This window comes from Phallusia mammillata, chromosome 4, assembly GCF_965637545.1.
Source record: "Phallusia mammillata chromosome 4, kaPhaMamm4.hap1.1, whole genome shotgun sequence".
NCBI classification, from domain to species: Eukaryota; Metazoa; Chordata; class Ascidiacea; order Phlebobranchia; family Ascidiidae; genus Phallusia; species Phallusia mammillata.
In genome coordinates this window covers 17,187,769-17,307,593 of record NC_137255.1, presented here as the reverse complement: position 1 = coordinate 17,307,593, position 119,825 = coordinate 17,187,769, and the positions used below count along the sequence as shown (strand labels likewise).

General features: G+C 39.4%; 13 protein-coding genes and 3 long non-coding RNA genes across 18 annotated transcripts; 5 read left to right on the top strand and 11 right to left on the bottom strand.

Annotated features, from left to right (window-relative positions):
- The first annotated feature begins 1,318 nt into the window (after positions 1-1,318).
- On the top strand, positions 1,319-4,673 carry LOC145223553 (meprin A subunit alpha-like). The gene is made up of 12 exons (XM_080089960.1): positions 1,319-1,384; positions 1,454-1,496; positions 1,743-1,814; positions 2,517-2,635; positions 2,698-2,807; positions 3,010-3,185; positions 3,244-3,346; positions 3,428-3,543; positions 3,610-3,765; positions 3,921-4,065; positions 4,137-4,276; positions 4,480-4,673. The coding sequence occupies exons 1-12, from the start codon at positions 1,319-1,321 to the stop codon at positions 4,671-4,673; spliced, it is 1,440 nt and encodes a 479-aa protein (XP_079946086.1).
- A 172-nt stretch (positions 4,674-4,845) lies between these two features.
- LOC145225347 (meprin A subunit beta-like) lies at positions 4,846-5,676 on the top strand. The gene is made up of 3 exons (XM_080092033.1): positions 4,846-5,061; positions 5,152-5,260; positions 5,373-5,676. The coding sequence occupies exons 1-3, from the start codon at positions 4,882-4,884 to the stop codon at positions 5,570-5,572; spliced, it is 489 nt and encodes a 162-aa protein (XP_079948159.1). The 5' UTR covers positions 4,846-4,881; the 3' UTR covers positions 5,573-5,676.
- Positions 5,677-8,119: 2,443 nt separating this feature from the next.
- LOC145224028 (transmembrane protein 168-like) lies at positions 8,120-13,827 on the bottom strand. 2 transcript variants are annotated; one of them, XM_080090444.1, is made up of 14 exons: positions 13,722-13,827; positions 13,092-13,226; positions 12,736-12,883; positions 12,310-12,476; positions 11,978-12,167; positions 11,617-11,807; positions 11,308-11,458; positions 10,797-10,866; positions 10,633-10,737; positions 10,414-10,513; positions 10,123-10,351; positions 9,925-10,011; positions 9,642-9,835; positions 8,120-9,571 (listed from the first exon to the last, which is right to left on the bottom strand). In XM_080090444.1, the coding sequence occupies exons 3-14, from the start codon at positions 12,765-12,767 to the stop codon at positions 8,955-8,957; spliced, it is 2,133 nt and encodes a 710-aa protein (XP_079946570.1). In that variant the 5' UTR covers positions 12,768-12,883; positions 13,092-13,226; positions 13,722-13,827; the 3' UTR covers positions 8,120-8,954. The 2 variants fall into 2 exon arrangements, with proteins under 2 accessions (XP_079946570.1, XP_079946572.1); XM_080090446.1 differs by having other exon boundaries at positions 8,120-9,562.
- Positions 13,828-14,296: 469 nt separating this feature from the next.
- On the bottom strand, positions 14,297-19,554 carry LOC145223552 (protein unc-93 homolog B1-like). The gene is made up of 15 exons (XM_080089959.1): positions 19,488-19,554; positions 19,248-19,419; positions 18,723-18,902; positions 18,465-18,604; positions 18,137-18,247; positions 17,923-18,051; positions 17,526-17,649; positions 17,156-17,378; positions 16,794-16,935; positions 16,516-16,686; positions 16,317-16,441; positions 16,152-16,247; positions 15,490-15,624; positions 15,178-15,342; positions 14,297-15,035 (listed from the first exon to the last, which is right to left on the bottom strand). Exons 1-15 carry the CDS (start codon positions 19,552-19,554, stop codon positions 14,655-14,657), a joined length of 2,361 nt encoding a protein of 786 aa, XP_079946085.1. The 3' UTR covers positions 14,297-14,654.
- A 710-nt stretch (positions 19,555-20,264) lies between these two features.
- LOC145223828 (uncharacterized) lies at positions 20,265-30,864 on the bottom strand. Its single transcript, XM_080090222.1, has 10 exons — positions 30,498-30,864; positions 29,891-30,324; positions 29,309-29,481; positions 28,866-29,003; positions 28,392-28,522; positions 28,131-28,256; positions 26,685-26,870; positions 23,129-23,260; positions 22,502-22,625; positions 20,265-22,144 (listed from the first exon to the last, which is right to left on the bottom strand). Exons 1-10 carry the CDS (start codon positions 30,516-30,518, stop codon positions 21,939-21,941), a joined length of 1,671 nt encoding a protein of 556 aa, XP_079946348.1. The 5' UTR covers positions 30,519-30,864; the 3' UTR covers positions 20,265-21,938.
- Positions 30,865-34,590: 3,726 nt separating this feature from the next.
- LOC145222255 (uncharacterized) lies at positions 34,591-43,893 on the bottom strand. Of its 2 annotated transcripts, none has more exons than XM_080088335.1 (11): positions 43,510-43,893; positions 43,249-43,374; positions 42,935-43,083; positions 38,140-38,282; positions 37,388-38,071; positions 37,022-37,282; positions 36,705-36,934; positions 36,475-36,622; positions 36,262-36,392; positions 35,884-36,109; positions 34,591-35,775 (listed from the first exon to the last, which is right to left on the bottom strand). In XM_080088335.1, the coding sequence occupies exons 1-11, from the start codon at positions 43,719-43,721 to the stop codon at positions 35,635-35,637; spliced, it is 2,451 nt and encodes an 816-aa protein (XP_079944461.1). In that variant the 5' UTR covers positions 43,722-43,893; the 3' UTR covers positions 34,591-35,634. The 2 variants fall into 2 exon arrangements, with proteins under 2 accessions (XP_079944461.1, XP_079944462.1); XM_080088336.1 differs by having other exon boundaries at positions 43,267-43,374.
- Positions 43,894-45,823: 1,930 nt separating this feature from the next.
- Positions 45,824-49,990, top strand: LOC145222256 (uncharacterized). The gene is made up of 2 exons (XR_013859307.1): positions 45,824-48,130; positions 48,522-49,990. It is a non-coding gene; the product is annotated as an uncharacterized LOC145222256 (long non-coding RNA).
- Positions 49,991-50,650: 660 nt separating this feature from the next.
- On the bottom strand, positions 50,651-56,915 carry LOC145222254 (nucleolar protein 14-like). Its single transcript, XM_080088334.1, has 17 exons — positions 56,608-56,915; positions 56,346-56,509; positions 56,180-56,289; positions 55,680-55,819; positions 55,496-55,604; positions 55,300-55,393; positions 54,836-54,979; positions 54,594-54,681; positions 53,931-54,186; positions 53,400-53,625; positions 52,754-52,883; positions 52,510-52,631; positions 52,170-52,309; positions 51,839-51,992; positions 51,480-51,755; positions 51,136-51,297; positions 50,651-50,776 (listed from the first exon to the last, which is right to left on the bottom strand). Exons 1-17 carry the CDS (start codon positions 56,803-56,805, stop codon positions 50,671-50,673), a joined length of 2,619 nt encoding a protein of 872 aa, XP_079944460.1. The 5' UTR covers positions 56,806-56,915; the 3' UTR covers positions 50,651-50,670.
- Positions 56,916-57,536: 621 nt separating this feature from the next.
- Positions 57,537-61,222, bottom strand: LOC145222844 (solute carrier family 68 member 1-like). Its single transcript, XM_080089064.1, has 9 exons — positions 60,981-61,222; positions 60,401-60,699; positions 60,173-60,275; positions 59,973-60,105; positions 59,800-59,903; positions 59,644-59,740; positions 59,415-59,586; positions 59,149-59,342; positions 57,537-58,830 (listed from the first exon to the last, which is right to left on the bottom strand). The coding sequence occupies exons 1-9, from the start codon at positions 61,119-61,121 to the stop codon at positions 58,613-58,615; spliced, it is 1,461 nt and encodes a 486-aa protein (XP_079945190.1). The 5' UTR covers positions 61,122-61,222; the 3' UTR covers positions 57,537-58,612.
- Positions 61,222-63,213, bottom strand: LOC145222846 (autophagy-related protein 101-like). Its single transcript, XM_080089067.1, has 2 exons — positions 63,152-63,213; positions 61,222-62,480 (listed from the first exon to the last, which is right to left on the bottom strand). Exon 2 carries the CDS (start codon positions 62,431-62,433, stop codon positions 61,747-61,749), a length of 687 nt encoding a protein of 228 aa, XP_079945193.1. The 5' UTR covers positions 62,434-62,480; positions 63,152-63,213; the 3' UTR covers positions 61,222-61,746.
- A 599-nt stretch (positions 63,214-63,812) lies between these two features.
- LOC145222847 (uncharacterized) lies at positions 63,813-65,452 on the top strand. Its single transcript, XR_013859388.1, has 2 exons — positions 63,813-64,404; positions 64,628-65,452. It is a non-coding gene; the product is annotated as an uncharacterized LOC145222847 (long non-coding RNA).
- LOC145222848 (uncharacterized) lies at positions 65,312-67,470 on the bottom strand. The gene is made up of 2 exons (XR_013859389.1): positions 66,810-67,470; positions 65,312-66,586 (listed from the first exon to the last, which is right to left on the bottom strand). It is a non-coding gene; the product is annotated as an uncharacterized LOC145222848 (long non-coding RNA).
- A 375-nt stretch (positions 67,471-67,845) lies between these two features.
- LOC145222843 (NHL repeat-containing protein 2-like) lies at positions 67,846-72,969 on the bottom strand. The gene is made up of 12 exons (XM_080089063.1): positions 72,819-72,969; positions 72,546-72,745; positions 72,289-72,426; positions 71,861-72,053; positions 71,360-71,568; positions 71,090-71,206; positions 70,896-71,004; positions 70,647-70,729; positions 70,345-70,491; positions 69,823-69,945; positions 68,649-68,870; positions 67,846-68,440 (listed from the first exon to the last, which is right to left on the bottom strand). The coding sequence occupies exons 1-12, from the start codon at positions 72,952-72,954 to the stop codon at positions 67,913-67,915; spliced, it is 2,205 nt and encodes a 734-aa protein (XP_079945189.1). The 5' UTR covers positions 72,955-72,969; the 3' UTR covers positions 67,846-67,912.
- Positions 72,970-73,020: 51 nt separating this feature from the next.
- LOC145222845 (glyceraldehyde-3-phosphate dehydrogenase-like) lies at positions 73,021-74,330 on the bottom strand. Its single transcript, XM_080089066.1, has one exon. It carries the CDS (start codon positions 74,231-74,233, stop codon positions 73,226-73,228), a length of 1,008 nt encoding a protein of 335 aa, XP_079945192.1. The 5' UTR covers positions 74,234-74,330; the 3' UTR covers positions 73,021-73,225.
- Positions 74,331-95,313: 20,983 nt separating this feature from the next.
- On the top strand, positions 95,314-109,729 carry LOC145222069 (uncharacterized). Its single transcript, XM_080088078.1, has 8 exons — positions 95,314-97,592; positions 101,161-101,256; positions 103,890-104,156; positions 104,840-105,013; positions 105,435-105,695; positions 107,104-107,274; positions 107,450-107,630; positions 107,830-109,729. The coding sequence occupies exons 1-8, from the start codon at positions 95,451-95,453 to the stop codon at positions 109,119-109,121; spliced, it is 4,584 nt and encodes a 1,527-aa protein (XP_079944204.1). The 5' UTR covers positions 95,314-95,450; the 3' UTR covers positions 109,122-109,729.
- Positions 109,730-110,693: 964 nt separating this feature from the next.
- LOC145223834 (uncharacterized) lies at positions 110,694-116,302 on the bottom strand. The gene is made up of 12 exons (XM_080090229.1): positions 116,201-116,302; positions 115,691-115,751; positions 115,026-115,159; positions 114,341-114,542; positions 114,167-114,204; positions 114,010-114,091; positions 113,801-113,922; positions 113,397-113,528; positions 112,807-113,114; positions 111,944-112,225; positions 111,603-111,762; positions 110,694-111,204 (listed from the first exon to the last, which is right to left on the bottom strand). Exons 1-12 carry the CDS (start codon positions 116,252-116,254, stop codon positions 111,049-111,051), a joined length of 1,731 nt encoding a protein of 576 aa, XP_079946355.1. The 5' UTR covers positions 116,255-116,302; the 3' UTR covers positions 110,694-111,048.
- Positions 116,303-119,825: the final 3,523 nt, after the last annotated feature.

Genomic DNA, 119,825 nt, shown 5'->3' with positions numbered 1-119,825 from the left:
GTATGAATAGTAATAGAGTGTAATAATGATGCACAATCAGTTGAAACCAAGACAAAGTCACAGTGGCAAGCTAGCTGAGCCGTGTGATACTATATTTTGAAGTTAACAAAAAAACAGCAAGTGCTTTATCTTGCTCACAGTATTTCTATCTCAGCCAAAAAGCTTACGCTGACAAACTCAGACAAGGGCGACAAACAGTAGGATAGTGAGATCCCCAGTGTTTAGCCAACGAGTTTCTTTCGTCGTTTAAAGAAATTTTTAGCATCCATCGCCGTGACGTCATATAGATTGGTCGTATCACGTGATTCGTGTCGTCGGATGTTTGCCATGCGCTCAAACCCTCCGATAACCCGTTTGTGACATCACAATTCCATTGCATCCACTCCCATGTAAAGACCCCCAGCTCTGGAGGAAGGTCACCGACCATAGACTAATAATGGTGCGAAACTACATTTCATCATTCTAAAATGCTGTTTAAATAGCAATGTTTCTACTCCGTTTATACAAAGTTTTGTTTGCATTTAATTTCTTAACATGAAATTGTATGTCAGATTTTGACCCGTGTTATGAAACTGTTGGTTTCACGCCCAGATACGTAAGTGTACTTAAAGATTAGTTAAATGCCTAAAAATGTTTTATCAGACATTTAATCTGAAGAACCGTTCACGGACATTTTTTATTGATTCAATAATTTCCATATTCGATACTCTTTGCATACTTTGTGCTATAATCGGCCGTTCAAGTCTGGTGTCTTTGGCAATAAACGATGGTGCGTTAACCTATTAATTGCACAAACTAGTTTGTTTTTTTGTAGGACGCGTGAACAACGTTACCATGAAATTATATACTTTTCCCGGGGCACAGGTTAAAGTTATTCTGAGATATGTTAAACCAGGATATTAGCTGATACATATACACCACTGTGTCATATGTCTTCCAAGACACATATCGATCCACAAATACCTGTCATATACAAACATGATTCTCCTTTTTGTGTTTTCAAGAAAAACAAAAAGAGGCACAAGAGACGAGTCCTTCAGTGCACGTCGCCGGAACCGGTCCAAACGGGTTTAATTGTTCATACAATTCTGATGGGACACCCACGTTTCAAACGTTGTTTAATAAAGGAAAGTTTGGTTAGAACCTGTAACGCAAAACGATACGCAAACAATGCATAAAAAGAGGCGTGATGAATCATATTGGTATTATAGATTACACTTACACAGCACTTCCTTTAGATGTTGTTAGCATTGTTAAAGACATATGGTTTACGATTATTAAAGAGGTCATTTGATATATTTAGCAGTCGCAAATCGAAATGAAGAAGTATCTGTATGGCAGACTTCTTATTTTTGTTCTAATTTATCAACTGCCTCAGTTTCAAGTATGTACTTACTTTTAATTTTACTCGTTTGGGAAATAGATTTGTATTGAATTTATTTTTTTCTTGCAGACAAGTTTTATACCGAAAAGACTTGGAGGAATGGACTTGGATGGTGATATTAAAGTTTATTCCTTGAAAACAGATTCCTACGACATAGTTTTTTGACTTAGACATAAAACTACAACTGAGCTGATTAAAACCTCCCGTTCGAAAAACCTTGTAGCCTACCAATAAATCAATTAAAAATGTTGTGAATGCTCATATGTTATACCACGCTACAACGTGGCATGCCACAATAATCACAAAAGTTGAATATTTTGTGCAAAAAAATTGTGTTAATACTTAAGTTGTGGTGTAGGAAACAACCCGAAATCCAACAACATTGATGTCGACGCTGGTAACAAAAGACGAATTACAGAAATTAACAAAGGTACGGAACTGCCATTCAGAGGCTTGCAAAACTAAGTATAATCATTGCGCAATGACGTCTTGTAAAACTTGCTCTGCTTTAATTCGGCCTATTGATAAACTGATATACAACAGGCATTTGTAAAATAACTGGGCTTGACAAAAGCTTTTCGTGTTAAACTGCTGAGTAAATTGGCCTAATATTAACTGTCATTAAGATCAGTGCTCTTCAACCGGTGTGCACGGCACCAACGAAAAGGTATACAAGGGTGCACTACAAACTTTTAATGAGCCATTAATATTTGACTTTCAGGATATTATGAATAAGATGTAGGTTTAAAATGATGTATAACCCAGGTAAACTTTTTTAATGTTTTATCCCCGTGTATAGTTTGATAGTGTCTGTGTTGCATTCGGGTGATGTTACGATATCGAGTGTTGGCTTTTTCGCCGATGTTTCATGGAAAATTCGCCAACATATGCTTGGAGTTAATTGACAAGATGATATGCATAACGATTTTTCATTTCGCTTTTTACCTGTTTACCTTTTCAGTAAACAGGGTGCATGAGTTCGTCACAACAACTTTAAGGGTTCACCAAACCAAAAAAGGTTGAAGAGCACTGATTGAGATCACCAAATCAAGAGATGCTTACATCCATTTTGAACTGTTCGCTTCACATGGTCATTAATTTAGATTTTAAAGAACGTGGAACATGTTTTTAGATAATTTTCTTCATGGCAATGATATTCTGAAGGAAACTGCAAGAAACGGTCTTATTGACGAGAACACTAGATGGAGCAAAAATATTCCGGTCCACTTCTCTGATCAGCTTTCGCTTCTGGTAACTGAATAAAACATATCAAGTACTAGCTTAAATCAAAACATTTTGTGGTGATTTCACAGGCCATTGCGACCATTTTGGATTCGATCGAAGATCTTGAGCTTAAAACAGGTTTCAATTTTGTCAACCAGTCCGTTGAAACCGACTACATCAGCATAGCGCCACTTAAAGGGTAAGTGGCTAGGTGCTCCTTTTAAGGAACATGGTAATAATATTTGTGAATAGTTAAGGTAGGGGCCCTGAGTGCTTATAACATAATATGAGGCAAAAAATGAAACTGTTGGAATTTCACATAAGTATTTCCGAAACGTTCGTGTATAGACTGTGAAAATACCACTAAACCAATATGTTGAAAACAAACCTATCAATTTCAGGTGTTTTTCCCGTGTTGGACGCCAAGGTGGTGCTCAATCTCTTTCAATCGGAGCCGGTTGTGAATTGATAGACACTGTACAACATGAAATTTTGCACGCTCTCGGTCTCTTCCACGAACAATCGAGACCCGACCGCGACGATTACGTCATAGTGCAGTTGGAAAATGTTGAAGAAGGTAAATCGTAAAAAAGCAACAGAAGAAATCTAAAGTGAACACACATTTTTTACATTAGACAAACGCCATAACTTCGATAGAGAAGAAGTTAGCCTGGTTGATCATCAGCGGGTTCCATATGATTACAACTCAATCATGCACTACACTCAAAACGAGTTCTCGTGGGTTGCTGCTAGACACTGTATCGTATTACTACTGTATTAATACTAACATACATTTATGGTGAACATGTTATGTTTTAGAATTAATGGATCCATATCGATAGTGACACTTAACCCCGCGTTTCAAAATGTCATCGGGACAGGACAAGCTATGAGTTCTGGGGATCTGACAAAAATTCGCCGGATGTACGACTTTGGTGGGGGTGGACTGTACAGCATATTGATTTTAAATCTAATGTACTGTAAACATTTGTATGGCGTAGGCGATACACAGCGGTATTCGTACTTTTGCAATTTTGAAGACAATTCGATATGTGGGTATGTAGCGGAAAACAGCACAGGTTGGATACGTCACTCAGTCTCCACAACTTCACCCACTCTTCCGCAAAATGATGCAACGTTTGGTCGGGCTGATACCGGTAAACACAATTGAGAGTCATCAGAAAATATTGTTTTGCGTGGTTTAGGAATATATTGTTTTAATGTTACACCAAAGAGTCGCCAGTGACGCCCAACACCGTTGTTTTTATGCGTTGTAGGAGTTGTAATTGCCGCTATCTATTTCTGTTAATAGGAAGCATCCTGGTTGCTGCAAGGTCGTCAAGTGCTTCTATCACTTTGGTGAATGTTCGTACCCCTTTGCTGAAATCCACTGTCAGCAAACAATGTCTTGATTTTTCATACTACATGCACTCGACAAGCACAGCAATAACTTTAAAGTGTGGATGCTTTTGATGTGAAAGTTTTGGCAAAAAAGTTTAGGTTGATACAATAATTTATATTGTTTCAGTGTAACACTGGAGTCAACTACTTCAAGCAATCTTGGTCAAATATTTACATTAAATGGAGACCAAGGACAAATGTGGAGGAAAGCTCGAGTGACGATGTCAGCTCCTTCCGAGTTTAAACTCCTCTTTACAGCTACAGCAGGTTTGTTAGTTTACAGAAAAAGGAGATTTCTTCCTGTGAGTTTAACCCAAACACCAAAATACCTATGTTTATCTTTAAAGTTAAAAAAGTCAATAATATTCAACCAAGTCACTTCTGCGTACAGTAAATTGTTTTTTGATATAAAAACTTTTTAGTTCTTTCGAAAACACAACGATTAGAGTTTTGCAAATACAACCTTTTAGGTTCAGCTGATGTTGTTGCGATTGATGACGTCAACGTGATTGACAGATCGTGTGAAACTGGTTTCTTCACCCTTGAAGGTTTTTCTGAGAAGCTAAATACATCCAGTAAAGGAGACGGTTTTAGAAGTCCTTTGATGTATACAGACGACGGATATGCTTTTGTTCTCACGGTAATACGATGTTTTTATCTTTGACAAGGGTTTGGTACTAGAGATAAAACTACAGTTTTACAGTAGCATGGCGAATTTTTGTGATCTGTATCTGTATGTACACATAAGTCCTACCAAAAGAGTGTTTAAAAAACATCGCTAAGAACGAAAAAAAATGTCGACAAAAACACCATGAGGTCTTTATCCTTAGATTTACCCGTTAGGAGACAGCAGGTCATCTGACTCAACTTATATGTCCGTGTACTTTCACATCGCTCAAGGAGTAAATGATGATCAGCTTGATTGGCCGTTTCAAAATAGATACATCAAACTTTCTCTCGTTGATCAAACTGCCGACGTTCTTCAGCAAAGTAACGTTGTTTCAAACTTTCTCACAGACACCAACTCGAAACCTTGGGGACAACCAACCACGGTAATATGTAAACATATTAACATGTTTTGTCGAAATTTGTTGCTATTTTTTAAGTAGAACTAACCTGTTTTCCCAATGATATCTTTGCAGGAATTTAATAGTGGATGGGGCTATAGGGCTTTTGAGGCGGTGGACAACGTGCGTACTATGAAGTCGTATATCAAACACGATTCCATTATTGTATCTGTTCAAGTTACCGGTAGGCGAAATTTCAATTTACACACGATTGTCTACAAAACTATACCTGCTTATATGATTAAATTACACTTGTACCCTTTCACTTATGAAGTGACATATGTTTTTTTATACAGACATGACAAACTGGACGTATTTGCAAGCAGCCCAAACCACGACGCCGAGAGCAATGACCACGACCACGACTACGACAACAACAACAACAACTGTTTCCATGACTATGTCAGGTGCAACAACCTTGGATACGACACGCTTAAGATTTTGGAAATGTTGGTGGCAAGTTGTGTTGCTTTCCTCGTTCTATTTTTTAGATTGATTTGATAATGACTTTTGTATTTAACTTATAATATATCCGAAAAAACTGTATCTGATAAAAAAGCATGATGACTTAATTGTAAATAGCAAATAAACTATGCTGCATTAGTACATCAGTGTGTCAATTTAATAGCCAATCGCCTCGTGCACGTAAGGTTGGGTTATTAGTTCTAAATCTGTATCGACCACTGGTGTTTCGGAAGGCAAGAAACTTGAGCGAAATCCCAGAGAAAAATGTTGGTAGAAGTCACTCAAAGCCGCTAAAATCGAATAAAAATGGTCTGACGGCTAAAATGAACTAGATAGAATCGACGACGACCAGCATAAGCAGGCCAGGTAACCGGCGAGAACAAAAACAAAACAAATTGTAACAGTTTCGGAGAGTCAACGCCACAATAACCCAGTGGAACTGCAACAAAAAAAACGTAAAGAGTGCTACGTAAATAAGTAAAAGGTTGGAAAATGTAAAACTAATGGGACTGCTGGTACAAGGATTACTGATTTAAAATCGTCAACATATTATTATTTGTATTAAAGTTTAACAATTCTTGTCGCTATAGCCACAAAGAATAATTTAGCGCTAAATGACACCTCAATTAATGCAGATAAGGAAGTTTAAAATTTAAATGATACCATTAGTATAAAACAAATTGCCAGCGAAGTTGAATAAAACGTATTCATTTTATTGAACAGACGTTTCGACAAAAACTTATGTCCTTGAACCTTTCTCTATATTTCACTGATGATGACAAAAGTTTTTGTCGAAACGTCTGTTCAATAAAATGAATACGTTTTCCTAAATGATACCATTTTAATCTTTATTGAAACATTAAAAATCACTCAACCATCTACCCACGTCACATCTCCTGTGGTGTGTTTGCAGGCTTTGCACCACAATCCCCTGTGACGTAACAATACCCTTGTAATTTCTTTCTCTGTGCTTTGCTTTTGGCGATTTTGTATTAACTTTAGTTTGGACCACGTGAGTTCGTTAGTTGCTGGTTTGAATTTGCAAACTTTACGAGAAGAAATTGAAGTGACTAAATAAAATTTGTTTGTCACTAATAGATCGTAATGCTAAATTTATAACTCAGATGAAAAGGAATAATGTTGCCTTTACAAGGTGAGCTTGGTTGCAATAAGGTTGTCCAATTTACCGTATATTTGAAGTACACGTTTTTATGTGTGTACAATGCTTTCTGATGATATTAAGCTATGTATATATGTGATACCCTGGTAAGCCTTTGCCGACATACAATTATTTTATTCGGTATCCCATTTTTGAGTGTATGTTTTGTTTGCAGAAAACCGCGTTGAACTTGTTTGATGTGCTTGTAACCATACGGCGTGTGCTCAGACAAAATTCACGAGTTTCCAGAAATTGGGACTTCTAATCCAAAGTACACATAAAACACAAGTAGTCCAACCCATTGTTTCGCGATAGAGCTTCATGGACGCCATTTTGTGTCCAAATTAATACAGCAGGTATAGGGAAAAACACATAAATTAACTGATTTTTACAAACTAGTGGGCTTTAACGCAAATTTGAGTAGCCAAAACGAATAAAACTTTGGGGTTCTAACATTTAAGCGTGATAATGCTCGCTGAACGCAAATAGTTAAAGTTTACATGAAAATTAACTGGCCAAATGTACATGAAAAACAGCAATTTAGCTTTTAACATTGCGTTGAAATGTTAGAACCCAAAATTTTCATTCAATTTGGCAAATCAAATTCGCGTCTAAGCTCTCCAGTTTGTAAAAATCAGACAATTTATGTGTTATTTTTCTTTCCCTGCCGTGTCATTTTGGACACAAAATGGCTCCATAGGCTTTATTCCGTAACAATAGGTTGGGCAACTTGTGTTTTGAATACAGTTGTCTAGTGTAAATTCCTCACTTTACATTTATATTTCCGCTATGAACGGTCTGCAGTTTATTGATTATTCAGAAGAAAATCATTTTTCCCAAAAAATATAAATACGATCATCATAACATAACGATTGTTTACGCCAGGAGGCACTGAAACGAGAGTCGTTAATTTTGAGCCTTTATTGTAGATTCTGTTTTGGTTGCCATTCCTTACATTAGCTAGTTCCCTAGACATGTACAGACAAAAGTACGGTGAAAATTCCATGGTTTTTGCCGAGTGTAATTGTTTTGACGAGACATTTATGGGGCCCTTTCCCCTTTGCTGCAAAATGACTTGTTAATTTTTAGTGTTTATAATACTGTTAGGGTTTTAACTGTTGTAAAAAGGGCTTGGACAGCAACATCAAAGAGAAGTACTATTTGCTACTTCTTTAAAATGTATGAAAATATAATGAAGTAAAAAGAATATGGACTTTAATTTGGGTTGATCAAAACCCTAATTTGGGTTAAAGCTTTATACTAATTTAGCTTTAAGAATCTAAAAATAATCCCCCCATTCTACAGCGTAACCAATTCCCACAAACACGTGTGTAGGAAATGGAGTATAAAATGGAAATATATAGGAAAGCCACCTGTCTATAGTTAAGTTCTGTGAAAAGAAGTTCAGATGGAATGAACCCTCTCTAAAAGCTAAGCAAACAGGGATCTATATTTATTGCGATCTCATTGTTTAGTAGCAGATGTGGTTGCTGTTTAACTTTGCTAAACTGATCTGGACATTTGAATGTGCAGAAAAGTAGTTGAAGGTCAAATTGAAAAACATCAAATTCAACTTTTGATGTTGATTTACCAGCTTACGCTATGTCTGGTATGAAAGTGTTTCGTTACGTAGATAAAAAGTATATTGAGAAGTACAAAATAAAACTGCACAAAATCAGTTTAAGGAGCAGTCACATTTCGTGTTCCAAATGACAAGAGCACCGACATCTAATTGCATTGCAGACATACAGTAGTAGCAGTACATGTGAAATATTGTCAACACGCACTTGTGTTTCAAAACTGTAATAAAGATTTGAGCTATTTTGCGTCAAGCTGGTAGGTACGTTATGAATACGGTTCAGTCATTTTCCTTAAAAAGTTGTGCAGAAAAGAACTACATTATAAGATTAGGGAGTTTGTAGTATAACAGTAATGGAGTGTAATAATGATGCACAATCAATCAAAACCAATACAAAGTCACAGTGGCAAGCTAGCTGAGCCGTGTGGAACTAAACTTCGAAGTTAACAAAAAAACAGCAAGTGCTTTATCTTGCTCACAGTATTGCTATCTCAGCCCCAAAACTACTTATTGCAGTGTTTTTCTAAAGTTCGACAAAAGTCCTCTAACCTACAAAGGTTAGAAAATGCAGTCATAGAAAGTTAATTTGGCCACAGCCTGAAAAAAAGTCAAGGGTTTGGCTATTTTCAGGAAAATAGGGTTGGTATGGTCGCGTTTCCAGTAACAACAAACCCTTCATGATCGAACCAGCCTAAACCCATGCCCGGTGTCAAGAGTTTCTGGCGGTAACCAGCGCATTTTCAATCGCCTGTATCGGCGTCCGGGAGCGCCAAGCAGCCTCACTAGCCGTAATCTCGCAGCACAAGTCGCTGACAAACTCAGACAAGGGCGACAAACAGTAGGATAGTGAGATCCCCAGTGTTTGGCCAACGAGTTTCTTTCGTCATTTAAAGGAACTTTCAGGGCGAAGTCCGTCCATCGACGTGACGTCATATAGATTGGTCGTATCACGTGATTCGTGTCGTCGGATGTTTGCCAAGCGCTCAATGCCTCCGACAAGCCGTTTGTGACGTCACAGTTCCATTGCACCCACTCCGATGTGAAGACCCCCGGCTCTGGAGGAAGGTTACCGACCATAGACTCCACGTCACCCGCTGATGACGTCAGGCGACACGTTTGAATAGCAACGTAGTCGTACTGTAGGTTGCTTACCGTTTTGATCCACGGTTGGGATGTGACGATGTCAAAAATCAGGAGAAGTCGAGAATTGGTCGGTCTGTTGTCCAGGCAACAACTGTCCCGCCACATCTCAATCACGTGATCAGGTGTTAGTGCTGCACCATCTGCATATACTTTACTTCAGTGATGCTACTAAATTTAAGTTTTAAAATACTTTCTGTCTTGTGTAACTGTAACCCCTACCTCCGAGAACTAGAGAACCATCCTCGTTTGTAAGTCCGCTGTAGTAAAACAGGTAAGTGTCATAACGAGCGTCGCTTGAGTCTTTAACTTTCCTTGCGAACAAATCCGTCAGACGCTTTTCCGCGGTGGATGGCGCAATGCCACTAGTGACGTAATCGCAGCCCAAGTTTTCGATCAGATACAGTGCAAAGAACCTGACACACAAGCACTTTTCGTAAATTTGCAACGTTTAACGATATTCATAAAAAGAAAGAAATGCTAACAAACCTGCATAGAAACTCACCTGTGAAGTGCCGTAATAAGGCTTGTTGCGCGGTTGTTCTGTTTTTCAAGTGATCCGGCCGGTAAGACTGTTACTGGTGTGTTAGGACTAAAAGCACAAACTTGCAATTCAGAACCATGGACATTGGCAGATTTAATCAGGTTAGAACCAGCAAAACAACAGAACCGCGCGTGTAGCAAACCACAGACGACTACTTACTTGACAACAGTGGTGGGAGTGATTAATGCATATGCGGCGCAAGTACCACCGAGTTTGACAGCTAATTCCCGGGTCCGACCGTACGAGCAGGATTCTATACCAAGTACTACTAACAAAACTGCAGGATACAAAGCCTCCTCGCGCCGCCAGCAAACCGCCCCAAACATGAGGGTGGTCAGAAACGCGCATGCAACAGTCTGCTGACCGATCAAACAAATTTGTCGCACGCCTGCAGTAAACATACAAATGATTTGAAGAGCAACTTCAATTGTTGTAATGCCCAATACCGACCTCTGCTGGACATTATATGCGATAAACTTGTACCGCTTGCCGATGAAGGAAGCTTGTGCATAAATTCATTACATTCGGCGAACTTTCGACTGAGCAGCACCTAAGCAATTTAGTTTGATTACACTGACAAAAAAATACTTTGAAGCATTGCTGTATCAAAAAATAGTGATATTGGGAACGTCCTTGATAAAGTAAACCCAAATGCCAGGTGCAACAAACCTCTGTAGCAAAGTATGCAGAATGCATACATAGCCAGAAAACCCCACTGACACCAACAACAGGAACAACAACAACCAATTCATATTCAGGATGGAGTCGTACAACCTAAAGAAAAAATATGACATTCGCTGTTTGGAATTCAAAGTGAACATAAGTATACTTACATAAAATGCCAGTGCACAGAATCCAGCTTCTACAAGAAATATAGTGGACAGTGCTACGAACTGCATACACCTGAACAAAAGTTGGGCATGACAGTAAAGTTCAGGGTTGGACATATTCAAAAACTATACACACACATAAATACACAGGAGCAAAAAATACAACACAACACAACTGGTTAGTGAACAAATAGTAGTGTTGCTTATTACTAGCAGAGTTTTAAGAGTTTAACTAATCTAATAAGAAAGAAACTTGTGTAATCTAATAAGAAAGAAACACTTATTTGCGTCAAGTAGTTGGTATCATGTTTAATAAGAAGGTATATATTGTATTACATTGATTCTACAAAACTATTTTACAATACTTGACTTCATTTGAAATCCAAAAGTCTCAACTGGCCGAACAACCTCTATTTTTTGGACAGCATTTGGCCATAACAGTCATTCGGTAAATCACAAAATATTTTATCATGATCATTTGTTAAACATAAGTGACTACAAATCTTAAGCTTACCTTCCCAGTTTAAATGAACAGGACCAACGTTCCACTGCAGACAGTGGGGAAAAGTAAAAATCAACAACGGGAATGACAAACAAGCGGACATGGAAACTCACAAGTGCATAAGGATTCAAAGAAGTTGGAAAGTTGTCAAACACTGAAATACCTACATCATAAAAATATGTTGACAATTTGCAAGTTTTGTTTTAAATGACCAAATAAATTCTGAAATGCCATTATTAAAAAAAACTCTTTGTGTACATTTTTAATCTGATACATTAAGCATATAGATCCTTATAGAATAAACAACATAAAGAAACTTACCAGATATAATGATGAAAAGTAGAACATAGGCAAATGCGAGCATACACTTCATTCGCAAGTTAATAATGGCAATTGCGGAAGCTATAACTATTACCAAAAGCTCAATGTTGGTGTAAAGATTAAGAAAGAAAGTTCCTCCGAGTACAAAGGCCAACAAACTCAACACTTCAGTGGAGGATAAAAACATGGAACTGAAAAAGTTTGCAGTGAGAAAAAATGTAGAAAATGTATATGCCCTGCTTTGCACTGAATAATTAAGGTTTCAATATTTGTATCTTATGAAGCACAAAAGAAATACACAAAATGGAAGTAAATTGAAAAAATCTGACCCCACTAATCAAACAAAATGTACCATTCCTACCTGTAGGTAACATTTTTGCAAAAGCGATCCAAAAAATCACAACAACACTTAATTGCTGTGCTTGTCATAATGAGCATGTCTGCCAGACGGTCCCTGTCATCATACCACCATGTTCTGTACCATTCTCTCCCAAATGTTAGTAAACTAAGCAAAACACTCCACCAGAAGTATGACACGAGTAAAGAATAACCTGCACATAAAATAAAAACCTCTGCAAAGGTACTGGTAATAAAGCTGGAAATTATTAGCCACAGAAAAGATTCAATCAATGTCAAAATATATGCATGATATCAAATTTTAACAATAGTCAATACGTATAAATTAGCACTCACCAGAATTTGATGCAAAACAATACTCCAAATAAATGGTAACCAAGCTCAAAACAATAAAAGCAGCAGCTATACTTAACGTCACAGTGCTAGCTTCATACAACCAAAGGTTTGACAGAACAACAGATAATGCCACAACCAACAAAAGACCAGGTAGTGTCTTTAAGTATCTGGAACAATAAAATAAAAACATGTTTCACTTAGCTTAATAATCTGTAGGAGGATCTTTCAATTATCATACTGTATTTGAAATGAGTAAATCTATGGGTTGATCTGATAATATGACAAAAAAGAATAAATGCATGACAAACAGGTGAAACCTATGTTCTCCTGCAAGCACAGGCCAAGGATGGAAGGGGTAACATATAAATGTGTAATATTCCCACACAAAGAAATATCACCCAAATCAATATGCAATGATCAACTAACCGTATTTTGTCCTGGAGTTTAACGGTTGTCATTTTGCAGCTTTTACATAAATTTTCACTAAATGATGTGTAATAGGATTGAACTTTTCGATGCCAAGTGGTTGACTTGGACTCACTGTCAAGATGGTAACTGCCAACAGTTGGTTGTTCTAAAAGCAACTCATGTTCATAAACAACTGCCTGTATGTTATATTTGAGTTCAATTCTAAAAAATATGTATGGTTTAATCCCTATAAAAATTTCTACTAGGATAAAATAAAGAGTAAAAACTTACATCTACTTTGTTTATTTTACACTTGTGTTTTACAGGTCAATTTGACAAATTATAGTTGATTAATTGCCAATAAACTTTCTTACTTGCATGAAATGGTCTGGTAACAGATGAATACTTCACTTTCCACAGCACATTTCCTTTTTTTAATTTTCTCTGTGATGATTCAAGTGCTCCCAAACTGTATGATCTGGTTTTGTAGGCAACAGTACCCAAATCTTCTGCAGTAACATTATAATTTTTTAAATTCCTCATTATTACACCAAAATGCAGTTGCCAATAAACTTCAGGGCTACAGTTTGTAAAACTGCTTGGGCCAAAGTTGAGCTAGATAAACTTAATCCACTATGCTGACCCAAGCTGTTTGTGCTCAAAGTCCAACAACAGTGTGTGTAATTAAATCGGCTTTTTAAGTTAGTTGTCTTTTCTGATTAATGTTTTCTTTGCTAGCAGTTTTCATGTTTAACTACATAGATTAAGGAGATGCAGCAAAAGCTTTCTTTAAAACCAGGCTAGGAAATGTTTAAAGCTTTCTTTAAAACCAGGCTAGGAAATGTTTATTGTAAAGAGTGTTATTTATGCAAGTATGTGCACTGTAATGCTTTAAAAGGCCAGAATGTTATGTTACAATCAAGCTTTTCAAAAAAATTCAATTGTTGGTTACTTTTCTTCAATACAAAAAGATTGCAAAACAAACTTTCTTTTTTACTACTTACTTTTAATCCCCAAAAGTCCATGCAAAGGTCAATTAATAACGCACAGTCGCACACTAAACCTGTATTATTTAATGACTACATTAAAATTCAAAATAAGTATAAAGAACTGGTGTCATGCTACCATATTGCAAAGACTACGGGTAATGGTTAAATGGTAAACTAATTTGAATTTGAGTAGTTGACGAAATTGACACTCAGCGTACTCATCTATTTCTCAATGCTTGTAGAACGGGGGCTAGATTTTATAATAATCGTGACAAATTTGGACAAAAACGTTGCAACAAAAAATATATATATATGTTAGGATTGTCCGTTTCAGGATTAATCGTATTGTTTTTAGATGTTTCTTCGGTGTGTTCAGTTAACTGGAACGCGTGCTGGTGCATGGAGATTGGAGATGAGGTTTAAAAACAGCAGACAAAGAAGTAGTGAGGAATTTGCGGACAAAAAATTACAACTAATCTGCGTCTCATATTGTTCTGCACTACAAATACTATGACGCTATAAATATAGCTGATTATAATAATATTATTGATACATGTATTTTTCAGATATAACGTCATGTAAACCAGCGTTGACGTCAATCATCAAGAATTGTACAAATACAGAACTGAGCTTAACTTTGTTTAGTCGCTTGCAATCTTATTTCGACTCAAACCACCAGTCTTGGAATGAAATTTATTTATTGAGAAAATGCTGACCCCTAAACCAACAACGCTTGTCAGTTGTCACACGCCGCAACTTATCAGACCTAACAATGAAACAAAACATAGACTGTTTTCGTTAATTATTACAATAATAACGAAAAGTGAAATCATGCAGTACACTCACACTTGTGAGACCGTCACTCTTTTAAAATCGTAGTTATAAACCAAACATGCTCAAATTTAACCACAGTCTGTGTCATAATATTTTAGGCTGATATAATGTGAGCTAGTCATATTCAAGCAAGTACGCTTCTTCGTTGGCGGGTACATTTCTTCTTCGTAATGCATCATCATCAATCTGCACCGCTTCCTCCTCTCTTTTTCTATTTAAAGCCTCAATAGCCAACTCAAACCTCTCCGGGATCCCGTGTCGCGGATGACTTGCAAGATCCTCTTCCCTCCAATCTGGCTCATCCTCCATTCCTGGCAAGATGTCACCCCTTGCATCGAACTTACAAGGAATTGTCTCCCTCGGGTCATCTAAGAGTTCATCAACGTTAAAAAAGAGTGCCTGACCCCCGTAACCGAGGTGAAAAGGCACTTTTCTTGCAGCCGCTGTGACACGATTTAAATCTGTGTTGCGAAGGACGTTGGAGTCGAAAGAATCCTGCAACAATCCAAAGCAGATTTTTTAACATCCAATCGTTAACTTTTTCTTGCCAACCTTCGTTTATTGCACTAAATGATGAAAGCGACTCCTAAAAATTGTCTGCAATAAACAACAACAAAAGTTATGAACCCACACCTACCTGAACCTCAAACGGCGGTTTGCAGTGTTGAGGCATAATCATAATGTGACCATCTGGGGTTATATACTTTCGTGGAGTTTCAAGATCTGGTGGAAAATAAGGAGTTCGCCAAGCCTTGCCAAGTCGTGGATCATTTGGTGGTGGGCGTCGTTTGTATCTGACAACCTTTGTTACGTAATAAAACGTTTGCTTAGCGTTCCTATCTTTTTATAATAACCAACTTTCATTGTTACGTTCGTCACAAAATTTCGTATAGTTTTACAAATTTAGGGCGACAAAAAGATTGAGGTTAGTTTTAGTTCGTTGTGAAACCTTTCTCCTCAGAGTATTTGTACCAGTTTCCTCCTCTTCTGAAGTAGATGTTCCTTCTTCTTCAACATCTGATTCATTTGCCATGTCTTCATGATTAGGATTCGGCAGAAATCGAACGATGTTAATGTTTTTAAGCTGGAAAGACGTTGCACTTTTTAAAAAATTAGTTCAAAGGCTACAAAAACGCAAAATTTATTGTATTTTTCTATTTGTAATGGTAAAAAAGTTACTTTTTGCGTACATTTTTTCACCAACACCGACTTAGTCGCAACATGAGTTAAACACGTATTATAATGTCCACTATTCGCAACAGTGCAACAATTCCAAGGCCGTTGTCCATGAACAAAGATGTAGGCTAGGGTTTTATTGTTGTTTATGACTACATGGGGTCTGTAGGCTATGATTTTATTTTACGATCTACCTTGCATTTTTAAATAACGTTTGTGATTACAGTATGCGGTTGTTTACAGTAGACCTCATTCCGTTAAACTTTACAACACTGCTATGTAAGGATTTGATACGGGAGAGTACAGTTTAAACAGTTTAAGCGATGCAATAAAGTTTTTAAACCGTACGCCAAATAAAAATCTTGCTGCTGTAATTTCTGGTTTACGGACTGAACTGGTCGACCTATACGTTAATGATACAAAGTATAAACCAACCTCTAATCTATCACCCTTCTTTAAACGACAATCTTCATACCAGCAATAAGTTAACAATCCAAGTGCAAGCGTCCCCAACAAGCCATAGAGTTTCGCCTTAAACGTACTAACGTGTTAGCAATGATGTCAAGGAGAAACACGGATATTAAATAAAACCGAACATACATTTGTACAGGTTGACATGTTTCTGGTTATATAGCCAATCAGAACTCCCACTGCCTTCCAGTGGTTGTACACTGTAAACATTTGTAGAATCTCGTCTGAATCGGTGTATTCAAACTCAATCTTCACTGCAAAATATGAGTTCAATTATTGTTGTTTTGAAAGCAATATTTTGCATTGCACGAAACAGGCAAGCACTCACGGTTAATTGCTGAGTTCAAACAGGAAAGTGCGATTCCCCATACTCCTGGTACCGCGTAAAACACAATTCTTTCCCATAGGTCAGGTTGCCTGTGGGGATATTTGTAGCCGTCAATGGCAGCCACAGGTCGCCAGAAAAATAAGATTCCAAGCGATACGATGTAGCATGCAACTGAACAAAGATTTAATAAACCTCAATTTTCACAGTGAATTTCTGTTCAGCAAATGTAAACTTCTTCTACATTAAAAAATTAAAGAATTGTGACATGTGTCATTTACCCCCAAGTAGCATTATTAGGTTCACTGCGCTTTTTCTTATGATCACCCACGGCACGATACCACCTGTAACAGCAGCACAGAAACCGAAGGATGCAAGGCCAACAAACATTTTCCAACTGTCCGCCGAGCACAGAATGTAAGCCTGAATTAGTACGAACACAATTATTTTTTTAAATAATTTCGAAATGGGTTTAAAACACGAAGAAGAACGAGCTTACATAGGTATAATAGCGATACATATTTTTGTTGTTTGTATAAATTTTACTATAAATTTGTATAATTTTTTTAAAGAAAAGTCCAAGTGTGTAAAAAAAACTATTTAACCCAATTGTTTGGAAACAAAAGGCACAAAATGCACTTACCCTGGTATAAGAATAAGCTATGAAATCCATCGACCACCCGATAAAGATAAACATAGGAGCAAGCTTGGTTCGCCTCCAGCTGAACACAGCTCTCCATCCAAGCTTGAAGTTCAACTCAAAACCTTTTTCATCTCTGAAATGAGCCCACACTTTTGCAGTCTGTCCCTCTACGCAGCCGAAAAGGAAGAGGGTCATTCCCACAATTCCACAACATGCATTTGCACTGGTAAAAAATGAAACTAATGTTGGTAGAAGTATTATTACAGTTTGCCTCATTAGATGTGTTATACAGTAAGTAAAAACGATGAAAAAATGTGTATAGGTCATGAATGATATGAGAAGATGTCGCATAAGCGGTTGTCAATCTTACATGTTAGCATAGGCGTAGTTGTCAATCTGTGGAATCTCATCTTGTTGCATCAAAACATCCCACCAGTTGGGCCAGGGTTTGTCGCAGTATGTCAGTCCACAGGTAAGGTTGTTAACATAGACATCTTTTAAAGACACGGTATTTAGTTGCTAGTTTGCTGTGTAGTTTTTTTCGTGTTATTAAAAACATGTATAACGAATCTCTATGATATCTGGTTGTTCTATGTAACTGAACATTTGAAGGAATTGCAATCTAATTTGTAAACTCATAAATTTTAAATGAAGTAAAATCAATTTGATAACATGCAATAAGAAACCACAGCTCGCAAAATAATAAAATGTCAATGGTACAGAAAAATTAAAGAATACTAAAAATGTCATCTGACAAGTTTACTTACATGTGTCGTTTCGACGAAGTGTTCCATGGAAAAGATAAGCACAAGTTCCCGAAGCGAAAGCAAACCCCAAGTACCAAGCAACAAAGGAAAAGGCGTTAAACTTCACCAATAACCAGTCGCCTTGGATTCCTAAAAAAGTTTAGGCAAAATATTAGGTCGCAATGTAGCAATGGGTAAATCATGTAACTTAGATGAATGAAAACAGCTACGTTACCATTGTAAGGACGTTTTTGGTTGAGATCCCCAAGCCTTCTAGCAATATGGACCATGTACATACTGAAAGTGGTAAAGAAGGGAATGCAAGACATCCCAGCTATAAAACCACCTGGTAAAAAGACAGTGGGATAATAATATAAATTCTAATCAAATGTATTAAAAAGTTTAAACAAAACCAGGCCACAGCAAGTTTGAATCATATATAGTATCATGTAAGTTAGGTATCATTTGTGTCATGTTTGATAACCTTTCTAAATCAACAGAAAACCTAATACGCTTTTCAAAAGGTAAAAAAAAACTTTAATTATAAAAACACATTCACATACTTGGCATAATGGTGTACTTGGCATCGAGAAATCCCAGAGAAATAAACAAGGAATAACAACCAGTGGTTACAAAGAGAATCCACTTGTCTTTGAACGATCGAATCATGTATGGTACGAACATGGCTGTAATGGCAGCAATTCTGTGAAACAATTGTTATTTATTTCACAACAAAATTGTTTTGGTGGCATTTAAATTTTGTTTAGTAATAGCAAAAGGGCTTCAAAAGCAAAAAAATTAGATTTTTTGTGAAGTTTTACCCATATTTGGCGATTAACTGCACGTGGCCGTAAGTGTTCTCATAGTCGGGCATGTACTTGATCTGCATGAAGAACTGGCTTTCGTGCAAGTAATTCTGCATCAGCGAGAGTTGGTTGTAACCGTAGGAAAATAGGAAGAGGGCAAGTGATGCACAAACGATCGATTGACAAAGAGACTTCCTGGTAAAGAACGAAACAATAGGAGCTCAACGTAAGTTTCGGTCATTAAGCAAAAGCGTGCAGTTAAATATAAACTCGGAAGAACTTTTCCTCATCCCACTATATAAGTTATATCACTAGTTGCCAAAATATGCGTTTTTTAAGTTAACCACGAGGCTCTTTCTAGCACAATATTTTCACACGGGTGCCCTCAACTTGATTTCGGTGAGAGAGTCAATGTTCTTATAACCAAAAAGTATTTTTTGTCATAATTAGCTCATCAAAACTTCGCTGATAAAAAAAATAACATTCGGTAACTGTTGTGTTGCATTGCACTATCCTACTGCTTTTAAGCATGGCTTTAACCTGGTCTTCTTATTAATTCGTCTCTCCTCTTTGTTCTCGTCCCAGCCAGGGGGGCGGGCCTCCAATAGGTCAGGGGTTTCCCCCATTTCCTGCACATAGGTTTTGAAGGGAACAATCCTACCCGTTGGAAGCGGGAAAAACCCAACTCTTGGTTTCTTGCGCTTCTTGATCACTGGAAATTTCAAAAATATAACATAAATGAATGCCTGTTCGGTAACCAGGACAAAAAATTGTACTTACAGGGCCTGCCAGTCATTCGGCGGTAAATGTTCCTTGGGGTCCATTTTTCACCCATCAACTTTTCCATTTAGGCCTATTATTCTTTTTACGACGACTAGAACGCCTTCCTGCAAAAAAGTAGGCTATACATAGGCCTACACATTTGCGTAAAAATTCAATGCTTGAAAGTCTACCAACGTTCACTGTAGGCCAACTCGTTATATCGATCACATAACTTGCAGAAATGCTGACATTGTGTATTTGTTCAAGCTCGTCTTTCGGTTACTTGCATAATTCAGCATCAAACATTTTAATGCAACATCTCAACTTTTTGGTAGAGCATAATGCGTAACAGCCACTGCAAACATGAGCTCAGCGCGCCTTATCAATTTCCTTGTTATGGAAACTTACCTCTTAACTATTCTAAAGCTTTATGATTGTGCGCCCACATCAAGACTATGACTCACAAAACTTGAGCGGAAGGCCGAGCTGCATTTAGACGCGGGGGCTGCATTGTGATTGGACAGATAATTTGCATTCATTAGCATTTCGAAACTCACTGTTTTTTAGCACACTGTGAGTTTAGAGAGGATTTAAAGCATTACCATGCACTTTACTACTGGTGCGTTAAGGGGAAAGGGAGCTGCTCCTTAACAGTCAAAAATAGGTGTAAGTTATGTAAACTAAAGTCTCTACCCAAAAGTAAACGCTTGCTTGCTAATGTTTTGCGCTGTACCTCATACTCAAGTTAAGAAAATTACGTAGTAAAATCTGACAAAACCACAAAAAAACAATCAATTTTTGCATTATTTTCCGAAAAGTAGGGTTTTTATTAAAACGAGCGAGCGTCATCCGAAACAAAAATGCTTAAAAACTACAAGGGTTTTGAACACTATAGCAGAGCATAAGAAAAACAAGGGGGTGGTCAAAAATGATGACAATAGTGCATGTATGAATGGAGTTGGAGGCATATGCTGACGTAGGCGAGCTAAGTCGAGCATAACGTAATTTTGTAATGGAACTTGCTCGCGTAAAAAACACCATCGTGGGATATTTGTAACATGAATGATCAGAAAAGGACGATTGAGAGAATACGATGAAGCTTATACTATCAATTTATATCATAATTTTTAGACGGAAGGTCGCGGAGTGTCAATAGTTAATGACGCGATAACAGCGCTATTGGTTTTGAAATTCAGCTATAGGTGGAAATAACAAGTTCATTGTGTCAGTTCTGCAAAAAAACGCGCCAGAGTATCTATTTAAACAGTTAACAAAGTTCTATTGTAAAACAGATTTAAGCGTTTACGGAAAACAGAGCGCAAAAAAGTGATTCCAACACATGGACGTGAATGAAAAGCGACGTTGAGTCCAAGATTTGATAAAAGGAAAAAAAACAAATTTATGATATTTCAAAAGATTTGATCGTCAGCCCCAATATGCGAGGCAGGCGAAATAAAAAAATGGGCGTGGCAGAGGCGGGGTAAAAGTGACTAAGCATCAAACTGCACGATTAAAACAAGGTGTAAGAGCGGACAGATGCGACAAAAACGCGTAGAAAAGGGGATTAGCGGAAGTTAGTTAGAAAGAGTATAATGCGAGGGATACACCTAACAGGGAAAGCCCTAAGAAAAGATGATTTTGGCAAAATGTGATGGGAATGATAGTTGATAACGTTCGTTTTATTTGCACAACGGATATCACGTGACCAAAGAACGCGCTCCCATTAGACGATGTCCGTTGCCAGAGCCGAAAAGTTTAGAAGTGAGCTGTTGCAAACTTTGTAATCCGACAAATCAAAGGATGCCCAATGTAATGCCTAGAACCAACACGCTACCGGTTGTTTTTGGTATTTAACCTGAACAGGGATAAGTGATACGGTAGGTGGCACCAACGAGCGACCGAGGTGAAAAATGGAGAACTTTATATCGGATAATGCAATGTAAGGCGAGTGGTATGATCGTGCAAAAAATAGCAAAACCGACGAGAAAACTAAACTTGCCAGGCGAAGTTTTTGAGTTTATGCTTGGTTCCAAGGCACACGAGCATATGCGCAAAAAAGTGAACGTAAATACAAACTTTTACAGGTTTGAGAGAACTCGTCCAGTGATGTAGTGTGTTTTGTATATTTGAGGTTGTACCACATGGGACGCACCGCCGATCAGAACCATGCAATTGCGCCGGAAGAACTTCAGAACAGCAACGAGTTACGAATTGGGTTTGCTGGGACGGAGCAAAAAGGTCGGGTTCTTATAAGCCAGCCCGGGCCGAAGGGTAAAATTTACGAAAGAGACACAAGTCGAAGCAATCTGGCGTATCTTTAAAACTGTACAACAAGCAAGTTTAGCTTTCACTAACTTGGATACCTCCGGCGTATCTGAAAATAAAAAGGTTTAAGCCGCGTACGGCCGATCAAGTGAAATGAAACCATTATCGCTGAACATTGTTGCGGACAAAGGCCAAAAATATCGCTCAAACCATAGTTCTGTAAGGGCCCTGTACCCTAAGATACTGCATAATAGTGCTGGGACCGCCCTCCACTGCAAGCTGTGGGATCTGAGACAATGGACAATCTTCTACAGACATTAGAGCGAGTTTTGTGCAAAGCGCCAACTCGAAGGGTAGGACTTGGAGCGGGTTGTCATTTAGATAGAGTTCCTCCAGACTCTGCAGATTGCCTGTAAAATAAAGGGAGTGAGTATACAACCGAAACTGAAAATAAGGAACTATACACAGTTGTTGGCCAAATTCGAAAACAAAGTGTGATCGGGTTTCTGTAAAAGTCCCGCATATACAGCAAAACAGTGTTTCGAAGAAAACGATATCCTAGAAAAGTGTACATGGTCGTTAAAACAGAATTGGGCGGTCAGACAAAGTAAAAACTAAAACAAATAAAGCGAATGATGCCTTTTTAAATCATTTTCTGATAAATTATTTCGCATGTATATCGTCGCGTTAACGGTTTTGGTGGACACGTGTGTCACCCTATTATGCGTCAGCTCCACAAAACACTCCCTGGAAAACTTGGAACATACCTATCTCGTTGGGCAGATTCTGAACTTGATTTTCGCCGACAGCCAGTACAGTGAGGTTGGCGAGATGACCGAGACCGCGAGGAAGAACCGTCAGACGGTTTCCCTGCAACTTCAACTTGCGCAACTGCAACATAAAAAACAACAACCTGAGAACGTGTTACTGATGGGTCAGAATTAAAAACTGAATGAGGCGTGCAAAATATTCTTTTAAACCAAATAATTTTGTGTCTTTGGTGTTTGGATTTTCTTATACGCATTACAATAAAAAAACACATATGAAAAGGGAGAATGGCAGATAGAATTTTAAAAAGTAGTCACCAACATAATCTCGCCTGTGATTTTCAGCCCATTATTATACTTTTTAACAAACATCAATGGACAACTACTTATTTGAGGTTTTAGTCAATATATTCTCACACCTAAAAAAACTATCAAATACATTGCACAGTTTTTACTTTAGCAAATAGCAAATCTTACGCGTCAAACGTAAGCACGCCAATAAGTAACAAGACAAAAAGTTGCACGTAAGCAGGTTTGAGTTAAACACCCTTATCTGGTATATAAAAATGCAATTATACTTTGGATATGTATCAGCAATGTATATTGTCCCTCGTGTGTAGTTCATACCTGTGTGAGATGTTCGATTTCTGGCGGTAAAGACTCAAGATGATTCTCCTCAAGATCAAGGCAGTGGAGGTTGACTAATTTCCCGATGGTGCCGGGAATACGACGAAGAAGGTTGTTACTTACCATCAGCACCTGAAGACAACACAGCTTTCGTCATTTCAACTCGCAAACAACGCCAACAAGCAGAATGAATTTTAACGTACATCAGATAAAAGGAACGCTACAGTTTGAGATGTTAGTAAACCATATCATAAACATATACTAAAGCGTGTGCGGTAACCTGGTAGTCAGTTTATTTTGTGACACAAACATATGTAAAACCATGATGAAAGAACTTGTATGTCGCATTAAATATATGAAATTAAGTTCCACTGTACAAACTTGTGCAATCGCGAAGGACTTTTTACACCTATAACCTTTAACTATTGTCCGAAAATTTTACGTGATACGTCAAATGAATCGTAACAAAAACAAAGCAAAAAACGCCAAAGAATGGCCCACTTTGTTTACCTGAACTCTGAGATGCAAATTGTCAAATTTAAGTTTTCAAGCGAAGCTAATAAGCTTGCACACGTCAGTCTGTCTGAGTGTCATTAAAAATGTATGGGCTACTCAATATTGACCTTACTCAGCTGCTGTCTAAAGCAATAAAGCACTTGGGAGCGCCGCTTAATGAAATTAGAGATTAAGGGTCGAAAGTTCAGTGAAAAAGCTGTTTAATTAACCAACGGAGTTTTTTGACGAAAACTGTCTATTAAATCCGATTATACGGAAAACATCAAAACGATTTTAGTGTGACACACGGTGGTACTTTCTGAGTGCTGCGTATTTGGTGTTGAAGAATGTGGCACGATTTTACGGAACGAGGCAGTCCCAATATACCGACTTTGCCTATAAATACCCAAGCGTGAAAGGCGATGATGTAGCCCATTGAAACAGCGGGCTTGAGCCGAGTGCAAATGTTATCTGAATTTGGCCAGTGCTCAAATTAAAAGAAAATCCGTTTCGAGTCCAGTACGACATTGACCCGATGTCTCGACTTTCGGCAATCAAAACATCCCAAGGCGCTACTTCATTGTGACGTCACAAAAGGAATAAACACTCGTCGTTAAGTTGGTCGTTCTCGTTTGCACGTTGACTGTCGACTTAATGACGTCACCATCTTAACAATCGGCCGTAATGCGTCACATGATTAGGCTAAAAGCTGATCGGATCAGCTATTAAAACGATATTAGGGATTTGAGCTACAACAAGCGACGCCAAAGTGGCGAGAAAAGCCACAAAGGTTCTGCTACTGAAAGATGCGATGATAGAACACTTATCAAAGGCCCTAAAGGAGCAATAGGGAGAATATTAACTTCAAACCAAAAGATTTGGAAGATTTCTGAAATCACAACTACGCACATCTTTGATCTAATATTTCATTTAAATGTCATTTCATAACAAATGCTTAGTTTAGCGTACTTTAACTGCGCTTGATGAGAAAGGACTTATGCACGACACATCCCTACTAAATACCAAGCTTAAAAGTTAATAGAAATTTTAGCGGGCTTCAACATAGTTCAAACAATCTCAATTTCGTTTTCTCAAGGATTAGTGTTTTGGGGTCAGTGTGCGGTGGTTAAAATGACTGTGGCGCGCAAAGCAACGACTCCAGAGCAAACAAAATTCCAAAGTGGCAAAAGCTGGGAGAGATCTTAGTGACGCTAGCGGCAGGAATTCTATCCATGTTGTTTGCACAATGCCGGTTTTGTGCCTAGTATCGGCTTAAGGCTGAAATCGCAACAGACACCCCTGTGTACGCGGCAGAACCCGTTTCAGTCGACAAAACCACGCGTCTGTGCGGAACCAGCGATTGCCGTTTTACACAATGAGATTTTCGAGACCAAGCACGTGAATCACCACAAAGCGAAATGAAAGCGATCTGTGAGCTATTTTAGTCCCAATGACTGTAGCTGGCAATGAAGCTGTTTTAGTGGCACGTTTTGGCTTCTGACCGGCCTTTGGCGTACACAATTAGATTGCTACAACTTTTCAATATGTTTCCCCATACGGTAACGTACAAAGTCAAATTAAGTTTCGCCGCGGGGAGTCATCTAGAAAAAAACGGCTCGTAGCAACTTCATTTGCCGACTGACGCACTTAAAATTCCGACGATCGCGAAAAACCTACTTCCACGAAAACTGTCGCCCGACAAGCCATTTGACTGTGAACTGCTGGGTAACAGCAAATGCCATTCACGGTGCTCGTGTGATCGACATTCGTGTGAGAGCAAGTATTCAACTGCATGTACGTCACGGCTCGAAGACCAACGTAGAGGAAATGTCTGCACTGTGAACGCGCCTTGTCAATGTTCGTGTTTAAACCAAGAAAGTGAAATCAACGACAATGGCGCCGAGTGCATATGGGCATTACGGCGCTGCACTGTGATTCCTGGCTGTATCAATTTTGACGAGAGGGGCAATGACGCAGGTCTAATATCGCGTAAGTCCTAAGGGCAGGTCTGAATCGATGAAAAGTCGGTTGAAATTTGATTATAAATCCCTAATGAGCTACCTAGCTCTTTTCAAAGTCAATTAGCGAAAAGGAAACGTCTATACTTCTTATTAAGTCTTTTAACTTTCGGTGTTATTTCTTCCAACGTGGCGTGGCAGCACTGCCCTTACCCGTTTTCTTTTATATATTACCACGAGCGCAAATGTGACGTGTGAAGTCACAATACACCCGACTGTTGACGTCAGAGACAGTATTACAGCACAGCTCGCGGCTGTTTTCGTGCTGGGTGAATAATTTATGAACACTACATGCAAAGTTTCGAAGCGAAACAGCAAACAACAACTTCCTCGTGGCAACCGACTCGAATTTTCACTTGCAAAAGTGGGCAAAACAACGCAGCAAAAGGCAACCGCCCTGTTTCACAACAATGCAGACTCGATTACGTCACACGGGCGATATACGGCTCAGCTGCAGCTATTTATAGCTAAATATAGAGAAAACCGCACGATAAAGGGGTGGTAGGGACGGTTTTGCTGCTGCATTGCTGCTTTTTGGTTTGTTTACACTATTTGCTCTCTGCCCGTCGAAACCAACAAAGGGTGTAGATTTTTGAAATGACATAAACGAAAAAGCAAACCCAATGAGTTGGTTGCTTGACATTAATTCAAAATAAGGCAAGTTTTGCAAAAAGACTTTGTTTGCTCACTTGGTACACGTGTTATTCAAACGCCAATAGTTAATTTTTACCTTGATATGCTATATATATAAAGGCTTTATACAGCATATGGCAATATTTCATTTCAGTATTCAATCTCCATTACCCAGCCAGCAATTTAAGGTTAATGTCATTTAGAATAAAGTCAAAAATGTGTCTTTGCTTTATTCTAACAATAATGCCATGTGGTAAAGCATATCATGAAGAAAATGTAATTGCAGCTAAATTAGACCACATGTGGTTACACATTTCCTGACTGCCCTATCTTTTCATCATTGTGCTGCTTTGGCAACAGCAGGTGCAGCAATATACCACAAGAACCAAACACCAGAACCAGCAGTTTACCTGTAATGTCTCCAGTTCCCCAATATCATCAGGAAGTCTCGTTAATTGGTTTGTGTTGAGGCATAACTCAACCATGCTAGTCCACGACCCCACATCCAGAGGAAGTGAGGTTAACTGGTTGTTTCGCATGTTTAACTTCGACAGGTGCTTCGCCCGTGAAAATATTTCAAAGGGTATCCTGCTGACCTGTCAATCAAAAGTATGTGTTCTTTGGTGTTTGCATGGAAAGGTTTTACTAAAGTAACAGCTTAGTAGCAATCATTTACACTGGGATTTAAGATAGTGTTTAAAGCTCCAAAAGTGCAAAACAGGAAAATGTACAGAAGGAGGATGACTTGGTGCACACTATTATGTTGTTGTTTTTTACAAATTTAGTGAAATTTTACATTTTAGACACAAATTTTTATCGGTAAATATGTAATGCAAAACAACAAATCTTCTACAAAAAGAAAAATGTTTGCGGAACTACATCATTACTTTCTTATAACAACTACTGAGCACAATACAAAATCAGTTTCACAAATTAAGCCCAATAAAAGCAAACTGACGACACAGTATCGTCATCAACCCGATAGTTACATTATAATTACAACCCAGCAGAGATAGTCTAATGAAAAGCACTGTTATTATGTGCTGCTGGGTAGGGCTATAGCTAGAAGAAATGTTTCTGGGTATAAAACGTAGCATAGTTCACAGGGATTACAAGACAAAGCGCAATTAATCAGGAACAAATCATGCCCTTCAAAAAGCGGTCTTAATAATTGGAAAGATACTTTATTTTTTGACATCACACAATAAATTTCACAAAAGAGGCGCTTAAACTGTTTTGTGGTATGTTTGTGAACAAATGCTGTGTTGTTGTGGACTGGAAGCAATTAAAAAAACACAGCACACCACTCTGGTGTTAACAGCACCATGTCAACCTGTCAATTAGAAGAGGGCAACTAATTGACAAGTAGTGGCTCATACATTATGGATGCTATTGCAGTGCAAACATGAATATGCTCAACATTATGTTGTGAGAGATAAATCCCAACAAGTTCTTAACAGATGCAAGCAAACATATATAATTACAACTCAGGATATAGTATGTGTTATTTAAGAAACACAATATGTCACAAATTATTATTACATCAACCCAATCCCTAACAAACATTTACTTCTAAGTTTAAGGTTAGACATGGGCTTCATTTCTTTGTAGACATGTTGACACAATTATTATATATGTGGTGTCTTTACTTTTGCTTTCATTGAGTCATGCATGTAACTTAGAACCAACATAACAATCTATAAATGGATATTAGTCACAGAGGGTAAAGGCAAAACAAGAGAGGCAGAAATAAATGTCAAATGGGGAGCATGTATAGTAGAAGCTGAAACTGTTGTTATTAACGCTATGCCCAACAAAGATTTTTATCAACATACTATTGTCTAAAATAAGTTTACCTGGTTGTGTTCCATATTTAATGACACAAGAGATGTAAACTGTGAAGGTCCGCCAACAGGATATGTGGAAAACTTGTTCCTTGCAAGCGTTAAGCTGTTCAGGTTCGTAAGACTTGTTAGAAAACCCTAAAAAAATAAAACGTTTGTCCAGAAAAGCGTACCATTTTGTTGCACAAAAAAATGAAATAACAAACAATCCATTTTTTGATTTTTTTACTGTTTTAAACTGCTGTCATTTTATCTAACAAACCATAGACTTACATCAGGAAGGGCTTCAATGTCATTGTTTTCCAGATTAAGTTCATCAAGTAGGACACAGTTTTGAAGGGATCGAGGCAGGCCAATGAGGTGGTTGTACTTGAGACCTAGCCTGCTGAGCTTTACCAAATTTCCTGTGAAACACAAAGATATAATGCTAGCCTTTGTACCTTTAGCATGATTCCTTGCCAATCAAAACCCACGAAACAGCCACAAACTATATGCTTTTAGCATACACTGCAACTTACAAAATGCATTCAAAGATTTTTATCTACCGAACCCAGTGGAAAACAAAGTAATGAGCTTTAGTCAATCAACTATTTCTTAAATGAACCATTTTCTTTTTGGAAGAGAGACTACTTTGAAAGTGAATTTTTACATAAGTTTTACAGGAATTTATGCATGCTATGTTGTAAACTGTATTAACCATTAGTTCAACACAACTACAATAAACACCAAAACACATTTTAGACTTACCTAAGGATTCAGGAAGAACAGTTAGTCGATTGTATTGTAAATCAAGGAATGTAACGAGGCGACATTGACCAATTTCATCAGGGATGGATTCAAGTTCATTGTAGGACACATCAATCGTTACCAGTTGCGACAATTTCCCTGTGGAATAAGAATGTATGTAATGAGGTGTTTGTCTGGAGGTTTATGACTGTTAAATACCAAGTATATACATTTGTAAAATATTTGCAGCCCCTGATGTTCTGACATGGTTGGCTGTGCAGCACATTAAACCTCTGTGAGAAATGAATTTTTCTCTTTTAAAATGAGAGTAGTCGGAAGCCACAGGAACTAATGTTGGGAATTTACTGCAGTTAACCACCCACACACTACAAAAGTTAATGGACCATCACAGCAGTTAGTATAGGGGGCACTGCTTTACTGACAAACTGCCTAGTGCCTTTCACCTATTTCAGCCGGAATTTCCTTCACTTTGTTTTCCCGAATAATAAGTTGCTCAAGATTTTCAAGTTGTTCAATGGCAGGATCTATGGTGGAAATTTTATTGAACCTTAGATACAGCTTGCGGAGTGATCTCATATGATAAACAACAGGTGGAATTTGCCTCAACTTGTTGTGCCTGCGGACAAAACAATTTTGTTTTGAAAATGTATCTTGAAACCAAATCGTTAGTCAGTACCAAATAAAGTGTTTCACAAAAACATGCAAATCCATATTACAGAATTAAATGCATTTACAAAAGGGAAGCCCATGTTTCACGTGCCTGTAGTGTAAATGTAAATTAGGTGGTTTTAATGAATGTCAAGAAATGGAGCCTGCAACATATAGCAAAACATACATAAACATTCAATTACAGGTCAAATCATGGTGATCAGCAAAGGTGTTTTCGTTTTCAAAATATATTGGTGTCAAAAATCTCTGTACACATGTTGGGTAAGGGAAATGGTCTGTTTTTAGCTTGCGGTACAAAATATGCTTTAAAGTCGAAAACATGCCAATTGAAATTGCATACAATACCAACCACTTACCTTAAGTCAAGCATCTTTACAAGTTTTAGATTTTGTAAAGTAGATGGCAAGGTGGTGAGGTGATTCTCATACAGCGCAAGGGTGGACAAATTAATAAGGCACCCAACTTCTTCTGGCACCTTTGTCAGTTTGTTTTTATACAAGTATATCTCGGAAAGGTGTGACAAATCTTTGATGGTAACTGGCAAAGTTATTAGATCTAGTCGACTTAGGTCCAACTGTCTGTCCTGTGATTCTTTGCTTTTTGCAATTCTCTTCTGCGCCTCCTGCATCATTGCTTTATCATGCTTTTTGTTTTTAGATTTCTTTAAAACTGGCAAGCCTTCCAACTGGACGGACCTCGTTCTGGATGGCTCATTTGAACGGTCATTGCTAAGCATCTTAGTGAACGAAAGTTTACCACCAGAAGAAGTTGTGTTTGATGATAATGGAGCCTAAAATATTTTTTAAATCTTTTAAATTTTGGTACAATGTTTTCATATATTTCAATGACAATATTATTCCTCAAGATTAAATACAAGTAAAATGTTTATGTCAATAAGTATACAAAATAGGTATGTTCTGTATTCCATGTAGCGCTTTCAATATAAACTAAACATAAACTAACCTGTCGACTCTCTGCACTCATTGCAGTAAGATTCCAAATCGGGTTTCTTTTAGGTGTGCTATCCCAATGGCTGTACAGATGTCAAAATATTGCTATGGCCGAGGGTTTCATTATCCATTACAGCTTAAATCGCATATCACCAAGCTACGCTGGGGTTCACTACAAAGGAAGTAGTAAAAACACAAAGAAATGTTGCGTGGTTTTGTAAAAGAGCAAAAACTGGCCAATGACTTATTGCTAGATTTGACTCAATAATGTTCGTCTGTTCCGTAACTAAAAACAAAAGAACCAAGCAAACCACAGGTGGTAGGTACTTCCCAAGAACAGAGACAGGTATATTTTCGAGACACCCAGCATCCATCATCCGATCGCTACACTGCCGCTCTGACTTTGTTTGTGCCATAGAAATAATAACTTCACTAGCGCTTCTTCGAAAACACTGACACTGGTTACGTCACAAACTTATTTCATAAGAATGCTGTTTTGACAAACTAAAATAGTGTAATGTATGTTTTAAAAAAACAGTTTTTTTCTGTTACATTTACATCATACTAAACATATTCTGGAGAACCGACTAACTAGGGAAATGAAAATATTTCTTTCCGCTTTGAAACTTGTGGTAAATTTAAAGCATAAATTTGTGTTGAAAAAATGTTATTTCTTGATTTATTGCCTAATTAACCTAAAAAAGTACCAAAATAGAGAAGATAGTGCATAGGAATTGTTAGTCGAAACCTACTTATTGACTGACACGTAACGAAGGACATCAACCTATCAACGACAATTGCAAGCCATACCATGGTATTCCTCAGTCAGAAGGTAATCAACAAATAGGCACAGCCCAGGGGTTCCCAACCTTTTTTGCTGCTCGTACCCCTTTGTCAGGTCAGAGCCTTCTTCGTACCCCCCAAAAATTTCTGATGGATTTTTTCAGATATATATTGCTAAATCAAATTGATCTTATAGCTCAATTAAACGTTAAAGCGGTATTTCACACAAAAAGGCAAAAATCAAAAAAGAAATTAAATGTCAGTTATTTTGTTTGTCACTTCTCAGTGAGATATTTGTTGCATTGTTATGAGACAATGAGGCTTGTTTTGAAACAATTATTTGTAGATAATTGGTTTTTTTTTAAAGCAAAGACAGTAATAATATCATTTACAATTCCAAAATAAAACTGTACTGTAAAATCCTTTTGAAATGGTGCTCTGTGGCCCAAGGATCTTCGTACCCCTTGATGTTCAATCTCGTACCCCCAAGGGGTACGAGTACACCTGGTTGGGAACCCCTGGCATAGCCTATTATTACTCGGTGGTGCGACAATGCAACAAGGTCGATAACCCTTCTCGTTACAGTTCTACAACCAAACTAAGCAAAATATCTTCTTTGATAAAGTTAAAGTTCAAATGTACCCCTTAATTAAGGCGCAATTCACTCATTGTTTCATTTGAGAATAGTTTAAATTAAAAGGTGACGAAGAGACGTAACGTGTTCAAAAAAATATTAAGCCGCGTTTAATGCTACAAAACAAAGTGAATAAAACACTACACATCAAAAAAAGGAACGAAAGTAAATTGCCAACAACTATAGAAATCATTATCGCGGATAATCTTCTCGATACGGGAACAAAGTTAACGTTTCTGTTGCACCATAGTTAATTACACGTGATTCTTCGGTATCCGTGTTCCTCTTTTTGCATAATATACAGCAGTAATGGCAACATCCAGGTGTTTGGGACATGTTTGCACCCGTTCGGCCCCTTGGCGCCATTTCCTCGTCACCCTCCGAGCTCAAACGGTTGCACATTTTCACAAATCCGTAGCATACAATTATTCCTGCCACTGCTACACACATCACAATCAGTGGTGTATATTCTGTTGCAAAGGACACTTGCGCAATGACTGAGTGGTGCTGACGGGGATGCATAAGCGACCATAGAAAACTATCTTCCAGTAAATCTACGTTTTGAGCCTGTTGGGTCTGAATTGGGTTAATATTCAGCTGAGTAAAGTTCATCGTTTCTGCGTCGTGGTGTTTTCTTCTCTCATCACATATTGCTTCCACGTATCCACGTACACATTTGGTACAGTCAAAATCGTTTGACTTTTGGAAAGATCCTTGCGATAAGAAAAAGTGGCACTGCCAACGATTCAGTCGCTTACAAGACCTAAATTTCACTTGCAAACAAAATATGGGCGATATGGCTGCAATGTAAACAAGTTTAGTTGGTAAAATTAACAAGCAAATGCACGCCCTTTCCAGCAAAACAAACTGCGCAGCAAGGTGAGTTTAAATCAGAAGTATAGGCTATACATAAAGGATTTTTTTGTATTTTCCTGCTTGTTAAAGTCGAGCGTTTCGCAAACCACTACTGATGCATATAGTAAAGCAAATTGTACCAAACATGTTTCGTTGATTTCAATGAAAAGAATTACGATTTCATACAGGACTAAATACTTGCCAATTAAGAGACAATATATTCTGCGCGGGCCGATAAATTGAAATCATTAGAGTTTGGGCCATTAGGTCAACAAAAGTTTGACGACCACTGGTTAAACGACACAAATGTGCTCTTAAACCAAAGCATGGTACAAACAAAAGTCACACTCCTCCGACAAAACATTTTGACGTTAAAACCAAACACACAATCCTTACTTTTTCCGCCTGGGTAAAAATGCACAAACAACAATGCGCGCTGACCTTTTCTACTGATATTTAAACTGGTCAAAAAACTTTACAAACTTTAAACAAAACAAAGTACCTTTATAATTATATAGGGAGGCGTTAAGTGTGTGTGAGAGCAGCAGGCAAAAGACAGATGCTTGATCGTGGAGATCACTTCCTGTTTTAGGCGCCCACTAAAAAGCTATTGGTCGCTACCAATGCATCATTGAGTTCATTCGCAGTCTTCAGCACAATAGATGTTAAACAATGAACAAAGTTTGCCATACGATGTACACAACTTCCCCCTCCCTTCTCATGTGGGTAATTTGCCATCTAATTTGCTTTAAACCTTGCAACAGTAAACTGCTGTACATAAACTTTAGGACAAATAATCAGCTAGTGCCATGCAACAGGGGCGGCTGGATGTTCGCTGTTTAAGTATCCGCAATATTTCCAGCTAAGTGATATAATGTCATAAGCCTGGGCTTTTTATACATGGCGTTCATTACAGTGATTTTTTCTGCAAAAGGTTTGTAATCGTTGTTGTCATAACCATCACTACCTTACTTTATTTAAATGCAATACAGCAAGATTTGTAAACATGTGTTAGGCAGTTCTTTCATAAAAGCATCCTGCCGCTTAAGCGGTCATATAATGCAGTGCTTCTTAACCTTTTGAGAGCTCGTACCCTTTAAACTTTCATACAATTTTCTCCCACCCCCTATCTAAAATGCCCGACGGAAGTTGATAAAGTTGTAATTAATAGGTATTTATAACTTGCTTGTTGAATGTATGTATTAAAACAGTATTGTAAATAGTACAAAACCAACCCGTTTTAGACATATAACAAAGTAACTAGCTACGTATTTTTTTTTAAAATATGCCTAAATACGGTATGATTTCACCCTTCATGTCGTGCCCCCTGCTTTAGTGCTTTGTACCCCCAAGGGGCACATGTACCCCTGGTTAAGAACCCCTGATATAGTGGGTCTATTTGACGACCTAAACTATAAACAAGGATCCGTCCTGCGCTCATGGTTATGCATTTTAACATCGTATTAATATGTAGTTCAATAAATGAGAAGTAAAATTTAACTTCGATGGTGACATCACTGACGTGTGCAACGACAAGGATCGCGAAATTCCTAAACGATTGACACAATCGACACGATTTTCCTGCAGAATGCAGATTCGAGCAAAACTAGGCTGTTGTGGTGACTTTCAAACACAACCTATGCTGGGTCAACAGCGAATATTTTGCGAGCAACACGGCCCGCTAATTGTAAACATCTAAACAACTGTACTGATACATTTTTCGGTCGTTTGCAGAGACCGAAACCGAAGCTGACCAAAGTGGACTCCAATGCTAGACAACTCTGCGCCTAAAAATGCTTGAATAAGTTTTTCACACACAGAATACTCGTAAAAATTGGTTAAAAAGTTTTATTACATAAATACCACCGAGAGATGACAAATACGCAAAGCATCAACACCGTGGGCGCGCAGCAAAAGGATATTTTTTGCCAAATCGTCGAGAGGCGACGTTTTCGGCGTTTCCTTTTGCTATCGCCCACACCGTAGGAAAATACTGCGAGCACTTGCTCGACGCTGCGGTCGTGGATAAATTATAAAAGCAAAACAACGCGTGTAATTGCATTCGTTTTTTGGGAGGAAGAGAGAAAATTCCGTTTGCGAGAAGAAAAGGATAGAGCAATGAAGCAAAGGCTGACCTGCTCCAAGGAAACGAAAATTGCCTGAGTGACGTCACAAAGAAATGTGACGTAATATGAATGGGTAACTGTTTTCTGAACAACAGGAATGGTCCCACGGTAAACGATGTGACAAAGGGGCAACGGCGCCGAACGTTTGTGACGTCACAAAAGGAGTGGACACACATCGTCGGCGCCGATGCTTCACGCAATTTGTGTCTCACGTTAACAGACGTTTTTCCCACGACGAATAAAACGTGAAAAGAGAAAACGCAGCGTGTAATTTTTTCATTAGGCGGTTCGGTTCTGAATACGCACCACTTGTGACGTAACGAAGCGATTTGTCATGCGCGGCGGTGTGACGTGGCCTGCACGCAAACCACCGACGCATATATATCAAAATATTTCCGAGAGTTAAAACGTAAAACGTGAACCAAATTAAATGCGCGGGATGTGGACGGAGGGTAAAAAAATGAGTTGATCACGTGACCCACTGCGAGCAAGTAAAAACAAACCGGGCCCTGCTGCTTCTAAAAAACGTATGCGTATAAAATAGATAAAGAAAAATATAAATACACGGGAATTTGGCACGGTTGCTGCGTCACGCGATGCTTTTCGCACCGATGACGTCATTGTTTGGTTTCTCTGTGAGCTGCGACCAACATCCACTTGGTGCCGCTATACACCACTCCTCGACGTAGATCGAATTCCGAAGAGTAACGATCGATGACATCATCAACGAATGACGTAGTGTGGAGCGAGGTTTATAAGTGCTTGAGTCGGTTGTAAAGATTGTGCTTGGTGCGTTCGCCGTGCCATGTCTTGCTTTTCACGCGGCAGGTTCGAAGTTCACGCTGGTAGTCCTCGTGCGCCATCGGGCGGTAGGATCGCGGCTCGCAATAATTCTACGGAAAGAATACCCATGTTATTTGTATGCCATTTTCGCTTTCCATATGCAATGATGGTGATCAGAAATAAACTTTTTAATGGTTTCAGCTATTAGCAATACACACCTTGTTCTCGGTGCCAGCGAAGAAGTTCTTGTAACCGTCCTTGAGCACGTACACCTCAGGGTAGTGAAGGTGAGGGTAACGGTTAACTTCGCGATCTTTGCTGCGGAGGGCTCGTGCCATGCGTGGTCCACGTTCCGAGCTAAACTCGCAGTAAAACACGAGAACTGGGGGCTTGTAGTTGCCGCTCTTCTGGCATGCCCACAGAGGCTTCGAGTTTTGGAAGTATCTACACAAAATGTATTGTTTAAGAAAGGAAAATAGGTTGTGTTCGTAATAGGAAAACTTTAAAATTTGCAAACGTTTTAAAGTACATAGTTGATTTCAAATGATTTAATTCGTGAAAACAATGGGCAAACTTCAATTTTGTGCTGTGCTTACCTTTTGTACAGTTGCTCTTCCTGCCAGATGTGGTTTGCACCTTGAACATGACCTCCCTCGTACTCATATGGGTAGCGACAATCGATCACCTCATAGCAGCAGTCGCGCTCATTGTTCACCAGAGATATAAGCTGTGGGGAAAAACAAGTTTGAATACGATGCCCGGTCATGTAAATTGTAAAGTCTTAGATTTAAATGTGGTTTAATGCTTACCGTTTCAGGTGTGATGTATTTGAGGTCCTGGTGTTTTCCCTGCACAGTATCGAGGGAACACACACGGCTGAAGTCGCCGATCAAGTTGGGATCGCTACAGCCAACTTCCACAGCGCGCATCACATCAAGTTCGTTGTAAGACCGTGATCTGAATTTATTATGAGAAAATTACAACCCGATTCCCACCGAAGTCCCAATGTATGTGACTGTTGGCAAATTGTTAAACGAACCTATTCAATGAAGCATTATGTTCGTCATCGCTTTCCAATGACGTCATCGCGCATGGTGACGCAACTTCAGGTACGGACTCCTGAAGAATGGCGCTTCGTGATCGCACAGTGCCCAGTGGGGTATTTGAGTCTTCTGCGCGTTGCTCTGCTCGCTTGATGGCGTGAAGAGCACGGCGAGATGCGACCACTGGGGGCGCTGATGGGGAGCGAAAGAGCGATCGAGGTTTGGGCTGTGAAGAATAATATGACAGTTAAAAATCTGCAAATGTGCTTTCCAGCATGGTGAATGGCATAAACTTGACAAGCAGATAACTTACCAGAGAATTGGCAAAAGAATCATCTGAATCTTTGTTAGAATCGTTCAGCAAGAGCGGACCGCTGATAAGTCCATGAAGTCCAGATGGGGCTTGGTCGGAACCAGTGGCGTCAACTGTGCAGTCACGGGCGTTCTCGTTTATAATCTCTTCCAGAAAATGTTCTGGGTCTGACGACATCTCCATTGCGTCATCTTCTGCGTCAGAGTCATTTGTGCTGCAGAGTCGCGAGTGAGATAGTGGTGCGTCATCGTCGGCGCAAAACTGAAGAAAACAATCCATATTTAAAGTTCGTTGCAACCAAAAGCTACCAAATATTGTAACTAAGGCTTACGAGTTAGCAATATAACACACGAGGATGATGCTTACCATTTGTGCGGGAGCCGAGATTGGTCGAAAGCTGGCCTTGAGTGATGAAATGGGGGAACAGCTGAAGAAGGCTGCGTCAGCCGACTTTGTCTTGCGCTCTTTGGCTCCGAACGCCATCTTGCGGCGAGTTGATCGGCTCTCCAACAAAGACTCGCTGCATTTAACACGCTTTGACGCGCATGCGAGCGACGTATTAACGCTGGAATCGAGCGATCTCTTGTTGGCGCGAATATGTGGGACAGCAGCGTCACTCAAGAAGCAAGGTGAAGACTTTGCCCGGTAGAAGGGCACTGAAGATGACGGCCGTGGAGCCATAACGTTACCAGCAGTCAAAGATGCAATGCTGCCTGGAACAACGCTTTTTTCCGGGGTTGAACTTCCATCTCGTGGGCTCACCCGTAATTCGGGCTCCTCTTCGATCTGTGGTTCGACATGATTGACAGCGCTGAAAGCCGACGAAGAACTGGACGAAAAGTGTGGCACCATTGGTGATGATGTCATATTGGGTGACATCAGAAGGCCGGAGGGGCGACGACGAGAAGAAAGTGGTGCAGGGCTTGTTGCCATTGGTGACATCTCGAAGCTTCCTCGGCGTTGTGAGTACACCTGCTTCTTGGACTGCAAGACTGGGCTGTTTTCTTTTCCAGTGCATTCATTTCCAATAGCGTGGAGCCGAAAGCGAGACTAAAGGAAAAATATTTGGTAAAGCGCTGTTCTATATCGCTCACAATTTAACATCGGTGTGTTCGTACCTTGGATGCTGGCACCGATTTGAAACGTCGCAACTTTTTGCTGCCACTGGAGAGCGCCAATGGTTCGCAAATGTTGTCGTCACGCTCTCTCAGGGCAAGTCGTCCTTCAACAAGCGGGGATGCAGCATCCGAAAAACATCCCTCTGCAAATAATGGTTTTGCTGGTAAAACGTGCATTATAATGCAGCATTTTTTTATCTACGTTTTCATCGTTCATATAATTTGCATACAAGCCTGAAGCTGCACTGGGCTAGTCATCTTAGAGTTTTAACTTTTAACTGATGTCTAGTCACTGTACAATAACTGTGTGCTCACTGTCTACAGACTGCATCAAAGCACCTTCGCAAATCGGCTTAAACACTTGACCGCTCATCTCCAAAGCTTGTTTGAAGCTCGCAGTGCCGTGGCTGGCCGGACCCCAACTTCCTGACCTCTCGCCCTTCAAATGACCTTGGCCGCTTGAGCACTCGCCCAAATCCTGCTTTTGGCCATTTGGGTTGTCAATGGCCGACAATTTGCGGACCATGAACGGACGAAACATCTGCCGACCTCTCGTACCTTGTCGTCTCACGTAGAGCACTTGCCGGCAGCAAGCACCTGGGCAAAGCGGTCAATACCGGTGATTTTGGCCAACAATGGCTGATAAACGGTGCACATGGCCAGTGTGGAGGTTAAGCAGGACGCGCTTTGTGGTGGGTTTTTGGTTTTATGTGGACTTTGGGTTGCGTCTTAACTAGCAGCAAGACTTCAACGGTGCAGCTGGGCTTTGTGTTTTCCGGTTTTCGTAGCGGCATGATGCGCGTTACCTTAATCCGCGTTAGAACATAACCAAGTCACCGGCGTTTCGCGTATCGTCGCTAATATGCGATGCAAATGTGCCCTGTGTGTTACACAGTAGGCAGCAGTAGGTTTAACCACACGCAGGTAGCGGACCTGGTGGGCCATCGTTGCGGGCGCATGAAAGAGACAGGAAATTAAATTTCACACTACACGTTGCTTCGCTATGGGTTAGTAGACACTGGAGGCGTTTCAGTTAGGTAACCGACACTGAAACCTGTACACTGGTGCCCTGGGCCGTAATGATCGGTGCCCTTTTCGGCTTCCCCTTCCCACGTTACTAATTATGTCCTGACAATGGACAGTTCGCATGTTGCTTCCATGCTCGCTAACACTAAAGCCGGCGAACCCAGAAGCTGTAATTAACTATTGAGTGATTCATTCTGCGAATCGATTTGAGTCGGTGCAATATTTTTCGCCGAAAGTAGACGGTTGCATGTTGGGAACGGAACCTTTTAAAACGGTAATATACGTCGTAAAAGCGCGGCGGTTAGGCTTTGATCAGCGCCATATATGACAGCAGTAAATATTGCGATCCTAGCGAAACGAGTCGCCTTCTAAATTATGATGTATCGAAATATAGTTACTTGTATTTTATTAGTGGGATCTTGTATGGAGTAAATGTATTGGAAGGTGTCCGATCATGTTACGACCCGTCCACACGAAACCAAGTCTCGATGACATAAGCTTTTCAATTACGCCCGGCAAACGACGCGAAGCAAGTCGTGTTGATCTAAGCTCCAAGCGGCCGATTTAAATTGTTTGACGGTTGGCCGCATCTGTAACCGATGCTAAGCGACACATACACAAAGGCGAGAGATTTATGCGGTTTATTGGAATTTGGAAACGTGATAGGCGCTATTTTTTCCCATCGGTCGTTGCCCAAAGTAACTTAACACCTCAACGATTTTTCATCGCTATAAATCAAACCCAACTGAATATTGATGCTAAAAGGAAGGCTAAATCTATAGGCGTTGTAATAGTTTTGGTGGGAAAGGGCCATTTGTGCAACACCAACAGATAAAACGGGCCGTTATCTTCGCATGTGGGTCGATCGAAGGGCGAATAAACACGTCTTAGAGCGTAATAAGATGTCGTGACAAAGCCGGGGGCACAACAGCGCACAATTAGAAGCGCCGAAATGGCAACAATTCCAGGCTTATTCTTTAATCGACATACAAGAGTAAAATTTTTGATTTATGGTGGCATCGCACAGCGTGTGGAGATATATTCTATTTTCTCGTCGCAGAGGGAGGTCGTTTGTTCCCGAGCGTGCAATTAACTGCGTGTATGCGGCTTCGTGCTAAAACAATAGCGCAAATGGAGCAAGATATTTGTTTGTTGTCTCTGACACAAAACAGCCCAAGATTGTCGCCAATTACCAATCAACGTGTTTAGTGTATCAATGAGGCGTAAAGCAATTAGGCACCATACGTGGTAATCATTTTTTCAACTTTTTGAGTTACTGTGCCCATTTTTTGTAATATGGACGCCAGCTGTTTCCCGCGTCCAGGCATCAGTGCCAGCCGCCTCTTGGAACACAGTTGACAAGACAAATATTTGGCACGAATAAAACGCATATTCCATGGGCGTTAAACATACATAACGCCTCCTAAACTATACAACGCCCCACCGAAAAACAAATAATGTGTCCAAGTCTGTATTTTTTAAAATAGGGCAACGCACGTTTACTACGCCGAAGCCAAGACGCGGGGCGAAAAGCTTCCGGCGCTCTTTTGTGAATGTGTGGTTTCAAGCGAGCGCGCCTGGCATTATGACGTTTGGTCGTGGCTGGTTGAGCACGCCAACCGCCGCGCGCTCCTCGATTTGAGCAAATACCACAGCACTAGCGCGCGAAATACGAAAGCGCGTGGGCGCCGAAATATTTAGAATTGCTTTCAAGTTACAAAAACTTTACAAATTTAGCACCAAAACTCATGTTACGTTAAAGTTGCGTGCACGACCTTTACTTATGCCGAAAACGCCCTCAGTGTTGTGTCATTTTCAATGTTATTTCGCAACTCTTTTTACTTAAACAGCATCATTGGGAGAATCCCACTTCAAAGCTTTCAATTTACAAATATTACCACATTTTATAGCAATATAGGCGTTGTGTATTTAAGTGAATAATGCGTGGAGCTAGCCTGGGCAAGTTAGCTTTCAGGACGCCAACTAGTCCGGACAGCAGCAGCCTATTATGACGTACCGGCAATGCGATGTCAGGCGTGACAAACAAACGCAGCGATTGGTCGGTTGTCAGCTGCCCGCGACGTATGAATTGAAAGCAGAGAAGAAAAGCATGCTGGACCTACAGCATCTAACGTTGCACGAAAGTTGAAACTAATGTTTACTAAAAGTCTTTATTTTACGATTCCCAGCCTAGCGCGGGCCCAAGAGCGTTTAGCATCTAAGCGAAAGTGTGGGCAAACATTTGATAAGTTTGCTCAGCACGATTTGACCGAATTTCCGCGCCTCTTAAGCGTTTTCAATCGGCAAGGAAAGTAACACAATTAAAAATCGTTCCCAATCCATTTTAAGCCATTTTATCCCGCATTTCCTACAAGTACGCGCCACGGTGACGCTCGTTAAGGGGATTAACTGCGAAAAACCTATTCCGCCGAGTGTATTGTTCGCTCACATACTCTTACATGTAACAAAATATACTACAGAGCTTGGAAACAAATATGCAAGGAACACGTGTTACCGATGTCAACGTCATGCCCCGGGGTGGTGATGTTTACACGTATTTGCACAAACAATAACAGGTACTGTTTACATCACTTGTCTGCAAAAGTTTGCTCTACAGGACGTATTAAGTGGGTTTTCCGACGTATTTATAAACAACCACGACAATTTATAGTTTATACGCTATAAGCAGGAGACGCCATCGAATACACGACATCACGATGCCACTATGTCTAAGGCAGAAAATTTTAGAAGCACTGGGTTCGCGGTTAAAATACTGATAACAGGAGGTGAATAACACCGTCAAATCCAATGTACTGACATTCTCCAACCATATGTTAGCACAAAAAGACACGAGGGAAAAGTGCCCTGGCAATATGTGAGCCCAGTGGGCCAACTGTCGGGCGCAGCTGTCGCTTCAACAAAATTTCTCGCTTGGGCGAACATAATGCGTGTTACAATGTTTGCAGCAAACCGCGTATAAACGATGTTGCCCAGTTTTCGGCGCGTAATATTCCGCGCTTATCACGTTTCACGGCTCAAAGAACGCACGATTAGGCCGCTTTGGGCGCCAGCGTGGATTTGATCAGTCGCATTATTCTCCAAATTGAAACAGTGTTTAATTTGTTCCCAGATATGCCAATTAAAATACGATTTTACCAATATCATGGGATATTAACTCTGAGCGAAAACCGATTTAACGCTTGTAGAAAGAAATTATTTGCTGTTACTATATTCACACAAATGTTGAAGACTGTTGTGAGTCCCAATAACCAGACAACACAAGGTGCAAACTACATCGTTTAGCAGTCAAGCTGTTACATGCCCACAAGCCAGCAGGCTGCACCGGTTCGGCACTGCTGTAATTACCCTTGCAGCTTGGACAAAACCGTTCGCCAAGAGACCGTTTATGCATCCTCCACCTGGCCATTTGCACAATGGTGACTTGACAATGCCCACAAGCTGTTATCCTGCTGTTGTGGTAGTTTTCACTAAACTATTCAGCATGCAAATGCATAATTCAAGGTCAAAGTGACCAACTGTCCCTGTACCAGACCTAATGTTTACTGATAATTTACTAGTAGCATATCTCTTTTTTAAACATGTAAATATGATTGCTAATAATATATTTAGTACTTTGCTATCTCTGATAAAGGTTGAATGTATGGCTAACTGGCTCTGGTACACTCCCTCATTTTAGTTATTTCATTATACACGGTCATAATGTGGATAAAATCTGTACATTACAAACTTATGTTTACATTCAACTTACCACTGTACTGGCTAACATTGACCAATGGTGAGGTAAAAGAAAGAGCACCAGCAGGTGATGGCTGTCCTAGGCTGCTGGCCAAAGGAGAGTCAACACTTGAAACACTGGACAGTGAAAGTCGCTTTCGAGGTGTGTCAGAAGTTTCTTGACTGTCAAATTGATAAATACCGGTTCATTTTCATGTACCTTTCTTATGTAACACCAAATATACAGCACACAACATGAAATTTCAGACACTTTTCATCAAACACACAGTTACAATGATTTTACACAATGCACATCACAACAGCCATCATGCATTTGCATGTAATTACCGTTCCATCATCTCCCACCTGGTGTTGAGCTCCCGGAAGTCAAAGGCCAGGCTTGACATGGGGGACATCTCTTTGGGAGAGTACATACCCGGGGAATACCCTCCATGGTTGCGACCATACAGCAACCTTTAAAAAATGATGTTAAAGCAACTGTTCAAAATCACCAAAACTTGCAAAACAAACAAACAATTCACTCCAAATTTTACACAAGATTTGACTGCACAATTTTATTAAATAAAATCAACACAAGCTAGTTCATACCTGTTTGGGATAACTGGTCTGTTGTTTGTGGAACTAAAGTATGCACATGGTTTAGGCAAACCACTTAGGCCTCCAGTAGATGATGGGTGGTTTTCTTTGTCTTCCACTTGATTGGTACCTTGTGGCGGAATAAATGGGTTCAGCAAAGATGGCTTTACTAAAGATGGCACAGAACGATTTGAAGCCGCTGATGAAAATCCAGAGTCCGTCATGTTACAGTACCTTGGCGTACAGTTTATTGGTTGCAGCCTCAGTTTACTCTTCAACCCACTTGGCAATTATAAAATAGGGTTTGGTAGCAAATGTTGCAAAACTTTCATAAATACTAAGGAAGTCTTGGGGGATTAAAGCTGCAAAAGAGGAAATAAATCGCATTAGCCAAATGAAACTTGCACGATCTTCTAGTAATCCACTAAGTGAAACTTATGTGACCCACTTTGGTCAATTGGTATTGATCCATGCTATCGCTGCAATTGTCAATGTACATCAACAACACACAAAATGCGACTGACTGTCGTTACTGTGCTGTGTGCACATGCCACATACCATCTGTTGCTTACAGTAAGTGCTGTGCTCTCCGCATAGCTCAAAGCACTCGACTAACTGAAGCACGCCACGCTCCAGATAACAACTGTAAAGTTTGAGCACTTCAATACAAAGGGTAGTCCGCTCGTTCTACAGGCCATTATTTGTCGCTACGACGAAAGAAATACCAATAACAATGCAACCTTCTGCATGCCTGCTTTCTATCAACCGTCGTAATACAGCTAACGCTGGATTAGTCTGTTGGTTATATCTACAAACTCATATACGATCACGACGTAGGTACTAGCTAGTAGCTAGTAGCTACCACATAACCAGCATCAATTAGTTGCTGTGATTACCACTGCTTTACCTACTGACTGAGCTTGTTCTGCGTAAGTCAGCTACTTATAGACGATGTAGTATCTATAGCTGTTCCAATTAAGAAATGCGGATATGCAACAAGAACATAACCAACTGCGAGGCGAATGCGCTCACCTTTGACATGCTATGCCGAAACTGAACTTGTTCCATTGTAAGTGCTTGCCGTAAAACAAACTAGTTTCTCGGCCCTTGTCCTAGATTGGCTGAACTGCGTGAGCTTTGCTCGCTTACCTGAGAACCGAATTACCTATGGAGCTCGTCCTCCTTTTACCTTGAGCGATTTATTAAAAGGAAGCTCACGCAACGACGCTACTCAGTTGTCCGCTCGTTTCCAAATCGCTTTTGTCAACATTACCTGGAGCACCTACTCTACGCATCCTGATGTCGCGCGCAAAGAAAAAAGGCTGCTACGGGCGAACACATTTCATTGGCTCAACCCAGAGAACAGAGATAATGCCCGCCGTTTTATAATTTTCTGCTGTAAAATGTAATGAATATGCTGTTTCAAAACATACACCTTATAGCTTTCTAAACTTATGTACAATATTATTTTGGAATAATTGTTTATTTTCTGTCCTTGAATCCTTGCCATCTTGGCTAAACATCTACTCGTAGCACCTTGCCCCGTGATTTATGTTAAAGCTGTACTTAACTTGTTGTAACCAATGTTCATTCTGTATTGAATTCCTTTAACATCCTAATGCTGTGAAACAGTTGACCCAGCGCTGCTCACAGACAGACTAAGTGAATACCGGACCAGGCCGACCTTTTAGCAGACATGCTAGCCAGGTGCTGTGCACCTTACTACAAATTAAAAACTCATCACAACCTTTGCACAATCACAATGCAAACCCTGCTAGTTCATCAGTGGGTAGCTGAATGAGTTATGTGCTGCACATGCAGCAGTTGTTATATCGCCCGCTGTCTTTCTTTCTGCAGCGCTACAGTTGCAATGTTTTCATAGTGCGGCTGATAACCCGATAGCGACGGGGGTCCGCGATGCATTGCACTGCCTTCTTCTTTGATAACGCTCGCCAGCTCGGTCCGGCGTCGCTACACAATACTTTCTCTCAGGGGTAAATTTGCTTTCACCTTACCAGCCCGACTGGAGAAAAGAGAAGAGACAATGGGTCTGTGACAGGTGCGATTGTGAGGGCACAATAACCACAATCTGTCGAAAACAGAAACTTTCACCAATCGAAGATAAGTCAAAGCCAAAACGTTTTCAAACTAATTCGTTTTATTTCGACTGGACACACAACCAACCCTGGCATATGCTTTTCCCTTCTGTTGGCCTGAATGATTCGCGACACCCCAGATCTGCGTCAAGCAGTTGCTGTAGTCCAGCGCTAAAATGGTGGGAACGTTGTTAATTGAATTTTAACGGTTTCTAACCACTGCGCATTGGGCAAGGAGGGTGGGAATTTATCACGAAACCATTCGAAGCCATAAAATCTCCTTCCTTTCCTCAATGCCTTTTCCTCAGTCTCAGAAAATATTCTTGAGGGAAGTGTTGTGTTTGAAATAAATTATCCAAACTGCAAATTTTCGGTTGACTATAAACTGTGGCACGAATGTTGCTTGAGCAACGGGAGTCCAAGTTCGGCGACAAATAGGTTTATTCTGCATGTGTAAACTCCACCAAAACCGTACACATCCCATAAATTTATCAGGCTGCGCCTTAGGTATTTCCACAACAGGCAACCATCGCTCTAAATCCACGCAACACACCACCGATGGTCAGTTATCTAACGCAAACACATGGAAGGGCAATCTGGTCAACAGTCGTAAGTATTCGTCGCCTCCGAGTCGTGAAAATTGAAACATCCGGGCGAAAGCTGAAACTAGGCAAACTTTGCTCGGTGATTTCTTGAGCCAATTGTACGTTTATTCGGCTGCAATACACGTAACACTTTCGTCAAACTGCAAGGAAATTGGCCCCTTGCAAGTGCAATTGGTAAATAACACTTTTAGGAGCTCTGCTGGCCCTACGGATGCATTTGCCTGTGTTTGGGATCAGACTAAATGATTCCGGATTTTTGCAACGAAACGTAAAGCGGCTTTGTCAGGTGGCCACTGAAAGAAGCATTTCCAGGGTGTATTTCCTGGAAACAAATACAAAACCTAAAGCTAATGAGGAAATAAATGACACGGATGCAGCTGGTAATAGCTGTAAATTGAAAGCAAAGATGTACATACACGACGAATCCAGCGCCTTTGCTTTTTGCACTTTTATCAAAGTTATTGATTTGCCACAAACATAGATTATACGCGATCATACGCAAGGCAATATTGTCAAGGCAAAACAGTCCATAACTTAAACCGCAGAAGAAAGATATTCCAAAGTGGATATGTAGTCAAATGTTCAACCAACCGCCAAAGCAGCACATATATTTTAGAAGGGTTGCGTTTTCAAGATTATGAGCGATTTGACAAGGCGTCGCGATATCATTCCTATTGTTTTAAAGGTGTAACAGGCGTGTTCTAGATTTCTTAAGCAGCCATGCGGGTCGTCTCAGGGGGCAGACTAGCGAAATGAACGTGCCCGCGGCGTTTAGAGGAGGAACGGCCGGGTTTCGGTACGGATTATGGTGTCATAAAACTTGGAAAATGATGTTATCTCGGTGAACGGGAGGAAGCAAGTGGATTATTCAATAAGTGTTATGAGGGCGTCGTGCCACACGCCGCAGAACTGCATGTTTGTTGTTGTTTTTTCCCGCCCACCTGCTTCATCATTAATCCGAAATCGCAGGTGACCATCCACTACACCTGTCATGCTGTATGTTGCTGTATTTTATGTCGATATTTATCTGAGCCTGTGAATAAGGGTCTAGACCTCATGTACATCAATCTTCACTCTAAACAAACAAGAAATGCTGGAATCGATCTAAATTCACAACATCTCGACCAGTATCTCTGTGGCACCCCTAGTGGACATATCTATCTGCATCAAAATTTGGAGTACGAATATATGCATCCCAATACTGGGTCAATCGATAATAGCGGCGGCAATTTACACCGAATTTTGTTTTCCCAAAAGGCTACAGAGTATTCAGATTCGCGAAACTGGTATCACGCTGAACCAAGGGACTAATTTGCGGGCATTGTATAAAGAAACAAACCATGCATACACTCGATCGTAGCCAAACAATAAGGCTGTAAAACCTATTGCCCTAAGCGACGCAGCAACAAAAGATTTCGTGGGTACGGGGTTGGATCAAGAGTTGGTGTCATCTCTTAATCGAAGCCGTTATCTTGCATCAGCGCGTTAACAAAAGCAAACAGGCCATTAACAAAATTACGCGCGGCGATTAAACCTTATTAGCGGTGCATTGTTTTGCTTGGGGACTGATAGCCGCGATAACGTGCACTTGTAGAACTTCTTGCGCCGCCGTTCAACGAAAACTTGAAGCGAAAACAAAGGCCATTGATTGAACATCTGTAAACCGAGGTTTCAGACAAAGTTAAGTCTCAAAGATTGTTATTAGTTGGCGCCTGATCTGTGTCAGAACAATCATTGACGGAATAGCTTCTGAAGAATTTTAGAAGGAGTTTCATTTGTGGCCTCTTTCTACGAACCAAGTCCACCAAATTATTCCCATAAATAATTTCTTCGGTGATGTTCAGTCAGTTTCAAAACTTTCCCACGGCGCTTCGCTCAACGAGTAACTGCGTGATGTTGGGAACACTCGCAAACAAAGGTCTGGAGAATAAGGTTAGAACTTGTCTTCTCTTTATAAATTCGCCTTAGCGTCACAAAGGTACATTTAAGCATAAACAGCGTTGTGGGCTTAAGCACAAATATGATATATTGTGGCGCTATAATGCGTCCTTCGATGGAACAGAAACATTTCGCCTGGTGTATTTAATGTAGGCTACTCATAGCGCTTTTACAAGTTTGATACCTGTGCGGTATGTATAATAGTTTTTTGGTTTCAGTTGGGCCTACCTTGCATTCAGTCATTCAAAGTATTTGGCCATTAAAAAGTTGGCCACTACTTTGCACATGAAGGTTAATGGAAATATTTATCCCTAAGTATCATGTAACTAACGGTATAAAAAATTCCCTAGCCTTATAATAACTTATTATATGTAGCCTACCACAGGGTTCCCCAAGCGAAAAAAGAGAGGAAACGGCTGTTCACTTAATTGATTCTGGACCGACAGACTAAAATTGACTTTTCTAAAGTTTAAAAACTAAACAAAGCCGATTATGACAGGAATAAAAAGCTCAAAACAACGGGCTCGGGTCCGCGAAAGTTTTAAGAAATCTAGCGAACATCTGTCAAGACAAAACAGTAATTGCTGCGTCCATGGCCCACAAGTTGGGACAGACGGACGGCCGTTTAGTTCAAAATACCATCGACTAAAGCGGTAGTTAAATGTCATGTAGGTCACTACACAGCAATTGTTGAAACACAACTACTGTTTTATGCTATAATCTAACTATAGGTATAACTTAACTTGCTCACAATGATTTCCCAACCACACGTTATTAGTCACTGGTATGTACAACTAAAATTACTTCAATAGGCTATACACAGCTGATTATCGTTTTTTTTTTTGATTAAAATCGTTTTACTATGAAAATACATTTGTTTTGTTTGTAACTAATGGCACATTTTAAGCTACAAATACAGTACAATCTCTTTGTTTGTCTGTACTGAGGCACTAAGTGAGAGAACTGGCAGCAGGGTACAGCAGAGACATGCGCGCTATAAAAATGATGTCAGAGCTCGGATCATATTACATCCTGTAAGCGTGGTGGCACCAAAACGCGTCCGTTAGTTTGAGGTTTTTCAAATTGAATAATTCAGAGTCTCAAATCGCATTTAGGCCCGCAAGTACAAGCCAAAAAATAAGATTAATAAAAATAACAAGAAATTAAAAAAATATATACTATTTTACAATTGTGTTGATTTAAAATTTTAGAAATGAGTTGTTTTCTGAAAAAAAATACAAATCGAATACAGATGGTTTTAAGCAGAAGATTTTTGAACTTGTGGAATCGGATATGATATAATTTAGCCTGATTTGGTTGGAGTTAAGTGGGTCAGCTGTAAGCATAATAGTCATTTAAAATAATAAGCATATTCATTTAGCTTAATCGTTTCGACCCAATTAATGTTATCAACACTGAAGTAGGGTTTAGATATTTTTACGAAGCATTTGTTTGCTTAGCTTGCGTGTTGGTTGGTATAAGAGTCCGTTTGTATCGGCTTAGAAACTCTACAGACGCCATTCTATCTCTCAGCTGGTCATCACCCGGAAGGAGTTCATCTTGCCCAACGACACAAAAAGTTCAATGCGCTTTTGTTTGTTATATTCCCACCACAAGCAACGGATGTTGTCAGAATTAAACCTCGACAACCGTGTGAAAAGATTTGTCACTTTTTGAAAAAATACCTACATTATTCGCAATCGATTTGTTTTGTCTTGGAAAACGCTGCAATAGTTACAGCGTTAATATTTTTTGTAGTTTGGTTGAAGTTTGTAATCGCAACGATTGGTTGAAGTTTGTAATCGCAACGTAAGTTGGCAAAAGTGAAAACAATTTTACGTATTCTAGCACATACTTCTGGACTATTTATCATGTCAGGCTGATTTCGAAGTTCTTTATCTGAAATACTACGAGTAAATTTGATGGAAAACACTCCAGGGGCGCGAGAAATACAAATAGTAGAATCACTGGGCTGTATTTAGCTCGTATGTCCTTGTGTAATTTGGTAGAGCTACTAACACCATAACGCAAATGACAACCAAAGTCGATTAGGGGGCGTAAAGAGCTGAATTTTTTATTTAGCTGCTATAAATGGGTTGGGAAATAAGTTTTTAAAATTTTTACATTAGTAGCCTAACTGTTTTTGGGGGTTAGTTTTATTGAATTTTAAGTGCTAACACCTTACACCGACCCTAATAGCCCTAACCGTGAGCATTTTGGGAGATATAACCAAATCGACTTTGGTTGTCATTTGCGTTATGGTGTTAGTAGCGCTACCGTGTAATTTGACCATCGTCACAACAGGTTGAACCTACCAATTGGTAATTTGCATAATTTCTCCACAAACCATTTCGATTAAAAATTTTACACCCTGTTTTAGTCAACATAACCACTCTTTGTAGTGCCGACATTCGCTAGCTACGCCTGACATATTATTCCTCCATAGCGCCACCCGGCGAAAAACTGAAACCTAAATACTCTGCCACTAGCTGTGAAACATCAATACACTCAGTCTTGCGACAATTGAGCCTTGTTTATATTTCTAGTTTGTATTTCTTGTGTTGAATGTTGCGAACTTCGCCTTCTTGGTTGGAAAGCAATCCGTACAGTCGTTTCACGCGGGCAGCTCTTTCCGCGTCCCTGGAAGCAAAATGACAAATTAAAGTTACATTCGAGTTTACCGGTGACTAATATCTTAAGGAAAAACAAAAATCAATATCAATTGACTGTTCTGTTTCAACTATTTTTACGCGCTTTCGATTTTTCGATCAGACCAAGGCAAGGCCGGCTAAAACAGCATCCGTTTAATGCCCAGTGGATCAAAAAGTACTGCAGTTGTTTTGCGCACACGATGCAAGTTTTTTCGAACCCATATTCGTTACAAAAATGATTGCCGAATTAACAGCAAGAAAGGAATGCTCTTCTGCACATTTAAAAATGACAAATGGAGTGTAAGGTGAATAAATACGCTGAATTGTCGGCAAATTCATAAAACTCACAGCTCATCTTGTTCCAGTTGCTTCTGTCTTGAGATGAATCGATTGTCTTTGCGAATTTCGCGCACAGCACCTTTCATTTCGCGTCGACACTTGTGCAATAAGCGTTCACGTTCTTTCTTCGAGGGATTTGTTTTTCGCGATCGCTTCTGGAACGGTTCACCTCTGCGAAATGAAAATTCAAAGTTTTAAATTTTCTCCGATTAAAATAAAGCACATTGTAACAAAAAGTTTCCTTGAGTAGGTAAGAACAAAGTCTCTGATACCAAACATGAATAAAATGCCAATATATTGAAAAGCGAATATCAGCATCACATAAAGTCTCGTAAACCAGTACATAAACATACGTGTCTTCAATTTTCGGATCAATCAGTCGCAATGGTTTAGGTTTGTTTCTGCCAAAAGAAATTGGCTTCCTTGGTTTGCTTGCATTGGATGCGATCAGTTGCGCAACATTCTCAGTTGACTTGAGAAGCAAGGGTTGAGCCTTGACACATGGAACCTTGATTAGTTCTTCGCAAACTTGTTTTACGGGCAATACCAGTTCGTCGAATGACGTCAGTTCGGAGTAAAGCAGTAAAAATTTTGACGTAAGAGATAGGGCAGTGGATAACAACTGGTTCCTGAACAAAAAATGCACGAGATTTTATTTGAAAGTGAATGAAAAAACTAAAAGTGCTTTGGAAATACTGAAGCCATGTTGTACCTTATTTTATCGGAAGTTGAGGAGTCAGCAGTAGGAGTTACGAGCAAACTCAAATCAGCTTTCTCAAGGTTTTTTACTGGTGAAAAATCCTTATTCCATTTTAGTAACTCCAGGTTTCTTTGGTTGAATCGAGTTGAGGCAACGGTGGGTATGCCTACACCAAACAATAATCATAAGTTCTGTAAACCAACGAACGGTTGCAAAGTTTTGTAAAGCCGATTATAAACTAGGCCAATGCGTCAGATGATAAAAAAATGGGATTTAAATCATCAAGTATTCGATCAACAGTGCAAATACTAGTTGGGGATAACCGCGTATATTAAAAACTTACGTTTCCCTGCGTGAGACTTTGTTGGTAAAGCTAAGCAGAGTACTGTGACGAGATAATTAATGCATTCAGGGACAAGACGCTTCGAAAAAGACACGTATTCGTAAATCAATGTGCAGATGAACAAGCCGCGAGATACATCACTGCAAAGCAAAAAGCATTAAACCTAAATAACAGAGGTTGTAACAAAAGTCTCTGAGGGCAGTTGAATGAAAAAAACATAAGTAAACAAATTTGCCACACCTTCACAAAAACATACAATACAAAATTTTAATACCTAGTTCCTGAAGTTTTGATTGTTACTATGTTTTTTTTTTAAATTAAACAACATAATCACACTTACCTAAATGTAATTAAAACCGATTTGTTGAGTAAATTGCACATGAAGTAAAAAGCAGGAGTAACCACAGGGTGACAAAAGTCACTTGTTGAGAACAAGCTTTTGATCAGCTTAAACTGGATGAGCTGTAAGTACATGCTGACAGTTTAAACAGTGGTACGATACAAAAACAACCCATACTACACTAAATTACGTAAACATATTGACACTGACAAAGAGTTACATTAATGATGTTCAAAGAACATACCACATCTAAGGATGGCCACATCACATGTGACTTGTTTGATCGGAAACATGTCTGATAAGATCTTTTCATTCTCTCCACAATGCATTGGCAACAAACTTCACTGTTAACTGCACAGAGTTCGTACAAATGTCTGTAAACAGGAAAACAAGAAGCTGTTACAGGCAATACAATACTTCAAGCCTAATCAAGTGGAAACCAAATATTCTAAAAAATAAAAAAGGAAATCAACTAAATTGGTAGCTATCACTATAATACCATACACATGACTCCCTATTTTTATTTTCAGGTAAACATTTAATGCAAAAAATTAAAATTCGATCCGAATTTTTTTTATCATGCTGTCTCTAAAGGTGCCAAAAAGTAGCCAAAAGTTCTTATTTTTTGTCTTGTTTACTTTTTGGTGGCTTTCCGAGATTTTACCTCCGTACCCATTTTAATTTAACATTATACCTCGACTCTTTTCTGGTATTTTACTATTTGACAGTAAGTTGCTAGTGTCCTTCAATAATATGGATCAAATTAGCTTTACATTTTTTTATCAGTTACGGAATGCCAAAACTCAAGCTTCCCTATACTTACCCCACTAGCAAAAAAGTTAAAAACATCTGTGGAACGCAAAAAAGGACCCAGATTTAGTAACACTTACTTTGTAAGACTGGATATGACACTAAAATTTGGTGGCGAATTGCAAGCAACTTTGCAGCAATGTTCCCATACATATGCAAATAACTCTACCATCCTGGCCTTATTGCCCTTTCTCAGGTTTGGAGCAAACTGTTTTCTAAGTTGGCTTGTGAATTTTGATGCAGCTTGATTTCCATCTGACTTAAAAGATGACATCCGAGAAGCAAAATCAGCATAGGAGACTGGAACTGAAATAGAACAGACACAAGAACTAAAATTGAGAGTGTTCACCTGTCTCATGTACGCATATAGTGCTTATAGAAAGAGTCATGAATAAGATGCTTTACATTTTAGTTGGACAAAATAAGTTAAGTTATTTTACAAAATAAGTTAAGTGCTGGAATTAAGTTTTCAAGTGCAAAATCCCTAAAATAGATTTTAGACCTAAAAGTATAGAGAAAACAGAACTACTACCCATTGCAAATAACAAAAGAAATCAACCTCAACATTAAAACTGATACAAAAATCAAAGATAACAAAATCATTTTTTTACATTTTGAGCAGGCAGTATTATTAACACTCTCTTCCTTATGAGGTGAAATGGATTGTTTTGAACTTCCTTCTTCAGTGTCAAGACTTGTTATGTCAGCATCATCTTCATTTCCAGAATCAATGTCAGAATAGTCATCCGAATCTTCTTCCTGTTCATTAGAAACCTCCCCATCATCATCCTCTTCAATTCCAAGATCTCCGAGCTCTGATTCTTCCTCTGCTGGTTGATCATTCTCAGCGTCTGAATTTTCACTATTCTGTTGTAAAACCCAAAAGGTATTTTTGGTGAAACTAGGCAATCAAATTTAAAAAGAGGAGATTTAAACCGGCATTCTTTGTACACTACAAACCTTATGTACATGTTGGCATATTGCAAAACTTTCATTATTAGTTAATAAACTAAGATACATTTATTATGGGGACTAGCCCTGAAGCTTCATGCAGTACAGTGATCATAGAATACTTAAATATGAATCACGGTATGGCGTATTGCAGGTAATATACTTGTGCTAAAATAATTACTTCATATTTTTTAAAGGGGCTTGATTCGGTAAATAGACCTGGCTTACTTTAATTTTTTCATGAATTGTATCATTTACAAACCAGGTACAGATTACTGATTTTTACACTTGGGCTGGGACTCTCTTGGCTGTAAATGTTATACCTCATCATCATTGTTTGAATCTTCATCTTCATTTTGTCCAAATGAAAGTGGTTCGATATCTTCACCCAATGGCTCACTCACATAGTAACTAAAATAAATCACTCAATAAAATTTAATAAATTTCCACAGATTTCACAAAAATGACCAAAGCAATCAGTTGTTATTAATGAAAGTGTTTTGTTCATGCACAATTGTAAAAATGTTAATTCGTTAAGACAAAATAACAAGTGTCAAATAATTACTCCTCCTCCAAAGCATCGGCAGATTGATGTTGAGTTTTGGGTCCTCCTTCAACAAAGTCTGCTTGCATCCTTCTAATTCGACTTTCCTCTTCTGCTTTCCTTGCCTCTTCTTGCTCCAGTTTTAATTCCTCTTCAGTTTTCACCCTGTGAAAATTTTAAAAATATAAAATATACATCATTACCGTACCTTACTTTTCAATTATTTTGGTTTACCTACTCTATTACACAGCACATCTACTTAAAGCCTGCACAAATCTGCATGTTTAAGTGTTGAAATTGAAACTCAAACTTGTAACAACAACAAGGGTGGATTTTACCACAAAGATAATTTAAAGAATAACTTAATTTGACAGGAAAAACTATCCACTAGCATTGGAAAAAAACCTAAGAAAACTGTTTCATTATTCACATGGAATTTATCATTGAACTAAAAACCGAAACAACAAAAAACAATTTACTCATACTTTTCAGTTGGGGCAACCTTTCTTTCATACAGCATCTGTTTGACTGTCATGTCATAGTCATCAGGCCTTGAACTTTCCCTGGCAGTTTCTTTGTCTAAATGTATGGTTTGACATGAACCACAACAGTAGGAATCTCAAGCTAAGTGTGGATTCAATTCAGTGAGAGTATGTTCTGCCAACAGGTTATAAATGCTACCTCTGTTTGTTCTTAATGAAGGTCTAAGCAGTTTTTCAAAGTCATTCCAAGTATCATCAAGTTTGTCCCTCAATTCATCAGACTTTTCTTTTGTGGCTTGTTTTTCATACTGTGAAAAAACAAACATGCAGATGGTTATTCCAAAAAAATGAGAAATCTATTTCAAAAATTTTCTTAAACACACTTTGGCTTTTTTGGATTTGGCAATTATTTCATCAATAATATCTTTTCTGGATCGAGATTCATCATTCTGATCAACCTCATCACCATCTTCTTTTTTGCTAAATATTCCTCCACCAAAATGAGCATGGGTTACATATTCCCCTGGTAAAAGGTTACACATTAAGTTTGAACTTGAATGTATTAAAATAAAATGGCAAGCCATGTGGCACATGTTCTTATATAACTTAACTATCTAGTTTGATCAAATTAATCATGTTCCTCCCATAATAGAGAGATTTTATCAATTGAAACCAATGGCACTTGAATATTTTGTCACGCAAAATTTTTTTTGGAACAATAATGAACTCTTGAGACAAAAATAATTGAATAACAAATGAGTTTCTACTGGAAACTACACATTAGATCCTTTAATCGTTTATGCAACACTTATTCTTAATCCTGAATTCTAAAAAGATATGTAAGCTATACGAAAAACACTGATTTGTTCAACTTATTTCTCACCTGATATCGTCCCACTTTCCTCCTCATTGTCACTCCCCTCATAGTCATCAAATTTCTCAATGTTGGAAAGTGATTGACCCAAATGTGTGAGGTCTTCATCTTCATTTAAGCTGTACAAGAATAAAAAGTATGAAAAAACATAAAACAAGGGATCAAAGTAGCTTACTTAAATTGAGCCATTTTTTCATGTTTCTTTTTCCTTTCAAGTGAAAATCGCTGCAACATTTTTTCTTCAAGGCTTAGTTGGGAATCATCATTTCCAAATCTTTCATCTCGAATGGCATTTGTCTTGTTTCTTTGCTTGTACTCTTTTAGCAATGTGTCTTTTCTCTATTAGAATACATCAAAAAACAAGTAAAACAACAAAAACTTGTTGTTAAAAAGAAGCACATATGGCTGCTTTGCTTGTAAATGAAATGAAGTTCCACCTTTTTATTTGCTTTGGACTTTGAAACTCCTGGCAGACCTCTGTCATGTTTTGTTTTTCTTCCTATGATGTTGTGCTTTTGCTTGTTTATTTTAATCTCAAACGGGTTATTACGAACTTTGTCCAAGGTGTGTGAAGACTTTTTGTTCAGTTTTGACTGTCGAACTTTATCAGCCAAACCTTTCTTTTTCTTTGCCATGTTTTCGTGAAACGGTTACAAAAATCTTATATTTTGCTGTAATATTTTTAACACAAACATTTAGAAATATTTTGCATTTTTTTACCACTCGCACCTACAATAATCTACTGCAACGAAATGCACATAGTTCTGTTTACAAACGTAAGTTAAAATTGCCATGTGTTTTCGACATAGAAATCATATTTTTTACAATTTCTGTCAGCTGCAAAACATTTTCTAAACAGCAAAAAAAAATACCTATGTTGTGGCAGATCGTTACAACACACAACCCCGGAATCTACTTTAATATTATTAAAACTGGTAAAGATTAATTTCCCAACCGACGTTTGCAGGTGAGAGTGAGCGAGTAGCTCCTATGCCAATTTTTAACACGTTGTGATAACAATGCACACTACAAAATCCTTACAAATGCATGCCCTGAAGTTCGGGGTGATGGTTGAACCTAGGAGGGATTGATCTAAAGTTCTTCAAATAGTTAATCATTGCGTGCTTTTATCAACTTGGGGGTTGAGGCTTCAATTTAGTTCAACCCGAGACCACGTAACAGTATACTCTGGTTTAACCTCGGGTTCCTCTTGGTATGAGCCTGAGCAATGTGACCGAAGTTAACTCACGGAAACACAAGTGGCAAATACATGATTATAACCAATAACATTGCGAAGACATGGCGGCTAAGCCACCCCTGTGACTTAGCATTAAGCTTTTGTTTGCACCATACATTTTACTTCAGATTATACAGCATCTCTTTATTGCACTTTATCTTACAAAAAGAAGTAAAACAATTCAAGTGAAACTTTTCCTTCATACCAACACGGAAACTACCATGGCAGGCAGTAGACACTTTTTCAGTTTACCACCAGATTTCCCACACTCAAACATAAATAAAAGAATAAACAACCAAACACAACAAACAAATACCAATTTTTTAAGATCCAATACATAAATTGAGAACAAAATATTTCAGTGGTCTTTTGATTTTCCTAAGCTCATATTCAACAAAGACTGCTACTATTTGACAAATAACAATTTTGATAATACAATCTTGCTTCGAATGAATTTAACTTAAAACACAAGTACCACTTATGATGCTTTGCAGTGGTTAAATACAAGTTTTGCTTCAAATCATAAGTTACAATTAACACAGTCTTTGTAATAAAAACTCTTGGAACCCTAATAATTCATACTGCACAACAAGCACAGAAAACAGTAAAATCACAAAGAAATGTCAAGGCAGAATATTTGGTCATCAAACAGGCAAAAGAAACAACAATAACAATCAGTGGCACCTAACAAATTTTCATAAAGAATACAGAATAGATATGTGACAAACTAGATAAAACAGTAAAAAAAATGCAAACTAGTCGAAATTTGCTGTACTGCAAAACTTGTTTTAACAATGATTTTGCATCACACAAGGCATAACTACTGACACAAGTTCCCATTATAATTAATAGTGCACATAACAAGGATTTTAAAGTTTGCTGAATGACGAAAAAACCTTACAGTTTTGCATATAAGACAATTTGTCTTAACATGGCGATATAAAGGCAACAGAACTGTATTTTTTTCACTGACCTTCCACCATAATCATTGAGGCATAATAACAAGGATTAAAATACATACTGTAGCTAAAAACTGCCATTAACCAAAGAACTGGTCATTTATAAGAAAAAAGATCAATTAGAAACTAACAGTTAAAAACCTATTACACACCTTAAAAGACACAAAAGTTTATCCTTATAAACACATAAAATGTGCCTTTAAAAGCTTCAGACATGTTCTTTGGGTAAAAAGTATTTTTTTAGTTTTAGACATAATCGTCCTCCATTTGTAAGCGGACAGATTTAATCTCACTCAAGCGTGCTCCCTTAAGGGTAAATTTACTCCAAGCTACAAGTTGCAGCAATGAGCAGAAAATTGGTATCGCCACAAGAATCATAAAACATGCATCTCGTTTTGACATCCAACCACTTGTTAGTCCAGGGTCAGCTACTTTTTTGGAGTTAGTTTGAAAAATGTCTTCACCTAAAACAAAAAAAAACTCATCAAAGTTTGAATGTGGCCACAATGAGGGAAATAGCAACAATTGTTGCAAATTTATTATGATTTTCTTTAACCACTACTAAAAAAGCAAAATGATTATTTAACCCACAATTTTGGGTCTAGCACAGCCTGGTTTTACAGCTGTATATATTGTAAGACTCATATGCACAATCATAGTTCAACATTTTAGCCTTGGTTCATATCGTAGAATTTATGAACTAGAATTCACCATATAAAGCTATAAAACATATTTCCAATACCAAGTATACAATTTTAATTTAATAAAACTCCACTCATTACCTGTATACACAGCAAGCAGCCAAGTCCCTACAAGGGGGGCAAGTGTTTGTCCTGGCTTTGCAAGAAGAGATGACATACCGAAGAGCACAGCTGATGCTGCCTGATCACGTTTGTAACGCACACAGTCTTCATCCACCAAATCAGAAACAACTAGATTAAGAAGTTTGCAAGTTCCTTCGGTAAACACGCGATTACTGCAAATGCAAAAATCTTAAGTCAAAACTCATGCAGAACAAAACTTTAAACAACAATAGGAGATGTTTTACCTTGCTATAAAAATACACAGAAGCCAAACGCTGTTGGAGCCCATTAAAAGCATGAAGACTGCTAAACTCAACTTGACATAGAAAAGCCACTGGATTACCAGATAGACTCCATGGCGCTCACACAAACCAAGAAAGTATATGTTGTTTATGTGAGGAAGAACAAACGAGATTCCTGTAAACAAATAATACATCATCAAGTTTTGAACTTGTAAACAGCAGTGTTACATACCTATAAGAAATGGGCCCATTCCGGGGGCTATTGCATCACCCACAAGAGCATCAAGAAACAAAGGAAAAAAGTTGCTGTTAAAATGACAGTGAAACACCTTCACGAAAAAAACATCTGCATTTATTACGATAACAGACAAAGGACATGGTAACTTACCTGCAGCAAGTTCATTGATGCAAAATATCTAAAATTGTGATTTGAGGCAAGTTGTGTGACATACTTTTTTAAACCAGTGCTGGATTTGGACTCATTAGTGGAAACTGTACATAAATGCATTTAACGTCAAAATTGGAAGGAAAAAGGGCAATGAAATTTAGAAAGAATATCACCTGAATAATTATGTTGATCTTTTCCAATGTATGCATGGTTGAAATTGTGTTGAGATTTGTATAGTCTTAAAAGCATTTGGGTGGTCAACAAAAACCCAACTACTGATATAAAGGCAAGAACCATGCAAAAAGACTGAAAAAAAAACAAATCAAAGTTTAATTGTTTACTTGGTTAGACAGCAATGTGGCAATTGTATTACCTGGAATTTAAAAATGTACTGCTTGTTCCAAAACATGTATGATAAAAATACACTGACAGAGCCACACACACTAAAGATTGAACACCATTTGTTGAGCTTTGCTCTGGTAAAGAAAAAGCAGGAAAAAAGCTAATTTGTTGTCCAGAAAAATATATATTTGTAAACATGTAAACAAAGGCATGATACTAATTTATACTTTTACCATGCAGCAGTTCCTAGATTTTATACCTGTCTTTTGCATGAACAGCAAGGTCTGCCAAAAGTGCAGTATGTTGAAGGTCGACTGAAGTAAGAAATCCATCATAAAGACAAAGACATATTGTAAACTGAACAGCTGGTGGAAGCCAGGGAATCCAAAACAATGCAAAGGAGATGGCAAAAAGTGGCCCTGTACGAGATAAACTTTCCAATCTGCTGTGTACAACATTGTGATGGGTTGATTTCTTGTTTGATGGCTGAAGCAGAGCTCGATCACTAATCCATCCAAATAGAGGGTCATTCACAGAGTTCCATATCAGAAAAATTAACTTGAAATGAAAAGTATAACTATTTGAAGCAACTTATTCCCTTTAACTGTGTAGTTTAACAATATGTAGGTAGTTTTTTGACAAACCACAGATATTTTGGTTTAAAGCACCTGTCATATCAGTGATATTAAATTGGTGACTAATGCAATAAAATGAAGCACGTTAACCACAACACAGAAAAGTTAATAGTTTGCATTGCAGAACCCCTGCCTAAATGCTAAAATAGCTACAGTTAATGACAGAACATACTAAAAGGAATTTTTTTATGTGAAAATACAAACCTCTCCAATCCAAAATGAAAGTTTGTCAATCCGATATATGGAAACAAACATGTCTACATAGTAGAGAAGAAACACATTGTGTACCACTGTGAGGAAGAGTGTCATACTTCCATAGAGCACAGGAACGGATTGCAGAAACATTTTTGATGAGCAGCTGAGGGTTCATTATTGCTTAAGTAAATACAAAGCTTTACATCTTACTAGGATTACAGTATATATGGAATGTAAGAATGGATTGGTATCTGGAAAAAAAAATCACATACAATAAAGAAAAGAAATTCGACAGTAACAATATATAATGGAAAAAGTCTGTTGCGTGAAAATAAGAACAAGTGGGAACAAATATTCAACATAATATACATAAATTGAAACCTCTTTACAACTTAGTGTGTTGTCAGCATTTTCATATAACTTTGTTCTAAATTGTAATACTTACACACATAAAAATACAATTTTGGTCAAGCAGGGATAAAATTCTAGTTTTGCTTATAGACAAAAGTCAATAACATAGGTATTTATGCTCAGCTATCTCAAATCATATTAAAATCAAAACTCTTTTTTAGCGCCTTCAATGGGCCTGGCGTACTGTGATGTGATGTGAACTCCTTTTTTAAAGACAAAGTCTACTGTTCTGTTATCTAATGTTATTTGCGACAACAGATAAAAAGACTGTTTTTAGTGCCACATTGACAAACTTTTTTGTTGGTCCAAGGGTAAAAACAATCACATGAAAAACAAATATTGCAGTTGCATGCGTAGCTTTAAATTACAATGTAAGGGTGTCCCTGAAAAGTCTCCGCACAGTAAAGCCAACATTAGTTGCTTTACTATCTGGAGTGTTTGTGAATCCAACATCTCCAAAATTGTATCGGATTTTAAACAAGTAGGGTTGTACATCAGTCATGGATGTGTCAAACACCAAAGACAAGTCACTTTGGGTTGGCATTTTCGGGACAAAGTCATACCGACCAACAGCTTCAACTATGGATGTAACTTTTTCACAGAGTCTAGTGCCTGCTGTCTCCCTAGCGATTGTGCGCTCAGCTTCTCCCTGTAGCATCCTCTCGGTGATGTGCAAGTTCCACATCTCCCAGGGAACAGACTCATCATTAAATGGCCACCTGCTTCTTCTCTTCTGATAAAACTCCAGCGTTATTGTTCCCATTGCACAATCATTGCTTGTGTTTTTCTGTAGTTGTTCACAAAACAGAGCAGCATGTTCAGACACCGTTTGACTCAGGGACTCTGATGCCACTCTGACATAGGTGAAATCAATGTACTCACAATCCACATCTTCTGTTCCTACAGTGCCAATAGAGTAGGTGCCTTCATGTTTGTAATGAAATTTTCCTGTTGTCCGATGTAGAAGGATTGTATGAAAAATGCTTTTAACTGTTTCTTCCACTTGACCACACTCCACCACAATTTCCATGTTATATGAATTAGCATTCATTTTGGGTTTAATTGATACTTTCTAGCCTTTCTTTGCATACCAAACAACTGTATTATTATAGAAAAATGTATTTAACAAACAGTAACATAATGGATATACTTCAAGAAGATATGGCATCAAGGAAAGTAAACAGTCACACTACTAAAAAAAGGCTAACATAATAGGCAGGGTTGCCATACCATCCTTATTTCTAAGATTTGTCCTTATTTTGAAGATCAATGTCTTAGAAAGATATATTGTCCTCATTTCTAAGAAATGTCCTAGTTTTTGACCTGAGTCCTTATTTTGTCTTATTTTTAACGATTGCAAGTCAAATCCCTACTAAAAGTAAACATAGACCTGAGCTGTTGTGAATTGTAATATGTAGTTTATGAACAAGGCGTTGCTACAACATATTGTTTCTGGCAAAAATTACGGCATGTGATGTGTCATGGCTCGTATTAATGCAAAGATTAGTTCAAAAACGCTTGTTTCAATGGGGAGAAAATTCAATTTTTCGGTTGTCTTTACATCGGGGTCCATGTTGATAGCAACCCTGATAATAGGGCAAATTAGGTAAAATATGTGAAAGTTTGCATTCTAACGAAAATTACCTTTATACATACACTTTATTTGCCCCATGCTATTCAGTTTATATTTTTCACTTTTGTAATAAATTGAAATTCAGGTATATTTCCAAAACATAAATAGTATATTTTTGAATAGAAACTCAGCTCACCTTTTAGTTATAGGACTAGTTAGTAAGGTAACCTTAGTCCCTACTTAGTTTCAGTTACACTTACGCGACTGGCACTGACGTATTTGTGTTTTTGTTTAGGGCGACAACATAGAAAACATTTAATTTACTGTGATGTAAAATGAAAATGTAAAAGGGAACTTTTGGTTGCGTAACTGACTTTATATTTGTGGACGAAAATATAACGGCACAATTGCAGTAGTTTTTGTTTTGGCCGAACTGGAACACAACCCAAAGCCAATAAATAAACAATAAAAAGTGATCCCGAACCAAAAACCAAACAAGTGGTTCGACTCCCTGGTTTTAACCAAGGAGTCGAACCGCTTGTCATACGGGTTCAGGTTCGGTTCGGGTTCGCTTCGTTTTGTTTTTAGGGGTTCCAGTTCGATTTTTAAAAATGGATATTTTCGGGTTCGGGTTTTGGCAAATTATCCGGTCCAAACCGGTTTGCGGTTTTTAAACCGGTTCAAATTTCCATTCGTTTCAATTTAATTCTAAACATCATCTACCTGACTTTATCAAACTCCTTAAGAATTTTTCCCGTGTAGGCTACTGTTAATTTTTGACACGCCCTATAAGTGTTATTTTTCGTATTCTTCAGTGCGCTGTTTCAAAAAAATCACAAAATATAAAACAGACTGTAGCGGCCTCTCTCACTACCGTTATATCGTGTGCCTTCATACTACTGCGAACCGGACAGATTGCCTTCTTTCTCTGACTCTCGTCTTATGCGGCGTATTCGCTCATTGTGTTATTCCACCCGATCCGTCTGGAAGTCCTTGATTAAAATCGGCTGTGTTACGCAGAATAATGCGTTTCTTATCGGGCGGGATTAGAATCTTTAGAATCTGTGTTATAACACAGCCCGATTGCGGACGGTTTTATCGGTAATGGCAGTGGAGCATTAAATTTGTTTTTTATTGGCAAATATTATTTTTGCTGTGATAATAATCGCAGGTAAATTGGGTTTTATATCAAAATGGCAGTTAATTGTAAAACAGCAAGACAAAAACAAATGCATTCTAAGCTGTGAAATGAATACGTTAAACACTAAAATGAGCCAAGAATCAAGATTGAAGTACCTGATTGGCATCACGGTTCTGGCAATGAAGCAATGCAAAGAGACCTTTCAGTGAGAAGAATTTCAAGTTCTTACCTTTGTATGAAGCAAAGTGAGGACCAGCACACTGTCATATGAGGGCTTGTAGATTGGATTTGAATTGAAATGATTCACAGTAAGTGGCTGCCTTGTTACTGCCTTTCTAAACCCAACTCTTTCTGTATTTCTGGCTGATGTTATTTTGAATTTTAGCACAGTTAAAACCCCCAATATTGAATATTAACTCTGTTTTGTAACACTTAGACTGCTTATTGGTGACTAAACTTAAGCCTCTTTTGTTTAACCCATAATTGTCAAGTCAAATGAGCATACACTTTATCTTTATTTTTTTATTGCAGTTCACCATCCGTAAAAAATGCTTAAAGCTTGAAAAAATCAACAGAAGCATTCCATATCAAAAAAATTGAAGAAAGTCTTTCATTGCGGAAGAATTTTGTCGACAAAAACAGCTCTCTCTTAAAGTGTCAGCAAAATCATTGATGTATACGACCTGTTACTTGCCTCACTGGAGAAAATTGTATGTCAAGATATGCACCACATACTTTAGTTTCACATGAATCAAATCGGAATATGTGTTATTTCTTTTCCACTGTTCTACCTGCCTGCAAGTTTATTTATTAGTTCTTATACCCAAATTAAGAATTTGTATTCAAAAAATTTGTAGGCGTTGATATTATTTTACCTCCATGGTGATTATGGTCTCATGTAAATTCTGAGAAAGTTTTGCACTCTGATGGAGAATCAGACAGTGAAGTGATTCATCAGACATAAATTGAGAACCTCTAGTTTTGACCAGTAGTCTGCACGATAGCATGTTGTAACAATTGGGTGGTTCAACCTCATTTTTCACATGATATCCGGTTTAATTTTCTTGATATTTGAGCAAATCATTACATTTTCAGCTGTACAATATTGTTTCACCTTTTTGTTTTATTTTAGTATGTTTACTTAAAGATCCTTGTTTAGTATGTACTACTACTATGTACTTGTAAATGCAGGTTTTTAACTGACCAATCAACCAATTGCTGTGAATGTAATTATTTATTCTCTTCCCATTTATTTCTGCTTTCATATAACTATGGGACTCAACTTGAAAATGTTGAAGTGTGGAAATTGGGTTCATAAGGTGCTTTTTCCATCAATAAAGTGTTGTCCTCACTGTGCATTTGGTGTTTCATCATTTTCATTAGTACAGGCTTTAACGTGTTTGAGACCACTAACGACTTGAGGTATATGGAAACGGTTTTTACACGCCAACTCTAAACAACATTCAGTAAACGCTTGCAAAATATCGTTAAAATCTTATCATAACCTCGTAAATGAGAGGCGTACATCGTAAGCGAATACATGACATAACCGCTTTAAAAATGATTTTTGCGCTGTCGAATTATGTAGCCTATAAAAGCTCCAGATGACAAACGGTTTAAGGTAAACACAAACGGTTTTCACAGGTCAACTCTAAAATACATCCAGTAAAGGCATACAAAATGTCGTTTGAATCTGATCATAACCTCGTAAATGAGAGGCGTGCATCATAAGCGAACGCAGGGCATGACCGCTTCAAAAATGATTTTTGGGCAGTTGACCAATCTAGCCTATACAAGCTCCAGATTTTAAACGGTTAAAGATAAACACAAACGGTTTTCACAGGTCAACTCTAAAATACATCCAGTAAAGGCATACAAAATATCGTTTAAATCTGATCATAACCTCGTAAATGAGAGGCGTGCATCATAAGCGAATGCAGGCCGTGACCGCTTTAAATATGATTTTTGCGCAGTCAACCAATGGTATACAAGCTCCAGATGTTAAACGGTTTAAGATAAACACAAACGGTTTTCACAGGTCAACTCTAAAATACATCCAGTAAAGGCATACAAAATGTCGTTTGAATCTGATCATAACCTCAGAGTGCAAAACATTCTCAGAATTTACATGAAAATAATCACCATGGAGGTAAAATAATATCAACGTCTACAAATGTTTGAATACAAATTCTTAATTTGGGTATAAGAACTAATAAATAAACTTGTAGGTATAGAACAGTGGAAAAGAAATAACACATATTCCGATTTGATTCATGTAAAACTAAAGTATGTGGTGCATATCTTGACATACAATTTTCTCCAGTGAGGCAAGTAACAGGTCGTATACATCAATGATTTTGCTGACACTTTAAGAGAGAGCTGTTTTTGTCGACAAAATTCTTCCGCAATGAAAGACTTTCTTCAATTTTTTTGATATGGAATGCTTCTGTTGATTTTTTCAAGCTTTAAGCATTTTTTACGGATGGTGAACTGCAATAAAAAAATAAAGATAAAGTGTATGCTCATTTGACTTGACAATTATGAGTTAAACAAAAGAGGCTTGAGTTTAGTCACCAATAAGCAGTCTAAGTGTTATAAAACAGAGTTAATATTCAATATTGGGGGTTTTAACTGTGCTAAAATTCAAAATAACATCAGCCAGAAATACAGAAAGAGTTGAGTTTAGAAAGGCAGTAACAAGGCAGCCACTTACTGTGAATCATTTCAATCCAAATCCAATCTACAAGCCCTCATATGACAGTGTGCTGGTCCTCACTTTGCTTCATACAAAGGTAAGAACTTGAAATTCTTCTCACTGAAAGGTCTCTTTGCATTGCTTCATTGCCAGAACCTTAATGCCAATCAGGTACTTCAATCTTGATTCTTGGCTCATTTTAGTGTTTAACATATTCATTTCACAGCTTAGAATCAATTTGCTTTTGTCTTGCTGTTTTGCAATTAACTGCCATTTTGATATAAAACCCAATTTACCTGCGATTATTATCACAGCAAAAATAATATTTGCCAATAAAAAACAAATTTAATGCTTCACTGCCATTACCGATAAAACCGTCCGCAATCGGGCTGTGTTATAACACAGGTTCTAAAGATTCTAATCCCGCCCGATAAGAAACGCATTATTCTGCGTAACACAGCCGATTTTAATCGGGGACTTCCAGACGGATCGGGTGGTTATTCTATTACGATGTACCTCGAATAAACACCTCGCTACATTTGGTGACCCCGAGCGTGCAAAAACGTTATTTTTGCATTATGACACAAGGCACAAACTCAGAGAATGCTGTAGCAGTAAAGTTACCTACGTTTTGGACAGCTCAGCCACGAGTTTGGTTTCAGCAAGCGGAGGCACAGTTCGCTTAATATGGGGTTCAACTTCGGTTCGGGTTTTTCGGAAATCATAATTAGCGGTTCGGGTTTAATGAAATTAACCGCTCAAACCGGTTCGCGGGTTCGGGTTCAGTTCCGGTTCGACTCCCTGGTTTTAACATAATATTGCGTTTATTGCTTCATCAAATTTCTAACATTTTTTAAGGAAACACAATTAAATAACGAACCACCGTAGTAACGATGTGATAGAGCTGTATTCCTTCTAGGACAATTTGGAAATGCAAGATAATAGCCAAATCCAAACGCCCTGTCCTACCTGCTGCTACACTGTCAAAATACACCATTAGTAAAACGAGTACAATAGAACACAGACGCACACAGTAAGTAAGGAACAAACAGTTAACTTGAAACGATTTATTGGCAACGCAGCGTGGAAACTATATGCAGCAGAAAAGTGTAGAAAGGCAGTCACTTTAATATTTGAGCAACATTTAACTGCAAAACAACGTCCGTATTTGTAGATTCTACTTCAGGAAAAATGATTAAGGGAACATTGCACACTACGCCTTTCAATGAACAAACTTTTGCGTCTTCAAGACAGTAATACAAATTTGCCTCTACAGTAAGAACAACAGCCAGCTTTTCCTGTTGCTTGAGGAAAGTATTGTTTTGTGTCGTTATTAACGTACTCAACATTTGAGGCACTGAAAGGAGAGTTTTGAAATCGGCGTCTATTGCTGTAAACGTTCCTTGCGTGACCAACACAGGGTCGCGATCCTGAATTCGTACTGAGACTTGCCAGGATGAAGGAGCTTCCTCAGTCAAGTGCATTCCTTTCACTTTAAATTCAATGCGTATATCCTGGTGGGAAGCAACGTCGCAGCATAAAAACTCTTTTACGAAGGCGCGTTTCTTATTTACTATTGGACTATACTGAATAACATCGCTGTCTGATTTGACGCCATCAGTTTCAGTAACATCAAAAGAAAGCACAACCTGCAAAACAACAATGTATATATTAAAACCACAATTAAAATTCAAAAATTAGCTCCACACGAAAGAATATCAATGTGCCGTTAGATGGTGCTGTTGTTCCTCAAACGACAAAAATGTACACGTTTGGGTTATATTAGGTTTGAACTTTTTGTAGCCGACCTAACCCAATGTGTCCACATCATGCTTTTCTATATATAAGTTCACTAACCTCGTTAACGGTTCCTTCATTGAGGTCAACAACAAGAATACGGTGGTTATTGGTGTCAGCAACGTAAAGTCGAGAACATGTCTTATCAACAGCTGTGCCACCTGGCTCGTTTAGTTCGACTGCCGGAAAACCGTTGGGGTACAAATCTTCTTCGACCTGTTTGTTTGGAGTAGGTCCGAGTATTGTTGTGCACATTTTCTTAGCTGGATCCACTACTTTAATCTGAAGAACAATTTAAATTCCAAACACGTTACTTCCCTAAAAACAAATTTCACTGAACGATGCGTCCAGATAAATTCGTTCTTGCGCGGGCCCAATGTTTTTTGCCTTAAACAGGACTTGTTCACATATCGATAATTTTACCATACAGATTTTGTGTTCAACCAAAAAGCCGGATAATAAAGGCTAATTATAAAATGACCTGCACCTGTCTTTTTACAATCAGCCGACTATGAAATCATCTGAATATGATGCAGTCCTTTCGTAAATGTCTACATACCTCTTGTGCGCAAAGTTTTTGCAAAAAATACGTTTGCAGTTTCGTATATAACACAACACATCGCGCTAAAATGCATTAGAAACGTTACTATATTCTCTTTTTCGGTCAAGCGCAACAGACATATTCGTTTAAACCAGTGGTTTCCAACGAGGGCCCATGGCCAGGGGGGCGGGTGTAGATTCACCAGAAACACCCCCTAAAAACCATTTTCTTTTTAACATTATTTCCTAATTTAATCGACTATTTCACATATTATTTGTCTATATTAAGGTTTTCCACGATTCTTGTTTAATCTATTCGACTGTTTAAAGCAGTGGTTCTCAAACTTTTTTATCGTCGGGGCCAAATGGTATTTTTTTAAGTGTGTAGAGAGCCGCAAAAAAAAACGAAACCTTGAGAAAATCACTAAAGATTATTACTTTTAAAGCTAAAATAGCAATGTTTGGTGGTTTTCTGAGGTCTGGTGCGAGCCGCAAAATAAGTAGTTGGGAGCCGCATGCGGCCCCGAAAACTGAGTTTGAGAACCACTGGTTTCAAGTCAAAATTAGTACCGAATTCCAACATGAGATTGTCATTTAAATTTTTTAAGGGACATGTACAGGTCCTACTGGGTTTCTTGAAGGAGGCACGAGGCCCAAAACTAACTTTTAGGGGGCCACGATTCGCCGGGTTTACCTTATGATTGTAGGAATCTGCCACATATAGTCGGGACCTCTTATGATCCCATGCGACCCCGAGAGGATGTTGTAATTTTGCATCACGTGCTTTGCCATCTACGTCACCGTAAGCAAATAAATTCTGCGATACAAAAAGGACGCATTTGTATGACACATTTGTTTTACAAACTGGTTACAATTCCTAAAAAACAGATTTTTACGGAAAACACTAAACACGAAAAGTTGTCAAATTTTGTTTACTTTTCCGTACACGTAAGTTACATGAAGATGGGTACGTGACCAGCGCACGTTATCAGTGGCCCAGATGAGTGTTTACTCACATGCAAAGTAACCAGTACCACATGGTTTGTGTCAACGAGGTGAGGCTTTCCGCAGCGATAGTCAGCGATAATTGCCATAACGTTTTAACCATACGTAACTATACTGAAAAGGTAACTACGGTACTTTTACAACAAAATAAAATAATGCAAAATTGCTTGCATAAAATAGGATGTTTGGTTGTCAATTTAATAGTTCATACCATGGGATCAAAATGTCCACCAACAACAGCTTCAACGGCACCATTTGACAAATTAACTTTTCGTATGGTGCTGCTTTCACTGTCAGCTACATACATCTTATGGTTGGCAGAATCTACTGCAAGTCCTGAAGGCTGTGCAAATCCAGCCTAAAATCCAAAATAAATTTTCTTGTATATAAAACAAAAAATAGGTAATGTCTTTGACCAGCTATAATATTGCCCGCCATGTTGATTTTTTTGCAATGAAATGATAGGTCTATTATTTTAAATTAAAGTTTGTCTTGCAACAGAGAAAAGTTCACCTTATGTGGATAGCTGTTATTCCGATTTTCTTCCTGCCCACTTCCTGCAAATCGAAGGCAGGTCATCATCTCATGCTCAGTGCCTGTAAAAAGGGATCAAACATGAAAGTATATTATGCATGGTGAATATAATATTGCTGCAATGACATAACTTCCTGTTTGGCTTGTAGACTATCAGGAACTCTCTTTCATAAACTATATCAGTTTCATAAAATTCATTATCCATAGTAGCTTGCTTAATTCAGTTACCTTTTTGCCAATCAGCATTTTTAAGGAAAAATGCCCATATCTGGTGAACCCCTGGCATTGCTATGTACAAAATATTTTCTTGGTCTGGAAATTTGGGACTTCCGCCAACCTGCAGAAATTAAGTTAGTGTAGCTATGCAACACATCTCTAATGTAGTTAAGAACTTTTAGCCACAACATGAAAACATGCCAAACCTGCAAAGCCCATGGTGAACTGATGCCTTGTTCAGTACCAAGTTTCCCACCTTCCAAATCATTACTTTGTTTTCCAACTCCAACAACAGTCACCACCCGTTTTACAGTTAAATCAATCTAAATACAAACAGCTTGGCATTTTAGGCATGTAGATTTAGCAATTTAAATGTTCTAAAACATATTACACATTAATTTACCAAAAAATGCAAATAAAAACAAAATAATGCATTGTGCCACACTACATAAAGCCAGGATATCCTTTATCAAAACCTTTCGAATTAGATGATTTTCACAGTCAGCAACAAATAAAGAGTTGGCAGTGTTCCAAGCAAGGCCATGTGGGGCATTAAATTGAGCTGTTTTAAAATTCCCATCTATTTGACCCGGGTTTCCAGTTCCAACAACATACTGCACTGTACCGTTGTTTAAACAAATAATGACCCTGTGGTTGCCAGTGTCCGCAATTGCCAAGTAGTTTTCTAAATGCATAAATTAGCACATTTTAAATTATTTCCTGGGTATTTTTGAAATTTTATCAAATATACTGGAAGTAAATTTATTTAGAAATGTTGCAGGAAATGTTGTGTTTCAACTATATTAAAATGGCACATTACAATGCAGTGGTGTCATTTTACACATTTGGTATTTTTGTGATGGCAATCATCTCTATTACTTAATGCACCCAAACTCAATAAATCCAACAGTTGAAATACTTGTATCAAGTGTTCACATTGTCTACAGTCTCTTTTGTAAAAAAAAATGCTGTTTTACCTTTGCTAATGGCAACTTTAGAAGGAAATTGCAGCTTAACTAGTTGTTCACTTGCCATTCCCAAATCAACATCAGTAGATGACACAAAAGGTATTAAATGATGGCTTAATGAATTTGAGTAGAACTTCATTGCTTCATCAATGAACAGTTTAACAACATTTGCATAAGATTCACCTGGCAGTGAAAGGAGCACCTATTGCACAATGTGGTCACCCTCTTTGCCAAAACAGTATTGTAATAAAAAATGTGCATGCTTAGTAGCAACAGCAAAATCAGGAAACGCCTTGTGGCCTAACTGCAGGTACTGCAATGTAGGGCCTTTTTGCTTGTTATGAAAAATTAATCATTACAATGTATTGTTAATTTTATCTCAACATAATGGTAAAATTAGTTAATCACAAACCGAAATTGAAAACTCCGTACAGTACCTCCTTTCTGGGATTGAGCACAATCAATGTTGGCCAGCACGAAACATTCAATAAATTCCACATTTCTATTTTTGAATCATTTAAAACCGGATGTAATATGTTATACCGTTGTAATGCATGTTTGATGTTGTTTGTATCCTGCACAACAAAACTTAGTGCCTTAATTCCAACACGGCAATATACTGAAACATGCAATTTATAATAGTAAGCTAACCAATATTTTTTGTGATGGTGTTCATAGTTTTTACATAAAATACCTTTTCATTGGGAAACTTGGCCGAATGTACACCAACCACTACAAAACCATCTTTAACTGAGTATTCTGATTCTAGCTTGTGTAAGAATGGGAACATGTGAATACAGTTTATGCAGCAGTAGGTGAAAAAGTCGAGCAAAACCACTTTTCCATCAAGGTCAATACTGCTAAATTCTTCAGATGCATTGATCCATTGACATTCTGTCAGTACAGTGCAGTGCATTTTATTTACCACAGAAAAGATTTGTACTAAAACAAAAAAATTTTCTCCTACCAGTGGGGATATCAGGAAATTTGTATGCAAAATCCTGGTCCTTCAAGTATTGAATAATTAAATTGCTTTTTAGGTGTGGTTCAGAGTCTTGAATTTGTTTTGCTAAGTGCAGTGAATTATGTTCCAGTTTCTCCATGCCTTTTCACTACAAATTAACCTCACAAACCATAATACTACAACAGCAACAACAACCTACAAAGAATGCACATAATTAGTTATGTATTGTGTCTTCCATTACAGAATGAACTTTTTGTATTTTGAAGTCAAAACAAACAACACACTACAGCAAAACAGAACAAAATATTTTAAACGAGAACAATCACATTTTGTGTAGATATATCATATGTTTGTATAAGTATTGTCCAGATTAGTATGTCAGTGGATTTCTTGTTGCAGTTTCCAACTACTTATGCTTTGGATGCCATATAGCAGAGAAGATCCACAACTCTGTTGCTGTAACCGAATTCATTGTCGTACCATGTAACAAGCTTGACAAAGTTATCATTCAAGGCAATACCAGCTCCAGCATCAAAGATACTGCTTCTTGCATCACCGTTGAAGTCAGTGGACACAACCTTATCTTCTGTGTAACCCAAAATGCCCTTCATTTCACCTTCGGATGCAGCTTTGATGACTTTCTTGACCTGATCATATGTAGCACCCTTCTCAAGACGTACCGTTAAGTCAACAACGGAAACATTTGGAGTGGGAACACGGAAAGCCATACCAGTAAGTTTGCCATTCAGCTCTGGAATGACTTTTCCCACAGCCTTGGCAGCACCAGTGGATGCTGGAATGATGTTTTGTGCTGCACCACGGCCATCCCTCCAAGACTTTCCACTTGGTCCATCAACTGTTTTCTGGGTTGCTGTGTAAGAGTGAACAGTTGTCATCAGTCCCTCAACAATACCAAAGTTGTCATGGATGGTCTTTGCCAATGGAGCAAGGCAGTTGGTGGTACAGGAAGCGTTGCTAACAATGTTCATTGATTTACTGCAATACTTTTCTTGATTCACTCCCATGACAAACATAGGTGCATCTGCTGATGGGGCAGAAATAACAACCTTTTGTGCCCCACCAGTGAGATGAGCACCAGCTTTTTCCATTGTAGTAAACACACCAGTGGATTCAACAACATAGGTGGCCCCTGATTTACCCCATGGAATATCAGCAGGATTGCGCTCAGCAAACACATTAATAGGCTTTCCGTTGATGTAAAGCTTTTCATCTTTTTCGCAAACATCTCCCTTGAAAGGACCATGGGTTGAATCATATTTGAACATGTATACCATGTAAGATAATTCAATGAAAGGATCATTGATCGCAACAATTTCCACATTTGGGTTGGCAGCAGCAGCCCTGGTAACCAAACGTCCAATGCGACCAAATCCGTTGATTCCAACTTTAATCACCATGTTTGCAGATATGTTTGATTTCTTTAACTTTAGACACAAAAAATATCTGCAAATAAAAAAAAATGTTTTCAAAGTATTGTATATGCAGTATGCACTCCTAAAATCTAACATATAATGCACACAAATTAAAGATTTTCCAAAAACTAACAGGTTTGGCAATAGTTCTAGACTAAACGTCAACAATAATTTGCAAATGCGACAAAAATAGGCGCGTAAAGTTCGGACTAAACCATATTACTCAATCAACTCCTTGAGGAGAATGAGATTAACGTTTTACTGTCTTTCCTAATGTTACAAATACTGCGGCAGATTCACCCTTATATATACATGGATCTGCTATTTACACTTTACAGTTCTAGTAGCGCTAATCCAGATGTGAGTGCGAAAGTCGTTGCAAACTTTGGCACCTAAATGACCCATTGCACAACTCCAACAAACAATTCAACGTGTTGCTGATCACGCAGCTGCGCAAGGACAGCAAAAGGACGTTTAAAGGTTGGGTGACACACAAGAAAAAATAACATGCACATATTGGCGGGAAATTTTTTCGACCATGTCTTCAACACGTTCTTTAAAATGTAATCATTCCAGAAATGCAGTTAACGATTTTACTTTTTTAAATATTTAAATAATTTAAATATTTAGTAATGTAACCTTTATTTACCGGCGATGCGTAACCGCAGTGTACGTGACGGCGGCATGACACCGGTTGGGCAGCCTTGAGACGAGACAGAAAAAATATCATCTTTCGGCGTGGCAGGAAAATTTGGACTGTGAGTGGGCAAAAGTTGGGGGCGTTGGTCGAATCCACCCACTTTTCAACATAAAGTCAAGTCATCATATACCACCGCTAAAGAAACGCATAATCACTAAATGTTAATGACAACACAAAAACGCCTTCGGCATATCCATAAAATTTTTCGATTTTAAGGAGGATGAACAGCCCTGGCGTTAATTGTGATGTGGAATTTTTTGTTAACGTCACGTGTATCGGCTAAGCACAATAAAACTTACATGCGGCTTCTTTATAGAGCAGATGAAAAAACCGCAAAGTTTCTCGGCTGGGACAAGATCTTTTGAGTAAACAGTTGTTGTCTAGTTAGCGTTCAAAATGAACTCCATGCTAACATCGACCAGGAGTTTCCAAATAGAACCAAACTTTGCAAGCACAAATTGGTCACTTTGAAAACCTAACCAGAAAAGCAGAAAAAATTCTTTCACAAATTACATTTTAGAACATTTTAATTATTATGTTTTGGTTTGTTTGATTCGTTGACATGAGAGTTTTTTGTGCGGCAGTGCAAACCATTGATTGTTAAATGACTGACCAATGGTCCGTAGACTCCGTAGGCTACAAGCCAAATTGTGTCACGGTATTTGTGCGTGAGGAAGGGACATGTGTGCCCACTAGCGTATTTAGGGGGGGGGACAAGGTGCCATGCGCCCCCCCCCCCTCAAGAAATTTTGACCGGCTGTTTTAGTATTAAATCTTGTAATTTCAGACAAAACTGTGAATAGCAATGTGCGCTATTTTGTTTAATGTGCGTAACGCATTGATGCTCGTCACACATCTCAATAAACAATGAATGCCAATCATGGCCACTTGGCGTCCAACTGCGCGTATGACGTTACAATGGATTTTATAATAACTTTGTTACGTCACACTCATACAAGTGAAGATAATTCACAATATGATTAAGAGGCAACCACTGTTAGAAACAACTGTGCCGAGTGTTAAAAAGTGTTACATGAACACGATCGAATCGTGACTATAACGTTCGTTACTTACAGCAAGAGTAAGGGCTTCACAGGGCCTTAGGCTAACCAGCATTTAGTTGATATTGCGAGTTTAATAGGCACAACAGGTGCTAATAGAGAGGTCTACACAGTCTACCACAAGGTGGCGCACTTGTCACCGCAAGGTGGCGCAATCTATTTTATGCTGTGTTGCCCCCCCCCCCCCCCCCCCCTAAAACCAATCCTAGATACGCCACTGTGTGTGCCCATGTGTATAATGTAGCTCTTTGTAGTAACACAATAAAAAATGAGACTTTTAGGCTTTGACCAGTTTTTTGACCGATATAGGATCAATTCAACAAAAGGTTGTCGGGTTTGTAAGTTTTAAAAAAGGACTCGTGGAAATCAATTATACTATAAGTCGTCGAAAATACGACGTTATGTGTCCTTCAGCAGAGGAATTAAACTCGTACATCTAGCCCAGGGGTCTAAAATACGCGGCCCTCCAAGGGTTTTTGTGCGGCCCGCGAAGTAACTTTTAGAAGTACTGTGTTTTACTGGGGAGGAATTAGCCCGTCTTAGACCAGTGAATTTACATAATAGAATCATTCTCTATTATAGTGCTATATACCAGGGGTCCGCAAATAGTGGGTCGCGACCCAAATTTGGGTCGCGAGACCTTCCGGGCTGCGGTCGCGAAATATTTTAAATTTCTCATGAATATAAGTATCGCATCTACAGTATTAATCAACTTGGACTTTTTTCAACCTTTTGATTATTATTGCATTGTTACATAAGACTACGTAACTGCGTTTTGACATGCGTTTTCTGCACTATCTTATATTTAAAGCAAATACAGATCAAGACTAGAAGTAGAGGACGATCTTCGGCTTGTCGTCTCTCAAATTAAACCTCGAATTGATTTGCTTTCGATCGTTTACCTACTGTTTTATGTGAAAATAGCAACTGACAATAGTATTTTTTACAAACCTACATGCTAACAAAATGCTTGGGTCGCGAGAATTTAGAGCAATTTTTTTGGGTCGCGCCAAAAAGTATTTGCGGACCCCTGCTATATACAACGTTTTAATTGGATGATCGAACAGTCTATCTATTCTATATAGTCAGTAATTGCCATTGTTGCGTCATTGTCCATTGTTTCCACACAAAGCAAACACTGTAAGTCTGTTTTTTATTTATTACTATATTATTTTTTAATGTGGCTATTGACATAAATGACCAATTTACTTTTTAATCGTGCAATATTTTTGTTCGATATCGATAGTGCGGCCCTCGACTTACTTTAAAGTTTGTTTTGGGCCCCCAAAGCAATTTGAGTTTGGGACCCCTGATCTAGCCTGTGGGCCACTGTCGCCAGCTCAATATTTCGGTGGGGTTAAGTCGTGTTTTTGAATCAAGACATAAAGCACCCTGTGCAACTTTTCTGGCGGCGTGCTCGTGGTGGACTCAAAAGACGCTGTTTTACAAAAAATTCGTGACCCAATACGAAAACATGAAGTGTCCTTCACATTGGATCGAAAAATTTTATGCCATGTTTTTGATTTATTCAGATTTAAAAATCAGCTGCAGAGCCACCTCTTTTTTATTGCAAACATTTTTTTAATGTACACATTTTAAGTTTACGGTATCTTGGGTCAAAATTAGAACCACAGCTACGTAATTAAATGTGAACCTGTGTTGTGTACGTTAAAGAATTTATTCTTGCGAAAACATGTTTGGAAAAAGTGCGGCAAATTTACTGAACTGTTTGTTTATTTGTTTTGTAATGTTTAGCATGTTTATAGCATAAAATCGACCTTCTTTGTGCTTTGCTTTTATATCTGCCGGTTTATCTGATTTGTTTGTCTTACATTAACTGATTCAGTAGTCAGAACATTTGTTATAGATTGCAGCCGAGCAACACTAATGGCTTGTGATTCTTTGCCTGCTTTGTGAATTGTTTCTACGTGTTTATATTAATACTAAATAAACTACTAACCGAATACAAACATTACATGATGTAAAGTCCTTACTTTTTACTGTGCGAGTGCACATTCAAATTCAAACACTGAAAACATTGGTTATAGGAAGTAAACTTTTTCAAAGCACTCAAGGGTAATGTTAAAAATACATTTAAAACTGAAAGATACATTTTTAGAAACTAAAATTGGAGTACAAAGTTTGTGAGTAAAAATGCAATGAAGTATCAGGGGTTGGTAACCCCTGGCATGCGTTCCAAGGTTGGTACTCATGTTGGTGTTTTATGGCATGCCAAACGATCAGTCTGCAGAACATGGAAGTTCCCGACGAGACATCGCTCGTGCAGGACCGATATGTCCCATGTGCGTGCATGCAAAACCCGTAAGTTTGTGTGCAAGGCCTATTTCAGCAGGTGAAAAGCAAGTGATATAGGTCAAGACAGGACAATTGAATGCAACCCAAAAAAATTGGCGTGCAAAAGTTTTTTGTTTTTTTTAATCATGCGTGCAGCTGCCATACTCTGCAGACTGGCCAAACGATTTTACTGTTTATATTGAAGTTATTTGAGCTGTAATTATAATTTGAACCGATACACTGCTTGTTTCATTTGTTTGTCAATCAATAGTCTTAAAATCCCTGCACAAAAATTGACTGCTTCATGTTTACTGTTAATTTTTTGCCAGCAATATAAAAAAAAACAGTCTGAGTTTGGATTACTTATGATTCAACAGTACAAATCTGATGTTCTTATATTCTAAATCTTTATGAATTTTTTTTGCCCTCCAAACTTCATGACAACATTAAGGAGTTTCAAAAAAAGTGTCAGAGCAGTAATAAATCATTGGAATCGTAGTCTAGTGTTTCTAAGTCTATACCTCTGCCTACTGGGGTTATTCAGGTAGACACAAATCTGTTGCTTAGTAAACAACATTTAATCATAGTTTGTTTGTATTTTAATTTTACAATCACCATAGTAACATATCAATTCAACAGTCTAACACAAAAACGCATTTTTGCAGTAGGTAGGGTTATACAAATCACTGTGCAATTTAAGGCTTTCTAGATTGACACTGTGAATCACTGAGTCATATCAAAATGATTTCACCTTCAAAAATGGATAAAGGAAGGTTAGCTGACAATGTATATATTTTTCAGATAAAATAATGTGTGTTGCATGTTGTATTAATATTCTTTTATTATTTGTACAATAGAAAAAAGAAGCTTACCAGGACCACATCTTTTTTAAGTCCACTTACTAATTTGGGACATATGGTAAGTACCTCAACATATATTTTTGCATTATAAAAAACGAAATTAACAGACAGCACAATGTATTACAGGCCACCCAACAAAGGAAAAGAAAAAAGGCATTGTTACATGATGACACCATGAGCGTTTGCAGCCTTACTGAGTTCAGGGTATTTAAATTGCAGTTTTATTGTTATCTCTGAAAATAAGTGTGGCGCACTTGAGGCCCAAATATATTTTTAAATGTGCCCAAAATATATTGCACAATCATATCTTGTTTTCGGTCATAACAAAATTTAGGTACATGACTTGATTGACTTTAACCTTTATATTATCGTATTATTTTTCACAGCAGTCTAACCCATTATCATTAAAATGCACACTAAGTTTCTCTAACCAAGTTTTGTGATTTTTACTTTCACAGTGTGCCATAAAATGACAGGTTGTTAGTGTGCTGCAAGCTTTAAAAATTAAAGAACCACTGCTCTTTAGCATGAGACTATTTGTTTTTTGAACAAAATTACTAATTTGGTGTTTCCTGCTTCTTCTTTTGCAAAACAAAAATCACATTCAACAAAACATAAAAACAAACAAAAAGCAAAAACAATGTTAGGAAAATAAGTAAAATTGAAGAACATATATCAATTGGGCCTGCTGCTCATTGTAATTGTGATGCAAGAAGAATGTTTACCTGTACATCAAAATCGCAAAAAACTTCAATGCGTTCTGGAATCCTCGTGGTGGCGCTATTAAGTCAGACTAGATCTGATCATCGAACTCGCAAAACTCAATAATTGCTTAAAAAACATGATTTCGGTTTTGAAACTTGCAGTAAAAATATTTTCCTCGTTTAAGTCCATCATCAATGTTATTGTCTTGACAAATATTCTTGGTTGAAAAAATTATATCATTTTCGGAAGTATCTCGGACGTTTCCACATCATAATACACAGTGTAATGGATTGTAAAAGACTCGGTAGGTAGTTTTGCAAATTTCTAATTTCCAGAGGTTTGCGCGAGGATTCGTGACGTCAGAGGGGGTTGGCCAATCAGAAAGGCTCTCTTTTACCGGCGTCGGATGAAACTTTTTTTCTCAACAGTTCACCATCAAGTTGTGCCAGAAGGGGTTGCAAAACACACTGTTGTTGAGTTACAATTCCCCTGAGCCATTGAGTTTTGATTCAACTTTACACACTGAACACTGGAACAGACAGTGATCGTTTTATGAAAGTTAGATGCTTTTGTCACAAGAAATTATGCATGCAAGGACATAAATTGTGCAGTTTTAGTTTACATGTTTTTTTCTATTAGTGTGTTGAAATTTTCGACTTAAAACGGTTTCGGGTTTCGTAGCTATTTAAAGTTTATGTTACATTCGATTGTATTCATGCTAAAGATCTTTTAAAAGTCATAGAGTTTCGGTTGAAGAGTTGTTTTCCTCTATTTATAGAAATCGGTTGAACAACAGGTTCAATATAAGTTGATTCTTCAGTTCATTTGTATTGACATTTTTGGATCAGTGCAAGAAGTTTGTGCAAAAATTGAGCACTGGTTTCTGCATTGAGACCAAAATTAGGTAACCAAAAGGTAGTTGCTATGGACGTGTCACGCGAGTTCATTAAGCAGACATAATTTATTGCAGGTCGTAGTGGATCTAATCTGTCATTACTGGCTAATAAGGCAGGTGTTTCAACACTTTTTGTCGGCTTGGTCACCCATTTGGTGTCATGATTTGCTTTTGTCCTAATTTTACGTTTTGAAAGGTTGGAAGTTTTTGATGTGCATTGTCTTATGCAGCAGAAGATGGAAAGTTCAACCAAAAGGATTGTTGTGTACTGAAAATTAAGATGCGTAATAAATTAGACCCTGCATAAACAATCACCATGTTGTTTTTAAGGCTCAGTCAGCTTTAACAACGCGTGGAGTCCTTAAGTTTGTTTCTGTTGTGTTTATTGCTACGCTTTTAGCCGTTGTTGCTAAACTGTGTAAGGCAAACATAGTGCGTTGTTTTCTATAAAAGGTCTTAACGTCCTAATTAGTTGCGAGCTGAGTTGTGAATTTCACGTTGCTTTGACTTTTGCAAACATTCAATCGCATTCCTTAATCAAAGCAAGCCCTGCGGTAATGCATTGAATTCAGCGCAACAAAAGGGGAGCCTGAACCGACAAGCAGCCACCGGCCAAGCTTTTCTGTTGTGAAGGGCAGGAAGGATGCCACCCGCACTAAATTATCGCAAGCAGCACAACGCCTGTGTTGTCGGCGAAGGCGCGGTGCTGCAGGCTGCGTGTATGTGTTCAGGTCACTGCCCCTTTTGAGGACAAGGTTGTGCAGCAACAGTTTTAATGCAGTAAAGTTTAGTGCTGTTTAGCTCCATTATGTTTCACAAATGGGGGATTATTACACAATTTTACTCAGTGCCAGGCTTTTCAAGTCAGAAAATGAGCTTTCATCTTGATATACCAGTTGCATACATCAGCACTACGTATTATTTAGAGTTTAAGACTCTTGTTGGGATATAGCCCTGTTATTTGTTTACTTTAACAGTGTATTTATTCTTAACGAAACACCTGATGCGCTTGACCACACGTTTGTGTTTCGTCACGGGTTTGTGTGAGGTCAAACGTTGTGCCAATGGCGTGTGTAGCCAAACTTCCATCCCAACAAGTCATTTCCGTGAGAATTATCACTGACTTGTTTTCACACAAAGGCTGTTGCTGACAGTGGCAACTTAATTCAACGTTTTATCCAACCGATGAATTTCCCCTCATCTGTTTTAAGCGTTCTGCATTCTGTTTGCATGCATTTGTGCAAGTTTTTAGTTTTAAAACAATCGCCAACTGATGTGCTGGCAAGCATATTTCTGACACGTTGTATAAGGATATGCTTGCTACCAGCATGGTAATAAACTTTAATCAAAGCTTTTTCCGACTATTGCTTATGCTTTAGTTGTGGTTGTGGTGATCAATTGTTCCTTATTATTATTAGTGTAAACTATCTTGGGGGTTAGACAGGTAAAACAAAGGTTTGTAATACTAGCCAAAGACAGCGATAGTCAACAAATTAGATAACATATTCTTTAGAGTAGACATTGCTTGCTTCATAACAATGGTTCTGGCAGTTCGGACTATTGGTAAAAAGGAGGTTGGTAAGAGTTTAAATAAAATGTGTTTCATAATATCTTAGGGGGTTTGAGCAGAATAGCATGATTGCAGCAGGTATCTTGGTCGTGGCGTTACCACTTCCTGGTTGTGATTGATTTCAGACAAAAACCAGAATTTTTTCTTCGTTGGCGGGTAACGACGTTGGGATCTGGGTACCGCGAAATGCGCTTTGGATTGTCTATTTCGGTTTGTTGCTGCGCAAACATACCGGTGACTTCGGTTTCCAAGCTTGGTCCACGGTAATGCACAATCCCTGTAGTCATCACACCATGTCAACACTGACCGCCGCCGAAAAGCAAGCCGACATGGAGTGATTCAGGCTCGTCTGATATCTTCTATGGAACATCTCTATTTTGATGGCACGTAACCTAACGTCCTACGTCACGTCAACAGCGTATTGTTATGATAGCCATCAATATTCGTGTTCCCTGCTTTTCTGGTCGGCCCGAGATTGATGGCCTAGCGGTAAACAGTGGTGGCTGTTGGCTAGGTTAAATACCCCAGGTCTGGTAATTGTACAAGAAACCAGAAGTAGTTTTTGTTCTTTTGCTGTGTACGAAAATCGCATTTTGAAACTAACATTAGTTTTACAATTTTAACTATTGTTGGTATCCGCGTACGTCATACCTGAAGTAACCTGATGTTTTACTAGCTTTGTTTTCTTAACTCCAGGCAAGGATTTGCTGCTTTCTAGGTATTTATGTATGTTTGGATAACATTTACCTGAAATCTATCAACCTATTTGCTGGTGGTGTCCATCTGCTTTCAAAATGCCAGACCTGTAATATTACCGAATGTAAACGTAAATTTGCTATTTAACTCTAAATGTGCCTATTTGTTGGTCCAGTTCGTTATTTCTAATTAGCAAGGGTTGTCAATTTCAAAGTGTATTGTCCTGCAACATAAAGCCTATTTTTACCATTTGAATTGTGAGGCATTTCGTTCTGAGTCCGAGGGAATTGAGATAACTTGTTAATTCAGGCACTCCAAATGTGTTTGTCCATTCGTACCCCTAAGGAAAAATCAATTCGTAATTGTTGATCTGGACCCGAATAGCGTTACCCAGTAAACAGAGCATGTTGACTTGGCTGTTGAAACGTCGATTCGTTGTGATGTAATAGCTTTTTCGTGTGTTTTGCTTCAACTAAATGGGACAGAGAGATTTTTTGGGCAAGATATTATTTGGATATTTATATGATTTTATTTTGCAAATATGTGTGTTAACAAATTTGATGTTCTGATAACAATCAACTAAAAACAAAACAGTAAGGATATGTTGTCGTTTTATTAAAACAACAGTGTATGAGAAATGTGTATATGCTCATAGAAATTCTGTGAAACTGCTGTGGACGAACTGAGCTTCAATATATTGTGTTAAAGTTATGATTAGATCATAGCAATGTATTTGTGGTCACGAATCATAGACTTACGTTTGTTGTTCCAAGTAATCCTAATCCTCGACTGAACTTAACAAAACAGTTCGTTTAGTATCTCTCGCATGAAATGTCGTTGTACAAACGCATCGCGTCATCCAATTTCAAAACACTACATAAGCTCAACGTATATCGGCTTAGTGCAAGCTATGTTCATAATATTGCCATAATTACTGTAGGTCTCAGTTTAATGGTTGATTACAACTATGCAGTGTGGCTGTGCTATATTTTTTTAAGTAGGGTTGACTGAATAACTTTAGGCTAGTTCCGAACTCCCATGGGATTCTACTCGTTTTGGGTTCGCTTACTCGATTTGGACCTATCTTGTTTTTGTACATTTTTTATAGTTCTTTGTTTTATTTTCTCTTACGTTTTTGCGTTTATTGTTCCACTCTTTGGTGTAAAGAGAGTGGTTATAAGTTATACAATTTAAACCAGGGACAAGCCTGTTATTTCTAGTTCTCACTTCTTAACGGAACAAAACAGATGTAGAAAGTTTACATTTACGAGCAGATAATGTACTTAAAAAACTCACTGCACTTTTTAAGATAAATACTTGTTTGCCAGGTTATTTATTAGTTTACAACAAAAAAAATTGTGATATTCATTGATGTAACCTCATGGATTTCGTCTGAGCAATTTATTCAGTATTTTGTATGTAATAAATTTTGCATATTTGTATTAAGTAACATGAAACACATACGATTCCGAACCCAACGCTTTGTGTTTTGAGACGTTGTTACGCAATGTGTAACAATGATATATTGGTACCTCATTACGTAATCACCGTGGTACCTCCTTTGTCACGTTTCAAGTAAACTGATCTAGCACTGTTCAATCAGTAACGTTGACGTCACCGACCAAAAGTCAAACGCCCTATGGAAAAGTTATGTGTGTAGACCGATAGAAACAAATGTATTGTTCTATTAGCATAACACTTTGGCATTTGATTGTCGTTGGTTTTGCGTTTCAGACATGTGGTCGTTACAGCGTACTTACAAATGTAACAGCTCTTATATTCAACACAGCGATGCAACAAAGCCCTTTCATACGAACTGCACCTGACCTCGGTCTTTAAAACTCCTTATAGGTGTCAATTGGTTAGAAGTAGTGCTTAACCCACCACCGCTCGACTGAGCACCACACTGCTTTACTGTGTTGGCAAGGTTTGCCTATCCGGTTAAAAGGTTCGATGTGAGGTTATGCTGCCCATATGTTTATCATAGGTTGTGCAGGGGTGCAGAAAAAATATTGCACTCCTGTTTGTTTATAGCTGCATTCTTATGCGTAGGTGGGTTGATTTGAATACAATAAACTCGCTTCGGTCTGAAGCACAGGATCGGCGTATTTCCCCCTTCTATGTAAATACGTTCACGCGCCCAACGATTACCCATATCGAAACGATAATGTTCAGAAGCGTGAGTAGAAAATCAAGTTTTCGAAGAACTAGCTTTAACATGCAACGTTACCATGACTGACAACCCAGCACGACGTATCCCGGCGTCTGCTCAATGCCACTGAAATGCAGTACCACAGGCCAGATGTTCGGTTTAACACGATTTTCTAGGAATTAAACTGTTTCAGATCCGGTTACAAATGGCAGTTTAACTGTATTTTGTACAATCTGGCAGTATCAACAAGGTTTCAAAACCGTCATTTCACCCCAGGCTAAAGTGAACTACACTCGCGTGGTTTTGCTAAATTTCAATTGCTCAACACTGACAAGCAAATATGTAAGGATAAGAGGAGTTGTTTTGCGATCTATTTTTTTATTCAACTCTCTTTTGTTCGAAATGTTAGCCTTGGACTTGAAGTTATCACTATCTCCAGATGTCGCTATTGCGCAATCACTTATTTCAATGAGATAATTGGCAAGCTTTGAATCGTTAAAGCCTGTTTTTGAACGGTCAAGTAGCCACCCGTCATATTCCGACATGTTTCGATACGGAATCGTGTGGATGCGCGTTCATCTTGCTTGTAACCCCAAAACCAAAATGCTAAGCTAATCTTGTTCCAAGCGAAGCGGGTAAATACAGGATATCCTGTTCATGGCTCGGTGCTAATTGGTGCGTGTCAGCTCCGAGCTACTTCGAACCGATATGCTCATGTATTGCTCGTATTTCTCGCCTCGCTTGTTTTTTCAATTTTTATGTGAATGGTTCAGTTGCGTTTTCTTGTTTTGTTCGTAGTAAAATCAAGAGACCGAAGTATATGGTTAGGTTGGCATGTTCAATATAGCAGCATTAGCTTTTAGGGTTAGCTTATTAGTTTACACCGTAGCATGTACTGTTGGTTACCATTTATTTGATTTTCAGGCTATTCTATCATTTTGATCATGTTCTTGTGATAGTTAGAAGTTTTACAGTCTACAATTTACAATTTACCGCTCGTTGTTGTTGGATCAGTTGCAAGCTACACCTAAAACACGACAGAGTGTCGTTTGCCTTTGACCATGACCTGTACTACCAGACTCTTTACGACCAAATAGGGTGATATCCTTGAGCCTAAAATTAGTGTCCTTGTTTCCAAAGTTTACGCACCTGTCGAAGTGGTGTCGCTCAATGCTGGAACAAGGCAAATTCCAGTGTTTTTCACTGTCAACTATGGATAATAAGCCGTTTCGAAATGACGTCAGGTAGATGGCATGTAGCATTTCCGACGGGCCACTCAATGCTGTCCATCACAAACTGCATAATTACCGACCTGTTGATTGTAGTGTGGGTGTTGCTCACTTCTTCTGTCGCGTTGTTGTTACGCGTACACACGGCTCGTGCGGTTGGCCAGCAATGTGCGGTTTGCTCGGACCGAACGATGTCGTGTTCTTGGAAAGCTAGCGGAATGTGTGTCGTGTAACAAAATTGCCAGTGTGCGTAGCAATATGCTTGGGACTTTTGCTGCAGTTGAAGCGTGCATATGCAGAATTAAATGTAGTTTCCGGTCTGGTAAGTGGCTAATTGTGCATCTTTTAAAACTCCATCGAATTTTTATAGCGGAACGCATGTGCCAATCAAATTGTATTAAGTATAGTTATGTTCTTTGCTGTATCAGATGCTGGTTTCTTGTTCGCAAAAGTTTCCTAGTTACTGCCACAAACTGGTGATTATATTTTGACGCAAGCCACTTACGCCCATAGATACAACAGTCACGCCTCGTCAATCCCGTATTTTACGTGGTGATATTTGTTTTCATGCGTCAGATGATATGGGGTGTTTGCTAAGGGTGGTCGGTATGTCTCACACAAAAGACAAATCCCCTGAAGACGTCAGGAAAAATATTTTTTTTAAAAGAGTGAAGCAGGGATTCAGTTCCACCAAATATGTAGGTATATTTAGGTTTGCTGAGAAGAAAAGTTTTCTAAATTAGGGTAACAGTGAATAGAGAAACGCAAGACTGCATCTATTACGCACAGGAAAGATTTTATATTTATGGTTGAATGGAGCATTGGTTTGATTGAACCTTTTTTTTCAAATCATTGTTTAACCAATAGTTTTAGTAGATTGAAATAAACAGCAAATATGATAAGTATAAACGTTTCGCTTTGGTTCAATAAAAACTATGTTATCTCATTTCTACCGAGGTTAAGAGGACACTTGAACACCCATCTTCGACATTAAATCGATAAACAACGACCCTAAATGTCTGGTGCGACGCTGTCTGCATTCTATCACCGTTAGTCGAGTTGTAGGTACACCGCTAAGGGAAAAACCAGTTGCCAGAACAGATTAGAACGAGCAGGACAGAACAAACTAAACAAGTGCCTTGTTGGGCAAAGAGATTAGATACTGTGGGGAAACTTGGTTGTCTAGCGTTTGACGTTCACAATGCATACGCCCGTGGCACTTGTGTTTTAATGTCAATAAGAATTGCGTTGCACGTGTTATCGAATTAGGAAGTACATTTGTGTCCAGGTTTTCTGTGAAAAACGTTTGACCCAAGGTAACACAGGAAATACAAATTGGCAGAATATTGAAGCAGTAACGGTGAATGAAAATCAATTCCTGTTGTACTACAAGAAAAAGGGCGTATAAAATAAAAGATTAATACCATACGTTTTCGATAAACACTGGTACATTTGTTCAGTCTTTTATTTCAAAGGTGTTTATTTATGAAAAAAAAATAGTTTTACACATACCTTGGTAGAGTTTAGACTTAAAGTAGTCTACGTTTGAAAATGAGTTTTATGAACAGCAATTAGTAATCAACTGGGCTTTTAGTAAACTGCGTGTTCGGTACTTTTAAGGCAGCATACGTATTTAGTACAGGGCGTAGTAAGCTTATGTGTCCCGCACCCAATTTCAGTCTAGTTAACATACCCGAAGGTAATTGAAAAAAACACTTCTTACAAGCCACACCAAATTGGCTGCTTATACCGCTCGTTGCTTGACACGGGCGGCATTAATCGGCAAAATGACACGATATCACTTGAGAAGAGTAAAGACCTGATGATTTGATGACGGTCATGAGTTGGACGGTTAATGGCACTTGATACAAAATCTCTCGTCTCCTTGTTGCGATCATCCACCTAAGACAAACGTTTTGAGGCTACTTGTGGCTGATCCAAATACGATGTAGAAAGTTGTCGAATTTACCCAATACAACAGATTGCGCTTAATTTGCACTAATTTTGGGCGTTGTTGACATCACGGTGTCAAAATTTTACTTTTATATAGGTGTGTAATTGCTTTTTTTGTGACAAACAAGATATTTCTCCAATAAGCAGCTTTTCAATTATATCATGTTCGATTTGCTGCAATTCTGTTTCAAATATCCACACTTGTTGAAGTATATTGAAAGTTAAGAAACTGTCCGGATTGCAGGTCAAATCCTAGTTTGAAATACAAAGTCGGAGTTTAAATCTATACTTATGTCGGATTTTGAATGCATTGTAGACGTTTGAACAATCATGTGTAGTGAGATGTGTTTGTACTTCCTTTTCTGTGTAACCAAATCTATTTTTCAATGACGGCACTTTTTGCTTCCGACACCATAAGCAGCAATTCCCTGTTCAACACATATCTGTTTCGCTATCAACGATGGTGACACCATGAAAGCAAAAAAGTATCGCATTTCGTCGTGATTTCTCGACAGGGGCTGTACCTCTATCATTGTGTGTAGCAAAACGTACAAAGGCCATCGATCCTGATGGTGAAAGATTCGGGTAAGATCCCAGGGCTGGAAAGGGCATTATAATCAAGAGGATTACCGAGGAGATAAATTTGTCGTTGTCCGTCGCCGCCCGATAAGAAATCGCCAATTAGCGGATCAACTCGTTTCACTTTCCTCGCGAGACAATGAAATTTCTAGGTCAATCGCTGAAGGTTTGCTCCACAATAACTAGTAAATGTTACATGGGCACCGCGTTGTATTGTGGAAAGTGGAACAACCAACTTTTATTTCCCATATTAGCTTCTTTAGTCAGCTAGAGTTTTGTGTATGGTGAGGCAAGGCAGCCTAAACATCGCTCAGGCGCAATTGACAAAGGTTTCTTAAATGCAAGTTGCTGGTCACGATCTAAGCTGAATAAACTTTACAAACGTAACTGATGATAATTGAATTTAAATACGCGCTCGAATCCGACGAGATACACGTGTTTGGTAATTAACCTGTCGCTTTGAATGTAAATTGGGCTCAGAAGGCTTTTGTAACACAAACAACGTGTTTTGTGTCTGTGAGAATAGGACAGTTCGTGCAGATCAATTACCCAGTGTACCTGTGCTTTCACTGTTAAGTTTCTAGTTCAAAGTGCAGACCCATGTTGACAAGTGTTGTAAGTGTATTTATAAAACATCGGGTCGCAATAGTCAGTTGGTATGCGACGTGTGCGCTACATCGGTGTTTATTATTGGTGTTATGATAAACAGCTTGCTTGTTGTATCCGGTTTGTCAATGCGTTCAATGTGAACTCCAGATGACAATATGTTACCAGACCACGGATAGGACAGTTGCAAAATGTTGCTAGAAACTCTTTACGTGTAGCATGAAGTCCCGTCAAGCGGCATGGCGTCTTTTTACGCGCTTTTTACGGCCCGGGGCACTGTTGAAATTGCGACGCCCTTCATTGTTGCAGTAGATAGGAATGACGCGATTAGGTATCCCCGGGCCTCGAACCCCGAAAGACGCCCTGTTTGTTGTATCTTGTAATGTGACTTTGTTGCAGTCGTTTGGTATCAAGCAAGTGGTTTGTGCAACTGCTGTTTGCAGAGTCAGAGTAAAAACAAAAATGTCGTCCAGGTATGATAGGTCAAAATTCGGCGGCAGCCTTCAGAGTGTTTGATTGATATTACCAACGTTACGTCAGATGTCCGGGCGATCTGCCATTCATGTGCGTGAAACGGGTATAATTTTAGAGATTTAAGTCACGTTTTTACAAAGAATGGAGCGATTGCTTGGCCTACTGATTGTCTCTTGCTAATTAACACGAATCAGGTCATTTTACAGTCTGAATGGATTTAGCTCGAGCGCTAGATTGAAGAGCACAAATGTGTACGTTTTTAAAAAAATATGCTGTCTAGCATTTAGATTTAGAAAGCATTGGCGGATGCGGCAGGTGTCAAGGACAAATAGTGCATCAAGTGTCAGTCAGTCAGATGTCGCGCCAGCATTTCGACAGATGTCTTGTGATCAAGCTAGCCGAGCTTTTCTACTGTGACAGGCTTGATACGTAAACATTCACTTCAGTTTGACAGATGTTATCCTTTGTGTTGTAACTTATACCCCTTGAGCTGTTGCAGCGTAGAATGCAAACGTTAAACTTTATGTGTTTGGCGTGACTAATGGCAGTGTTGTATTGGAAGAAACTACATACAATAAGCCAAAATAGTTGCCCAGTATCGTTTATTGTTGCCAACAGTGGTCTGCAAATTTGACAGCAATCAGTGGTAATTGCTGTTTAATCGCTTTAGGGTGTTTATGTTGTGCATCGGGTAGTTTTCGAATTTAAAACTTGTTAGCTAGTGTTTGTAATAGATAAGTGCTCTCAACCTTTCCTGTCCACCAAAGTCGTACAAGCCTTGCTTGATATTGTACGGTTCATTAAAATTCGACCTATGAATTCGATATAGGGAAATCCCAACTCAAGCAATAGGATTGTATTGGCGACATAGCGGTTTATTGATCATTGATTTGGTTCGGAAATAAGCACAGGTGCTTCGTATAATAGGGCAACACTGGAATCTCGACTGCACGAGAAACGATTACGTGATTTGTTTGTCTTTCCGGAACGTTTGTAATGCAGTCTGCGTGCATTGTACTGACCTGCACATGAAACCTCATTGTTCGTCGTAAACACACTTTGCCGTACAGAGCGGGGAGTTTAGGACCACAGTAAATTACCGCATTACATTCTGTCATGCTGAAATTTACTTCTCGGTAAATGGGTTTGACAAACTGCCTGTTATATGGCATGCGACTGCACACAATAGCCTCGCGTTTAGACCGGCCGTTTCTCATCTTATTTCAGTGTATTTTGCTCATCAACTGGCAGTTTACCTTTTATTCAAATCCTATGAACGCTTGGCCATGTTGAGGTATTACAAGAATATGGAGTTAATCGTGTAGGAAATGCATTTGGTAACTTGATTTGTTGTGGTGGTTTGTGCATTGACCAGAATAGCTTTACTTTTGACCTGATGTTGCTAAACCCGGAAACTTGTTAAACGATATTTTGGACTCGGATTCCTCCTGGCATCACTCTGACTGAGTCACGGCTTGTTGATGATGACGCAACAAAACATACACCACGAGTCACTGCTGAACGAGAAGCACTTGTCAGGTTCCGAGCCTTAGTGCAAGACAAACTGTAAGACAAATTAGTTGAGCACAAAAAGCACCCAAAATCAGTAGACTGTGTCCTGTTTTTGTTCAAATCCAGTGTGAGCTTTTAAAACGCAATTATTGAAGATTTGTATGAAAGTCATGCCCAGTTAACCCGAATAAGTTACGTTGCATCTGTGAAGCGTTTTATCATTCATTGCATTAAAGTAGCAGACGGCGATAGCTGTAGTTTTGCGGCAGGTGTTGTTTTTGTCGATTGTATTTATGGCTGTGGCGCATTGATGAGCTTGTACAAATTGAGTCAAACCAGCGAAAACCGCACAGGCACCGTGATTTTATCACAGCTAGTCATAAGGTGTGTTGCAATTTAAATCGTTTTTGTGTGCGGTGTTGCAAGACCAGACGCAGTTGCACAACCGTATTTGCGTTACTGTCCATCTGGCTTTACTCACAGTTGATTGTAAACGGGTTTAATTTGGCGATACATGTTTTTTTTATTTTGGTATGCCGTCTATATGCTGTGAAGTGAAGCTTTGTGGATTTTGTTTAACTGCAAAATTGCTGTAAATTACAAGGAAGTATCAACAAAGGAACGAAAAAAGTTGGCAACAACACTAAAACTTGACCCCTACTTGCCAATTTTCGTGGCAAAGATTAACTTCGAAAAATTGCGCAACGTCATTTCACTGTCTGTTTGAACATTCAAAATCAAAAGCCTCCGAATATTGGCTGTACTTGACCCAGGCGATATTGAACGTTTTCGGATCGTGAAGGTCTTGTTTACCTTGGTTTTTAAGGGTGGTTTATGGTAATAAAATTTGTCCCCGCCTTCCACCGTGTACCGGCACGCACGTTGCACTAAATTATTCATGGTTAAATAAGGCATTGAGCCGAGCATAATTTTTCGCCGTTTTATACTCTTAAGCTGCTTTGGCGATTGCGCAATAGTTATAGAGCAACTGCTGACGTTAGAAACGCCACGCAACACCTCCCGGGGGCCTAAGTTAAAGTGGGGCGGAGTCCATGTGAGTTTTTAGCGCATTACCGCACGCAGACGCAGTAAAAATTCTTTTTTTCCGTATCCACAACTGTCTGTGTTCTCACGGGCTTATCGACAAGCCTAAATGAGATCAGCTGGCTTTGTAAGTTACTGCTTTGTTTACCGATGACGACAGTTGTGGCCTTTGCGCTTTGGTTGGTCAAGCAGCTCAGGTCCGTACGCTTCGTCACACGTGATCTTACGCATCGCGAGGTTCCTGTGTCGCAAATCTAGAGTGACAGAAGGGGTATTATTTTACATTACTGTTCTATACAGGCGAGTGTCAAGACAACTGTTCTTATCAGCGACATAAACTCAGTAATTGAAGGTTTTAGTTTTTATCAGCTCTTAATGTATTTATACCCAGTCAGACACTAATATATCGTACAGTTGTGATGGCAGATACAGATTGTCAATACAATGTCCAACAAGATGTCCAGAAGCGGGTGCTTTGATGTTTCAACGTTGTCTAATGTGCTCCAGACGCTTTTTTTCGTGCGAGGGTGTGTATATTCCGAGACCAATTTCCGTTAGTCTTGAACGCACAAGACTGGCCGCGACATTTAGAAAGCAAGTCGCGTGAAAATATTTGCTCAACGCATCGTCGCACATCAGACGGCAGATAGCAGCGAGTCCTGTTCAAAACGTGTTCTGTATAGGCAGTCTGGCGTGTCGAACTTGACATTCAAAGGCCCGCACGCCTGGACTTTTTCACAAAGGCAATGGCAGAGCAGCACTCGAAGGATAGCCAATGCGGAACTACTCACTCCAGGGCGCTTGGACCTCTTGTTTTTGTAGCGTGACCTCAACGATTCACACTGGAAAGCAAAGTTTCCGTTAGTTATAAGGGAGCAGTTAACAGAAATTTAAAATCAACGAAGTTTAGTTTTTCACAGTTTATTACTTTTTCGTGTTGTGATTCGAGTTGTAACAAAATTACTATTCGTCGCAAAATCAGCTTTACATAGAACTTCGCTGGGCATTGTTAGTGCACTTTACACAGTTTCTTCTTAGAAATACCCTTTACGTAGATGAGTGAAATAGGTGAAACGCCTTGTGCGTTGGTCACTAAAAATATACGTGACCCGCGTGTCTAAAGCCCATCGTACGTAAGGGAAGTAACATGCTCTGCTTTTCAGTGAATCACACGAAGCTGATCACCTCGATAAGTTTACTGTCCTCACCTTTAAAGCAGTCGTTTTCTTTTATTGATGAGCCGAAGGTGCGCATGTCGCCTTGTTTAGACTGGAGTGAGTTCAAGTTTTGAAAGCGCTACACTTGTTGAACTGAATGGTGTATCAAATGTGATGTGTGCTTCTGTTTTCAGTCACACGCTTTAGGTAGTGCAAAAAGAGACAATTTGCTGAAGCAGGAAACAGTGTGTGATTATTTTAGGGTCTGCTATTGTTAAAGTTTCCGTAAACGAGGCGTTTACCTGCTGTTCGACAGCTTGTGCTGTGCTTACACGCGGAAAGGCCACAAAGACTTATCTCAACAATTAAAGTCGAGACTAAGACCGAGGAACGGAAGCGTCTACCTCAGCATACACAATAGTTGTTGAGTTTAGACTGTGTCGCACTGTTGAGAAACGGCACTTTAGTGAGCAATTGAAAGACTTGAGTCAGGCTCGACGAAATTTAGCACGCAGCGACACCCTCGTTAAAAATGAATGAAGTTGGGGCATGTTGAGTAGGCTTAACAGAAAATTCCTCGCCAAAGCAACTTGTCGTTTAAAGCAGTTCGCTGGTTACAGCTTGGCTCACTTTAGCCTCTGCTGACTGAGCCAATAGAATGCATGCATAATCGATCGTATTGTTTTTTGAGCCATCAGCTGGTCATCAAAATGTTATCATTCGTCATCAGCATAAGTTTCACGCAGTGAGAGTTCTTGTGCCTCTGACTCAGATTGCCCACGCTTATCCCGGTGTTGTATGAATACTGAGGTTTTGCGATAGGCGTTTCTCACGAATGTGTCATTTATCACATCGCTTAGAGGTTTTTGTTGGTTAGCCTGCAGGGATCAGTTATTTCGTAAACCAAGAAAATTTTATTTGGATCCGTCAGAGTTTGGAACAAGAAGACGTTTTCTTTCACAAAAAGTACAGTTCAATATGTTATTTTTGTATGTGATATGTTTTTGTAGCCAAGTAATTCTTACTTTGGCCAGTGCCCAGTGTGTTAACAGAAGTGTAGCAGAAGGTCACTCACAGTTCACATATGTTGACCATTGTGGTCTCTACTTTGTTGTGTAACTTTCGCCACAGTTCGAATAGATTGGTCAGTAAACAACCCGACTTGTCAATCAGCCACTCGCGTCACCTAAGCGCTCGGCCTTGCTTCCGGTTTGCTGATGACGCCATTTCCGCGCACGCTTCTCTCACAGGTTTCTGACGTCATGTACACAAAGCCTATTGCAAAGCTGTTGCAATTTACAGTTACCATATTATGGCAGCTAGTTGTGTATTTTCGTGAAATCCAGGGTTATCTGAGCATTGCTTGGTTTGACACAGCGCCCAGTAGGCACAGTGAAACTGTTTAGATACATGACGCATAAAACGTGTTCTGTTACTGTCGTTTTTTATAACACAAACTCTTGATCCGCTGTACAGTATAGCCAGTTTACTATTCAATCAGGGGTGTGCAAGAGCGGGATTTTGTACTAATTTTGAATATGGGCGTTACAAATTTCAGTCTCAATTTTAAATACAATTTACATGTTACTTTTTTCAGGGTTAAGACTGCTAGCTGAATTTGCATAGTTAAGCGGTTCACATATAGGCCTACCACGCATTGTTAAATCTTCGTTCTCGTTGGATTTAAATTGAACTCAGCAGTTGACAGCCTGCCATGAAGATGAAAAAGTTTTTCAGCAACCGCACAAAGAAAAAGAAGTCCAGCACAAACCTTGACTCTAAGGAGCCATCTGAGATCCCAGACCCCCCAGTCGATCAAAGCATCGAGGTTCGCAAACGAAGCAACCAGAGAAAGAAGGGGAAGAAGAACAGATACGCCCCTAATGAAGAAAAACAAAACAACGGTAGTAGCAATCAAACCAATCTGAACAATGGCCTTAACACAGCTGTCGCCTCAAACGGAGTTGTATTGAGGCGTCCATCGAGATCTGTGAATTCGGACGAAAATTCGCATCTTCGCTCACCGAACAAAACTAGCAAAAATTCAAATGACGATCCGCGACTCCCTGGATCTGAGTCCAGTTCCCGCACCGCCTCATCTGCATCTTCATCCTCGCACAGTCGATGGTCCTCGCGTCGCCCATGGTCGCTGGTGGAATCCTTCGGAGGTCAAGCACTTCAGGAGTTTTCCGAATCACGTGATGTGATATTGCCGCCTTCAGCTGACCACCACAACACCACCGCACCACCAGCAATATGCACTTTACCTCGTGGAACGGATCCGTCAGCCCTCTTCCAGCCAAACGGAGACAGAAGACCGAGAACCCTTGCGATGGATTTTAGCATCTTCCGATTCTTCCGGCGTTCCACCATGTCCCGTTCCCCTGATGGCGACGCGGGATCAGAATCCTCTGCTGCAAGCAGCACACGCGGGTCGTTCCGACTGAAGGACTTAAAAGGACGAAAGGGAAAGAAGAACAAGAAAAAGTCTGACAGCGGAAAGTCCTCGATTCGCAGCCAGAGATCAACAAGTTCGAATGACAGCGATCAACAGGAAAAGAAGAAGAGAAATCGATCAAACTCGTCCATGGTGCAGGAGGATGAAGCTAGCGCATCCACTCTCCGTGCCTTCGAAGTATGTGACAGGATTGATGAGGAAGAGGCCACACCCCGCCATGAACCAGCAAGTCGCATGCAATCGGGGTCGACCTCTACGCATGACTCTTGTAGTCTAATAAGTTCCACTTTGTCTGAGTCTCTCATGAGCGAGTGCTCTCACTGCCACAGAATGCGATCAAGCATAAGCGAGGGCCACCGTCGTTCTTCCGACGTCCAGATCTCGATTGTGGACACTGATCCTCCTCTACCACCGATCACCACTATCATCCGCACGCGAGCATCCTCTTCTCGGGATCGACCGTACTCCACTCCGACCAGTGTCGCTTCGTCCGCTTATACCTCAGCATCCACATACGGAGGCACCGGCTCCCACGAGTTTTACGATGACAGCACCACCAACAGCACTTCGGACGCTTCCACGATCGGCGCATCGGCACTCTTCGGCGGTTCGTTGAGCGCTATTGACCAACGTACGATGCGAGGTAGCGTTTCGGCTCAGACACTCCCGCGGAGACTCGATCGACACCAGCCGGAGCGACAGGGGCTGCGGAAGTCCGCTATTGCAAGCACTATTTACGCCTCACTTCCCCAGCTCTTTGCTCCAGTCGGTATTGTAACCCAGAACAGAGACAGTTCGATATCTACCAGCAGCACAAAGAGCTCGGTCCGCTTTTCTGATCCGGATCAAACACACACTGATAACGCTTCTCGGCCTCGGTCTTCAGTGATTCTCAGTGGCGATCCTAAAACAGATCCGGCTCTGGTTGATTCGCCGATCAAGCGAGCAATAGGTTACCCAGGCGTGGTGCTGCGGCGACACCACAACCGACGTACGAAGAAACTGGATACCAAGTCAGCGAGCGCCGATCTTCTAACCTCCGACAGGCGCAAACAAGTAATGTCTCTAAACATGGAGGATCTTCCCACCTACGGCGAGATGCGTGGTGAAGATCTCAGATGGAGATCGACTTCACTCTTCTCCAAACCCGGTACTAAGCACTCCTACATCCCCGGCAGCGAGTTTGAAGCACGCGCCCGATTTCGAGAAGCTCTATTCTACCAGCGCTACTCGTCGCACTGCACGAGTGTGGACGATGTACGAGGGGCGCATTTTGCCGCTCACCAAACCTACAAGGACATGTACAACTTGGATGACGATGAGTTTTTGGATATGTACTTGGCTTCATCGGAAAGTGTGCCTTCTAGTGGCGAAACTAACAAGTCAAATCAGAACCAGGTAAGCTTGCAATAAAATGTGACAGGGACCAGTGTAGATTCGTTTTTACAGCAGCTTCATTTGACACCAGAACAATGTTTTTGTGTATGTTTGCACTGCCTCGGGGTTTTACAGTTTAATCCACGACGGATCAAAATATCGGTATTGGTGGCATGCCACAGCAGACAAATATAATACAGCTAAGCCCATTTAACATGGCGTGTTTAAACCACAGGAACTTTGCGATCAAAAATTCCATGTGCTTTAAAACCCACAAGAAGCTTAGTTAACTTAAAGGGCCTAGTTCGCGGTAGAGTTTTTTCTGCTTCGTGTCCTCCATGTAAAAAATCGTTTCATTTGTGATTGATTACTTAACAGCTTTGTCGAATAAGGAAACTTGGCAGCATAAAATGTGAGTGATGGTATAGGTTTCGATACTGACAAGACGCATTTGCATGGAGAGATGCAGTCACTTCCTTACAGAGAAAAAAACAAACAAACCACACAACACCCGATTCAACTCTAAATGCCACCGAAATCAATTTCCGTTGCCAAAAATAGTTTTACACAATGGGGCACAATCACCAAAATGCTAATTGTTGTCCATACGTTAACCAATCACCACCTCTGGTTTAGTTCGTGTCACGGTGGCCAGTCTAACATCCGGATTACATCACAGTTTGTGGTTTTAATGTGTGGATAGCGTGATTCACATTCAGTAAAGGTTTGTAATCAGTTGTGTGCCACACAGGAAGCTGATCGGCACCCGCACCGTTGATTCGGCGTTTGACCACAGTGGGATGTAAATTCAGTCTTTTAATAATAATCTATACTGCCCATTCCCTTTGTTGAGTCACTTCCCGTTGGTTGATCTAAAATAAATTCTTTCTAAGAATTGACCCCATTTGCATAAATGCTTACACAATCGGTCGAATTATTAATGTATAAGCAGTACAAGTAAATGTTTTTTAGCCTCACAATATAGAAGTTTTGCATACATACCAAAGTTGACAACGCAACGCTTAAAAAATCATAAAACCACAAATTCCCACCCGACGGCTCAAACTCACAACCAGACAAGGCCCAATCATGCTATTCTCCAGTGTAAACTTCTCAATTACAGCACTAAGTCTTTGTAATATGACGCATTGCCCTTTAGGAATAGAAAACGGTATTGGGTTAATTTACTTTGTCTTTGTTGCGTCACAGTTTTGGTGTCTTACGTCATTGGTAATGGGTCTTTTCCGATTTGTAGATTATGTCTTGTCTTGCAAAACAGCTTTTGTATGTAGAATGCATCCGTGCCATAATAGCGGGGATTTTAACATGCCCCCTGTCAGTGTTATTTTGAATCCTGTGTTTTCCGATGGGTGACACGCGAAAAACTGTTTGTAATGATGATTTAAGTTTTTGTACAAGCAAAGATTTTACAAACGCCGCAGCAACAAAACCTTTTCACGTGATTGAAATCCTGGCAACGAAAAATTCCTCACAGAAGTCTTCGTTTGACCTTTTTAACTGAGCCAATACACGAAGATTTTCAAAGTTCCGCGGATTATCAGAAGTCCTTATCGACTGATCTCCGCAGCTACCTGCGTCATTCCATGCTTGGTATCACAGCCTTACGTCACCAATGGTTTACGTAACAATGGGCCACCCCCAGGCCAAAACAATTGACCCATTTTTGATGGCGACTTCTCGGCGCCCGAATCCAGCAGGGGAGGAAACTGCCACTTTAATCCACATCAGTGGGAAATACTTTCATATCTTTATGGCTATCTTGTGTGTATTAGCGAGCAGGTGGTTACCGCCGTTCATCATTGGGCAGGACCAATAGTGAGTTACATGGCAGTAAACTAGGAACCGTTTGAAAACAATGTCAATGTTAAACATGTCAACTTAACTTCCCTGGCGTTAACAATGGGGTTACGAGAAACCTCATCCGATTTTTTTAAAGCGGCTACTGCCACGAAGATTTACAATAGTTGACACTTAATTTCGTGAGTGGACCTCGTGACGCCATCAGTACCCTCTCATTTTCCGAGAAAATCTAGGACTCTTAAATGGTGTGATCTATACAGAAGATGACCAGGGATATCGACAGAAAAACACCCCCATTTTTTTGTTCATAAGACACAAATTTTGTCATCTCTGGATAATGTACTATGCGTACATCGCAAGAAGCCACTTTCTCTGGCATTTACGTCAGTATTGCTGGGGCCTGCTTCCGCCTTTAGGCTCGTGTGCTGAGAGATGACATTATAATCTTTGAAGTGATTGATGCTTAAACCGAGTGTTCGATTCTTGTTCTTGCGGCCATTAAGAAAATGGTGCCAAAGTGCGCCTTGTTGGGTTACAAGAAATATCAGGCTTTGAACTCGCCCGATGCGACCTGTACGACAACCAACGTAAAATGGCATGTCTTGTATTGACCTATTCCGGCAAAGGGTGTTGTCTAAGCGCACTCGTTTTCTTATGAAATTTTATGGAATACTGGCGATAAGATGATGCTTACAACCCCGATCTATCAACAATGTGCCGTGTGCAGAAACCGATAAGTAATTTCACCGGTACAGTTTTTCAGTCGCGTCTAAATACACCGACATAACCCCACTCTTAATCTGGCCAAGGCAATGACGCAAAAGACGCAACCTAATATTTACTGTCCAAACATGCGCAGGCCACGTTTATTCTCGTTTGGGTCGCAAGAGACATTCTCTTTTTGGAACATAAGACGCTCAAGCGGTTGCCGTGATCAGATTTTCTATTGCCTTACTGTTATGTGGATTTTTGCCAATGTCAAGCGTGTTTTAAATAGACAGCTTACCGCGGCATTTTACAGGAACACAATGATGTCTTTTACAGTGTAAGGTGTTATGTTGCATCACATAGTTTAAGCAGGCTTTGGTAAGCCATACACGCTTGTTTCGAAACCAATCAGGCAAACAAAATCTAATCCAAACAAAACTGTACCAAAAAGTCAAGTTTTCTTTTAACCTCTGATGATTTTTAGCAAAACGTACATTCAACGCTTATTCATTCTTTCTTAACCTTAAAACATACAAAAATGCTGGTCGATGCAAATTGGCTGAGACCACCAAAACTGTCCAAGCAAGGGAGGTGACAGACTTTCGGTGACGTAAATTGACTTCGTATCAAAGCAAGAAATCCATCTGTCACATTTAGGCCGCTCCTCTATAAAACATCAGTATCCCAGAGGCCAAACACCCTTGGGTGAATTTTCAGAATTCTTTGGTTCAAACGAGGTCTCAGTAGTGTCAGGTGTCTCCAAGACGGGTTATTTGGCTTTTTCTTTTAGATCAAATCTGAAAATGACGTGTCTGCACCAACTGAAATATTTATTGGGGGTATTTTACACCGCCCTATACACATCATGCACCTGTCGGGACTGATACTGGTTAGAATATATCTAAGACAAACATAATCAGATTTATGTCTTTGATACTACGCACGTACACAGACACACTTCTATTCGTTTTTGTTGGAATTTTGTGTTTATTCATTATGCGTGATATTATGTAAGCAAAACATGCGTTATGCGCTGACCCCAGTATATATTTATTATCAGGAGCCGAGTTCAAAAAGGGTGAAAACGCTTCGCAAGTCGGTTGCCTCATTTGCCAACCTCATCTCCCCCGGAAAACCCGGCAGTAAAAAAGTCCAGGTAAGAGACATTGATTTCTGCCGAGATATTTAAAAATAAACATTCATTAAACCTGCGTGAAGCTACAACAGCTAAGGGTAATTTGTTAAACTGTTGAAAAAATCCCTATATTCAACCCTTTAAAAAGCGTGTTTGTAGTAAGCTTTCTGCGTGTTTTAAACTTTGATTTATTTTGTTTTATTTACCGCGAGTATGGTGGTAATATTTAACAGTGTAATACAAAATACCCTTGTTATTGAACAACGCTGTGTTAGTAACTAGGTTCAAAATTGCTGTTAATCACGTCGTAATGAATGTCGTGCTTGGCACAAGCGGAAGGAGCTGTAATTTATTAAGGCTTATATTTAAGAAAACGTTACCCCTGTAGTGTTGTGCGTGCCAAAAGTAATAAACCCTTGCTTCGACTTTGTCTACATACACTGTGCCTGAAACGTCGCGGTGTTCCAATCCATTGAAACCGGTTGAACTAATGTAGCCGAATGACATCAACGTTTGGGTGACGTCATGGTCAATTTTAATAACCTGCCCTCGCAAAACCTGTTGTTTTCAATCCGCCTACCGCATATAGATTATTCGTAACATCACCACACCACCTGATAGAAGCGATAAACAACGTGTTGTGATGTAATAAAGGTGGGCGATTAAGCGTTCATCACAATCGCCGTCAATCGTCATTAGCCAGTTTTAATCTTTTTGAGACAGACACTAGCCATGTTTTGTGACAACGCTTGGCGACGCTACAGTGTTGTCTGATTTTTGTTTATGACATAACACACGTATATCGACTACGTCTCGAGACGAGTTAATGCCCTATTTCACTGCTTAAGATGGGTATTGTTATTTGACTGATGGCAAAAGGTGGTCCGTACCAGGAAGCAGGGTTAAAACAGGAATACTTTGCATATGAAATGCATTGTTTAGGGTTGAGATTCAGAACCACATTCAAGTGTATTTTAGTTCAGGCAAACTTTTGTTTCGATTCCGGAGTTGAAAGCTCATTTTAGACAGCTATTCCACCATCAATGGCATGGTGGAGTAAACAAGAACAATAATACAGATGATTTACATATCGTTTTCAGTACAGCATCATATGTACGTACTTAGATTTTGCATGAAGGTATGTCAGGGAAAAGAAGGTCTCGTAAACTGTCTCGAGTCGGCCTACTTTCCATTATTTGTTCGCAATCATCCGCAAACAGTTTATCAATTACCGACAAGCGATCTCACCAAACTGACAATTAGTGACGCGATGTGTGTGTGCTAGTGGTTAGCCTCCGTCCAAGTCGTGATTCTCCTGTAGAACAGAAAGCTGTCGTGATGAGATGAGCCGCGGATGTCGTGGGATTAGTGCAATTCGAAATGTGACATGCTCAGTACATCCACGCCAGCATCAGTTTTATTCGGGTTGTGAATTGTGGCAGATGGGTTTAATGATACTACGCGTTGGGTTACTCATAATTTGGGGATTTTGAGCTGGGTTTGGGTTGGAATGTGAGTTTTGAAAGTTTGGAAAGAGTTTAGTTGTGTGAAGAGTTCAGTCAATGAAAGTGAATGATTGCTCTTTATTAGAACAAGGTTTTTGCTTGTAAAACATGGTTCCATGCAGAATAACAACAGCGGGACTATGTTTCTGTCCTAAAAATACCAATTTCGTTTCGTTTAATGCCATTTGCTTAATTTTTTTCAGCCACTCACAATACAGCGTTTGTTTGCGTATTGTGACGTTGAGGATGAGAGGGCACGTCATGACTGTGAACCGTTCGTGCAGAAAACGAAACCTGCGGTCTCATTTACTTTCAGTGGCTTACTTTCAGTGACCAGTGCGATTTTCTGTAGTTTAGTTTCAGTTAAAGGGCTCAGAGTATATGTGAACATGCTTAAGGCAGTCCAACTTTAAGCTTTGTCAAGTAAAGTTAATAGAGTATTGTTATGTTGTTATTTTTTAGCTACAGTTAAGTCAAAATATTAATGAGTTTCAATGAGCTGTTGTTGCTAAGCGACAGCACTGTACGTACTTTGAAGTCCTTCATGAAGACTTTACAGATTATGACGATTCACGAAGAACGGATTTTCGAGGAAACGATTTCGGTAAATTTTAAGCGACTGGCACAGAACTGTTTGAAGATTCCAGATGGAATTTGTATGTGATTACGGTGACTCGTGTTCTCGAACAAAAAAATACATGCGTTTATTGCGAATGAGAGCTGCGTAACAAATTATTGCAATGGTTCTGACTTTATGTGCGGTAGAATGTTGGAATCCCGTTTGTTGTGTTGGATAGTTGGCTGTCCGCCGTGTATACGTATTATGTGTAGTATCTCCAAACAAGGCAATTGCTGCACATCCATCATGCCAGTTCGCTGACTGGAATTGATTAAATCGCAATCCCGGACCAGTGCCAAAGCAACTCTGTAATCTTTACGTAACCCTATGTAGGTCACGATGGGCATTATGACGTAATCGAGGCCTTATGTTCATAACGAACATTGTTTAAAAACGATCAAATGGTGTTTGCTATGTTAAGGCACACATTATTATCAAGGCTGGTTAAATCACTTTTGGTATGTGAGATTTCCTGAAGTAAATTTAACATGTAAGTAAGATCCGAAATAACAATATTTTTTTGTTAACAGCGTTCATCGAGCTTTAAGGAGTCTACAACGCCAGCTTTCAAGCCGTATCGCCCACCTGGCAGCGCTCCAAGCAATGGAGAACAGAGTTCAGGTCAAACACCGGGTAAACGCAACAACAGCGCCAACAAGAACCGACGTAGTCGACTTTGGTGCGAGACTTTCGACCACGCTGGGCTCAATGAACAGGAATTAAAACGACAAGAAGCGATTTTTGAGCTTTACCAGGGAGAATGCGATACTGTGCAGGATCTGCGATTGGCCAAACAGGTAAGAATTGTCGGTTTGTTTCACAAAATAACAGTAAAAAAATCTTTTTTATAATAGGGCATAGTTGGTTGCTTAACAAAAATCGATTTTGCGTTGATGCTTGTATGCATAAACTGCGCAATGGCCATTGTTAGTTGCTTATAATCTGCATACAGGATATACACCAGACCCAAGATAGACCTTTGCCGCATTTGGCAGTGTTGGTGCCACACCCCAACAGTTGCGTATCGTCATGGGCGCCGGCAGAAAATTTTGCAAGAGGGGGCAAATTTTGGCTGATACTTTACCGCATCAAGAATTTGTTATAGCCATAAATCATATGAAGCCATAAATCGTGTACTTCACAATTGAGTTGCCTAAAAGTTAGAGCATTGAACGATGTCACAAATCCCCGCGTTGCCAATTTAATTAGGTTTGCTGCTAAATATGTTAAATTGAGGTACACTGAAATTCCAAGGGGGGGCAAGTGCCCCCTCTTGCCCCTACGTGGCGGCGCCCATGCGTATCGTTAAATGACTTATAGCCATTCTAAAAGAAATTCCACCGAAACTCGCATTATGAAAGTTGTACTAAGCTCAAAATATACCCTGAATCATGGAAGCCATAAGACTGTTGAAGCTTGTTTTGAGAAACGAAACTCATCCAGTTGACCCCAAAACTAAAGTCAAATTCATTTTCTTCAGACTTACCGAGACTCGATGGTCACTTTAAAAATGCTCACTGAAGAAGAGGTTGGCCGAATCTTCGGCAAACTTGACTGTCTTCTTCCTCTTCATGAAGATCTCCTCGCTCGTCTTGAGGGAGGGAGATCGGAGGACGGAAGAAGTGAAGAAATTGGCCACGTGTTCATCGACTGGGTAAGTTTTTGGATCTAGAAAAAACAAACACAATTAAACGTCGACGTATTAGTAGCTGCATGAAACATAGCCTGCAACCTCGCATTTATTTAACACGTCAATACACGCTGTACGTGCGACTATGACGTAACAGATCGGTGTTTCCTCTTAAATAGCATGGGCAGGTTTGTTTTTAAGGTTTGGTTTGGGTGACCGCTTAGTAGTTTTAAGAGACCGCAAGTGTTTCATTTAAATACCAAAAAATAGCCATATTTGCTTAAACGAATTATTTATTAGGCTACTGGCAAATTTTGGGAAACCGCTGGAGAAATTTGCACCTTAAAAAAAACAAAACACCTTAAAAAAAACACTGAGCATGGGGCTTGCAATTCAATTCGATTTGGTACGCCATTATGTTTTCTGACACATACTTTCAATGCAGTTTCCCACGTTGTCGCCCTACGAGGAGTATTGCGCCAATCAGTCAGACGCCAAGGAAACTTTGGACGCTGTGATCAGCAGAGAGGATCGGGTGCGCGACTTTTTGCAGCGCTGCTTGGCTTCACCCTTCAGCCGCAAGCTCGATCTTTGGTCTTACCTGGATCTGCCGAGGTCAAGACTGGTCAAGTACCCCCTCCTGCTCAAGAACATTCTTAAGTCAACTCCTATCGATCACCCGGATCATGAACGACTTGAGAAAGCGGTAAGTTCCTAGACCGTACTTTACTTATAGCTAATTTTGGACAAGCCAAAAAATTTATACCGTACCTTATTATTGAAGGAGCGAACCAATATTGTAACAAGATCGAATCGATTATATCGTTATAAATACCCAACAGAAACCATCACATATGTTATGGTACGTTAGAAAACGTGTTATACTACTCAAAGTATTCTTGTACAAGTATTCAAAGCAGGTGAATTCAAAACCTGTCCAAATACGTATTATGTGTCTCGTAAGCTTGTCGCGTGCGCTGAATCTTAAGTCACGTGGTCCGGTAGTGACGCAGTTGAATGCAGATGACGTGGTTACAAGTCGGGTTAGTGTCAGGAGAGGATGAAGTACCTTGTTATTTAAAATCATTCCCAAGAGCCGCTACAACCAAATGTTGTATTTTCGTTGCGTTATGATCTCCCAGTCAAAATTGTTAAGCACGCCATATGGTGACACATAGGGCTGAATTTTGACTTTAAATGCATGGGAAAAGCTTACAACCAAGCTCCCTGCATGTAAAACGTCACTGGTGGCTTTACGTTGACGATAAATATTTTCAGCTGACAGATAACGTCATCATAGATAACCACAGCATATTGTCCTGATCCCCGACGGGCGGCCTTGCAGCCTTTAATGAAAAAAAACACACAACAGACGCCTAACTTAATCCGTTTCGTCACACACCAGACCTGATGACGCGCTAATCCACTTTGCGCCAACGTAACAATTTTAGTCGCCCCCACCCTATTACTGATGCGTTTTCCCAACTTGTTTCAATCGAATGTGGGTTAAAACAAGCTCGAACCGTTCTACCCACTCTGTTTTGTGGTCAATCAAACGCAATTGAGTGGGTTATTAAATACGTGAGTGGTGTATGAGCAACTGGCCATCGTGGAAAGTTTAACAATCCGGTAATTGCCATAATCCCGTTACATCGCGCCATCAATGACGTTTGTGGAAAATTAAAATTACCACCTTGTGTGGAGAAACTTTGTTCCCGCTTGGAGCAATAAAGTTCTGTGTGTTTAAAAACTGGATCGCGACCGACAAGGCTAAGTTGCTTAATGTGTCTGCGCATAAATAATATATCCCGCCAGTTTGCCATATGTTCACTGCCAACCACATGCGTGAATGAAATTACTCGCGTCGCCCGACTATTATTGCAAGTGCGCCCGAAATAGGTTTAATCAAAACTGTCTACTTCGGTTATTGCTAATTTACGATATATTTTTTTGCATTCTTAATTGCGCTGTTAATAATTGACATTCAACTTGAAACGCTTACTTGTAATACAACATTGGTCATTCATGCTTTCGGATTTGCAATGGTGTCCCAATGTTTGGTTGTGACAGTTTCAGCAAACTTAAATTTACAAAAAAGCATGTTTATTTTGCAGCTTGTTATCATTAATGACATCATCGCCCGTGTTGACGATCTGACAGGGGAAAGACAATCCCGCTTTTTCCAAAGTAAACTGGAATACTTGGACGAGAAACAGAGATGCTCGTTTGTTGAGGAGAGCCGATTTCTTCTCTGTTCCGGTCAATTAAAAACGAACAGAGGAACGGTGAGTAACTGCATGTTGCGTTATATATTACATGGAAATATCATAGACAGTACACAGTTTTCCAAGTAATTCAAAGGAATTTTAGCATACAGACCATACACAGGCACCATGTCTATAAGATACTTTCAACAGTCAATGTATGGAGTTCTTGAATGAGTTTTTCCTTTTTTGACAGAAACTTCACGTTTTCCTGTTCGACTTGGCCTTGGTTTTAACCAGAAACGCGACCAGGGGTGGCAAGTTAACCTACCAAGTTTACCGCCAGCCCATCCCGCTTAAATCACTTACCATCGATTCAGAGGAAGGCGGAAAGTTAAGTGGATCGTTCAGAGGAGGAATCCTCAGCAGTGACAAAGGTGAATAAACATTGCGGTCGGTTTGGACCTTTTCGGGTCGGCTCAAGTACTAGCAGTCGATTAGGCTTCTGTTGGTCTATTTGCAGATAAATTTAATATTGCTGTACACCTTCTCCTTTTATTTTTTTATTCTTATGTGATTCGTTTTAACAGCTATGTCACTGCACTTTGTCTGACCACAGTATGCTTTGTTTTGCAGCCAAACACTCGTTCCGCGTTCGCTCGGAAGAACACAATTCCTCGTACACTCTGATTGCCACCGACGAGCATGATCGTAAACAATGGATAAACTCTTTGCTGGATGCTGTGGCTAAATGCCAAGGAGATAAGCGAGCTTCCACCGGATCTGAGTCATCGACTTCCCGTCGTAACCACTCTTCGAAGTCGAACAAATCGTCGGAGGGCAGCGTGAAGCGTTCTTCCTCAACGAAGGGCGACGAGCATGGATGGAGAGGTCGGAGCATGACCGCCAACGCCGTAAGCCGGACCTCGAGCAAAGAGAAAGTCGACCAGCAGAAAAAGTTCCGCCTCGAATCACCCTTGTCGAGAAGGAGAAGCAACACTATGATCTACAAAGAACCAGAGGGCGGCCCCGCAACAGAGGTACCCCCAATCGCCGAGGTTCAGTACAGAACGAAAGTAACCACAAGAAAAAACAGTCCTTGTCGAAGAAGCCGAAGTCTGACGTCATCGCCGATTACGTTGCTTGCCAATTTTCCGCGCCGCGCATCAAAAACCGGCAGCGCTCTTGCTCGAAGTGAGAGCTGTACTACCAAGCCACCCACTGGCAGAAACACTTCGATGTTTAACAGCGCGCGCTCAGCTTCAATTGAGTCACAACCCAGGCATCACAACAGTCTGCATCCGACCAGATCAACACCTGATCTTTCCAGCTCCTCATCCTCCATTGCTTCGCGTATTCTAGGAAAAGAGACAATTGTCGAGTCAAACACTTTAGAACGAGTTCGCGAACGTCTTGAGGCATCAGTACAAGAGGAGGAGGTATCGCCTCCTGAACCGGTCGGATTGACGTTCGCAATGGATGCCAAGCGACACCATCTGATCCCAAGCTTGTTCATTGACTCTCCCGAGCACCCGGCCGCATCCGACACTTCTCGCAACTTCCCGATTGTCGAAGAGGAATCTGTCTCACCGCTTTTCAAATCGATCACGGCTCCATCTCCCACCCGTCTTTCCTCCACACCCTCGTTCTCATCGTTCACCTGCCTCCCGCTCATCCAACCGAGCATTACGTGGGCGCATGAAAAACCAACGTCATCAAAAACCGCCGTCACTACGATCAGTAACGCGGACGCGAAATGCGAACCTGCGAAAGATGACGTCATCGTCGCAAATCTCGTGAGCGACCTAATTGAACGGGTTTGCAAAAACGATGCAGAAGTGGCGTCACAAGTAAACGGTGATTTCGTCACTATTGCGGGGGATGACGGACTACCTTGGCGGGGTAACGACTTCGAAGAGTCGGTGTAATGAACGCAGCGGACTTCTCACGAACTGAGTTCCATCCCATGTTTTGTAAAACGCGTATTTTCTATGACTTTCTGCAACTATTTAATTTACACACTGTACGTATTTCTTTCGGCTTACTAACCTTTCAATTGCTGTGTTTCCGCGCTCTAACCTTTATTTTTTTGCTTCGCTTGTTAAATGTCAGCATCGGCAGTCTAGTCTTCTGCCGGAAGGTTGTCCAGCTGGCTGGACGTCCAACCACCTTCCTAGCATACATATATATATATTGCCGTTAACTCAACGCCCATGGTCGCGCTGTGAACGAATATTGCTATTCAAGACTGTGCCCCAACATAAATCCCTGTGAACCAAAATCGAACTGTATCGCACCGGTAAAATTAATGAACTAACTGATGTCTCAAAATTTAAAACAGATAATATCAACTTACTTTTATGTTTTATTGCCACGACAAACACACGTGATCTGGCCCGCATTCTTATTTTTTTTACTTGTTTGACTTTGCGCGCGCGCCAGCCGCAGATCGTCGTTGTCACGTGATCTCTGTGTGGTCGGTTGTCGTCGCGCTACTCTTGAGCGCCCTCTCTCCAATAAAATGCGTAAAACTGAGGATCACAGTTTGTATATTGTTAAGTTTTGAGGTTAGATGAGGCATTACAAGAAATGCAACTTTTAACCTGTTGCTAATCTGCAAGTACATGAAAGAAAAGCTAATAGTTGCTGAAAAATATCTTAAGCAGAGTAAGTCGCGTCTTTGTTTCAAGTCCGCGAATGTGCAAGCACACAGGGCATGCATTGTTTGTTTTTGTGTTTGCGTTTCGCTGTTTTACGTTCATCGTCATGTGGGTTTGCCAACCGAGTCGGCTCATTTGATCTTTTTAATATTCGGACATACAATACGGGCTTGTTTATCGCGTTCCTAAAACGCTGGGAACAACTAAACAATGACAAAACGAGGGCCTAAGATCATTCTCTTTCAAGTTTGCAACTCTTTGTAATCTAATGCAAATGTTCTTAAATCACGTTTTGACAACTTTCAAACTACATGATTTCAAACAGCACCAAGGGCAGTAGTTTGTGGCGTGAATTTGTGTATCCAATTTGCATGGGAAGTAGCGACATCGCCTCAGGAAGAATCTTGTGCTTTTTAAGCGTGCTTTGGTTCTGCCAATCCCCTGCATGGTGCCAGACAGTGCAATTTTCGGCCTGTTGTGTTTATACAAGGGTACCACAGCTCATGTACCCGCCACCCTGTACAACATCAATATGTTCATTAAGTTGTTTAGCATTATTTTATCGTTTGGGTCGTGGAAACACTGTACCACCATCTGCGCCACCCTTTGCTGTTGCAGAGCCAATAATATAAATTCCGACCCAAATTTTAAACATTGAATTGACCTAACGCTGTGTAGAATGGTAGCAAATGTAATTCAAAACCTTTTATACAAAGGCACGAGCATACAAGTTGCTGTGTTTGATTGTTATTTGTAAGAAATAAATTCTGTTGCAATTTCTTCAGTTTTATCTTTGCACTTTTTCTGAAACGAGACTACAAACGCAAACTATAATTCTTCTCAAATTTTATTTACACGGGATTGCCAACATCAAACAGTCAATGAATATCAAACGGCACAATAGCCGAATGTTGTTTGCAGCAAAATGCTCTGGATTAAACACATGTAGGCACAATAACACGAACAGATTGCGAAATACATAATGTGATGAACGAAAGCACAATTAATATCTCTAGTCATGTTTACTGTACAAAAAGAACGGACTTTACAGGGCCAGAAGTGCATGCAGTAAACCGTCGCATAGAAACATAAGCATTAATGTGAAACCGTTCCCAATTACAAAACCAAATGACGGTGTACTCATCACAGGCACAAGACAAAACATGCACAAGTCCAAAGGCCAGTCTTTAGAAGATTACGTCGATTCGTTTGCCACGTTCTGCTTCGATTGATTTCTTTTCCGGTCAAGAATCTTCATCAGTTCAGGGGACATGTGCTTCGGATGTTTAACGCTGTCCCGCGATACAATGTCATTCCTGACTCCGAGTTTTGCCGGAGAGCGAAGCATTGTCTAAAAAGGCCAAAGAACTGTTTGTGTGTGCAGTACAAAACATAAAGACCTGGATCACTCCTGGTTTGTTAGTTTTTGATTGTTACGATAGATTTCCAATGTTTTGTCTACTTACCAAAATTTGTTACTCAGGTATGACTTATATGTAAATAGATTCGTTGGTACTGGTTTACAAATCTTAAAGGGATCTCCCACCATATGTCGTTTGTTTTATTATCGGTTGACATTGTTTTTGCACCAACAAAATTTAAGGGTCATGTAATCAGTTTTATCGTGTTTGCTTTAGCCATACGGGTGCTTTTACAGGAAGCTGTTCTCTGCTGTGGCATTTCGTTTTTCGACCGAAGACAATTGTATCGTATCTTTGAATCACCGTACCGAAGGCAACAAAAACTCACGAGAAAACTTTTTGGCTGCTCTTCCTCTTCTTCTTGCTCGATTTTATCGACTTCGCTTCTATGACGTCGTGGAAATGTGAATTTGCTCGGCGTATTTGGTTCGGAAATTCGCCGACTTCGCATTGGACTTTTTCTTGCCGGTTTTAAACCTTGACGGAATCTGCACATGCAGTTGTTACAAATAATTGTTTTGCACTGCCGAGTTTTCCGCCAAATAAATGCCCGCTACACATTCGGTTTAATGCAACAATGACAAAACAGCCTTCTAGTCTTACGTACAGCTTATAAAATTTTCATCAAAATTTAAAATTAAACCCGTATTTGCAGATCAGTTAACTTACGTGTTAAAAATATCGTTGTCAGCATTCTCATCTCCATTCTCCTGCACAGGTGGTGAAGTTTCAGTATTTTGTGGCGCCTCTGACATTCGTCGTTTGGGACTTTTCAATGCCACATTTCCCATCTTAATCCTGTTCATCATTTCAGCCATCGCATCAGCATAGTTGACCGGTGAAGTGCCCTTCGGTTTGCCTGGAGAGTTCACTGCCGTCGAGCCACCGCTTTCCCCTCCCTCTTTCTTCAATCTTTCTTGTCTTCTTTCGTTGACTAGTTTTTGCAGATCCCTTTGTGTACAAATTATTTGCAGTTAGGTATTGTTTTTTGTGCGTGTGGTCGAAAAGCAGTACCAAGTCTTATAATTTAAACTTATGCCAAGTCACGCTGCCACAGAATATCGAAGATATTCGAACAACTTTGAAATTCTAATTTTATCACAAAACTGTTTGCACATTCAAGTATACCCAGCGTTTAAAGACCCCTTAAACCCTGCAAGACAATGATTAAATGTAATGGAATGCGCTACCGTGGCGTATTCAGTATTAATTTTTCTTTGGTGTGGGGACGGAAACATATTGTTCCTCCAAACCAATTGGTTTGCCCTAAATGTTTACTCAGAACACCCTGACCACGCCGCTGGTGCACACCTATATTAATCTCGCCACTGGTTTTCATAACAAACTTGATGCACCAATTATATCCAAGAAAATTTCTTATTCGCACGCAAAGTTGAAACAACATTTCAACCGATGTGATAATAACCCCGTTTTGATCTATCTTTAACAAGTTCCAAGAACCTATTCCTTATAGCCTATCACACAGCTGCTCTTGCTCTTTTCGTTCCCATACACATTTCTATCAAACTTACTGAAGTGGATTCGCCGAAGAAGCAGAGGAAGAACTGGATGATAATGGTGGTGGAGGAGGAGGAGGCGGTGGTGGGGGTGGAGGAATACCAGATGTAAGTGGAGGAGGTGGGGGAATTGAAGATGACTGTGGCTCTTCATTATCTGAGCTTTTCTGCTTTTCCATCTTCTGCTCAAGTTCCTTGCATTTCGCCTCGACCCGCTTGTTTTCTTTCGTCAGTTCGTCAATTTTTAAATGGAGGATTTCATTCTCATCTTTTAGGTTAGTCTGGTCACTTAACGATGTTAGCTTCTCTTGTAGCTCTTCAATCTGTGTACAGATCAAAGTATTTATTTTTCACCGCGTTTATAGTTGTATTACACATAATTTTGTATGGCAAGTAAACTATGTAAACTTGTTGACCTCATTCTCCCTTGCACGACTTGTTTTTTGCATATTTTGTTGTATATCTGTATATTATTTCAAAAGCAAGATCAAATGAGGCAACTACAAGATCTAATGAGGCACGTGTAGCAACGTTTAAGGATGTAGTGTTGAAATATCTGTAACCTCGCCACGTCCAATGGTCTCGTAAATGCAGTATCATTATACCTTCTGGTGGTTTTCCATTTTAACTTTTTCCAGCTCCTCGCTCAGCTCCTTGTTTACCTGAAGAGCATCCTGCAACTTTGAATCGCCTTCATCGTCTACTTTCTTCGTTTTATTGCGGATCATGCTTTGACGCTGTAAAGGAACTTGTATTTACTTTAAGTTTGTGATCTGTTGTTAAACTGTGTGTTTTTCGCCTAGTTAAGCAGAATTAAGGCGGGTTGTTAAAAGTACTTTTTCAAAAAATTACATTAAAGATAAGGAAGGCAGTAAAGCGGGTTGAAACAAGTTGCAACCATTTTTGGAAAATTACCGCCCCATCATGGGATGCCATGTAAGTTATGTCATCTTTAAAATAAATAACACATTAACGTTGTGAAGAACTTAATATTCATGCGGGATCCTACCATCCACGATTTGTTTTCTCCGTACATCTGGGCAGCAAATGTTTCAGCTTTCTTGCGAACTTGTGATTCCACTTCCAGCCGATCTTTTAGTGCTGTCAGTTCGCTTGTGGCAGCTTCTTCCACTGAAAAAATGGGAAGTAAGAGCTAAATGTAATTGCGTCGACTTTTGTTTGTCAAACCCACGACCAAATTGTTTAGTCGTGTCTTACTTCGTTTGTGGTATTCCACCTTTTCTTTGAGTTTTACGTTTTTGTTCAATACGTCGTCCAGACGTTCTTGAAGTTTCACGTTCTGGATTTAAAAATTGTGGTTTTAGTTTTTAAGTTTAATAGAAACAACGGAAGTTAGGTTTGCAAATGAGTTTACCTTAAGCCCAAAGCTGTTTATCATTGGAGGAGGTTCTTCTAAAAAATCAAAATATTGGAGTTACGCGGCATAGCGAACAAATAGATCTCAATGTCAACAGATACCGAAATACACTGTTGCTGCTTTTTACTGAAGGAATATCGTATCTTTAGAATTCGAAATCCGTAGACCCACCATTTTTCAACTCAGCCAACTCTTTATCCACCACATCATCTTCCAGATCTTCTTCTACTGCAGTTGAATCTTCCAACTCTTCAGGTTCTATTCCTTTGCTTTCCAGCACGACCACCGCGGGAACCATCATTCCGTTATCTTTTGAGCTTTCTCGGGCCCACTTTCGACGAGCATCACTACGAGAGCTATATCGTCTAGACTTCTAAAAATCGGATAGAAAATCTTGTCTTGAATGTCATTTTCTGGTTGACAAAATAACGCAACGTCGAAATTAGCAGCCGCACCGAGATTTAAACGTTAAAAATCGCCTTTGTGTTTCTGTTTTATTTTTACTCGCACAATATTTGGCACTAATGGTCATATCGAGCCCTCCATGAAAAGTGGACTGTTCAAAAATAAAACATCGTACATAAAACTGTTTACACCCATATATTGGCGACGGCGTTTTATGTTCTTTTGTGCGAATTATATAGTCTGTTTATTGTTGGCAACGTTATTGGTTAAAAGCCAGTCGAATCTGAGGTTTATTGTCAGCTTGGTTAAACATTAAAGCACGCACGGTAGTGATTACGTCGGAAACCGACGTTATCGTAATCTTGGAAATTTCAGCAGAAGCCTTCTTATAAATTAGATTCAAACAAAACAAGTACTTTCGCTTTTCTGAACCTGTGTCGGTAGCACTTACTCGCAGCATTGTATTTTGCCTGTAAACCCGGCTAGCTATGTTCACAGCCTTGGCACTTTTTTGACGCTCAATCTGGATGGCATGTTCCATCTCGGCAAACTCTTGCTGCACCTGCTCGGAAACATCGGTGAAACCTTTACGACAAAAACAAAAAAGTTGAAGTTAATTGGCGCTAGGATATGTTTCAGGTTTATGGTTTCAGGAGGTTGGTTTTGACAGTTTAGTCATGCTGTGTTTTCAGAATCAAAGACTAAATGGGCAAAACAACCACAAATGTTATAAGATCGTACTGGAATATAAAAAGTTCACGAATCTGTTTGTGACATTTCGACACCAACACCTCTAAAATATCAGACAGCGTTTAAACCAGTAGGTATAACAGTAGGCGGACATTGTTGGGGAACTTTGCGCCTAACGAATTCACAAAAATTCTTCTTGAATTGTTCAGAAACTAATTGTTTGGAAGACTTACAAGTGAGTCGGTTGAACAACATACTTTCATTTTACGGTTGGCAAACAACTTTTCAGTTGTAAACTTTATTAAACCCCTCAACATTTCTTTTGTGCAAACAATTTCGACACAAAGTGTTCATGTTACCTCTTGAAAAGTTAAAAAACAGGTCCAAGCATTTTGTTTTAGGTCAGAAAACTTAAAATCTCCCTACTTTGTTCATATTCCTTTAACTTTGCTTCCACTTCATGCAGACGCCTCGTCTGTTCGATGTACTGCAAGTATTTAATGTTGCTGTTAGGGCTGTACATATTTTAATTTTACAACTACCGTGTATATACACTATGTATAATTTTTACTTTGTCAGCTACTACTGTAAAACAGCTAATCAGTTTTATGCAATTGATTTGATTGTGTCAACAGGCGGGTTTAGAGACAGAACAAAACGACGTCACGTCATCATGTTCCATTGCGCTGCCCAATGTTTTACAAGAAATGCACTGCTGCTGTTTCCGTTATGGAGCACGTAGAGGTAACATTGTTAAAACAAGACCTGCTTTTAGTTGCTTTGTAAGACACCATTGGGATGGCAGCTGCTATGTCATTGGACGATATTACACATATATATTTATTGCGTGAGGCGTAGATTCACCAGTTCAAGCATTCGGCGCTCTTTAGTTCTACAACATCACATTGCTAAAACATGCAGGAAAACCATGAATACCTCTGCTTCGTGACTCTTTTCTTCTTCTTGGATTTCCATGTTGTCTCCCGCCATACAAGCTTTCAGAATAACAGAAAATGTATTGATACATGTAACACAATTCTGAAACAGATGGTCATGGTTACAAATTACAATCGACAGCGCGGTAAACACAAGGAACTCCCATCGCACCAATCCAACGATATCTGACCTTTGTATGCAAACAAGGAAAGGACATTGACAGCAAGTCAACCAAATCTGGCAGTCAAGAGATAAGACCGTAGCAAATCATTTGATTCGCAAACCCATTGACGTATATTTTCAGACCCATGGTTTCAGAACCTTTGAACTGCTGACAATTTTGAAATACCTGTTTGTACAACTTTCAGCCGCGATAATGACGTATGGATTGTCTGATGTGTGTCGGCAATTATACACAAATTATGTCAAGTCTCAGACAGTTATTTGACGACACTTCAGTCGCAGGCAAGTCGAATGTAACCTACGTATTTAAAACCGCCGTAAGATTCCTTGTTAGGAGTGCCAGTCAGTGCACGTTAATAGCACATAAACCGATTGCACGACGAGGGTAACAAGGCCACGCAGTCAAACTTTTGTTAATGAGACCATACTCTTCGCCAACTCGTTTGTTCGGAAACGTGTTATAACGCAAACGGTAGTAATCTCCAGGAGATTGTGCTGTTGCAAACGGAACTGGTTGAATACGCGTTCGATTCAAAGGAAGTGGTGCAAGGTCCGTGAAATGCTTTGCATTACAATGACCTCGGTCACTGTAACTAACCTTTTCGCAACTCTTGCAATGCATTAAAGCTAGTACCTTATAACTTTAAAGTTTATTGCATCTGTACATGTGCAACTTTCAAACGATTTACCAACCACAACAATCAGTAACTCAGAGTTTAAAGCAATGTCAACTCGCTAATAAAAGTAACTTTCCGGCAACGGCGCTACTCTGCTGTTAACTAACTTCCGATTCTGCTCTCCGTAAACCAGTGGTGATGATATCTCCTCGCTGATTTACCATTCGCATTATCGTTCGAACGGGCTGTGCTATTCATGACGCAACTATCGACGTTCCGTAATTGTTCTTACACATACCTGGTGCTGGCCGAGATTATCCCAAGGTGTGGTCACTATTTAGGAAGCATCAATTGCTGAAGGCGGTTGCCATAAAGTGGCCGAAGTAGCAGTAAATTTCTTGTGTATAAATAGCGACAAATGACGCAATAGTTCACGAATCTATTTCAAGCAAAAGTTTGGCTTATGCCACAGCGTTTGGTTCCAGGCAGAACGGTTTTAAAGTTACTATTCTGAATTTTTTTTACCAAGCGTTCTGTTGTAACACATTTGACTTGTATTTAAAAGGAAAATACTTCCACTTTCCAATGTATTATTTTAACATACTACATGCAAATCTCGAAATCACAAATCTATTCTGTGACGGCCACAACGGGGTGACTGGCTGACTGCCATGATTTTCTGCGATAAAAAGCATTTTGTATTGACTTAGTCGTTCGGCCAATGTTTGCTTGTAGCTGGACAGCAACCACACAGCTACCTACATTGTGCACCACACAAACGGACGAAGTGAACTGTACGTGTTCAAAAAACGAAAATCCATTATCTGGTGTATTGTTGTTAAGCTTTTGACTGACTAAAAAAGCGAAAGCAATTGCGATCGCAAAAACCACTGAACTTCATTAACAAGCGGGCACGACAAAACAGAAGTTAAAAACACAATTCGAAAAAAATTTTTATGCAGTCTCTATAAACTATTTGTAAATCAAAAAAGTACGTTAAATATTCGCTCATTTACAACCATTATACAATAGTTTTCTGTTTGTATGCCGTCCCTAAACTGTTTGTATATTAAAAAAGTACGTTAAATATTCGCACATAAATCTTTTCACAAAGCATCACATTTACACTTTCAAAATTGGCTGATCCTATAGCCCCTGTTGGGTTCAGCAGCTTAAACTGCTACCTCAACATGCTGCGCGTTGCCAGAATATGTGAATGCACTGCTACCCTGCACAAGCTGTATTTAGGCAAATATTTTCCAGGCAAAGACCTAGGCCTAGGCAATGTTTTCCATGGCATAGCAAACATTATAGGGCAGGCCGAGGTTTGCCTACCTACGCTGCAAAAACACTTTCGTTTTGGAAAAAAAAACGTGGGTTTAATTGCTTTCGGCCTTACTGCTTATTTCCAGTTTCTGCTGCGGAAATCGACATGTGTTTGAACAAAAAGCGAAGGTGAATACATTTCGTCATCCATGGTGTTTCCCAACAAGTTCCAAAACAGTTTTCCTAAAATGTCTTCGACTTCCTAACGTCGTTTATGCAGGTTTAAAAACATTTGAACAGTATACAACTTATCAACGTATATGTTTGTAACGAGAGAGATAAACGGCCTATCATAAGAAGCAGTATAAATGTACACATCGCGAAAATTAAAATGGGGTCCCCAAACGTCACATTTGCTGCTGTTTAAATTTACCAACCTTGTAGGTTTGACACTGACGGGAAGGTTTTAGGTTTGGTTTGACTAAAATAAGCTAAATATTGTCATCAAAAATATGTTCAACCACAAATATGCTGCAATACTAAAATAAAACAACAATCGTGGAAAAGGCTCGGACATTTACATACAAGTCACACGCCCTTAGTTGAACCTTGGTTGACTGCTTGACACATACAATGGGCTAATGCTAATAACTTAACAGAGTTCACAATGTGGGTAATTTCACCCAAACGTATTTTATTTACTCAAATTGTATAGCTTTTAGCTGACAAAATTTTGGTTTGGCCTTTTGGGAGAATTAGGGCCGAATTTGTGCATTTAAACTTGGGTGTAGGCTACCCAAACTTTGGTTTGCAACGCCGACCGAGGCAACCTTAAGCTCACAAGACTAAGATCATCATGCAATAACGATCATGTTGTAATATCACCACCACTGATGACTGGCAGCAAAACTTAACGTGTTTATGTGAAAAGAGTATGTTACGACTTCGCGTGACGTCACAAATAAATCGGTTTCTTCAGCCGAACTAACGGTTTCCTTCCGAATCCAATTCATTTTTTTCTTTTGAACAAGCTACACAGCGGGTTTCTAGGCGTGACGATTGACGGGTCACAACTTTTGTTTCTTATTAAATCTCCCATGCGATAAGAGCACAGCATGATAGCGACATGAAAAGACCCCCGTCTCTCTTGAATAGCACCGATTTGATACGGTTTACTTAATTTCATTCAATCACTCAAATGGCGGGCTCTTTCTTCACGTTAGGAGAAGGCAAAAGGGGCAATGTGTATGATTCGCTGCAGCTTTAAAACGCGATTGCACATTGGACGCATAAATATCGCAAGGTGAACATGATGAGGTAAGGCAAAGTTAGGTAAGGCAGCTCTTTGTTCACCTAACGTAGCAATTGAAAATTACAAAAAAACTTACGGTAAGGCAAAAATATTAGAAAATATTGTTGATTTTGCGGACATAAAAAATTAGACGGAAAGTTAACCAGCAAGTATCGACAGCTCATGCACTATCAGTTGCGATCATTGGAAATAACACTGAATTTGGTCCTCCTTTAAGACGATCACTTGACTTTGCTGTGCAAGTTGA

What these genes read in the sequence shown, in the direction of transcription:
- LOC145223553 (XM_080089960.1), top strand. Translation starts at nt 1,319, where the DNA reads ATGAAGAAGTATCTGTATGGCAGACTTCTTATTTTTGTTCTAATTTAT. An exon ending in TGGAGGAATGGACTTGGATG is followed by an intron (nt 1,497 to 1,742) that starts GTGATATTAAAG and finishes GTTGTGGTGTAG; the next exon opens with GAAACAACCCGAAATCCAAC. An exon ending in AATTACAGAAATTAACAAAG is followed by an intron (nt 1,815 to 2,516) that starts GTACGGAACTGC and finishes ACATGTTTTTAG; the next exon opens with ATAATTTTCTTCATGGCAAT.
- LOC145225347 (XM_080092033.1), top strand. Translation starts at nt 4,882, where the DNA reads ATGTCCGTGTACTTTCACATCGCTCAAGGAGTAAATGATGATCAGCTT. An exon ending in CTTGGGGACAACCAACCACG is followed by an intron (nt 5,062 to 5,151) that starts GTAATATGTAAA and finishes ATATCTTTGCAG; the next exon opens with GAATTTAATAGTGGATGGGG. An exon ending in TGTATCTGTTCAAGTTACCG is followed by an intron (nt 5,261 to 5,372) that starts GTAGGCGAAATT and finishes TTTTTTATACAG; the next exon opens with ACATGACAAACTGGACGTAT.
- LOC145224028 (XM_080090444.1), bottom strand. Translation starts at nt 12,767, where the DNA reads ATGACAACCGTTAAACTCCAGGACAAAATACG. An exon ending in ACTTTTCATCATTATATCTG is followed by an intron (nt 11,459 to 11,616) that starts GTAAGTTTCTTT and finishes TTTATGATGTAG; the next exon opens with GTATTTCAGTGTTTGACAAC. An exon ending in CTGCATACTTTGCTACAGAG is followed by an intron (nt 10,514 to 10,632) that starts GTTTGTTGCACC and finishes TAAATTGCTTAG; the next exon opens with GTGCTGCTCAGTCGAAAGTT.
- LOC145223552 (XM_080089959.1), bottom strand. Translation starts at nt 19,554, where the DNA reads ATGGAAAAGTTGATGGGTGAAAAATGGACCCCAAGGAACATTTACCGC. An exon ending in ACTTCGTCGAAACGACACAT is followed by an intron (nt 17,650 to 17,922) that starts GTAAGTAAACTT and finishes TGTCTTTAAAAG; the next exon opens with ATGTCTATGTTAACAACCTT. An exon ending in AACTACGCCTATGCTAACAT is followed by an intron (nt 17,379 to 17,525) that starts GTAAGATTGACA and finishes ATTTTTTACCAG; the next exon opens with TGCAAATGCATGTTGTGGAA.
- LOC145223828 (XM_080090222.1), bottom strand. Translation starts at nt 30,518, where the DNA reads ATGAGTGCAGAGAGTCGACAG. An exon ending in TGAGTGCAGAGAGTCGACAG is followed by an intron (nt 30,325 to 30,497) that starts GTTAGTTTATGT and finishes AAAATATTTTAG; the next exon opens with GCTCCATTATCATCAAACAC. An exon ending in AAATCGAACATCTCACACAG is followed by an intron (nt 22,626 to 23,128) that starts GTATGAACTACA and finishes TTTATGTTGCAG; the next exon opens with TTGCGCAAGTTGAAGTTGCA.
- LOC145222255 (XM_080088335.1), bottom strand. Translation starts at nt 43,721, where the DNA reads ATGACGGACTCTGGATTTTCATCAGCGGCTTCAAATCGTTCTGTGCCA. An exon ending in CAATGTTAGCCAGTACAGTG is followed by an intron (nt 38,283 to 42,934) that starts GTAAGTTGAATG and finishes CATTATTTGCAG; the next exon opens with AGGGATGTTTTTCGGATGCT. An exon ending in GAAGAGCAACTGTACAAAAG is followed by an intron (nt 36,110 to 36,261) that starts GTAAGCACAGCA and finishes CATTTTGTGTAG; the next exon opens with ATACTTCCAAAACTCGAAGC.
- LOC145222254 (XM_080088334.1), bottom strand. Translation starts at nt 56,805, where the DNA reads ATGGCAAAGAAAAAGAAAGGTTTGGCTGATAAAGTTCGACAGTCAAAA. An exon ending in CCAAATCCAAAAAAGCCAAA is followed by an intron (nt 55,605 to 55,679) that starts GTGTGTTTAAGA and finishes GTTTTTTCACAG; the next exon opens with TATGAAAAACAAGCCACAAA. An exon ending in ATTCAAACAATGATGATGAG is followed by an intron (nt 54,187 to 54,593) that starts GTATAACATTTA and finishes GTTTTACAACAG; the next exon opens with AATAGTGAAAATTCAGACGC.
- LOC145222844 (XM_080089064.1), bottom strand. Translation starts at nt 61,121, where the DNA reads ATGTTTCTGCAATCCGTTCCTGTGCTCTATGGAAGTATGACACTCTTC. An exon ending in TTTCATTTTGGATTGGAGAG is followed by an intron (nt 60,700 to 60,980) that starts GTTTGTATTTTC and finishes TTTCATTTCAAG; the next exon opens with TTAATTTTTCTGATATGGAA. An exon ending in GCTGTTCATGCAAAAGACAG is followed by an intron (nt 60,276 to 60,400) that starts GTATAAAATCTA and finishes TTTCTTTACCAG; the next exon opens with AGCAAAGCTCAACAAATGGT.
- LOC145222846 (XM_080089067.1), bottom strand. Translation starts at nt 62,433, where the DNA reads ATGAATGCTAATTCATATAACATGGAAATTGTGGTGGAGTGTGGTCAA.
- LOC145222843 (XM_080089063.1), bottom strand. Translation starts at nt 72,954, where the DNA reads ATGGAGAAACTGGAACATAATTCACTGCACTTAGCAAAACAAATTCAA. An exon ending in CCAAGTTTCCCAATGAAAAG is followed by an intron (nt 72,427 to 72,545) that starts GTATTTTATGTA and finishes TTTGTTGTGCAG; the next exon opens with GATACAAACAACATCAAACA. An exon ending in TGCTCAATCCCAGAAAGGAG is followed by an intron (nt 72,054 to 72,288) that starts GTACTGTACGGA and finishes ATTGTGCAATAG; the next exon opens with GTGCTCCTTTCACTGCCAGG.
- LOC145222845 (XM_080089066.1), bottom strand. Translation starts at nt 74,233, where the DNA reads ATGGTGATTAAAGTTGGAATCAACGGATTTGGTCGCATTGGACGTTTG.
- LOC145222069 (XM_080088078.1), top strand. Translation starts at nt 95,451, where the DNA reads ATGAAGATGAAAAAGTTTTTCAGCAACCGCACAAAGAAAAAGAAGTCC. An exon ending in ATCTGCGATTGGCCAAACAG is followed by an intron (nt 104,157 to 104,839) that starts GTAAGAATTGTC and finishes CATTTTCTTCAG; the next exon opens with ACTTACCGAGACTCGATGGT. An exon ending in TAAAAACGAACAGAGGAACG is followed by an intron (nt 107,275 to 107,449) that starts GTGAGTAACTGC and finishes CTTTTTTGACAG; the next exon opens with AAACTTCACGTTTTCCTGTT.
- LOC145223834 (XM_080090229.1), bottom strand. Translation starts at nt 116,254, where the DNA reads ATGGCGGGAGACAACATGGAAATCCAAGAAGAAGAAAAGAGTCACGAA. An exon ending in GAGAAAACAAATCGTGGATG is followed by an intron (nt 113,529 to 113,800) that starts GTAGGATCCCGC and finishes GTTCCTTTACAG; the next exon opens with CGTCAAAGCATGATCCGCAA. An exon ending in TCTTCGGCGAATCCACTTCA is followed by an intron (nt 112,226 to 112,806) that starts GTAAGTTTGATA and finishes TTGTACACAAAG; the next exon opens with GGATCTGCAAAAACTAGTCA.